This window comes from Pieris rapae, chromosome Z, assembly GCF_905147795.1.
Source record: "Pieris rapae chromosome Z, ilPieRapa1.1, whole genome shotgun sequence".
In the NCBI taxonomy this organism is placed as follows: Eukaryota; Metazoa; Arthropoda; class Insecta; order Lepidoptera; family Pieridae; genus Pieris; species Pieris rapae.
In genome coordinates, this window is record NC_059534.1 from 11,179,066 (window position 1) to 11,289,365 (window position 110,300).

The 110,300-nt window shown below is 33.1% G+C and overlaps 3 protein-coding genes across 3 annotated transcripts; 2 read left to right on the top strand and 1 right to left on the bottom strand.

Annotated features, from left to right (window-relative positions):
• Positions 1–8,424: 8,424 nt before the first annotated feature.
• LOC110995844 (chondroadherin) lies at positions 8,425–63,732 on the top strand. Its single transcript, XM_022263205.2, has 2 exons — positions 8,425–8,530; positions 60,127–63,732. The coding sequence occupies exons 1-2, from the start codon at positions 8,505–8,507 to the stop codon at positions 61,838–61,840; spliced, it is 1,740 nt and encodes a 579-aa protein (XP_022118897.2). The 5' UTR covers positions 8,425–8,504; the 3' UTR covers positions 61,841–63,732.
• A 6,857-nt stretch (positions 63,733–70,589) lies between these two features.
• Positions 70,590–71,651, top strand: LOC110995668 (NADH-ubiquinone oxidoreductase subunit 8-like). The gene is made up of 3 exons (XM_022262936.2): positions 70,590–70,884; positions 71,009–71,234; positions 71,443–71,651. Exons 1-3 carry the CDS (start codon positions 70,605–70,607, stop codon positions 71,648–71,650), a joined length of 714 nt encoding a protein of 237 aa, XP_022118628.1. The 5' UTR covers positions 70,590–70,604; the 3' UTR covers position 71,651.
• Positions 71,652–92,002: 20,351 nt separating this feature from the next.
• LOC110995315 (farnesyl pyrophosphate synthase 2-like) lies at positions 92,003–96,184 on the bottom strand. The gene is made up of 6 exons (XM_022262422.2): positions 95,978–96,184; positions 95,355–95,511; positions 94,628–94,768; positions 93,890–94,093; positions 92,698–92,931; positions 92,003–92,407 (listed from the first exon to the last, which is right to left on the bottom strand). The coding sequence occupies exons 1-6, from the start codon at positions 96,025–96,027 to the stop codon at positions 92,057–92,059; spliced, it is 1,137 nt and encodes a 378-aa protein (XP_022118114.2). The 5' UTR covers positions 96,028–96,184; the 3' UTR covers positions 92,003–92,056.
• Between the last annotated feature and the right edge of the window lie 14,116 nt (positions 96,185–110,300).

The following is a 110,300-nucleotide window of genomic DNA, read 5'->3' on the forward strand; positions in this document are numbered from 1 at the left end:
AGACTGTCCATAGGCGGCGGTATCACTAAACATTAGATGAGCCTCCTGCCCGTTTGTTCTATAAAAAAAGTCAAATTCTCCACTCATAGTTAAAGTGTATAGGGTGAAAAAGGCAAATTTAAAATTTTAATAACATCGTAACCCTGTGCGAGACAAGATGACAGATTTCTTTGATCAGCTGCAAAGCAGTAATTATTAAACATACAAATACTTATTATTTTGGAATTATCATAGATAGCAGTTTTATACAATTTTATTGTATCTTACATATATGTATACTTTAGATCAATATGTACCGTTAATTCTTTGTTAAGCTGTAGTCATTCTGTGATAGTCGATGGATAATATTAAAGAGAGCCGAATAAAGAATTGATGAGAGTAGGAGTAAGGTAACGGTAGATTTATTTTGTATAGAGCAGAAAAATTTATTGACGCAGAAGAATCATTGAAATGTAAAATTATTGATATGAGATAGACGGGCATATTCCTGTTTAAGGGTGTGTAAAGACATATTTAATATCTGAATTCACCTATTCTTAGCGACCAAATAACGCCCACGTTTTATTTAACAGAGCGAAACGAGCCCATATTCGTAATTTGCTTCTAGAGATAGCCACTTTTAGGTATACATCCTTTGCATGACACTGAATAGCTCCCGTAAAATACAGTGATATTAGACCACTGATAGATATATCGCATGAAGTAGGCTGCTAAAGAAAATTCAATTATCAACTTTAATATTATTATACAATTAAATAATAATATTATTTTTAGTAAAAATCTATTTTAATTGATTGTAACAGATCTTTTTTTCAGTGTTTTCCAGTGTGAATTTGTCTAGGCAATTTTAAATCGAATTGCGATATGACAATAATAAAATACATCTGAGTAAAACGATAATGTAAATCAGTACTATTTTTTATTCTACTAATTTGTTCTTTCTTTCTATTTAAAGGAACCAAATTTAATAAATTTAAATTTAAATGGTTTTTATTGTTTTAAAAAGAGTTTATTTATATGTAATTACCTTTAGCTGTTAGTTATTTATTAATAAAAGTTCACTTTCAAACTCAAACTCAAAATATCTTTATTCATATAGGTAAACATGTTCACTTATGAACGTCAAATAAACAAATTAAATTTACATTTACAACCAGTTCGCAAGTCAAGGGCGTAGAGCGGGTAAGATGCTGACTGTCCAATTTTGTTAACGCTGTGGTTAAGTGATAGATTCAGTCAGTTTCAGAACTTTAGTTAAAACGATGCAAGTACACCAATTCAGGTTCATTAAAATACATTCTACATAACTCATTAACTGCTGTCCTCATTTTGAAGAAACTTGTTCGACTTTGAGTCTCTACGTTGAAAATTCGACAATATTTATTGACTATTAATTTTCGTTTATGAAATAAGGACAGTTTTACTAGACTGGTTTGTATTATCTCAACCTCAACATAATTTAAGCTAAAGAGAACACAGACAATATAATTTCAACGATAAAATTAGTTGTATTAATTAAAACTTGGTAAATTTTGGTACGTAGCTAAATCAATTCTTGTGACATGTATATATAAATTTATTCTTTAATGTAAATATTTTGAAAAAACATGTCTTATTTAGTGCATGGCATTCTGTGAATGTGTGTGCGATGCACCTCGATCTGCTAACATGCGAGCTTTCTGTCTTGCAATTTATCTAAAACGTAGTTTTTTAATTCAAAAGTATATTATACATGCGTTTTGAAAAGTAATTCCAACAATAATAATTACTAGGGTAAAAAAGTGACAGATGCACGTACTAACAATTGTGGTTCATTATTAAAGGTATGTTGTCGAAACTGGACGGTGAAAAGATTAGAGTATATTTTTCTAAATTGCAATTTGTATGCAAGTACGAGAAGGTAGGATATTTCATTTTATTTAAAAGAATTCCTAAAATATGTTTTACGAGTTAAACGGCACTATTTTAAATATTCCTAAGAGCCCTTCAATTGAAATGTTTCGTATTTTTCACGCGCTCTGATTAACATGCTTACCTGTAAATTATAAGTTTTGTTTTATATTTAAATATAACAAGTTGCTTAAAATTTTTCTAATATTGTAAATAAATGTTTATTTATAAGCTTGTTTAAGCTTAACTATGGATTTCAGAGGTTATCGGACGGTTGCTATATGAGCGAGTAACGTAGAAGGTCACTAACATCACATATGACCTCCTCTCAATCAACCAATGCAAGTGGCACTAGGTGAGCCATACACACCGAAGAGGTGAAGACAGCTGGAGATACTTGGATCAAGATAAAATGCGAATCTCAGCACCGAAAGCGATGGAGGTTCACCGTTTGTTCCATTCAGGGTCGTAGCAGATAAATCATAGCAAAAAAATAATAATCCATATGTAGCTTTAAAGCAACAACCAGTTCCTTTACTTATATTAAAACATTTTTTACTAATGATATCTGAAGTCGATATGGCCTATTAGGAGCACACACTTACATTATAGTGAGAACAAAATGGCACAGGACAAGACACACTTCAAGAGACTGACGGCCAACCTCCAGTAATGGAGAGGCACTAAAAGAAGAAGAGAAAAATATTCAAACTGAAACTCAAAGTAGATTAATTGAAATTTCAAATAAAAATAAATAAAAGAAAATGCTTCAAATTTAAAATACACACGAAGCACCCGTTCACGACTCATACTCTTCACACACATACACACTTTACACTTCAAATTATTCTAAACTAAACTGTATCCTGTTTATAATAATTTATTATTTAAATTATTTTGTCCGTTTGATTTCGCAATATTCCAACCGATTTTTACGAATAAATTCATAACAAGCTTCGGAGGGAATGAAATCTATATAAAATGACATTAAGTTAGTCTCACTTCATCGGAGACGGTGTATAACGTCCCTGTTATCTGACGTTCTTCGTGCAGAGAGTGTACGAAGATAGTAATTTCAATTTGTATCGCTATACTTTTACACCCGTACTCGTTATTTTACTATGAACTTTTTCAAAGGATATGTATAGATGTTGAGTTGCTCGCACTGCACTCTGACTCGTTAGTGAGGCTCACGGATCACGGAGGTGGCTCGATCATTGTTTAGTGACAGACGCAGCTCACCATTCTATATCAAAAGTGTATGTTATGTATGATGTATTGTGGTCAGATCATTACTCGCTAATACTTCATCGCAGGTTTTTTTTGAATGCTCAATAGATGTGAAAAAAATCTTGCTTAGAACATTCTGCACATCATTCTATACGAGCGCTCTGTAGGTCGAAATATACTCGATTGTCATACAACGCTTTCCGTATCCAATATTGATATACATAAAGCGTTCAGGGTGCTGTTGCGGCTGCCTCGATTCCGCGGCGCATCGGGGATGTTTGCTGAGGTGCGGGTGGATTTTTTCCATGCCACCATGCGCAAGAGATGTTCATCCTTGGTGCGCAGGGTGCAAGCTAGCGTAGCTTCCTCTGCATGATCGCGGACCTCCATTGCCCATACCTCAAGCACTGATTCGGGTATGAATATACTGTGAACCTACTGACACTTAGATTTAAGTTATTAAGTTGTAATTACTAACACAGAATAAATAAAAATGTACTCCCAATCGCTCCCTCGCAACTCCTTTCGGTGATCCTCGCCACACTGTTTGGTTACCAGAAATTTATTTTCAGAATCTCTAGTTGGTTTAACTCTTCAACAATTAGATTTTCGGTTTCAATATGTTTAGAATGGCGGTAGCTTATTTAATATTCTAATAACTAAGACAAACACAGAAATGCAATGTAACTAAAAAAAACTTCGTCTTCGAAGCACCAAATACTATACTAGAGAAAGTAATTTGACGATTTCTCTATAATTTATTAGATTAGTATCTGTCAATCAGGCTCTAGCCTTATTCATGTCGATTGAAATCTATTTTATATACTCCGGTATTATTATTCGTGATGTATTCAAAGTTCTTTACTTAATATCTAAAATAGAATGCCGTCGATATATAAATTGGATTTTCTCACTTGAATTATTCACAGTAGTAATAAAGTGACCATTTATTGAAATAGGTACAGATTTCGCGAACAATAGAGCCTCGGCAATATTCGTGATCGAATTTTGATATTATATTCTATTTGATTTTTCGTGTATGTATTCTATTTTTAGTTCTATTTATATTCTAGTCTACTTAACAGTCGAAGGGCGTAGCGACAGCATCTTAATGTAGGTAGATCGTAATACACAGATCTATCTTTTTAAAACTATAAAATATTATTAAAAGCGAATTTCGTTCAAACACTGGCAATTATTTAACGCAGTGTCGCGACTCGGAACATGACAACAAAATGCAATTCAATCTAAATTTCAGCCCCAATTCCCACAATATGTATAAATATGTTATGTCCTCATAACTACGGATACTGGCAATAAAAATATTTCCGAGTCTGTCGCTGAAAGAAAATTTTATTAAATACAATTATATTGGGGAAAATAATAATCTCGTATGTATTGTCTTAAATCCAATCAAAGTCAAAGTCTCCTTGAGCCCAAATTAAGTTGTTTCCTTCGCGGATTCGAGTTTGTAACTTTAATAAAAATTAAATAAATAAATAAATAACAAAGAAAACGTTGCTCACTTAGGTGACTTAGATAACAACATAGATTGTCCTTTAAAGATGTGTTTGTAAATTTTTTTGAATGTTTATACATATCGAACTCGTGAAGGTTAAATAGGAACTAAAACGTCTTAATTTGTGCTTACATTGGGAAGTGATACGGCGCAGCGCGGACACTTTGCCAACTATCGTATTTCACAACGATCGCGTAACATTGCACTTAACTAGCATTTAATATGACATTTATAGTGAATGAATAATTCATTTTATTTTTCAGTTTTTTGTCTCTGTTCTGAGAGGTAAGTTTGCAACTTGTATTGCTAGCTAATAGTATAACTCAATCTCCTTCTGCACTTCGCAGTGTTAAAGAAAGATTATCAAACAAAAATTCATTGTCATTGGAAATCATTGTGAGACAACCGGCATATTCTAAAACCCAAAGATTGGTGATATGTGTATGTTAATGTGATGGTGTATGTGTTAGTCAAAAGAAGGCTGATCACCTACTTGTCTATGAAATAAAAAATATCGAAGACACGGATGTTATCTAAGGCCAAGACCCACATAGAGGTGTAGCACTACTGGATTATTATTATTAATTCTGATATGATTAAAAAAAACGACGAGTTGCACTCCGAGAGTGCCGGCAGAAGTGAAAACTTGAATATTAACATTGAGCATTTTTGAGATATTATGGAATGGTTAGGGAATAATTTTGCACGAATTGCTTTAATTATCAGTATAACAGTAGTATCACTTATGTGGTAAAATACAATATTTATTTATTTTACCTCCATTCGTCTTACGAATTTTCGATCAGGTGACGTGTCCGACGCGAGTTTAACATTTTTTACCCACTCCAAAAAAAGTGTACAACGCCGCTAAATAAGTTTTCACTTCAAATATAAAGTATGATATTATTCCATCGTATACGTTTTATCAAAAAAGAAAGTTTCTGAAGCTTCACATTAAAATTGTTTAAAATTATCGCCGCACTTTTCTGTTTATAGTCTAAACATAATAGCCGTTAGCAAAGTGTTTACTACTTTGAGGAATACTAATTACCCAACACTAAGATGGTATGTCGCTTCACTTACTTTAGTAGATGTGAAAGGAAGACCAGTAGTAATATTACAGAATGACATAACAATGACACATTTTAATATCAAGTGGGAAAGCTAACGTATACGCACCTGTTAGAAGCGTATCGATCTTTATAATATACATTGGCATTAGTCCAATGTAAGGAAAATGAAATCGTCTTAAATCGTTTAAGGAAATGAGCTTAGAGGCCTTTTTCTTACCTTTTTTGCGAATCGAAAGATCTCTAACACTGAGTGAATTTTCGATTTATCTTAAATTAAGCTTACTTAATGTTACGTAAGTTGCCAAATATTTTTTTGTGTATGTTTCTGCCATGGTAGGCAAATAATCCAAAAATGCATAGTAAAAAATGCGAATAGCTTAAAAATTGATTTTTACAATAAATTAGTTTTTTGAAACAGTGCATGAGATTTAGAAATGTCGTAAGTTGTCGGATGATTGGGTATTTGAGGCTTACTCATTACTTACATGAAAAGGACGTTTATAAGTTTCATATTTTACATAAAATGGTTTTAAACATAAAAGTAGTAGTAGGTATTTTAATATATTGTCGATTTTGATGAAATAAAATGAAAAAAAGGAAAATCCCACCACTTATGACAAAGCATCAATATTTTTTTGTAAAAATGCTTTGTCCAATTGAACGTCGATAAAACATCTCAAAAGATGTCTCGATGACACAAATTCAAATTCGACACTCGTCTAATGAGATCCGTAACATTTTGTCCGATTCCGATTCCTGTGTCCAAAGTGTTTAAATATATAAATGACGCGACTCAATTATTAAAATGAGTATTCTTATTTTTGCAAATTTTTGGATTGCTATGCATTACGATTCTGAAACCCGAATTTATTATTTCTCTGAGGACAATGAACATCGTCATTAAAATGAAATATAGGTACTTTTTTTAAATTTACCTACTTGATATTTTTACGAATATATGAACCATCTTGAAAATCCCTAACCAGAATGGCAAAGTGCTGTTTCTTTTTTTAACGTAACTACAGATAAAATTAACTAGTGTTTAGCGCCTTACGTCACACAGTTAAAGGAGAACAAAAGACTCCCATTCCTGAAGCAATATTAACGTGTTAAATTCTATTAACCCAGCCACTACAGCTCACAATACCTGATTGATAGCCTCGAATGGCTGCGAGGGCGTTATTGCGAGCAATTACGGTAAAGATTCAAGCTGTTACATATTATTCATGCAGCTTTCAGCCTTTGATCGTGATGCTATTGCTATCAAACGTACATTTGTGATTGTCTAAAGAACACTTAGCGTAAGGATCAATTAGTTGTTATCAAATATCGTAAAAATCAAAATCAAAATTCATTTATTCAATTTAGATGCGTCTTAGAGCACGCTTATGAATATCTGAAACGTGTACAAAATTCGCGAAAGAGCAAAACTACGCCATCCGTTCGCAAAACTACCGGGAGGCCTTGTTCTGAGAAGAACGGACAAGAAACTCAGCAAATTTAACCTCTCTACATAACAATAATTAAAAGGAAATGTCATATTACATACATATTCACAACACTTCCGTGATAACAAAACAAATTATAACAATATATTTAGAACGATTGCCAAGCGTTTTTATCTTCAAGGTAGTCATTAACTGTGTACCTGTACACATTAAGGTTTTTTAATAGGTGTTTGAATCTGTTGAAAGGAAGTTCCAATATTTCACTAGGAATCATGTTATAGCAGCGTATACTTAGGCCTATAAATGAAGTATTTATTTTCTGCAATCTGTAAGATGGCTGGAAAATTTTCTCCTTATTTCTTATATTTCTATTGTGAATGTCACTGTTCTTTAAAAGAGAACTATATCTGTTTCAAACTGTATTCGTTTCATGTCAGTAATATAATTTATTTCATCTAATTAGATGTAGAGAATGAATCTGTATTCCCACAATAGTTGGGTGCAATCGAGCTCACTTAAGCCGAATATCTTAACCTAACTAAATTATTAACTTGTCGGAATCCTCCGAGCATCTTTGAGTTAAAATAGAGATGCTGTGTGGAACAAAGTTAAGCTCATTTGTGGATGATCAGTAGTTGCTAGTTTGTAACCGACTTTGCAAAGAAGGATGTTCACCCAAGAATTTTCGGTCCAGGTTTAACGAACCACTTGGTGTGGCTCGTGTGCATCTGGTGGCTGTTCACCGATGGTGAAATAATCACCTGCGTGGTAATTTAAGTAATTGTATGATATTATAAGTTAAATAATAAAAAATTACATTACTCCCCCAGCGTAGATCGGCAACCAGTTGACTAGTTCTGGGAGCCATTACCGTTTAACCATCCTCAGCTTATAATAAAGCAAACAAAAGAACAACGATGCTTTCTTACTAACTACTAACTACTCTTTCTCTCCAGCGTCTTTATTATCAGTAATATGCACGCTGCAGTCAACAAAAGTCTATCTTTTATTTCCATTTAATGATAGCGATGCAAAAAGTATATTTCTTCAGCAAGAAGTTTGAAATGGCGGTGGCGTGGCGTTCAATACATTCGGTCAAGTTCAAGTTTCAACCCCTAGTAGTGGTGGATACAAAAATCATTCCATACAATTATTAGTTACCCCTAGAACGCGCCGCGGGGTGTGCGGGGTGCGGTAGGGACAGGGTCGGTTCCCCTTAGTTCGGCGATCGGCCCTCGCTACATCGTAGTCGCGCGTCGGTTGTCGAGTGTTCCGGACGTGGCCAGTGAGCCTTGGGCCATGTTTACGGGCAAAGTTTTCGCGCTCTGAAGATACCCCGGCGCGATGTTCGCAGACCTTTCCTTCCAAAGGTAAGTTTTTCAGTCAACTGCGAATTGCACCTGCGAACTGCTATGCGTTAATTATCTGAACTTTGGCATTTATTTAAAAAAAGTCTTTAGGCACGAGTTAAGTTGGGTGGCGGTTGTTGTAAATAAGTTTAAATATATGTAAAATGAAACTCTACGTTAACTGGCTTTAATTGTTTAATATATGAGTTTATATTTAACGTAAAATTAGGGGTAGTGGGGTTGTGAAGCTGGACTAACAAGAACGCACTCGCGAGCCTTCTAGCATCGAGAGTGTCCATGGGCGGCGGTATCACTTAACATCAGGTGAGCCTCCTGCCTTTATGGCTCCTGTTCTATAAAAAAAAACAAAAAAATTAACTTAGTGTAGACTCACTTAAAGGTTCTTAAATCTAAGTGACACTTCAGTTATCTAGAAATAAATTAAATATAGCCCAATTATTTTAAAGTTAATATAAAATTAATCCTAATTTTTCGGGTTTTACGAACCCCGTAAATTTTCACTATTTTGACGCTTTATTTCGTATGTATTTCTAGGAATTTCACTACAATTTGTTACACACGGAGGACAAAGAAAAATTAATAAAATCGAATTTTCTGCTTACGAATTGGCTATTTACTATATATTTATATATCTGTAACCTTATGGATATAATGCTAATAAATAATTTAAGGGTATTATTTTAAAATTAACATATATAACTGTTTCGTTACCTTAAATTGCTCAGTGGCTTGTTTCTGTTATCTGTAATAATGGATTGGGATTAATTCAGAGTATGACACAGCTATAAACCTGGTGCCGGTGATTCAAAGCAGGTGTCGCAGTTGTCGATACTTTACCTTTTTTGGCCTAATTCCTAACGAGGGGTGTTATTCAATATCACACTTCACTTTCATGAATTAAACTAAAATTTTCGATATCGACTCGATATTGACTCGTAGCGTTTCAATATTAATTCTCTGTCCGATGTATTAGTTAAAAAACAAAAAAACCTTTAACGGATATTAATGCAAATTTTTAATATTATTTACCTAAACGAGAGCATCGTCGACCACGATTCCTGAAATACACAAAAAAATGAACGTAATGTTCAAACTAATTTACCACGCTATTTGGGTTTAATTAATTTGAAATAAAAATGCACACATTGCTTATGTGTTGCATATTTAACACAATCCTACTTGGCTTCAGTATGTGTCGTAACAGACTGTACTCTCTAAAGTTGAAGGTCGGTAGTTCTATTTGATAGAAAATCATTGCTGAAATTAGATTTAAACATGTTTTATTGTTTCACAAGTAGGTACAATTTGCATAAGGATATGATATTTCGGATTTATATTTGGGTATTCCCCGCTCTAATGCAGGATCAATTTTTGCATCAGACAGTAAAAAACAATTTCTCAACTCGACTGAAAAGAACTAACATAATTAAACTGTTTAATATATAAACTTCCCCTACATTTCTAATGAATTTTATTGTTTTCTTGTATAAATATCAATAATTGAATGTTATATACTGTTTTAATGCTTGTATCTGAACATAATAGTACATTAGATTCAGATACAAGCATTAAAAACTTTACACAAAACCTCTCAGTTTAAATACGCGAATTGAATACTAGTTGTTGCATTCTATTTCAAGTATATTATGTTTAATGTCTACATACACAGGATCTCATTTAGACAATTTTATACGCTATTATAATAATTTTTTTACGCAATGAATTTATAAGCGGACGGCACCATCGATCTGCAATTCATTTGGGCGCAACCCCTCATATGCACACTCCACGTTCCATTATCCTAGTTGTGATTTAGCAAGAATAAACGATTGTATATTGACCCTTCATTTAAAGTGTATGCGCACAAAAGTAACGAATCGATCCAAGCGACACAAGCGACCCGCTCGACAGACTTAGATTTGAAATATGAGAGTGATTGTTAGTATTTATTACTGGAGTAATACTATGCTTTAGATAAAAATTACGGCTGATTTAAAAATATATAATTCATTGTTGGACAGCAATTTTTAGGAAATCAGTTATAGCACTTTGTTTTATACGTGCTAAGCATCTTCAAGGTTGTCTGGAGTCTGGAGTCGATCTCGAAACTCGTATTTATACAATGACAATTGATCTAAGAATTTCTAATTTCATAAACGAAGCTTCGTTTCTATATAAAATATATGTTAACGTAATCATTTAAATTCACTTCGCTATAAGCATGACGTACAAAAATGATATTACTCGTAATCATGTTTATTGTATATTTCTTATATTTCAGTCATATTTCGTATAAAAAACTATCGATTTGAATAAATTGAAATTCAAATTCAAAAATCATTTATTCATATAGGTAACATTATATATACTTATGAACGTCAAAAAAGAAATATACATTGAATGTTTATAATTTTACATTTACTGCCAGTTCCAGTTGAATTCAAATCAAGGGCGTAGAATGGAAGAGAAGAACTGTCAATAAACTCTCCGCCACTCTTTTTAATCGCCAGGTTTTTTCTTTTACACATCGTACAAGTATACAAGACAAGCTTAACTAGTAAGCAGATTATTAAAATTCATCAAAAAATCAAGTTGGTACGGAGGATAAACGCACTTAACACTTACTACATATAATTATGTGTGTTCATACCAGGACTGTAGAAAATATAAAAATTGATTTCGTGACCTTCTCAGATAGAGGCGTTCATACTTACATACAAATAGAATTGCTAATGCGATGTTATGTATTCCAGTTGCATCTGGTATATATATATTTTTTTCTTTACCTCATTATAAATTTAAAACTGATCGGGAGGTGTTTCCGATCTGGGTTTAAAAGAGATTATGTAGATGTCGTTTTGTGTTGCCTTTGGTTTGGCATCCCTTTTCATCACCTATAATATTTTTAATGTTTTTGGCATATTTGACAATGGCATATGTTTTAATTATATTCTTATAGACCAAGGACTATCTCCAAATTTTACTTATCTTTAATTTTGTCCTTTATGTCTTATTATTATTATATTTGTTCGCTAAAACCACAGCTTAGCTGTATACGATGTAAATCACAATTGTAACTTACTCCAAAAATTATTTTCAAATTTATACGAGTATTATTAGGGACGAATATCTCATAATTTTTTATATTTTCTACAGTTCTGATGTGAACCCGCTGTTAGGCACTTACGAATAATTTCAAAATGTTTAGTAAGTACGGTTACAATGAAAATAATAATATACTATCAGAAATCAACAAAGTCTGAGCTTAATAGCGATATTGTAACATGTCTGGTGTAGGTACACCTCATGTAATATTATAGTGACTTCGGAACTTTGTAGCGTACTCCCTGATGGCTAAATGGGAACAGGAATGACTCAGGAATGCAGGTACACAGAAAACGTATTGCTCTCATGATTATTTAACGTTTTGAATTTTTTAAATTAAGAGAAATGCTTTGCAGTGCTGTGTACAACATTCGTTAGGACGGGTTTTATATCAAAAGCTATTGCTTTTTTAGAAAAGTAATTTAAATTGATATCAAGTTAAGGCCGTAGATTGGAAACTATTGTAAAGGTTAGCCTAAACACACAAAAGATTAGACTGACAGGGAAGCACTTGGTAAACGTTATAACATTGATCTACCCTCTATACTACGACTACTATTTTATTTTATACACAAACAGGGTATCTAGGTTACATAGAAAATGGAGGAAAAAGAATTTTCTTAAAGTACTTTCACTTCTCCGGTAGTGCATTAGTGGATTGGTCTAGATTCATGACTTGGCGATTACCTGATTAGCTGAGTACTGAAGGTATTGAACGACTAAATGACTTGCCGAGATTTTAAGGGTATATACACTTTTCACATAATTGAGTAGTGTAAGGAGAGATGATAATTTATCGCATTTTCTTCAAGGTTTACACAATCAAGGTCAATTCACTTAGCATTTACAACAAAACAGGCTTATTATTTTGATAATAAAGTAAGGTAACAATAGTTAGAGAATGTCATGAAAATAATTAAATACACAACGTACCACTTAGAATTGTAATTAGTGTATATATATAACCTCCTGCCCGTTTGCCCCCTATTCTATAAAAAAAAATGGACATAAATACAATTTTGAATGACCGATGCTTACGTGCTGCATTCCCTCGTGGTTTCCATTTTGTGTTCGTGGTTGTCATTTCCAAGCCATAAACTAAAGACAAAAAATATAAATAAAAGTACATCTTTTTCCTTTATATTTTAACTGTTTTTTAAACATTTAGACATTCGCCTTCATAATCAATTGATTAGTTAATAAATCACTAACAGTTCGAATTTATATTGATTTGTAATTCCATTATATCAATTATCAAATATTAGTATGAATTGCACTCGAAGTTTAGTAAACGCTAGACCGATGGTCGGGTACACGGTCAACGACTTGCTAATACACAAATTGATCGCATTGTCTAGAACGCTCCATCAGCTAATGCATGATCATTGAAATGTCGCTTGTGAAACATAGCAGGTGACATATTACTTGAGAAATAACTACATGCATTAGAGTGTAAGCTTGATGTTAAACCTTTGTAAATACTTTGTGAAATAAAATAATAAATAAATACCAGGTATATATACTATATACATTGTAATTAATGGTTTTTATTCATTGTAAAGAATAAAAAAAAATACTAGTTATACGAATAACCTATAACTAGTATTTTTTTTAAGTAGAGGCGGAATAAAGACACAATACTATTAGAAATCATGTGCGATTTCAAATGACAAGAGCTCGCAGGCAATCTTTACAATGAACTATGTAATACATACATAAGTTTTCATTAAGTTAGTTCTTATAGGTATTTTTACCTGATCCAAAAATAAGTAAGAGCCTGTAGGTACTATAAATAAAATAAAATAAATAAAATAAAAAAGCCTTTTTATTTCCTACAAATATAACTTTTTACATTGGCCCATCTCCAAGCGCTTACTTATCTAATTAAAATTAATACCATCTTATTATTATTTATTTTCTATATTATTTACCTATAACTATTTTATTTATTGTTATTAATATATATATTACTTATATAATATTTGCTACTATATATATCATATTTACTACTAGTAGGCATTCGGGGCGCCCCAGACTATAGTGGCAGATTAATCTTTATGAAACAGCAATTATTCTCTAAATGTCATCAAAGCAACAATTTAATTAAGTGAACTAAGCATCTAATAATTGGAAATTAAGAAATTGAGTTTAAAAGCTGTCTTTGAATTGAGTTTAAAAGTGGTTGTCTCATTTCTCAGTTTCGTGTTAGTTTTAAAAGACAGGGGAACCGTCTGCTTTGGATGCGATCGTTTTGTTTTGCAAAGGCTGTCTGCAAACACAACCCATTCAGCTTGTGAGGGATATTATGTACATATAACTTGGGGCTAATTTTGATGCAAGGCAATCCTAACCTAGGGGAGTTTTTACATTATATATAGTAGTTTTTACATCAACGTAATATATTTTTCTTTATTCACGGCTTTTGCTTATGAATTTACGTTATTTACCCAAATAGAATCTCTTGGAATTGAAAGGTAATAACAACAACATCAACAACAACATGGTAACAAGTGTAAAATGTATTATGTGTCGGATTTATTAACTTTATCTCATACGATATTTGTAATTTTTAAGTTGCGAAAAGCCACGTATTATTTGTGTTAAATATGAAAGCAAAAGCTTTGTGAGTGATATTACTAAACCATCTGATGGTTCTATAAGTTTAGATTAGATTCATAAAAATGCAATAAAGTGCGGCAATAAACGTTGGAGTTAGTTTGCGAATATGAATAAATAATATGAATTTTATTTGCACCATTTTAAACTGTTTGCGAATATTTTCGAATACATAAATTCAACGGGATAAAGCTTTACGCATTATTCGACGCTTTTAATTTTTTTTTTACCTAAAATACCTTTATGTATTTAATATGTTAGGCACCTGATTGGAATAACGGCGCGATCAGATCAAAGAGGTGGACTGAATTTACTGCCGAAGTCACTGCTATCTTTTAAGGGATTTAAAAGAGTTTTTTTTTCAAAGAAAAATACTTAAAGTGTATCACAGATTTAATATATGCAGAAGGAGCTTTTCTCCTAATGAATATGAAGACTTTTTTTTATAGAACAGGGGGCAAACGGGCCGGAGACTCACCTGATTTTAAGCGATACCGCCGCCCATGGACACTCTCAATGCCAGAGGGCTCGCGAGTGCGTTGCTGGCCTTTTAAGAATTGGTAAGCTCTTTTCTTGAAGGACCCTAAGTCGAATCGGTTCTAAAATTGAATTGCATTGATATGAAGCAGACAAGCCGTCTAATAATGCCATTGTATCAACGATTATATCTAAAGCATCACTAATGAGTACAATTGTTCATTAACCACAATCATATTCCGTCGTTTGCTGAGAAATTCATAAGCTGTTAGGGCAATACGTTCGAGTACTTGAACTCAAAGGTAAGGGATTACCGGGGTCGTGTGTATTTCGCCTATTTCCACTCGGTACAATGTAAATTGACGCTCTAACTGCTTCGAATCACGCGTCTCCGTTATATAGGAATGTTATTGCAGGAATATGTACCAAATGTTCAGAATATATTCTCGAGCTGGGGTTATCAAATACCCGTTGGAATGATAAGCGTTAGACCTTCTTTGCACTGGTCTTACTTGGCGATTCATTTTAATAAGTGTCATCTTATTTTTAGCTACTAGCCTCCTGGGCACCGTTAGACTTTCACCGCTCATTGGTTTAATTTTTGCTAAAAATATTACGCATTGACACATAAGAAACAGCAGGCTGGCTTACAGTTTTAAAAAATACACCAGCTACATTTCCGATTGAGAGAAAAGTGTCTATTTTAGTAATAAATTCATCTTAACTCTGCGTTTATCTGCTGCGTTACCCTGATTTTTCCTCATTTCAATAAAAGCATTTTAATTAACAGAGACATTATATAATCCCTTTTGTTAAGTTAGTATTATTATGGTTTTCAATGAAATTAATATTCATAGCTAGACCTGTTTTTTTAGTTAAAAAATAATTCAATCTTCATATGCGAGTATTTTCTTCTAAAACGAAATAAGGCTAAATTTGACATAATTTAACTGGGCATAAAAGTAGCTCTCTCATATGATTACATGTCTTATATATATACAGCAAGGAGTAACTCTTACGAAAGCAAGGATCCTAAAGCTAGATTTATCGTCGGTTGATACTCATAAATACTCGAAGTGCACAATATTTTCGAGCCATTAGGACGTTTATTGAGAAATTGTCTTTATTTAGCCGGCTAAAACGCTATGTACCACTTTACATTCAGTTCTGAAGTTGCAACAAAATGTACGTAGAATTGTGTTCGTGTAGGGATTAAAACATTGTTAGAGCGGGCCCGGCGATAAGGCGGTGTATTCACAAGCTCACTATTTGCAATATATCTATCATTTGATATTTCCTGACCCGTACATGCTTTTGCGACGGGGCGCCCCCTTTAACTGTCAGCCATTTGAGCGCTATCTGTAGGTCAAGAATCCCTGTATGTACAGAGGCGCTGCGTACTTTTTTCATGGAAGAAACGATTTATAAAACAGTATATTTTCCAGTCGTTGACTTTATTAAACACAATTACCAATTTAACAACGTGATCACAGTCATCAAATTGTACCATTGACATCACTTTCGACATTCTCGAAGCGTAACAACATTTTACAATAGTCAGTTAATAAAATTTCAAATTCAATTAAAACTACTATCCTACATAATATTAATAAATACTTTCAAGTACCTAAAACTTGCTGTTTTTTTTAATTGCATCTGTCATGATGTAGGCAGCTGTCAGCCGATGAATAGGGCAGCTGCCTTACCAGATAGCGCGGCAGCTTGTTTATTGCATTTATGGTATATTATGTAACTAAAATTATAAAACATTCTTGTATGATATGCCTTAATACTTAGCGCGGCATCACATAGCATCTGTAACAAATGTGCTTTATACGTTACCGAAAGAATTTTGTTTCTATTTGTTATTTCGCTTTCGGTTCACATAAAATTAATCTAACACAAATCTACATGATAGTACTACATGATAGTTCAACGACATAGCACACAATAATCATTTGTTTATTTCACAAAAATTTAGATTATGGCCCAGGTACTTTTAAATCGACTTAAAAATTGATGTTTTCCTAAAATTGTCTACATGTAATTAAATCCTTATTGGGGCGATATTGGTGTACGCGTGGTCAAATATATTTTCCTATATACGTAGTAGTAATAAAACAAACATGTATTTAGTAGGATATTACGTGTGTCACACTTTGAAAAAGGAGTGTTTTTTTTTCACAGTGTGCTATGCAAACCTGCCATGAAAGGGTTCAAGTACGTGCCGTCTCATTATAAGCAGGAACTCGCCTACTCATTGCTTTAATGTGGCATTTTTGACTGACTTTAAACTACCTAAGTTCCTTTCTCGGCAGAAGATCTTTTTTCGGTTGAGACTAATTTGAGTAAGAATTAATATTTCCGAATATATTCATACCTTATTACGTTTATATTTAATAAAAAGTAAATTATAAAAATATCGTATTGCTATCGCTAGTGGAACTAATACACTAAAGATAAACTAAGGGTTATCCAACAAAGAGCGGTTTCTGTTGTATGTCCATACAAAATCAATTTTCCATTTATTAATTTGTATTATTATTATTAATGCCTTATAAAGTTTAATTTTAATAAAAATCTATTAAATAGAGGATTAATTCCATCTATATAAGTAAGATGCGCATTTGAAATACTTAATAAACATACGCCCATTTGTCTCTTTAAATGCAAACTGAAGTACACCGATCCTACAATTTGCATCTTATATGTAAGATGATCGATATTGCAATGCTCGCAGTTCTCATTTAGTATAGAGACTCATGTGATTTTTATCTTCCCAAATTACCACTTTCGCATCATCCACTTAAAATATTTATAAAACACTAGCGGACCTGACAGACGTTGTCCTGTCTACACGTCTTTAATTTGAAAATTTCAAACTTTTTTTAATAAGCTAAAACATTCTGGACCATTTTGATGAAAATTATTATTCAAATGTTATGACAATATCTAACGATCCAGCACATGGTCTACAATAACAAAATGATAACAAAACTTTTTTTTAATTTGATCGCAGCGCTAACTGTCGGGACAGACTGAAATTCGAATATTATTTAAAATTTGACACTGCGATGGTAGCGCCGTCTGTCGGATCCAATGTAAAACATTCCAAAATCAACAACTACTAATAAATTAAAAATTAATAAAAAAAACATTGTCCAGCGGACAAAATTGTGAATCTAAACCATTCCCAGATCCCCTTGAACACACACAAAAAATTTCGTCAAAATCGGTCCAGTCGTTTAGGAGGAGTTCAGTCACATACACACGCACACAAGAAATATATATATTAAGATAAACTCTTACGGGGGCATTTGACCTGTCCCTTAGATACGTGTAAATGTATTGAACATTTTCGACTTGTAAAGCAGTGTGGCTCTAATACTTAAACAGTTCTAGATAAACAATTGACTTCAATATAAATCCAAGTGGTCATAAACAATGCCAATGACCGAATATGCATTGCTTCAAAAAACAATTTGTATTCGTGTATGGTCGTAATCCTTCCCATTAATTGTTTAAGCATATTTAAATTCGGAATTCATTGCATCATTTCATACATAAATAAGTAAATAAAACCATTTGTACATATTGTGTGGCATTTTATTCGGAATAAATTAAATACATATTATATTGCAGATATTGCTTGAAAAAAAAATACTCAGCGAAAGAAGTATTATAAGCTTGTGATGCTGATTATTAATTATAAATAGTCGTTTTTACCTGGATAGTACTGGTATCGATAATACTTAACGGTGTCACTACATAGTATAAAACAAAGTCGCTTTCTCTGTCCCTATGTTGCGGTTTTTTTAATAGATAGTGTGAGAGTTTAATTCAAGAGGAGATCAATTGCAATTCCGTTTGATATACTAATTCCGAGTAATGAATTATGAAGACGAACCACATTAAGATAAATAATTGAATAAAATTTTAGATTAAAGTTAATAAACCATAGATTCTGTTAAGTAAATGGTATGGTAAGGATAAAAAAGAAAGTTCTTTCCGTATTAAATATTTGTTTGTAAAAAAAATACCTTCATGTATTCGAGTTTATGTTGAAGACATTTTGCAATCTTCAGTTTAAATAGAAGCCTTCTAGGAAACTACTCCCAAATATTCCCTGAGTCGTTTTGCATCAGCTCGTCTCACTTCGGTATAAATAACATTGAACAAAACTGCCTAATTACGTAGTTTCTGCGAGTTCAGTGCAGCACAATGAATGACTCGCGATACTCATAATATTACTGTGTGTATTATGTGATCTGTGATGTCCTATTTGTGAATGCACACAGGCACTGACACAGGAGTTTAATTCGATTCAGCCAGATCTAACATTATAAATGAACTTATATTTCAGATATTTTAGTTAAATTTATTAATACCATCTTGAAATTCGCCTGATTATACACCATTCATTGGTCAAGAATCATATTTAATTTTTAAGTGGACCTAGAGGTCGTTCTTTCTCAAATAAATATGAAAAAAGTGATACCAAATAATAACAGCTTTAACAAGTTCGAATTACTTATTATAATTATAAGGAATACCACAGTAAATATGGACGGTAAGAATCACTTGCATTTACCATTAAGTAAGAAATACCATGTAAAAAAATGTTTTGTGATGATGTATTTTGGACAGGATGACCTCTATTGTCCTCGAGTCTGAACTCATATAATGTAATGCATGAGAATTCGGGATCCGATGTAAAGGTAAAGTAAGTTTTCTGAATTTAAGATTAGCTCATTAGAATAAAGAGCATAATACCTCATACAAAATCAATGAGGGACAGAACGGTTCTTGTATAACTTTCAATAAAAACGCTCGTATCAGACTGAAACACATCGAAAATATATACATTATAATAAAATTATTTTTAATAACCGTGCATTCTTAAAATATATAAATGCTGGCATTTATTTATGTTTAGTCGTAGTTCTCAGAGAGCAGAACCTGTACGTCCACCTAATAAGGTCGATTATATATATATTTAAAAAAAGCATTTCACACCCCAGATAGCGCAAGATAAAGGCAGAGGTAATATTATGTTTATGTCGTCTATGTGTAAATCAGAACCCCTGTGCAAACAGTGGTCAGATGTAACTAAATCATGTGTAGAATACACAAGTAAGTCTCACATGAGAGAAGGCCTGCATGGACTTTATATATTCAACTCGTTTGTCGGTTGCTCTATTACTTTCAATTGCGGGAGTTGCATCAGTTGTGGGATAGGTATAGGTGGAACTTTGGTAGTTGATTCATAGTTGATAAAACACATATAGTCACGTTTATTTAGACTTCAATTGAGACACAGATGCGTCGATGAAGATAATATCAAAATAATAAAATAACAATGGCAATATAGTGAACGTCTAAGTTATTAAAAGAAAAATGTACACATTCTATTAGGTTTTCTTAAAGGCATCATCTATTTAGTGCATGAAAGTAATGCCGTCTCAGTATAAAACAAAGCTCCTTTAACAAAATATTCACGTTCAGGTTAAATATAAAATTGAAGTATAAAATTTAACTATCATCGTTACAATGCACGCACGGTATTCATTTATTTCTCCTTTTATTATTCAGCCTCCGTGAAAAGATGCACATTGATGGAACAAACAGTTAGAACTTTTTCGAGAAGTATCAAGGATATAACATATTATTTGTTTATAATCTTATTAGTTCTGTATTTCGATATGATTGCTCTTACGTTAAATAGGGACGATATCTATATTTTTCCGCATATACAAAATATTCTCCTAAAGTCAATATATGTAATGCCTTAAACTTCCTTCGGACTGACTCCCGTGGGGACAACCCACAGATCGCTCTGATACCCCGCTTTTGCACTACAAATATCGATTTAATGTCAACTGCATTACCCCACAAAATAACACCATATGACATGATACTATGAAAATAGCCGAAATAATCGAGCTTTGCTGTATTCTCCACCTTATGATCGCGTATCGTTTTCACTGCGAACGCTGCAGAACTTAGCCTATTCGAAAGACCTTCTATGTGTTGGCCCCACTGGAGTTTACTATCTAAAGTCCCAAGAACACCGCATTATCAACAAAGTCTGATTTCCTCATCTTAAACTATTATTTGAGAATGACTCCTTTTTATATTTGTTTAGCTTAAGATTATGTACTAAACCAGTGAATATAATGATAACTGCACATTGTTGAGATTCATATTGAGAAATCATCTTCACCTGGAGAGCTTTTTCAATGTAGCCGAGCCTGTTGCCTCAATTTTTACCCTAACTGCGTTACAAATGATTGTTAGAGGCAAGACGGTGTGTTTGACCGATTCATAACTGAGGCCTTTTGGCACTCGCCCGGCAAGTCGAGCCAAATGCTCAGATGATTCTGGGATTTGGGAGCTATCTACCATTCCTTACGAATAGCAGCTTACATCCCTACGTGCATATCGATGAGATGTTCTCATATTTGATTTTAAACGGTATATTCATATTAATAAAATAATTGATCATTTCAGTTAATAGGAATCATCACAATTTAGAGCGTAATTTTGGTAAACACAGCATCTACGTAATTATAAATTGTTATCTCAAAACCCTAATATATACATACATATACAAAAGGTTATACTGTCAAAGAGAACTATCAAGTTAGATAAGGAAAAAATAAAAAATTCCCGAGCAGCAAGCATTAAATCCATTGAATATCCATTCCGAAACGTGGATTCTACTGAAACCGTTATTTTTGATATATTGTAACACCTGAAAGTAGATACGGTAAAAGGCCAAAGGAATTAGCACCTAAATCTAGATTTTTAAACATATTTTGGATTCTGCCACAGCTTGGGCTTAACCAACCCAATTCCGCGGACGAACTTATGTAATTATTGCAAAAACGTATTAACGTAAATAAGGCTGTGCTTTGAAAAATCGAAATTCAATCGTATCACAAACATGATACAATTAAGATCGTCGTTGTTATTGTAGGCTTACCGAAAATGCATTAGAAATTAATAGAACAGCGAATTCGTGTTCCTCAAATCGGGCAATATCTGACTATTCAATGCATGACTTTATTGATGTTTTGTTTGAAAGGCTTCGATTTAGCCATCAAGCATCTAGTCAATTTTCTTTTGTCCGCGTAATGAGTTTGGGATATCATGTAGCTAAAACATGATATTCTCTCACTGACATTAATTACAGTCTCACGCATTGCAATGTATTAATGTAAATGTTATAATGATACATATTCATTATAACATTTATATCATTTACATTTCTTTGATATCATAAATTGATAACAACCAAAAAACTCTATTCATACGAATCCAAAAGAAATGTGGATAGCAAAGGTTCATAAACATAGCATTTCCAGTGAAACCATTTCTAATTTTCTTGAAGGCTTAATAAATAAAATACGAGCTAACCTTTTTGCTCGATTCCCTAACCTAAAATTTGCATGTCTGCGGAAGTCATTTTGCCCGCAACGCTGCTGCGATACATTGTGGCGTCCATAGCCTTAATCATTCACTCGCTTTTGTTAAAGCAGCCTTTTGGAGATCCTGTTAGAGATTTTCACGTAATTAAAAAATAATATATGTTGAGATTATTTAAGTCAAGAAAGGTCGCTCCTCGGACATGCGTTTGTTTTATTAAATATATGGAATATGTATGTGGAACTTCAAAACCTACGCTTGGAAAAGCAACTACCGAAAATTGGTACGTTTTCGCAGGCTTACACTAAGATTAATTTACCTAAAAAGAAACGAACATGATGTCTGCACAGAGCGAGAGCCAAGCCAAATTATATATATAATTTAAGTTACTCCAACATTTAATTAATTTTATTTTTTTAGGTATATATTTTAGTCCTGATACTTATTGGCTATGATGATTAGACATTTGAACAGAGTATAATATGCTGAAAATGTTTTCTGAGCCAGTATTTGTTTAATTAATATATTTATATATTAAGTATGTTTTTTAATAATTTCTCTCTTAAGAATGATTCTGATGAGATTGTGAGAAGTCGTCTATGCTGACCAAGACGAAACGAATATATAATTTGAAAATATTTATATATTTTAATTATAATTTCATGAAAACATGAGTACGATGTATGTTATTATTTTTGAAACCTTTGTAACAATCATTAGTAGCTTTGTACTTTGATTCTTATTACTATTAATGTATGTATACGGAAAGACAAATGTTTATATGTATATATTTTTGTTGCTGGCTCCTGTTTTAAATTTTCGTGCTATGAATAAAAATTGTATTGAAAAAAGGGAAATTGGTAGGAGCCACACTGATATTGTTCGCATCTAGCGAACACTTGACGATGATGCACAAGACTTTGAGCACTGTTCAGAATGTGTTGATGAAATCCTTTTGTCTGAGTCATGAACAGTATGGCCACGCACCAACTACCTAATTGGAAATACTAATTGAGCCTAGCAGTCATATATGTTAACGAAAGCTTATTTATTCTTATCGTAGATTGTAGATTAGTTTTTAAAATTTAAACGTTATAATTATTATACATATACAGTAATACCCCGGACTTACGCGATAGGTGGGACTGAGCGCTATCCGCGTAAGTCGGGGTACAATTTTGCATATAAAGACATATAAAGTATGTTTAATTGGGCCTGGAGACTAAATATAACAATAATTTAGGAAATAATTAGTATCTAATTCCAGATAATATTACTATAAGTATCAATTGTAAGCTCCTCACTGTGTGAATCCAACAGCTCTAGAACATCATTACTATCCACTTCTAAATTTATTTGTCTATCAAGTTTGACAACAAAAATTAAATCGCGTAACTCCGAATCCGCGTAAGTCAAGGTATTACTGTATATTCTTTTAAGAGATCGTGGTCAGCGTGAGTCTGACCGTCGAGTTGTTCAAAGCGTATTAATTTTACGTATTTTATTGACTTATGACAAATATTTATAAGATTAATCATCGTCATGTGAATATTTCTATAATGCTGCAAAATCGAGTCAGTAACAAAAGTTTCCGTATTAAACTATGCAGTGAATACTTGCGAAAGCGTCATTCAAACTTTGAAAAGTGTTTTGACTCATGTTAATGTGGGTAAAGGATCTCGGAATTAAAGTTCCACATCTCAGCATTGCAAAGCTTAAAATTCCTTTTCTTCCTTTCCAATTCCAAAGTTTGGCGATGTTAAAGAAAGAAAAGAAAAGAGATCTAACAGATCAGTGCCTAAAATATGTTAGTCCAGGCGTCAAAATCAAGAAACAAACACCTAATTCTAAATTGAATTGTAAAAATGTTATATTAAGGGCCTGTTTCACAATGTCCGGATAACTTCCAAATAAGCTATTTGTTACTTATTGGTATGATAAATAGTATTTTTGCGTTTCACGACTGTCAGATAGCGCTATACGTCATGAAATTCGAAGTATTTTATATGGAACTTTTATCTTTCGAATAATTTATGTGTTGCATAGCTATTTGGCACTTTATGCATACATTGTGAAACAGGCCCTTAGTGTCGCGTTTCAGCAAGATGTTGATAAATAAAAGATAGCCAAAGATCGTTATCGCAGTTTTCGTATTATCTTTGCAGCTTTGAATCTTCATAGAACTCAGATACAGTTGTTCAGTAAATCGTTACAACTTCAAACAATCAAAGCGTAATCATTTCCTCGTTTACGTGGCGTTTATTTTATTTCCCGAACGATGAAACCCATTAGGGGCCGCAGATACCCTAATAGGTAATTTCCGTACGTAAGCAGCGCAGCACTAATTTCTACTTAGCATTGTACGGAGTGAAATTGAAGTTCCAATGCAATTTCACTTTATTTCTTGAACGAAGCGACTGACTCCCTTTCTGAGCGTTGGCTGCGATTCACGATTAACTTAATATTCAATTACGAATTAAAATAACCAACTTTTCTTATTTTCCATCCGACTGCTTTCGATCGGGTTCTACTCAGTTGAATATCTTGTATCTATTTACTCCTGTACTCAAACAAAAACAAATCTTTCAACGTATTGGAAAGGTTGCAATCAGTTTAATACGGGCTGCGGTTACAAAGTCAAAATTTATTTATTCATATAGGTAACATAATGTACACTTATGAACGTCGAAAAAAAGAAATATTAAATGAATCTAATTTTACATTTACTGCCAGTTCTCAAATCAAGGTCGTAGAACGGAAGAGAAGAACTGGCAATAAACTCTTTTTAATCGCCAAGTTTTTTTTACACAATGTTTGTAAGGAGCTGCAACCACTACACCATGTTCCATATGACATATTGAGTAATAAAGAATAAAAAAATAAAAAACAAAGATTTGTCCTATATCAGCAAAACAAGGTCTAGCACTTTTTATATATCAATAAAAATTAATTATCAATTCTGTATATAATTATTTTGTCCTATATGTAATATTTTCAATGTAGGGAACACATTACGAAGTGTTTGTAATAAATTTGCAACTAATATTGTTAATACGATACAATTCTGTTATCGGAATATTTGCATTATTGTACGCCCTTTGGGCATGTAATGCAATCAGACATCGTTTTGTCATTGTAGCCATGTCGGGGAGCAATGAAATTGAATTGCTCATGTATTTGAATGATTTATATAAAAAAAAAATGGAAATCTACAGTATTTTACGTATCTGAGTTTTCTCGTAGTATGCAGATATTAAAAAAGTAAAACGAAAATGTTGATATAAACTATATGCTTTTATTTTCTATTTGAAATCTAATTTAGTGAAATATTTAATATTTTGACATTTCTTGCGACATCACAATCTTCTGCTACATACCACTGAGTGGATACCTTGAGTAGCACTAACAAAGTTATTCCGAATTCTACGTTTAGCGAGGACCTCGGGCCTTCGGGCCTGGCAGTCATAGGAGTGGTGGAGGATTCTCCATGTAGTCCGGAAGAAGAGCACCGTACCGTGCGCGATCATAGTCAAACGTGCCTCCATTTTACTTCGGTACAACAATTCATACACAAAGTATTTCTAATTAGAATATTGCAGCCTAACAATTGGCTTGTTTTGTTAACAAGGCCCAGTAAGCAATAAAAAGTAGACACAAGCGTTACGCAATTTGAAATACAAGTTATATTCGTTAATGTTTAAATAGCTCGTTAAGCAGCCATGTTTTCCAGGAAGGCTCTCATTTCTCTTGGGGGACTATAACATTTAAAACGCTTTAATATAAAATAGAAAGCAATTAATGTTTGATCCACCAAACATTTTGATTAATCTGAGCGAGCTTCAATTTGGAACAGTCGAGATCATCCTTTAACGTTCTGATTTTACAAATATGTAGTTTAACAATTCACCTTCATCCTCTAAACCATGCAAAATGATTTTCGCAGCTTTTCACTTATTATTATGAAAGTACTTTATATCAATTTTGAAAGTTGCATTAATACGACACAGCAATTTCACAACAGTGACTTTCGTGTGTAGAGAGTTTGTTTTCTGCAAACAAATAAGTTTTTAACTGAAGTTAACGTAAGAGTTAATTAAAGTAATTTCTTGCAGTGGATATGCTGTAAAATATAATGAGTAATAGTTTTATTTATTAAAAACAATTTTCAAGAGCACAGTGAAATGAATAAACTGAAATATTTTGCAATAAACATTTTTCAGACAGAAATAGGTTTTTAATTGAGCCCGCGTGGAGAGGCACAAGTGTGCGGTGACGTCACCGCTTCCTCTTCTTATACAAAATGGTAACGGTGACATCTATACTCAAAATACTACATTCAATTTTATCTAAAAGAAGAATAATACAAAATTAACAAGTAGAACATCGCTTAAGTAATATGATATAACAAAGATAACACTTCTATCCATGTCCACATTAAAAATCACCTTTTATGAAAGCTAAGATAAAATATCTCCATATTGTATTGTTCCATTGAAACAATATCGATGCGGTTAGAAAGCTGAAACACAGTCTCGAATGACGTCTCAGTTTTACGTTTGCATATAAGTACCTCCACTGAGAGAGAACTGATTTTTAAACTGATTGACTGACTGACTGATTTTTAAACGACAGCAAGTTTTTCATCTATGGATAGGAAAGGTAACAGAATTAAATACGTTAACTACGTCAGTCTAAAACCCGAAGATCGCATACCTACAGATTACAACATAAATTACAAGCAAATCGATATATTTAATGTGACTAACAAATTCTTAAAAAAATATTTAAAAAACTCAGGTATCTTTTACTAATAATGGCTATGTTTGTTCCTTCATATTAAATATATATTTTAATCTACCAATCAATGAATCTTACAACTGTGCTTTGTAAAACTCTATGTTTCTGTTTCAATGTGTATTCCGTTTTGGCTTTTGTGTGTAATGTAATTGTTTGGATATTATGTAGTGATTAGCTGTAGGAATACTTAAATAAATAAAATAAAAAAATAAATAAAATCACACTTTCGGGATCCGTGCCACGGCAACTTGATAGAAAGGTTACTGGTTTGTAACTGAAATATTAATCCAAGAACATATTTGGCAAAATCTATGTAAAGATACTATATTATATCAACTAATATTCAATCTTCGTGTTTAACGAAGCTATCGTGCATTCTCATAATATCTTTAGGTCGTCGAATACGAAACTTGATTTCTGTATCTCGAGAACTGAACTAAACTCGTGGCCGCATAGATTTTACGGAACCCGAGGAAAAGAGTTAAAAGTTGGGTTTTATTTTTCACGTTTAAATTTAAAGTTGCGGAAGGCATAACACAATGTAGTACTTACTGTAACTCATTCCGTTAGGGGTTTTAGCGCTCATGTATTTGGATTAAAATTGGTGTAAAGAGCAGGAGATCGTTGTGGATTTGCTCATTCGCATTAGTGAGCTGACTAATTCTCTAATTAGTCTTAGCAGACTCCTCTGCGCATTTCGATATCTTAACACATTGACATTATAATTTATATGAATAAGTAAATATGTGTTTTTGCTTGTATATTGATATATCATGCTTTAAAGAACCGTTTGTATTAACGATATAATCAATAATTATTTCTTAAGCTAAAGCTTAAGAAATAATTATTGATTACCTGCTAAAGCAGGTCCCATAATGTTGAGTGACATTATTATATGTTCTTAATTCGTGGTTTTACAGGTTAGGTACACTGGAGATACAATAAAAGACTTTATACAAAAATATCATGAATTTTAACGCGTAATTTTGAAATTTACTCATGGCTTCGTGTTTTGCGCAGTGCAGCTTATATAATAAACAATATTATAGCATCGTCATTTAATTATAAGAAATAATAAACTTTATTATATACAATATACATGAATATTTAGATAAAGTAAAGTAGACTGGCCCCCACACTAAGATGCCCTGTGTTGTGGCAGCCAGGCTCTTGCTTTTAAACAGTATTTTACTTAATTATTTCGGCATAGCACATTTATTGTTAAACTATTTTTGTACAAGATGAATATTTTCCATATCAGTATAGAACAGGTTAATAACTTTCTAACTGCACATTCGCCAGATGTTGACGTACCCTTAAATAAAACTATGTAAAGCAATATGACTTAAGGCTTGGTAAATTAACACAAAAATACAAATATGGGTTTATGTCGGTCTTATTGAAATCAATAAATTATGATTAATGAAGACTATGAAGATACTGGGGAAACCGAGTTTTCGAGCGTATATTCCTTAATCAGAATAATGTGATTTAATAATGAAATGTGTATTGGCTATATATATTGATTAACTGCCGACACCGCACTATCATAACAATACTAAGACCGACAAAACGAGAATATAAGTAAACAAGTCTCTGTTGATGTAACCTCGAAGCGACCCTTCCTAAAACTAGAATTTCACTAAACTATCAAAAGCTCTAAATTACTCGATGGAATTATACAAATTGCCAAACTGTGGGAAAGGTTTTTGTCAATTTTATCACAACGACAAGTTTGCTATTTTGTAAGCGGATTGCGACAAAATCCGAGGGAAGGTTCGACCACATTATTTGCGCTGTAAACCCACTACAAAAGGCCCTTAAGCTAACATTCGCGCCAAAACAAATTTCACTACCCACACAACGGTAATATAATAATAATACCGCTCTTCGAATATTATTTTAGCCACATTTTACTTTTCCCTGTCCGAGACACGACAACACTTTGTTCGAAAAATTGCAAGTTGTCATCTTTTCTGCTCGCCATATTTTTGTTATCTTATGTCACTGTAAGGTCAAAAATTAAACTAAAAAGACCGCTAAATTAATATACTTGAGTAAAACGCGTTGAGAATTAATTAAAAATCTACTTTAATCACAGATCATCATCCACTTACGAAACGTAACCGCTAGGATAACTACTAAATATTAGCAGTAGTAGCTTGGAGATGACAGCAATATTGCATCACTTGTGAAATGATTAAAATCAAAAAAAAAATATATACACCATACGAGTATATCATCCATGTGTGTATTTGTTAAAAAAAGCCGTCTTTTCACATTTTTGCTAAGCGGGACCAATCGAGTTACGATGGCACTTTTATCGCTTTATTTATATAACCTACCTCAAAATCGTGGATTTCATAACATTAATTTAATTTTGTTGCACGGAGTTGTAAAGCCAAACTTTGAGAAGGTTTTCTCAACTGGCACGCGTCTAAGAATACTCGAAGTCGTTAGAATAGTCATAAAAATAGATCTTTGGGAGGCAGTCGGGCAAAACGCCTAGAGTAGTGCAAAGCAATGACCTAGATATCGCAAGGACTTAAAACTCTCCGGGTGTCCGTTTGTTTACACATTGGGAAAACATTGACCTGCTTTGGCCTACCGCCAAAAATCCAATTTAGAGTAAAGCCTACATTTTATACTGACTACATATCCTCACGGGAACTTATTGATACGAAAACAAACATGTTATGATCGATCCCTCTGCGGCATTTCTTTATAGCAGAATTTACTACAATGGTCTCAGTCGAAATGACATAATAATTATACTGATTCGAATATATCATATATTTTTACATATTCTATCGTAATTTAGCAATTACGGAAGTGTAGGAGAAAAAAGGTGATCCTAAACGCCGTAAAAATCTAGAGGCAGTCAACTTACAAAATAAATGGCGATGTAACAAAATTGTTCAACGACGTCTAAGAACAGTTTATCTTTCGGTCGAGACGGGTCGACTTTATACCGAGTGAATCAGATCTTGTATAAATGAGTCGCTCATGACGGGTTAATCTCTGCCCGCTAAGGACCTGTGTTTTCTGTTGTTTAAAGACGTATTACGGCATCGATCGCTTTCAAGGCCAAAAACCAAAAACTCGACTCCATGGTAACTTCTTTTAGTATTTTCATACAGACAGGTCGAGTAATGTCTACCACACAAAAACTTAGCTTTCTTTTTTACTTGGGAAAATGCATTGCGCATACCCTTCCGCTGTGCGACTGCTTGGTGCAAAAGGGTCATGTGAGACTCGCTATTGTGCATACCCACTAAAACCCCAAGGTGCCACCAACAATCGCCTTATGCGGTAACAGTAGAGCCTTATCCGCTTCCCGACATGCGATGCGGCGGTTGGAAATTTGGCATTAGCCAAGATATGCCAAGTTTTCGTCTTCGAACTACAAGTGTTTAAGATCCACCTCAGATTACGTTGATAAAATTATTAGCGTTAGTGCTCTGTTGCATTGAATTGGCTTGAATATTCCTGCATTTATCAAAAGTTTCACGGCCGTACCCAACCTCTGGTTCTATCTAAGTAGGGTTTAATCTATAGCATATTAACTAAATCTGCTTTAATGGCCTCTTTGCTCTGCATGTACCATTACCTGAGAGCGACTTAGTGACCCTTTAATTGTAATGTGCGGAGTTCCACAATATAAGAGCGGCTTCGTTCAAATCACGCCTTTACTGATTAATAATTTACTATCCATCGATATTGTTGCATCCTTGAGTTAAATTTCCTTTCTTTTCTTATTCCAATTTGTATATCAACGTTTATCGTTTGACAAGTGAGAAGAAAATATACACATTTAAAATAGAAGAAAGCGTCCCTTAGAGTTAAAAAACTTTTAAAAAGTCCTGCTTAAAACATAAAACTAAGCACTTTAAAACTAACATATTGCACTTGCAGCGAACAACAAAACGAAAAAGTTTGAAGCGGTTAGCGAAATACCCTGCCGGCCAAAATAATAGATTTCCAGTACCAGTAACATTGGGTAAAGAAAAAACCTAACCTGTGCTGCAATACCACACTGTGCCGTATTTTTAATCTGCTAGCATTGTACTAAAGTAACCGCACGAACCACAGCACTCCAGTTACCAGACCTTACATAATTACAATAACCCTTATCGCCTTTGAAATTAGGTTCAATTCGACCGGAAGCACTTGAGACATCTGAGATTTAAGATCAAAGGCCGGAATCCAATCTGTTGAACTCTTTTAATATCCACTTATGAGAACACCTCATGTACTTGACTCCTGATTGCCACTGAAATAACTTTGGTGATGATCGTAACCTGTAAAAGGTGTTCGAATCGTAGGCCAGAAACGACCCCATAATGGCACTTAATAGCCGCATGTAATAAGTGTATTATCCTGTATGTTTATGTATTTTATTTCTGTAGAAGAAGTTACGTTTTTCTTACTCATCGCATGTGTTAGAGTTTGATTGAATCAATTCAGCTTAAATTGTAAGCAATTTGGCCGCAGTTTTAGTTTCAATCGCACTATTAAATCCTAACATTAAAAGATGTTACATTTTTTCAATCATAATTATACTGTCACTCATAAATAAGGTAGTTTTCACATTTCAAAGCGTACCTATAGTGGAAAAGTGTCCCGCGAAACAAAATGTTGATATTAGAAATATGTATCAGCTCCATAATCATTCCATGAGTTTATGAATATGAACTAATTTATTAAGAAATAAGTTTTCTATTCACCCGAACCTTTCATATATGCAAGAAATTTCTGCTCTTTGCATATAGAGAAAGTTTCACGTCCATTACAGTATTTATATCATATTGCTGTTTGTCGCAAATACGTGGACATCATGTCTATCGTGTAAATGCCACCAAATATTCACCAGCTACTCAAGAAAGCAAACAATTCTGTTATTCATTCGTGGCAAATATATCTCGTCAGTTCGGATCACGATGATTGATGCGCTAAGTCTAAATGAGAACTATAATTAAGGCAATCATTTGATATTTTATTAGCTTGTTGAGTTATCATTCGTAATTATTTTATTGTTCGTTTAAATTGCTGTATTTATTTAAGTTTGTGTTTAAACAACACTCACTAAATGAATTATGGTTTGGCCAATGCATTTAGTTTCAGTTTGTCATTGATAGAAATCCTTGTTGAAATATTATAAAACATTTGTGGCTTCTGCAATTATGAATGAGGTCATAAACTATTTTACATAAAATCATGTTCACTGATGTTTTTATTTTTTTTTCTAGAATTTTCGGCCAATACGTGGCGTAGTTCCGTCTTAGTCTTACAAACTGCTATTGTGCTCCCTTTCTGTGGTCCCTCTCTAACTTAACGATCTTCAATATATATCCAATGAATACATGAAACATATTCAATTAATGTTTGTAGTGTTCAAGAAGATGAATCTCTAATTGGAAATCGGAAAACTGAAATCGAATTCTAACTGGTAATTCAACAAACTAATCAAATTTTCCCCGTGATTCTGATGTCATGTCGATACGAAGATTCGAGTGCGACGTATGAAATTAAATGTATAGAAAATGATATGCTCGTGTCGTGTACGTATGTGAGGGACATAACGGGCACGCGATTGGTATTCAAGACATTCTCCGGGTGTCGCAGGTTCCCCAGAGTCCTTCAAACTATTTGTACCGTTAGGAGACTAATTAACTCCGTAGCGACACACTCTTCACTTATTGATCACGATAAACGGATCTTCTTTAAACTACTACTATTTTCTAGTTCTATGTACAATCATAAGGTTTTCCAAGAGAATAAGGCAGTGATTGATCTTTGTTTCGCTTATCAGTGTTTGAGTTATCGCACTTTAGGTGTGGTGGATTTAAAAAACATACTAAAGTAATTGCAATATGAAGCAAACCAAATAATTATAAATTAATTATAATTAATAATTATTTGGTTTGCCTCTTTCGGCAATAGTGAGACGGTTAGGTTAGGTTAGCTTGCAATTAGCAAATATCTGAAATGGTGTGTCAAAATGAGCGCTTATTTATGAATATTGGACATTTCTTTTACTCTTTTACTTTAGAGGTATTCTACTGCTAATTATTGTGTTTTAAGTCAATAGAATTGTTATTTATCTAGATCAGCCCTTAGGAACTAATTAGAAGAGTGGTTTTTTTCACTGTTGTTATTTATAGGCAACGTAAATAGTGAAAGGCAAACATTTGATTATATAATAATTTAGATAAATACGGTGGAAACTACATAGAAACGGTATGTTGAGTCAGGGTACACAAAGAGGTCCATTATCCTCAATAGTTTATCTCATTTAAAATTGACAGAGCTATTTCTATGATAAAAGCCCCTGTTGAACGCAGATTTCTTGGTTTTGTGGCTCTTTCGCTAGTTAAATTATGGAAAAACTACTTTTAACTCATCTCGAAGTCGTAGACACGAACAAACAGGAAGACTCAGTAGAAAAATTAAAAGTCGGGTTTAGTCGGGTAATAATGATATAACTTTGATCGTTATATCATTGTTAATTCTTAGAGATCTACTAAAAGTAAGGCCGTGTGCGGGCTCTCAGAATACAGGCCAGATTACCAATAGACATAGTCGTGCCGTATGACATCTTCTAGCCATACTTAATAAATACACATCTACTGTATCTACTAGCTAGATTTTGACACAGAAACATAACACGTAAAAAATATTGTGATTTTTCAAATTGATAAACTGGAACATTTATCATTAATTTGCAAACTCCTAAAAGAAAGAATCAAGAAATGAAAAGATATATATATATTTTTGGTTTACATCAAAATGTTATAAGCAATAAGAATACCATCGTAATTCAACCGAATATAGGCTCAAGTCACGGTATTGCCACCAGCTACACTGTTACAGCTTGAAGAAGGACTTCTGTTTGTCTTCCGCTTTTATTTTGTCTGAATATGCTAACTTCTCGATTCAAATAATCGTTTAGCGGTTCCTACCAATTTGCATATGTTTGTTGTACATCAACGCTAAGGGTGGAAACTAGTGTGAGATTGCGGTCAGTGATGCGGACGTCCGCTAATTAATATCTGTGTAACGTTGAAAGCTTTCCTGAAAATTTTATGTCTAGTGGTCTTTTTGAACAAAAAGCTCTATTGCTACAGATCCCTAATCTCAAATTACCTTTAACAGGGGTAACAGGTGTTTGTTTCAATGAAAGAGCGAATGGTTTGTATACCTTAACAATATTTGTAAACTGGCTCTTCGTTGGTATAATTGACGATGATAAGTTCTTTTAAATAAAGTTATCCGTGATACATTAGTATAGAAAATAAAATGTTTCTGAATTCTAGGCCACAAATCTCAAACGAACTCAGCTAACGGTAGCCTGCAACTGCGAAGGAATTTAAAAAACTTAAACGAATTATTTTTCAATGGGGACTTTTTTAGTACTTAAAGTTTCGTATTGTATGTGTATTTCGTATTGTAGTATGATATTGTGTAAACAATTAAATATAACTAAAATGAACGTTTTATATTTTAGCTGTTATGATGACATAATATCTGTCAAAGTTGCGCGTTATAGTTATTTGATTGAACAAAATATGATTGGAAAAATAACTGAAACCATTCAACATATTTTGTTTCAGGAAATAGATTGTGGTTTAATTTTCGAATTCAATTAAACGTAAATGAAAATTACGTACATTGGTACATTGTCAAATGTGGGACAGTCCAGATAAATATGGATCACAATAAAACATTCAAACACATTTCCGGAGTAATCGTTATCAGCGAACGTTTGGCTCATCAACCATTTAACCCCAATTACATTGGTACCTACAATAACGTGACGCTTATAATTTCCAATTGCTACCAAGTTTATTGCAATTGTTAAAGTATGGTAGGTTAGTGACACGTTAATTTATACATTTTTATAATCTTATATCTTTAAACGAGCAATTTTTGTTATATATATATTATAATTGAATCTCGGAATCGGCTCCAACGATTTTCATGAAATTTAGTATACCCCCGTTTCGGGGGCAATATATCGATCTAGCTAGGAATGTAAAAAGTATGTAATTTGTACTTAAATATAATTTCCAAAAAACAAAATTTATAAAAAAAAATACCGAGCAAGTCTCGGTCATCCAGGTACTTTATTAATAATGGCAAAATACTACCAATAGAAACGCGTTTGACTTAAATTTGAAGTTTTATGTCAAACGGCTCAATAATCCTTTACACCGGTGAAGATATGATTTTATAATTTTACGATGCTACATGCTGAATGCACCTTTAGATAGTAGTCATTCATTTTATCTGAAATATATATTTTATGTGTTTCAAGTAAAGGAAACCCAGTGTTTTACAAAAAAATATGCAATTTCTTCTTTGTGCATGGATCTAAACTATTTTCTCGTTATCTTATATTATATAAAATTCTCGTGTCGCGGTGTTTGTGGTTAAACTCCTCCGAAACAGCTTTTCCGATTCTCATGAAATTTTGTGTGCATATTGGGTAGGTCTGAGAATCGGACAGCATCTATTTTTCATCCCCCTTTATGTTAAGTTAATCCACCCCTATTTTTTTTTTATGATAAATGAATAAATGATTTTAAACCCTTTACAATCAACCCCTATTTTACCATCGCGATTTTTATTTTTAATTATTTTTTTTTCTCAATCAATTCGATTTTCCTTCACCGGTCGATAACCGATCAACGATCTTTAAAGATATAAGATTAAAATATAGACAAGACAGACGCGTAACTCGACAGACAAACCGTCACCTGGCGTAGCCATTTTTAAGTTTGATTTTGTTTTGTAGTTAGATATTGTAATCATTAACAATGATTTACAATATCTTACTACAATAACTATCTATTTTAAGATCATCAGGTACATCGTTGTACTTTTCAGTGCTGCCGCCCCAGCACGTGAGAGAAGACCTACAAATTAGCGAAATTCGAGTTTAGGTCAGCTTGAAGTGTTCCCTGGTTCCAATGTTTCATGTCAATACGTAGAGTGCGTTATCCATCTCGGAACATTGTACTTATACGAACATTCTTTGGCATGAAGCATTTTTATTTACAACTTTTGAACTATAAGCAAATTTACTTACGACCCAATTTGCTTATAAGAAAAGAGCGTACAAATTCTTAAAAAGCCGGCCCTCTGGCATCGAGAGTGTCCATGGGCGGCTGTATCACTTAACATCAGGTGAGCCTCCTGCCAGTTTGCTCCCTGTTCTATAAAAAAAAGACTGATTGGCTAAAGTTAAAGAATAGCGCAGAAATCTGTTTGGCGCAAAACAATTGAAGCAAACGGGGTAAAGGCAAAATAAAATTAGCTCCGATTAAACTCCGCCCGAGTATTGTTGTAAAAAGTTTAATTTCGTCGTTAACGTGAAATATGCAGAGCACCTAAGCACGTCATTATTAATTTTAGGGCAAGCATTGTTCTAATATTTAGAAATAGCGCCGTGGCTCTGTGGTTTAAACCTATATTTTTCTACGTCTCTAAATAAAATTTCTTAAGATAAAAATCAGTAAAAGGATTTTTTCGGAAATGCAGGCTATATTAAAATAATATAAAATGTAGTTAAGTTTAAGTGAAACTAATTCCTTTTAAAGAAAATACTTTTTTAACAGATTGAAGTTATGTATTATTGTAAACTTATAATTATTTAAACATAATTTTAGACTTATCTGATTTAATAAAAGATATACTATGAAACTAATTCCTGTTAAATCGTTGCTAAGGTGAGCTTATCCCTTCCTAAAAGTACAATCTAAAACATGGAATTGAATTGATCGCGTAGATTTATTACGAGCAAAACAATTAACTGGAGTCTACAGGGCAATTATATTGAAGCGTCTTGAGGGAGATGACAAGTGGTCTAGATTCGCGACTAATAAGGGCCTTCTGGTGTCGAAAACGTAAAAACCTGATAATTATTTCAAGTGGCTTTATAATTTCAAGAGACAGGGCAGGACAAGATTAACATAGATTTTTTTATTTATATTATAAATATATAGTATAGTATTTTTTAATTCTAGTGTATAGGGAAACTTAATAAAAACAAAAGTAAACTAAAATAAAATCTTTTGACATATTTTCACGTGAGCAACAGAATGGACTCTTATGAGCTTCTATAAAAAAATAATGATTCTTTATTTACATTAACAGCCAGTTCTCAAATGGCCGGTCCATGAACTGGAAATAGGCGAATTATAATACTATTATAATAAATGCAAGCTGAGCCACAATCAAAAGCAATATATTTTCTCTATAATAATGCACATCTCACAAATAAATGAATGATTAAATTCCGGTTTTCAAAATTCGTGGGGTGTGCAACTGCGCAGTAGTTCTGGCCTTGGGTGATGATACTTTAATCTATAACTACATGTTGGGAGTGCTTTGCAAGGGTGCAATAAGTAAAGGGGATATCAAGGCTGAATATTCTTTCATTTGTAAATTAGTATTGATCAACAAAAGAATCAGAACACGTGCGGAACATTGTACACGTTATTTGAAATCGTATTTCTTTTACGTTGTGGCTTTTAATGAAAGGGCTGTATATGTTCTATTCAAAAGCGATGATATTAAATGAAAACTATCAACAAAAGAGAGCGTGTCAATCAATTTATTATTATTATGCAAATACAAATACATGATTACATTTTAGAATATTACTCAGAGACAAATTATGCCATTATCGATGAATGAATAAATTTTGCCACGGAAACAGTAGTTTTAAACCCAATTATTTAGTTTTAAGCCCATCTTTATGAGATACCTACAAAATATACGAATTTATGTGTAATTTATTATTTCATTGAATAAAGCATGTTGCAAGTTTTGTAATCGCTGAAACTTAATTAATTATGTATAAAGTATGTAATTAAATTTGTTGCAATAAATAATTAAACCTTTCACTATACGTCAATAGAGTCGCAAAATTTTAACTATGCAGCGTTTAAAATGTAACAATCAGGAATCACATAACCACAAAACTAACATGTAACACTCTTCGGGGGTTACAAGCAGAAAATCTTCAACTTCCCAAACGAAACGATGTCGTCATCCCGATAAAACCTTATCAAATCACGATCAAATAAAAACTAAAGAACCACCCTATGTATAGATTTTGACAAAACGGTTTTATCGATTTTCCTTTTTTCTTTACCGATTTCTTTTGTAGTTCCTTTTAAGTAATAAGTCAATGGATGAGAGGAAAATAAATATTTTATTCAATCAATCTTTTATTCCGGACAAAAGCTTCAGTAGTTGCAATTGTTCCCACATTTTAAAAGAAAATAATATTTTAACGGTCACAAAGTAAAGTATGAGCCTCTACTACGCAGATAGATTTAAGTGCCATCGTTTTCCGTCGCCAAATCTGATGTTAATTAGTTGGGACCAAGCCTGTTTGCTAGTATGCAATACATATATATAGGTAAATCTATGGCGGTCGTTGTAGAAATACTCATTATTGCCGATATTCTATGGCTCCATAATTTAGTTACGTCCGCGAAGCGACAACGGCATCCTGACATATTGATGAAATTTGAATGGATTGATGAATGGGTTATGGAAATAGCGGGTCATTTGGAATGGCACGCGTAATCAGGTCACGTTGTGACATGCCAGCGGAAATATTAATTCCCAGTGTGGAACATAAGTTATTCTACCCAGATACTAATTCTCATTAAATAACCGGTATGTTAATCGTGTTAAGTTTCGTTCGTGCCAACACCATGTGGAGAAAATACTTCTTAGCCGAGGAAGATCGGCCGATTACTGCGTTCGGGACTTTACAGCGCCTATCCCAATCCCAGAAAAGGTATTTTCATTAAATAAATGACAGTGCTAAATATGTAATAAAATATGTGTTATTCAATTGTTTGGCGACAAACATTTTTGGAGATTTAGATTGAAATTAAAACAAGTATTGGTCAAAGTCGAGCTCGGTACTATAGGTATTTGTTTACACCATTGCGGCTTTAGCTTCAAAGCAACCAGGGTGTTCCGATAACAAGGTGAAATAACAATTATAATTAATTGGCTTGTTTAAGGGCCACTAATTAACTTGTTCGGGTATGCGACGATACAACCACTCCAAGTGAACCGTGCGGCGTGTTCGACATCATGTGAAATAATTAACTATTGCGGCTGAGTTTGCAACGTCGTAATGCAAATAATCATTATATTGTCTGCTACGATCTTTGTTTGTTTTAGTAAATAACTATTGCTATACAATTTTGTACTAACTTTACAAAGGTCGAGTCGTGTGTGAGTTCAGGTTTCAGGTGTTATATTATTGAAAAATTGTGTTGGCTACAGACTGTTATAAAGATGAAATATTCTCTAATATGTATTATAGTGTATAACTGTGCCTAACTTTCTTAATTTCGAACGACAACGAGGTTATAGCAGAATGATTAATATTATAAATATTAAATGATAACAGAAAATTAGTAGGTCCGTTTTATTTTTTTAAAAGCCAAAATACCGAGTCTGCTCCTATTAGCACAGATTTTTGTTTAGCTGAAACCTTTAAGTCCCTCTTACGCCCCCTACGCCCTCACACGCGTTGTGGAACCTAAAGTAGTGGTCTATTATTTTTGAAATAATTGCCACAATGACATCTAGAAGATCGAATATTTGGACAGAAAAAATCTTCGGTTAAAGTAGAAACAAAACGGTCAAATCTCCTGAACACGCGATTATCGACGTCCGCCGTTCCACAACTGCGCGTTTTCAAGGCACTTTTTGCCGCGCACCACCACGCAAACCAGCAGCCCACCGAAGTATTTCCGAACCAATTCAACTTAGGGTCCTTCAAGAAAAGAGCGTACAAATTCTTAAAAGGCCGGCAACGAACTCGCGAGACCTCTAGCATCGAGAGTGTCCACGGGCGGTAGCCCCCCGTCCCGAGATCCGATGCACTTAATCATATATTTCGAATTCTCCCTGTATACTGTGAAAGAAAGTTGTTGTAGCATTTGGAGTTTGAACTAAGCTAAAATTAGCACAAATATATCAAATAACGTAGCATACAAAGATATAGCGACCCAGTCTCTGCGATCCACTTTGTCCGAGGTGTAAAGCGTTGAAATGTTTGCAACGGAAACTTAAAGACGCACAGAAATTAAATCTATGAAATGTTTTAAAATTGTGGCAATTACTGGTAGAATTTTCTATTTGTGAAGAAGAGTTTTATCATGAACGAGATTAGTTAATTTTTTAATTAACCCTGGATAATTACTATTAACTGAATCTATAAAAAAATGGGTATATGTACTAATAACAAATGTGTTGTAGCCGTGACCGATCGAGCTATAAAGATGCTCAAAGTTTCTGTTTGTATTTGAAATTGGTCCGAGGAAAACCGACAAGAGTCAATTTTGAATGAAAACTCACTGATAATTTATAAATTGCCAATAATATTATGCTATCTTCTCTCAACTTGTCCACGTGTGCAGAAAAAGTTATTCACCTATATTTATATCTTAGGATATTTCTTAATTCGAATTAGGATCGCAGCTTAGTTTTTAGCTAATTTTCAAAACTGAAGGATTATGGGTCGTTTATCAAAGAAACGATAGTAATTAGCACAAATATAACTTTTATTTGGTAATCAGATGAATGACAGCAAGAACACTTAGTTACAATCAACCTTCATATAATATAGTGTTGCCACCTAGTTAAATTTTCAAAAACTATTTTACTTAAATTGCTCAATACTCCCACTAAAATTTAAACTAGGTACAAATATAAAAAAAAAATAAACTCCTACTGAAATTAGAGTTGTGAAAAGAAAAACAAAATGTGATCTCTTAAATAGATAAAAGCTTGAGTTGGTAACGCTTTAGTTAACATATCTGCTAATTGACTGTTACTAGGAATATAATTTAGTTTAATTACACCCAACTCAACCTTTTCCCTTATAAAATTAAATTTCACATCTATGTGTTTGGTTTTCTTATGATAAACAGGATTGCTAATTAACTTAATTGCACTCTGATTATCAACATACAATGGAACAGATGTAATATTTTCACCTAAATCTAATAATAATTGCTGTAACCATAATATCTCTTTTGCAGCTTCACAAGCAGCTACAAATTCTGCTTCAGTTGTGGAGAGAGCAGTAGTCTTCTGTTTCTGGCTACACCATGTTATAGGTCCCCCATTCATATTAAAAATATAACCTGTAGTAGACTTACGCGTGTCTACATCACCTGCAAAATCTGAATCCGAATAGCCAGTGAGATCACTACTTTCTCCATAACATATACATAAATCTTTAGTATTTATTAGGTATCTAATAACACGTTTAATGGCATTTACATGTTGTTGACTTGGATCGTTTACATATCTACTCAAAACATTTACAGCAAAAGAAATGTCAGGCCTTGAAACAGAGCTCAAAAATAACAAGGACCCTATAGCTTCTCTGTATGGAAAATTAATAATATTTTCATCCATTTTCTTTGAAATAACAACATTTACATCTGCAGGGGTACTGGCAGGATTTGAATCTCTCATACAAAACTTCTCTATTAATTTTTCAATGTAATCTCTTTGATAAATACAGATACAATTATTTACTCTCTCTATTTCCATTCCCACAAAATATTTCAATTTTAATTCTTTTATTTTAAATGTTTGTTTCAAATATTCTATAACTCTTTTAATCATTGAGGAACTGAAAGAGACTACAAGTGCATCATCAACATAAATTATTATGAATACTTTCACCCCATTGAAAATACCTACATAAACACAACTGTCAGCCTGAGATTGCACAAAACCATATTTTATTAAAAACTCAGTGAATCTTCTATTCCAACAACGAGACGCCTGTTTAAGTCCATACAGTGATTTATTAAGTTTTAGGATACAATCATTTTTAAATGAAATTCCTTCTGGTACTTCTATAAAAATATTCTCTTCCAAATACCCGTTCAAAAAAGCAGTCTTTACATCAAACTGTTGAATTTCTAAATTATATTTAGCTGCAATAGAAAGGATAATTCTTATAGAGTCATATCTCGTTGTTGGAGAGAATATTTCTTGATAGTCAATATCTTTTATTTGATTAAATCCGCGTGCACATAAACGAGCTTTAAACCGTTTTACCTGATCATTTTCATCTTTTTTTATAGCAAAAACCCACTTTGTAGTAAGCGTACGTTGACCAGACCTCTCTACTGGAGTCCAAGTATTATTCTCTTCATGTGCAAGCAATTCTTCATCAATAGCTTTCAACCAGTCGTTTCTTTCTGGACTTTTCATTGCTTCAGCATACGTTTGTGGCAGTGACAGTTCAATTAGGTTTGCTTCAAAACGTCTATTAATCCTTGGTCTCAAATTTATGTTGCTTTGAATTAAATCATCATCTAATTCTTGAGAAGGTTCATATGTAGGGTCATTACTATTACAACTCAACATGGTATCTTCATTCTCTGATGATGAAGTTTCCACAAGAGTATCCTCTACATTTGTTTCTTGCATTTGATTTTGTTGTCCTAATGTCTTCACTTCATCGTCAATGTATATTTGTGTAATATTCTTCCTTATCTCTGGAACATTATGTTCTTCAAAAATTACATTTCTTGATATTTTAACCTTTTTGGTTTCTGGATTGAACATCCTGTAATTGTTATTATCATACCCAATTAGTATCATTTTCTCACTCTTTTTGTCAAGTTTAGTTCTTAGCTGATTAGGAATATGGACATATCCAATACTTCCAAACACCTTCACATGGCCTATATGAGGTTTGATGCCGTTCCATAATTCAAATGGTGTTTTCTTAGGAGTTTGGCTGGAGGAAGTCCGGTTTAATAAATATACTGCACAATTCACAGCCTCAGCCCATAATTCCAGTGACACATCCCTTGCGTACAACATTGAACGTGCACTCTCCACAATGGTACGGTTCTCTCTTTCAGCACGCCCATTTTGTTCTGGTGTATATGGCGCAGTACACTCATGAATTATACCTTCTTTGCTGAGATAGTCATTGAAGGTTTTATTCACATACTCTCTTCCATTATCAGTATGCAATATTCTGACACTATGCATGTACTTATTTTTGATCAAAGCATTGTATTTCATGAATATGTCCATCACATCACTTTTATGTTTGACAAAATATACATGCCTGTAACTTGTAGCAGCATCCTTAAATAATATAAAGTATCTCATACCTTGGATAGATGTATGACTCATAGGTCCACAGACATCACTATATACAAGGTCACCTGGCTGTAGTTCTCCTCGTATAGATTTGTGAAATGGAAATCTGCACTGCTTTCCATATGCACATGCTTCACAAACAAAATCAGTTTTATCACTGTTATTCAGTTTCAAGCCTTCTACCACATTATCAGCACTCATACTCTTGATTTGTTTTAGGTTAACATGTCCCAGTCTTTCATGCCACATTTTAATGTTATTTTGATCACTTTGAACTAAGTTACATGTATCTGAGACCACAGCTTTAATTTTCAATTCGTATAAATTATTTTCTGTTATTGTTGCACACATTACCAAGTCATTTCCTTTGTAAATGAATGCACCAGTCTTTCTTGATAATGATATATGATTTACGCATTATCACACCTTCTGAGAACAGATTTCGTCGCAAATTCGGAACATACAATACATCATGTAGTTCACTGTTCTCCCACTGTCCATTGACACATCTCTTTATTAACACCTTGCCAATGCCAGCCACTTCCACTGATTGTTTGTTTCCTAATGTCAATGATTTCTGGTTACATTCCAATAGTTCTACAAAGAACTCCTTTCTATAGGTCATATGTGCAGAGGCACCACTGTCTAAAATCCACACATTGTCTTCAGCTTCATGGAATTTGGTTTCTACATTAAACGCTAACAAGTCTGCACCTTCCTGTTGAGGTTTTCTATACTTGGATTTCTTTGGAGCACGACATTCTCGAGAAAAATGTCCTCGTTTCCCACAATTATAACATTCAAATCTGTGTTTACTGTTTTTATTTTGATTTGAATTACTAGCATTTCTATTCAGCTCACTTTGTTTTGGGCTATTTTTACATCCTTTCTTAGCCACAAGAAGAGCGGTTTCTTGTTCTTCTTCACACTGTAAACTAGCTTCTTCATCTAACAAACGAGCAGTGAGATTGACAAGAGTCTGTTGCTCTGGATCCAAAGACATCCACGCTTGACGGAGTGATCTATACTTATGAGGCAGTGTTCCAAGTATTTTTGTTATCACAGCCATTTCACTAATACTTTCGCCACTTTCTTTTAACTTCTTGGCCAATGATTCCACTTTAGAAATGTGTTGAGCTACACTGTCATTTGTAGACATTTTATACTGATAAAACTTTTCATGGATCAACATTTTACATAATTCACTCTTCTGTTCGTATATTGATTCAAGTTTTGTCATTATTTCCTTAGCAGTTTCACAATTTTCTATTAAAGTTATTTGTTTGAAGTCCATCGAAGATGTTATAATAAACATGGCCATGCCATCATTCTTTGTCCATTCAACATTATTTCCAGCCGGTTTAGGCACTGAAATATCAATCCCTTTTGCTTTTAGGGCACACTTTATCTGGAATTTCCATTGCCTAAAGTTATTTCCATCAAATTTTTCTAAGTTTATTGACCGCATTGAATCCATTTTGAGGTTATTTTGTCAATTTCTTCACAATACGATTGTAACTTTTTCTTTGCTATTTTTCTTAAAACTTTCAATTGCAGAATCTACTGGGCCCATAACCTGAAGGATTATGGGTCGTTTATCAAAGAAACGATAGTAATTAGCACAAATATAACTTTTATTTGGTAATCAGATGAATGACAGCAAGAACACTTAGTTACAATCAACCTTCATATAATATAGTGTTGCCACCTAGTTAAATTTTCAAAAACTATTTTACTTAAATTGCTCAATAAAAACCAATTTTTTTATTTTTAATCATTAATTGTAATAAGACTTTTTTAATGAAGTGTAATAATTTACCAAACTCATTGTCTCTGTCACGAAGTCTGCTTTCGTTTTGATTTTTTTATTACTTCATATCACGTACTGTAGTCACGTACACAATCTTTCGAGCGAAGTTTTAAATACATACACACAACTTTGATTCTTACTTAGGTCTCACAGAGATCATTTTTCCATACATTTTGAAGGTGGATATTTCTTGGAATACAGTCAACATAAATTGTTTAGTGACGTCGTCACCTTCATGCCATAGGTAACTCAAAGTAGTAAGATAGAAACCCTTTTTCAAACAATTATTTATGAAAGCTAAACTTATATTTTGAATCGTTCACCATCTGCTAACAATATATAATGTTACAATAGTGGATTTTCTTTTGGGTAATAAAAGTTATCTAGTACAACTAACTGTCTTTTATTATGTAAAAGAGCAAAGAGAGATGTTACAACAGTCATGAAAGGCGCGAAATTTACCAAAGAATACAGGATAAATTATAGACAACTTATATTTTTAACATATAACATAACTTGTTTGTCTTATTTAATTGGTCACACTATTTAAATGCTGAAGTTAAAATATGTATATTGTATGTGGTTGATAAATGTTCACATTAGCTACTAATCCTGTAAATAAAGAGCAAATCGTAAAGAGTAATAATAATAATAATAATAATAATAATAGCCTTTATTCAGATACTTACATATTTTATATACATTTAAACAAATTTTCATATTAATCTAAATCTGGTGCATCTGTGTGCCCTTTTTTGGCAAAGGCCTCCTCCAAATCCCGCCATTCCTCTCTACACTGTGCCACTCTCTGCCATGTACCACCTGCCGTTTCTTTAATGTGGTCAATCCACCTTCTCAGTTGTCTCCCTCTTTTGCGCTTGCTGTACCTTGGGCACCAGTTAAGCAGTTTTTTGCTCCACTTTTCTGTACCTCTTGCGATGTGTCCCACCCATTTCCACAACAATGAGATTTTTATGTGTATAATTTAATATAGCTCTTCTAAGATCTGCGTAGAAGGAATCCACATCGGCGTTACTGGCTTGTTCCGTAGGGCAGTAAATCTGTACTATAGACCATTTTGCGTTCGATTGTGGCATTGTAATGTTCAGAATAGCAATTCGTTCAGATATTCCCAAGAACTCCTCGATATTCTTTCGAAGTTCTTTTTTTATAAGAAATCCGACTCCATATTTGCCTGATGTTTCGCCTTTAAAATAAAATACAAAATTACCATGGTCTTCTATTTCTTCTCCTAGCCTCCGAACTTCGCTAAGGCCTATAATCGACCAGTGAATTTTTTCAATTGCTAATATTAGCTCAGTAAGGCTTTCTTCCTTTCTTAGAGTGAGAGTATTAATTGTTGCAATATACAGGTGCTGATTGTCTTTTTGGCGATTGACTATTTTGAGAGAATTATTTTTTATTTTGGGATTTGAAGGGTAATAGTCTTTTTCCCCCACGGTGACCAGCCGGCTTGGGAGAGGTAAATCGTAAAGAGTATAGGGCATTAAAGTTTGCTACAAAAAAGGCAATTCAATATAGTTAAAATGCTTTAAATACTATAAGAAGAACGATAAAAGCGGTGTACCCACATTTTAACAGATTCATAAATTCAACTGTTTGTATTGATCTGTGTCACAAGTAGGTTCTCACGATAATACATTTTATGGAGGCTTTATTGGTGATCATAGATAACGACACCGTAAAAATCTACTCAAACATATCATAAGCCTCGGATGACCTTCTATTTCGAGATATATTTATTTTTAATCAACAAATATTGATATATAGTATATCTTTTCACTCAACAAAGGTACAACTCATAAAATTCCATTAAAAACCTTTAAGATCTAAAATAAATATTGAAAATTCATGTTTTCCATATGTTTAGTAAGTTTTCAAGAGTCGCTAATGCCGCACTTTGCGTTTCAAATTCTGCAAAATGAAAATACAGTTCGGAGTTGGCACACCGCTCGCTGGCTACTTGGCCAACTTCAGAACAAACAAGAGCTTTATTGCACCATATCGCTAATTAGATTCAAGTGCCAAATGAGACCGTTTTAAATTAGGGCCTTTACAGTGTAACAGTTTTGCTGTGCATCACGAAAGGCATCGATATATAATTATGTAGATTTTACCAATAATAAATATATATAAAAACAATTGGGTTTTAATAATGTAAATTAATACATTCTAGTGAAAATCTTTGTACGCCCGACCAGTTTGGAAATTCACTCTTACAACAGTGCCGGTTAGTTAAACCGGATGAATCCGGTTGGAAAATGAAAATTCGCTCATGAATCTGGGCTATGAAAATTTGTATGTAAATCCTTTTGGGCACAAGTACAGTTTGTGTTTAATTATCAGAGGTAATTTACAAAACTTGGATTTGGTAAGTGAAAAATTAACAAGGCGTTAGATACTGACTATTGATTAAAAAAATTGTCTTTATTTGATTTTTTCTCTTTGACGTAAAGCTATTTAATTATAGAAAGCAGAGACGTCTTGTTTCTTAATTAAAACCAATCTTAGTAAATGTGTATAAACATTGTTGAAATGAAATGAACGGCGAATAGCGTATTTATGTGGATAAGCATTAAAATCATGTCTTTATATAAAACGAATTTAAATCTGATTCAATTCGTGAATAATTGAAGTTCTTAAGATTAATTCGTTTAAACATATAAATAACTTTATGATGGAGAAACGTTTGCATCCACATTTGGAACTTAACTAGAGGGTAATAGTACAGCGATATACTCAATGGAGAATATAGATATTAGTATTGCAATGCAAACAGGCGTGGTCATACGTATGATGCTTCCCAAGAGATCTCATAGAGTTGGCTTGCTCTATTGGCTTGCTGACTTGAGACATTTTTACAAAAACAATACATAAAATAAATATAACTTGAAAATTGTAAATTCACAACGAGCTTCTTTAATGATCGTCTAATATATTAATAAAGCTCCAACACATTCCTTTTTATCTTAATAAAATCAAAAGTTGTCGTAATTAGCTTTTTAATACTTCTAGTTATAATAATATCCCTCTTACGCGAGCTTGGAACCGAGGAATTAACCTGGTTTTTCCTTTATTACAGTTTTTGTTCCGACGGCGAGAATAGATTTTGTTTTTTTGCAAAAAGGGACAGTTTTTTATAGATGTTTCATATAAAATGGAGCGTTTTAAAAATCCCCAGAATATTGCGATCGTTTGGACCGCGTAGAATTATAGCTTTAAAATAATTTTTTGATAAAATCTAAGGTAAAATATTTGATGAGAAATGCATTAAAATCAATTGAAGTTCTATGACCTAACACGACACCTCGTTGGTATTTATTAGTGACTGACGAATATTATCATGAATATTTATCACCGGCAACATGAATAATGCAACAGGATTGTGCATTGCCTGTATATTCGTTCGCTACTTATGTCACATGGACAGTTTGACGAGGTGTTTTCTTACAGCTAATTGCTCAATCGTAGTTCTTGACTGACGGATTTAAGCCTACGCTTGCGAAGTGCACTGTGCACTATGGGGCATAGATGATGCATCATCACGAAGGACAAGTGTTCCAGTGAATTCGTTATTTGATTAGTATTTGAAGGCTGATTTAAAACTAGTGAATCAGAGAGCCATGCGTTGAAGAGATAAAGCAAAATTGAATAAATTGAGTTTTAACAGATTAACAGACAATATTTATATTTTATAACAAGTTTTCAATTACATGACTACTATTTAAAGTTTTACGCTTGCGTTTACTCACGTACTGCCTTTTGTCTGGTAATTAATATTCTTGATTTTGATACAATATCAAACGAAACGGCTACATTATAATTATCTCCTTGAACGTAGGATTCTCTTAAATATGCATAGACTAATATCTTGGAAGACATGTTCTAATCATCTCCGTGGCTTAGTTGTTCTTAGGTCATACAACTTGACAGGTTTCTGTAGCGTCCAACGGTAGGCCAGAGCAAAAAGCATATCATGATTAACGAGGCTTTTATGCGAAGCAATCTCGAATGGAACAAATTGTAATTTGTCTCGTCCCGTTTGTCCCGGGACGAGGGATCGGGACTCTCGTAAATGTGGGATTGTTCGGACTTGAGATGCCCTGTTGTTGTATTATGTCTTTTATTCATTATTTTTCCAGGCATCATTACATAAGAGGCTTGAATGGGTTTGTTATTTATGTGATTTCCTCGGGTGAACCCGACTTCAAACCAAATAGATGGCTGTATCTTGTATCCTAATAAACACAAGGCGCATTATATTTTGGAAAGCAGGGGGTATTTCACTTCATAGTAATTTCAGTGTTCGAAATCCTTTGGAATAGAAACGTTTACTTCTTTTTGTGATATTAACTAGTAAAAAACAAATGACTATAAAATCTTGTCGAAGTAGTATGTAAGAGTAATTCCTCGACAATTACCACTTTCCATTCTTAAAAAAAATATGTCTATGAGACAATTAAATTTACAGGATAGCAAATTCGACGTGACTCGTATTCAAAGGTAACAATTAATACAGTTTTTCAAAACATAACATGAAACACAAAGCCTTTGCAGCATGACAGGCGCAGAGGCGCACTTTGCGAGAGCATTTTCCGATATTCTTTTATTTTGACACCCTTTGTTACCAACTAGTAACACTGTACTAATTTTGTTACACGTGTCACGCTCTATAAAAATGGGTAGATTGCAGGATGGGTAAATCACGTGGGGTCAAGGCTGGAGAAATCGAGTTGTTTTATGTATTGTGGAGATTATTATTATTTATAGAGTCGGGAGTTAGGAGCTTACAGGACTACTAATGGGCCTAAAAAGGGCAGTCCTGGCAGAATATGGACACCCAGTTTAGTGAGTGGCAACGCACAACTTTTGATGGAGGAGTACTCTCATACTATAAACAGACTCCTACCGGGTGTTGAATCTACAACTCGTTGGTTCGCAAAAGAAAGTGTTTTATGAAGCGGACTGTGGAATATTTCCAGCCATCAAGGTGATGCTGATGAAATTTATGTATGTATAATATTCTCGTCAAAATATATCAACATTTGCGCATATATTTAAAAAGTCACATCCATATTTACTTAGCCCCAACAAAATGTACCTGTCTTATTACAGAACATGTTTTTAAGTCTATAAATTAACCGATCTTAGTACGTAATGTTGTTACTTTGTAGTACATGCATATGTATACTCGTATACATTAATTATATACGGACAGCTATAGGTTCCATACAACCAAATCGTTTAATCTCGTGATATGAATGAATCAATGAATGTAGGATCGTCAATAAAGGGTATGCGCCGTATATGGAACGTTGTTTGGACTTTTAACTATGACTGTATTAATGAGTTGTACAAATAATTCGTATGAATCCTATCAAACAGTCCTTGAAATTGGGCAGCCTAAGATGTGTCAATAACATCACACCAGTATAGTACTACTTCACAGTAGTCTGTCTTTGATTGATCGAGCTGCTATTATCGAGGGACGAAGCTATCAGGAAAGTATCAATATCCCTTCATCTGTCATCGTTTCTGTGCGAATCACCGATATGTACAATTTATCGCATCGCACTATCTCTCTATAGTATTTATTTAAGATGAACATCTACTGATTGAAAATAAAATTTTCATGAATTATGCGATTTTTTACTAATATTAGTTTATTAGTTAAGTAGTTTTATTGAAACGATTTGGGAAATTCATGAAAGCGCACCCAATAAGAGCGTTGTTCATATAAAAGGGAGCATAATACAGTAGAAGAGATTGCCAAAGGGACAATTTTTTAAATTATTATTATTAATATTAAGTAGCTTTTATTAGTACATATTAATAGTGAGTAGCATTCTTAATACTGTGTGTCAAATAAAAATACATTGTTAATGGTATAGGATACTATATAGTAGTATTTATTACTTCTGAAAGGCATTGGAAATACTTAATCGATATGAACATGACTCACTCGTGCGTTATAGTTCGAATAGAAATACCGTCTTTTACTTACTCGAATCTCGACCGGATGTAAAAATGATTATTACAATATCAGCAGCCGCGATTTCATAGAAAATTGCTTAACGTGTGAAAATTGCCAGTTTCGCGAAACATTTTGTACGGCGTAACGTGCAGATATTTATTTTTTAACATTTTTCAACGCGATTCTTATAGTAGTTTTTTTTTATAGAACAGAGGACAAACGGACAGGAGGCTCACCTGATGTTAAGTGATACCGCCGCCCATGGACACTCTCGATGCTACACGGCTCGCGAGTGCGTTTCCGGCCTTTATAACCCAACCGACAAATTTATGAAAATACATTAAAATATTTTAGTTAAATGTGTAATACTGTGGATTTAAAAATAATATATAATAATAATAAAAAAGAACACATGGTTCCTCAATACTTATACGTATATATTTATATCTGAACAAAGTACTACGTACTACGTTACTTTAAAATAATAAAAACTCGCTATAATTATAAAAATATGAAGTGATACACAAAAAGCAAAGGCTAGTGTTCGTGTAATATAGCTATCTTTTATACTCTAAATGTTTTAATTTGGGCACGCGCGGCACTGGCCTACATTTGCCATGTAGCTCTCGTGTTTTTGAACCTACGCGTTATTTTAAGTCGGTCTCTTCTATCTCATAAGTATATTTATTCATTTACATTTCTCTTGTTTTCGGAAGCTAAAGCATCTGGCTAGGCTTAACCCTTAAGGGGGTAAGAAAGTGAAGCTGGCCCCTAGTCGATACCAACTCCGGGGAAATAAATACAGATAACACAACATTTTTCAACTCTGATACTTTTTTGAAATTCAACACCTTTTGTCTTCAGTCACCGTAACCACGCACGCTGTAAAGCACGCGAAACGTCGGTTAAATTTAAAATTATGTTTAAATAATTATAAGTTTACAATAATATATAACTTCAATCCGTAAAAAAAGTGTTTTTCTTTAAATGGCCCCTAGTTCTTCGCGTTTCTTTTTTAAATAAAATTACATAGAATTAGCAGACTTCGAACAGGTTATACACACAATCGCTTTCAGAAATATAAAATTTTAACAGGTTTCAAAGAAGCTAGCAGCTAGAAGCGTACAAATCTCTGTAAATTACATAAACGACGCACTTCTCATATAATTTAGAAAATATTCACTCAAAAAAGGCTTCAAATCGTGTTGGAAATGAAAACTCAGGGAAACTTAGCTGACAGCAAAACTTTTTTATTGGAATTTACAACAATTTGGAGTTTGCAACGATAATCGACATTTGTTGGGTTTTCTCTTTGAAAATGACAATTTATTCGGCTATCAAATTTGTTCTGTACGTTTTTGATAGACAACAGCAATTTTCTAACAATGTGTAGGCTACATTTATTAATTTACATTAATTATACTTGACATTATATCTTAATACATATATATTAAATTTCCAAGAGCGACTGCGCAAAGCGATGTCTTAACTTGACATTAAATAATTCAACAAAACTCACTCTCAGATGAGTGCTTTTCTCTTGTACTTGTAATTGTTGCTCGTAGCAATGAATATGATTGTTTAAAGTGCACGTGATTAACCAACTTCACCTTCGTAACGTTTCATTCTTCTTGTAGGTCACTGGGATTAATGGGAGTTTATCGAAGTTGTAAGAAGGATATTTAGTTTTTTAATTATTATTATGCTTCAAGTTCAGCTGCCAATGCGATAGCATTAATATGAGTTTTCTGCTCTTGATGTTTACCGTCATAGAAAGTATCGTACAAACTTTAAGTGACTTAGTTCCGCTTACACGGTTAAAAAAATTCGCTCACTGACTGATGTCAATACAGCTAGACTTGTCTATTTTAGTTACTTACACAGCTGACTGTGTTGACTTATGGCTTATTATTATGGGGTCATGTTGCTGATGTCAAATCTATTTTCATCCTACAGAAGAGGGCTATTCGTGTAATCTATAATTTAAAATTATCTGTTTAGTCATTAGTAGGGAATCTCTGAGAGATAAATACAAGGAAATTAATGTACTTAACCTTTCCCTCGTAATATATTTATGAAAATATTATGAATGTATACAAAAATACTGATAAGTTTACTAGAATAGAACCTACACACGATGTTAATACTCGGAACAAACGCAGGCTGCAATTTCCCCGTACTAGACTATATAAAGTTAGTAATTCTTTTTTGGAAAAAAAGATACACTTCTTAAATAAAATCCCGGAGGCTCTTTGCTTTTTCATAAATTTAAGAAATGTATTAAAGAAAAGCTGTGTAAAAACGCTTACTATAAAGTTAGCGATTATCTAGTTGATGAAAGGGCCTTTGACTAGTGCTGGGCAGGCTACTTATAAATAATTTGCTTTATATGTTTTAAAATAAGTGTTATTTGATGATCTGCTTTTTTAAAAGAGTACCGAGAGGTTTTTAGGCCGGCTTTTTCTCTCGGCCTACACCCTCTGTCTTCTTTGCCGATGAGTAGGGATGCCTACAGGTTCAAATTTAATGACGTGAAATAAGTGATACCTGTCTATGTTCCAAGTTAAAGGTAATTTTTTTTTTATTCACACAAAAACGGACTTTTAATGGAGTTTTAATACATAGTTTTGGGACTTAGTCAAAAATGTTTTAGGTACGGTTATCTTTAGCCTACATCTTTATGTGCTAATTTTTTTAAATTAAAAAACCAAGGTACATAAGTTCAAAGCTATGAACTTTCTTATTTGCGAGCAATAGATATAAGGAGTTTAATCATGGCTATATCCTTTTCTAAGAAAATTGAACGTGTTAGTTTTGTTAGAGATTTCAAACAAACGTTTTACTTTACCTCAGAATTAATTCCTATTAAATGGATGTTTTTATGACGTGTAATAGGTTAGGTATCTTATTTTTAAGACTACAGATATTTTTTTTATATTAGTGATTTTTATATGTGTACCATCTTGAAGTGTCACCGAAACGGCTTAGTTACCTGAACCAATGATTTCCCAACGTTTCTATACCATACCACTACGCATCAGAATAAACTTGAAATATAGTTAATACTAAAGTTGTAAATATACTAACAGCCTTTTAAATGAAATTTCTACTCTCGCGGTTTTCGTAACTACGATCGAGTCTACACTTGTACGTATTTTCGTAGCCAATGTCTACGGCGTAGCAGATCGATCTTTGTTTGTTGTATTCTGTTCGTTTGAAATTTATTATATATCCAAATATAGATGTTCGTAACAAATTATATTAAATTCCTTATCTATATATTATTCCCCCAAGGCATTGATTTTTTTATTCTCGGACATAAGAATAAATTATACATACATAATTAATTTGAAAAACGGAAACGCCGCCATTTTAAATCCAATATAAGACATTGCTTCACACGATTAGTTATGTTCTCCAGGTTGTATATTATAATATCCAGATGATATTTATTATAATGTATATGCGATTAAAAAGAGTGGCGGAGAGTTTAGGTTTTCTGGCCAGTTCTTCTCTTCCGTTCTACGCCCTTAATTTGAGAACTAGCAGTAAATGTAAAACTAGAAGTATTCATTGTATATTTCTTTTTGACATAAATGTATACATGAAAAAAATATTTTTGAATTGAATTGAATTTGAATTAATGATAATATATAAATTATTTTTTCATTCATTCGTTTTAGAGCTTAACGTAAACGTACGTTATTTCACTATTATTTCTTATTATTAACTTTAACTAGGTAGTTAATTTATTATGTATCAAAATAGGTGCAACAATAATATTTTGTCTGTTTCACATTGTTATATTCTATTTTAACGATTGCTGAGAACGGATCTCAAAACCAGGTCAGCTAGACTAGCAGTTTCTCTGCGGGTTCTACTTTAGAATTCTGTAAAGTTGATGATTTTCAATTCACAAAAACTTTCTAATATGAAACCATTCAGACTTTTTATATAATTATCACCCAAATAGGATATCATACCTAATTGCTTATAGTTCATAAGGAGGAAAGAAGAAAAGAAAAAACAAAAAGATAAGGCCTGATGAAACTTGTAGACTGACCTAAAACGAGGCGGTTAAAGGTGCTTGAGGCGTTCTTTTATAAAAACCTATAAGCCAAAGAATAAGTTCATTAACCAACCCAAGAAAAGGGACCTGGGATTATTTATATCATATGACATAATGTTTCATATCCCGTATTCGCTCACGGAACCTAAAGTTTAATAAACTGTAGTAAAAACATGTAGCAGTGTTTGCACAATTTTGATGAAAATAAATTACAAGTCGCCGAAATGTTATTATATGAAATTCGGTGCCAAACTGTATGACTGACAATTTATGATTTGCTCCAAGTATATATTTTTACAAGAAATTTTAGGCCATCCTGTTAAGCTGAGGACACAGTTTTCTGAATCAATTGCAGTTTAATTACACAAGTTTTAATTTTATTGTAATTAATTCCAATTAACATGTAAAGATATAATACATTTCATAAAATAATCTTTATTTTAAATGTATATTTTTTGTCGATACAGACAAAACAGTGTTGTACCAATTTTTGTATTTACGTGGAAATAAATCCTATTACAACGTAGAAAAAAGATTGTGAAAATAATACATATTTTATTCATCTTAACCTTCTCTTGTAGGCTATAACCAATATCACTCATCGTAGATTTGATTTGATCTAAGTATGTGATATTTGAAATAAATCGGTATTATTTCAATGGTTAAGTCTTATTAAACAGATAATAGAATATAAATTCTATATAAAACTACTCAAAGTCACATCTAACTCTTACAGTGTCGAATTTCTTTTTTATTCATTCATGGCGAGTAAAAAGCATTTGGTGTTTACGTCATTTTTGTTACGCGAAACTCTGCTTCGTCCGTCTCATCTGTAGCGCACTTAAGGCATGCGTTTGTTTCACTAGTCAATCGCCCTCACATCGCCTCCATTGAGACGAGAACACTACGTTCCGTAGCGCCAGCGCTCGATACAGTGTTATAATTATCACGATTTAAATAATAAAACATTTCCAAAAACTACATTTTAAAATGTAATATAAACCTGCTACTTGATGCTACTTTATGATCTTATTGAAAATGATGCCTGTATCATATCTTTTATGAAAATAACAGATGAAAAAATCATGTTCTTATAATTTTTATTAGCATATCTAAAATAACACATACATTTAGTGTCATCATTATTGAAATATTTTTTAGAATCGGTAATATAGACTACTCCAACAATCATACTAAAATAATATTAGCTAGCTATAATATACAATAAGCTAATTAGTTATAATAATATTTATTTGAATGGATGATGTTCGGCTCTGACAATTACAAATAAACAGACTTAGGTGAGTAGGTTAGTTCTAATATTTAACGTTAACGTTTTGCATATATGTACCTACTACGTTTTACGCAATCTTTGCGCTACGGCGATTGCGTTTGTCTTTTAAAGTCACGTTTTTTCAGTACATTCAGTTAAATTAAGCAACTTAATGTTCTTTATGATCTTATTCTCTTAATAAGACAGTGTATTAAACATGTTGAAGGGCACAGGTCACTTTGAATCGTATTAATCGAATAATATTAGAACTGAGTTGGTCTTCATTGAGCAAATACTATATACAGCTAATAATAATGTAGTTTTAGGCTTAAATTGAAGAGCCGTAATAAGACCGTATTATTTACATAAATAATCATTTAACAAAGTAAATAATTATATTTTTAAATAATCTATTTACAGGGGATAAGTTTGTTTCGAAATTAAAGTATAAATACTTTTTTTTTAATTTGTAAAGTATTTTTTCCTAAAAGATCACTTAAATCGGAAACGTCACGCTTATTGTTTCGTATATAAAATAACTTTTCTGGGTTAGTTAGTTTTTTAGTTAGTTAGGGTTAGTTAATCCGTTTGAAACGAGCCTTTTGCACAGAAGATACCGTAATATTATTATTATAGACCATTTGATTGGCTGACAAACTGGCTGTGGACTTAAATTAGATTTCGTTGATTGCCTACAAACTAGATTAGGCAGGAGCAAATTAAACTGATGGTCCGCAAAATACGATTAACGAAGATCTATTTGAGATTGACCGAAGTCCATCGACTCAATGTTAAGTAGCCGCTCCGGTTCATGAACATAGTTAATCTTACTTTTGCTGCTCAATGCAAGCAAAGAAAAGTTGACTTTCATTAATTGCAAAAGAGCAATCTTTACTCTGCAATGCTAACTAGACGATAATCGAGCTTTAGTTTTTACCACTGCATAAAAGCTATGATGATACAAACGATGTTCTTTTGACTATTGCAGATGCAAAAAACTATTGTAATATTTATTTATATCTGATAACGAATACTAGCTCGAGAAAGTATGAAATTGATTTTGACTGATGGAATAAGCACCATTTTCTTTCACCACTTTTAAAATGGCATCCGTTAATTGTATGCCATAAGCTGGCGTATATTCGTAATTAAATTACATTTTTTGTGACAAGAAAACTCGTGGTAGCAAAGAGTGTGAAAAACCATTCATTGGAAAATTGTGAAATTCCCGGATGACTCATTTCAAGCGAGAACATAATTTTATTTGCATTTAATATGATATTATGTAAATAAGCTTTCGATAATTAATAGCTAAGCCCAAGTGATCTGAAGTGACGTCACTTATCTAGGTCACGGGAGATAGGTATAACTTGTAAGCGATATTGGCTGTAAGTTTACACTTCTCAGCACAGAAATGTTTGTGCACATTTTAGCATACGATATAGGGACAGTGAAACTTATATACATACTATTAAAATTACAGAAAAATAAGTAGTAAGTTCTACGCCACTATTAATGATTAAAACGACTTTATAATACATGCAATTGAACCCTTATCATATAAAATTGTAATTTTATATTTTCACAAAGACCCGTGAAATCCTTTCGTTAGCTGTTATTTTTCATGGAGTTTGGATTCGCCAACAAAGCGAGAGGCATATTTCAAGACTCTAATCTCGCCTCTTTTCGCGGGGTTTTAACTTTTTTGCGCATTAATTCTGGTTGATTTATTTTTGTCGGATTATACAGTAATTGCCTATGTAAATAACATAAGTTTTTTACAATATGTTGCAACTGATGATGCAAATCTATCGACTTCATTAATTATAGATTTTATATTTCGATAGCGCGTGATTTTAACTACCATTTTTATTCAAAAATTAATGCTCTATTAAGGTAACCACTTAAGTATGCCGCGTTGCGTAATTATGCACGAAAGCCTGTGAGAAATTGGCGCGTAAGGCTCACGTGGTAGCTGATATTACTGGCCTTAAAACATTCTTTCAAAAGGCGTAATGAGTGTACAACCGTTTCTACATACGCATAGTATATAAGAGAACAACATTGCAATAATTATAAATTGCATTAAGCAAGAGTTTACTCTCGGTACGGTTACGGTTGTTGTAGATATGTTCAAATATATGTAAATAAACACTTTGTTTGAAGTTGGGTGTCAACTGGCTATAATTGTTTAATACATGAGCTTATGACTATTGACGTGGTTTTTATTACCTTTTGGTATTTTTTTAAACCGACACCTTTTATTTACTTAAAACTATTCTTATTCTGTAAACGATAATTAAAATATCCACAGGAGATGACATTTAAAAAAACAACAAAAATCATTCATGTAGGTAAAACGCAATGTACACATATGAACGTCAAAAAAGAAAAGACATTGAATGCTTCTAATTTTACATTTACTACCAGTTCTCTAATCAAGGGCGTAGAACGGAAGAGAGGAACTGGAAATAAACTCTCTGCCACTCTTTTTAAACTCCAAGTTTTTTCTTTTACACAACGTTTGTAAGGAGCTGCAACCATTATACCATGTTCAATATGCCATCTTATGTAATTAAGAATAATAAAAGAAATTACAAACAAAGATTTGTCCTCAATCAGTAGGAGGCATGGTGAAATAGGAGCACGTTACATTCTCGTGGGAACAACACGCAAATACATTAAAAAAAAAAAAAATTTTATATAAACTTACCATTTGTACGACAAACTTGGCTTGCAAAATGTCAGTTGTGTTCGTGATACAATTTAAAGTCCACTAACTATAAATCTAACAACTACCTCCAACCTTAATTGACATTCTTTAGAGGTATATGTTTTTATAAATTAACTGAAAATATTTCAAAAAATCTTTTATAATAATAATAATAATCTTTATTTCTTCTCTCACATATACATACAAGGTTAAGCTAAGACAATTATATAATAATTCTTAAGCTAAGATGACAACGTTTGGAAGTGTATGTGAGAGACTGGTCTCTGTACCAGGAGAACTGAGTGACAGATAGCCAGTTATATTTATCCCGTTGTCATTATATTGTTACGATCTGAGGGATCCGATAGAAAACGCCGTCGATCTATTCAAGGGCTTATATAAAAAAAATCAACGTCAAAAAATAAAGACACAAGTTACATCACTTGTCTTCACTATTCGCACTTTATTCGATCTTAATCTCTTTGAAGATTCCGATTGAAACGGAATTGATTTGTCTTGTTCTGGCCTGCTCATATATCCCTGGGAATAATCTTGAACGATGTTCGAGAACTTTTAAGGTAGGAGTGGAACTGAGTAGCTGTTATATCCTTATCGCACAATTCTAGAACGTCCTTGTCGTACGGCGTTCTAGAATGTTTCTGTCTGGTCTAGTCTGGCTTCCAGAAGGTCTTCATCTTCCGTCTCTTTCACGTATCATTTATCATCCTTTTCTCGCACCTAGATAGTTTGCTCTAGAATATTCCTTCAGTTCTGAAAACGCCTGTAAACGCGTTTCTTGAAAACTGTACAATTTAACTGCAATTGCTCTGAAATAAATGCTTGAGTCGCCTGAACCAAGACCCATCTTCGTAACATTATTATAAAATAGTGAAGACAACAAAATTACTCCCGGATACCCATTAACTCTTATCTCTTTTGTAACATTCTTATTGAATAAAATTATTAAATTTTTCTTAGCTGCCAGCCAGTAAATTTTTTTAAATACATTAACTAAAAAGTGCAGTACTGAAATTTACCAATTCCGTCTGTAATAAAATACGTAGTATTACTTTTATAGAATACAATTATTTAGAAATTGGGTAATTTTAAATATTTAATTATTTGTTTCAGGAGGATCTTGTTGCTGCTAGCATTATTCATAAGTTCATTGAAGTCCTCGAGTGCCGCCGGGACTAGTTGCCCGGCGGAATGTTTGTGCCAGACGGCCGTCGGGCGCGAGGGAGCAAGCGAGCTGCTCGTCGTATGTACGCGGGGTGACCAGTACACGATTCCTGTCGATCAGCTAGACAGGACTGCAAACATCATCGTCATCGCTCCCCCGCCTACCCGTCCCAATTACCTCACTATTGGACCCATCTTCACGCAGCCCACCCCTTTCGCTAACCTTCGAGAACTACACATTGTCAATTCCAACGTACCTTCCATAGGCCAGTACTCTTTTTGGGGTCTTCAAAACTTAAGAATACTAAACCTGACGCACAATAACCTTACAAGCATTGGCGCTGATAATTTCCGGGGACTCATAAATTTATCGGATTTATTCCTGGATCATAACAATATCGAACAGATGCCGAGTGAAACATTCCGACACCTCACAGCTCTCAGGACATTGACCTTGTCGCAAAATCAAATATCGGCATTAGTGCCTCGGCTCTTTCGTATGCTGGCGAAATTAATTTATTTAGATCTCAGTGACAATCCTCTAGTCGATTTGAACCCTGAAGTTTTCAAAGACATTCAACATCTAAGGTTTTTCATATGCAGGCGATGTTTACTGCGTAGAGTGAATACGCAAATATACCATCTCGTCCCACATCTCGAGGAGTTGGACTTGGGAGAGAATCAATTCAAATATTTGACATCAGATGAATTTATCAGTCTCAAGAAGTTGAGGAAGTTGAAATTGGATGGAAATCAATTGTCAGTGATCGTCGACAACATGTTTGGTAGGAACAGAGAGTTACGAGTTCTAACCCTGGCACGAAACCGTCTCGCCCTCTTGGCGCCAGCGGCCCTAGACAACCTCACCAACCTGATGCACCTGGACATAAGCCACAATAAAATAGATAGGTTCCACCTACAAACATTCGCTCCGGCTGTCGATTCCCTGAAAACAATAAATGTTAGCGGTAACAATTTACCACTCAATGAAATAGCACTTGTTCTCCAAATACTTCCTGAAATTCAAGGCGTTGGCCTCGCTAATTTGTCCTTGCAAGAAATTCCACCAAATTTTTTCATCTATAACGAACACTTGGTATCACTCGACATATCCTGGAATAAATTAACAAAGTTTCCTTATAAACTCCTGACTAAGACAAAATTCTTGCAAACATTAGATATGTCTCGTAACAGATTACATACATTAAACGAAGAGGATCTTCAGAGACTCGAGGCGATAGCACACATTGACTTATCAAAAAACCATTGGCGTTGTGATCACTGCTCGGTTGGGACGATGTTGGCTTACATGACCACTACTGTGTTAAATTCCAGCATACGACATCTTACGTGCTATTCTCCTCTGAGACTTCATGGTATAACATTTGGTGAATTGGATTTTGATAAGCTAGAGCCTTGTATGGGAACCCATGAAGCCCAGATGAGCGTAATAGCGGGGCTGATGCTACTTTGCGTGGCTGTGTTCGCAGCAATAGCAGCTGCCCTGTGCTGCACGCGCCGACGAACAGCTCACTATTACACTAATGAGGAAAAGCGTAGAGAGCATGCTCACGAACACCCGGAAGAACTGCTCGGACACACCGACTTGGGCAGTGTCGCGACTATCCATGCTCCCTACCACCTCGTGACGAAGGGAAGTTAACAGCGTGCCCCCACACCGACAGTCCAGAGACGTGCCCTTCGCGTCTCATTTCAATCCCCTCCAGCTTGTTCTAGGCCACACGAATCCGCTCCACTTCGCTACCTCCCATCGCATTTACAACATATTTCAAGGGAAATTATATGATACGATGAAGATGACTTGGTGTAAATCCATGGACAATTTTATCTTGTTTAATTGTGGTTTTAGCCGATAAGATCACGTTTCACTTTTACAGTTTCAATTTCCAAACCTATTTTATATTTTTTCCCAATCTTTTATATTAAGCGAAAAGAACTTGACCAAGCAAATTTATGCATTCTATTTTCTCAACACAGAAATCTGAGGCTCAGACCTTTAACGGTTGAATTTTTTTTTTGTCTCAAAGATAATAACCGTTTTACGGATTTAATTTTTCAAAGTTATATGTAATTTGGAAAAAAATTGTTTTCTGATGATAGGGAGTCCGGCACCAGCACCACCACACGTTGTCCCTATATCGGTAGCTAGCCATCAAATTTTAATACGAAAAAAATATTTTTCTACGACTAGAATTTTTCTGTACTATTCACTAGACTTAAAATAGAAATAATGTTTAACTCTAACAAACACGAATTTCGGTAGTTTTCTAAAAAATTAGATTTATTCGGTAGATTCTCTAACTTCTTACGCTGTGTGCTTCAGAATGATGTCGAAACTGGCTAACTACCTGATAATAAGTTCACTAAGACGTTGTCTGCTTTCATTTAAACGTAGTTTTATTGTTATATAAAGTGTTTTGATAGAAAGAAAGGGAAATCTGATAATTGTATGCACCGTTTCTGCTCCATTCTACCTACAACTTTAAAATGCCTAGTCTCTGTACCATAGAATGAAATAACCACAATTAATTCGTGAAGCATTCAAAACTATTTGTAGCGAAAAATAATTATATGTTACAATCCCGTTATCAGATTGTGTTTTCTCCGTCCATAATGTTCATTTGTGTACATCTAAGGTGTTTAGTATCTTATTCAAAGATTGATTAATTGCAGTAACACATTGGAAATTAGAAATATTTGATGTACTCAACTGAATAAAAAGTTTGCTTTGTGTCAGGGTCGTGTTTGTTGCCTCGCGACGCATATTCAGTCGGTATATATTCTATTAAAAATGAAACATTTGCCATTTTACTATTAGTTGTACCATATCATTAGCGCCGTAAGCATTTTATCACTATCCAAAAACAATTAAACTACAGTAATATTGTATATACCGTAATCTATTCATAATGTAAGTTGTGTATATTTCAGAGAAATGCCTAAATTTGCTCACTCAACATGTAATAATTATAGTTATATAATGTAATTAATCACATAGTTATAGAACCATTAATTTGTCCTAGAAGACAAAGTCTTTTAGATCCACTATGTGGATGGATGTGGATACACATGTCAACAAAATTTAAAAATTTTAAAAGTAAATATAATAATTAGTAGTATATAGTTTATATTGGATATATTTAGAACTGTGATGAGGGTCGTGCCAATATTTTCTTATATATAGCTATTTGGCTTCGAAATTGTTTTGCAGATTCTATAATATCGCTTGCCCCGGGGAACAAAGTCGTAAAATACTTTTTGGCTTCCTTGAGTGATGTAACTGTTATTTTTTCAAAAAACATTTTATTATAAAAATTACATGAGAATGGATACTACGGATTGCTGCATTATTAATTTAATGCGACAGTTTAAAAATATATAAAGAGTGGTTTCACCAACTTTCGCGAGTGGTAAAACTTTATTAAGTTCTAGATATTCGTCAAAATGTGTAGTTTCTCTGTCGACGGTAATTAAACGATCGTAAAACGCAGTTCTTCAGTTTAATTGCATTAATTACTTCAATATATATTTACTTATTTATCAACTATTTACACTTAATAAATAACAACTCAAACGTTAACTCAAACTCAAAATAATTAATTCATATAGGTAACGTACACTTATGAACGTCGACAGAAAAGATGTTAAATTGATTATTGATTTACATTTACTACTAGGCCGCAAGTTAAGGGCGTACAGCGGGCAAGAAACTCTCCGCCATCCTGTTTAACCGCCAAATTGGAAAACTACGTACTTACTATTCTAGTAATACGTACATTACCTACTTTTGTTTTTGCTAAAAAATGAATTTTGCTTTTACGACTCTGCTCCCTATGGGAACGATATCTTCTCAGTCTAAGTTATTTCAATAATCGAACATATTTATTGGGAGCTCGCGTGTCAAGAAGTTATGATGAACAGTAGCCTGTACAAAATATATAATTAATAATACCAGATTTATTATAACACTAACATTATATATAAAGCTTTTCCGTAAAAAAATAAAATCTATAATTATTCCCTAATATATATATACATATTATAGTATTTCGTTATATACTGTAACTCATTTTATTCGCATGTAATCAACATGTCATATATAAAATATATTTCAATATTTCAATCTAATAGCTGTGTACGTGTATTCTAATACAATAGTAATTGACATCGCTAAAGCAAAACATGCAATATGGCGATTATAAATCAAAAACGATCATATCCTACCTGTTTGTGTCTGTTGTGTGTTGTATCAATTTGTGCTTTATCATCTTTCTTTACTTAGTGCTAGCTATAATAGATAATATAAATAGTAATAATATATACATAGTCCCTAGAATTCCATACGAAAAAATAATCCTTTGACGAAATAAGTAACAAGGCGTAGCGATTCTAAAGTGTAAAATAGCTCATATATTATTTATGTCTATTATGATAAAAACTATATATACTATATATATAGTATTATCTAATTAGGGATGGACCGGGCGATGCCCCATACGACAGTACTTACAACATAAGAGTGTTTGTAAAACCTTCTTGAAAAGGAACGACAAACTTTGTTCGTTTTATAATCGATTTATGCAGCTAATTGCAATGACTTTATTTCTTTATTATCTAAAAATATTCGAACCAAATCTCATTTATCTGCAAACTTTTAAAACTAAGTTCTCTTTTGAAAAGATTAAGTTCGATTCTCATAGATATTATTAGGCCTAAGGTAGAATTTTAAAGTAAAGCATAAATGCTATATAATAGCGACCTGTAGATATTATATACTATAGGCAATAAGAAATCATATAAAACTTTATGTAACTCATATTACAAAAGTATCGCAGTAATCACATATAACCATACATATAAGAAAGAGTATAGCCGGGTCTCGACGAAGAAAACTCTCAAACTACAATTGTATCAACGCCTAGTCTCAGTTTGCCAATTATGGTTGTTCTGCCCGACACAAAAAAGTTTTTAGAAGTCATATACTTAGAGCTACTATTATGCGTTGCTGTAGGCTACGTCATTAACCGTTTCTATCACCAATTGTATTTTCAATTAGGTCTTAATATATTATGTTTCAATATAAACTATTTGTTATGAAGGATAACCACGTCAAGCTTGGCCGAATCAGTCGTGATGTGTGATGATGATGTATTTCTTTAAACTGAAAGTACTCAAAAACGCGAATCATATATTAGTGTAAATTTAACCTGTCCACCAAACATGATAGAAACATTAGATACGAAAGTAGTTTGAAAGAAATTCTACTGAAAGCCCATTTTATAGATATAAAACAAATGTAAGATAAAACACCAATTAATATATAAACTAATAAGAGAACCAGTTGATGTACCATATAATTGCAACTGTGATATTGAATAAGGCTTAGTATAAGGACGATATTCCCATTGTTAGATATCTTTAAGGAAAATGAGTTTAGCTGTTATGCAGTCATCTAACGAATTAAACGTAATAACGATTTGAACCAACAGTAATCAATCGTCACGAGACGAGACGAGACGATTAAGAGCGTGTATTAGGGTAACAAAAATTTCCCGCCACTTTCGTAACAAAAGCAGTCAGCAGCATAAGCGTAGTATACTAAAATATTAATAATTTAATATATTTGTTAGATTTTTTGTGAGAGCAATCTCTATAGCTGCTAAACCGGTACTAAAAAATATTTGGTTAATGATGTCTGAAACCAAAGGAAATTGGATACAATATCCCGCTCTTAATAACAATTCTTTGGTACGGGTACGACACCCGTATGTTTTCATAAAGATATCTTCTTCAGGAAACTATTACATTTACTGCTTATATGCGTAATTAAGGCTAGGACTAGCGCGTTTTAGCTTTGACGTATTTTTTGAATATTTTGCAGACCTCTCTCCTCGTACTTGAATTCTAATATATCAACATTTTTGAATATGCATTGATTTAAATTTTAACATTATTCTATATTGCTTTTTAGCTAGCTATATATAGCCTAGCATTTAAGACTTAAAAATAGGCAGAATGTACATAATCTCGATGGCAAACACAATCATGTGTCTTAAAGAGAGGAAAAATATATTTAAATAATTTGTAATTAAGATGTATTTTATAATGGTGTAATCGGTTTTCATTAACAACGAGAGGTTTATAAATTATATTACTCGACGAAGTTTAATTAATGAGTGCGTAATGTGTGTTGTAGTATGTATTAATTTAGCATAGGTTTTCTTTCTTTAATTCTATATGTAATCATTTATTAGTTCACAGAAATTTTACATATTTATTATCGCCTTGGTTTTTGTATATGTAGCTTCCACTTTTTTTAAATAATGGATTGCCTTTTATAAAATATTTTCATTTAAGTTTTGTAAGCTTAGAGTTAGAACGATAATTTGTATATATATATTGTTTTACAAATCACCATTAAAAGTCTGCCATACATATATATATATATAGATATAGGTATCTATTATGTACAGAAGATGTTTCTTAGAATTGAATAGTTGCTACTACTATTCAACTACTGCGAATTTAAATATACCATTTTTGTAATGTATTTGTAATTTAAGTTTCCCAATATGTGTGCGATTGGGGATAAAGAAATGAATTATTTTTTCAGTAGACGGCTGTAGTGATCGATATCTCGTAAACTATCGAGCAAACAATTACACATTTATTATTAACCACTCGTCGGCCAAATAACATAAAAATGCTGGTTGTTAAACATTCAAGTGATGAAAGAGAAAATTCCCGGTCCAAGCTAATTACGTACAATTTTAGTTTCTTCAATATTGCGAACTCAAACATGAGTCGCTTCCAGTTGGGAAAACATTAATTATATCTCCCCTATAACTGACTGTTATCTGGCTATTGATCATAAAAGCTGGGCTGAAATACAGAAAATATGTTGTGTTCCATCCAAACAACGCCAGACACACACAGTGAATCGCCAGAAAATAAAAAAAAATAAAAATTGCACCAAGGGACCTATCTTTTTCGAAACCATCTTTTTAGAAGAAATTTAAATCTTCAACAGAAATGTACTTTTTCCTCAACCAAATCAGTGGGCTATAGGGTCGTAGGCTGACACACAGAGAGCCATACTACTCGTAGTATCAAATTAATTAGTTCGAACGTTCACACGTCGCGTATTAGTAAGTGAAGCAACTTTTGTTGGTTGAAAAAAAATTATATAAACGTATTTCGTGTTTCAATAAACACTAATCAAATCGTACTATAAAATGGTATCTACGAACTTTTAAGCACATTATATATTAATAAGCTTCTTAAAAATAATTTAAATAAAGATAAGATATACGCTATAAATATGAGCGATTATCATTAGAGCGGTAATAAAAAAAACGATAAATATGTTAGCTGGCAAAGCCACTATAAGTATAAACATAGTATAAACATAATATAAATATTGTAATCATAATATTACCAAAAACCGGTAGAAAACCGGAATATTATTTTCTTTTGATTTCACATTTCTCATGCACCTAAACAAAGTACACAAAAAATGTAAAATAAACTGCGTGTCTATAAACAAATATATATATAATAAGTGTGCATTCTTTTCGAACGCTTCGATTCCTCCAATATTCGGAAATTATATTTATTTATTATTCATTAAACCTTTGAAAATTGTGAAAATCTTTGATTGCTTTGCTAAATGTGTGTCAATGTTTTGGTGTTAAAGTAGTAACGATATGGTACAGGAACGAATTTGGTAAAGTGGTGCATGCGGTGATTCCGCTTAGTGGAAGCAAAACGGTTGGAAAGTAGTTGCCACGTTAAATGTAGGAGATATTGTGTCTATTTAATATCGTCTTAGGTGTAAGGTCAAGTTTGGCTTAAAATCTATTTCGAGGTTAAGTTTAAAATAAGAACTGACTGAGTTTTGAAATGTCGAATTGCGAATTATGAAAACTATATTATACTGTTTGTATTAAGATAGAACTGGCTCGGTTTCTGATTCAAGCAAATACATTGCCAGGCTTAGAAATGAATATCTAGCCATGGTCATTAACCGAGCGTAATGGCGGTGGCTAAAAAATATCCGTTGCCGAACATCGATTCCCGATTATAAATCTATCAAAGTAGCAACCGCCATTACATAGAATAAAATTGCATGTTTAATGGAAAATAAATGTTACTATGTGTCGTGATAATGTAGGCTAAGCCTTTATATCGAGTTTGACTCCTCTAAAATATTGTTTTATTATTTTTTACGCCACACCAGTTTATAATAAATTATATGTACACTCTGTATCGATACAAGTAACTCGTACCCTTTACTTATCAGGCATTTATCACTTTTAGCCAACTAAACATGTGTTTCAACACTATGTTTAGTATTTCAAGTCTTTTTGATAAGAGATGATTTTATGGAAAATATGATAGAATTTAAACCAAATGTATTAAAATATAAAGAACTGTAACTTTTTTAAATGCATATGTGCATTCCCCGTATTTGCAAGGTGATTTGGAAATCCTATTCCGTGAGTGTACGTGTTACTTGTGTTCGTTTAACTTCAAGGAAATATACAAAGAAATCCCGTTGGAAAGTATTTTCACGACCACATCCACTTTTGACTGTAATGATTTATCTATTTGTAAAACATTTGGAATCAATAATTTTATTAAATAAAGGCTATTTAAATAAATCGATATTTTTTTTCTACTTCCTACTGCTTACATATTACAAATTATTGCTAGTTAATAAAAACAGTTAATATTAAACGTTACGTCTTATCGTAACTTCGTTATTTACGTTACATGATATCTATCAAATCGCTTAGTAAAATAGCAATGTCTTCAAGTAAAGATAGGTAAATCAATCTGAATATAAAATATCTGTGTAAGCTTCTATAATACTATTTTATGTACCGCATAGTAATTGTTCATTTTTATTTAGTTTATTTTATTACTTTTGCCGAAATAAGTGTCATATAGCTTCACCTCTCGGTGGAATTTGAACCATAAAAATAGAATTAAACGAAGCCCAGGGCCAACTTCAAATCATAATTGGTAATCGAGACGACACAACAAGTGCAGCACCATAGCCTTCGAACGTCAAATTATTCCTGAGTCCCGAGACAAGTTCAGGTAATACCATCACTTAGACCTATATAAAAGCATATAAAACTATTATAACGGACGTGACGTCGCCAGTCACATCCTGCCAAGCCATGTTGACCACCCCTCTAGCAAACCGCCATGCCTGCCAACCACTTGGAGGGGATGAATCTATTTAAGCCAAAGCCAGCCATAATAAAACTTACTCTTTGGAAGACGCAGCTAATAAAAAACAAGTGTGGTGTCAGTCTGCCATTTTATTTTCTCTATCAATTATAATAAATTAAAACACAATTATCAATAATAGAATAGGTCAGTTACACTATACACTTTAAAAAATACCAAAAGCCTCTTAGAAGCCTATAGAATGTTTTGGAAACATATATTGAATGCAAATAAAAACTGTGATTACATAATCGTACACAAATTTTCCTGCAAGAATCTCGATAAACAATTATATAGGTATATCAATATTAAATGCTCAAAATATGTACATATCTAATAATCTATAGGTATGGCGACAAATGCAACTTTACCTAAGTTGCATGTAATGACGGAGTCAGGTTCTCTCCGACCGACCTTAGAAATTATTGTGTTTAGTGAGAACTGATGCGTCTCATTTCCATGCCACAGTTAGCATCGTTAAAGTCGTCTCTTACTTACATCTAGTGATTTACCGTTTTGCTACAAAGTGCTTTATTATTTGAAACAGCCAGATATTCATGTTATTATTGTTATTTCTCTGAGAGGTGGTTCGTGAGGGTTACCACCGGGTCGACGTAATCGGCTTTGCCCGCCAAATCTTCTTTGCTTTTAGCCGAACCGAATGTACTCAACACGTCCGAATATAAATTCATATTGAAAAAAGGCATTGTTGTTTAAAAAACGTAGTTTATGGTACTGCAGTGTTTTATTTCACTGTTGTTTTTGGGTTCATAAATCTTTAATAATAATTATTGTTTAACGTTTTTTTAAACTAAATTATAAAATCTCATGTGTATAGAAAACTATTTCATATCACAAATGAATGCTTTACTTTTTACTCTTTACACATGTCATGACTCGCAGCCGAGTTCTTCATCGATTCGATTATTAACAATTTTCACTTGTTAGCTCACCGACTTCCGCTCATAAATAGGTTGAAATTTAAAGCATATTACATCAGGCCTATAAATCAAAAACTCATCGTTAGCCTCGACACATAATCGATTCCGAACGCGTCAAACCTCTTTACGTGAAAAATAATGGCCATTAAAAATGACTTGAGATAAAATTAATAGGCTTTTTATCTTTGACGGTTATACCTGTCACGAGAAATCAAAGGTTTGAAAATGTGGCGAAGATTTACAAAAAAATTGTGGCAAAATGTGTCTATGGCCGAAAGTTTTGGAGTCAAATCCGAGTCTTCATTTACGTGCCCGACTCCTCCGGGCAAGCCGGTTCCACCTTATCCACCACCGTCTTGTTCGCCAGTTCCCCCTTTTTACTGTTGCCCTAGGACGAAATATGACGTAAATTTTATTTACATCAACGATGAACCTCCTCCGAGTGCTTTAGGCGATGTGTTCGATAGAATTGCTCAGTCCATATTTTGGCTGGAAATAGCGAGAGGTTTGTTTGAATTTCTACTTCTACACTATTACTGCCGAGTCTTTCTAGTGCTGTGTGGGCTAATAGTACAATAACAATGAAGTATTTTTCTTTTAGTCAATAACTTAGAATTTACCATTAACAGGATTTGCTGTAACATTAGGGCATATATTCAAAGAACCAGCCACGATCAATTACCCTTTTGAAAAGGGTCCATTGTCGCCTCGCTTTCGCGGCGAGCATGCATTGAGAAGATATCCTTCGGGAGAAGAGAGGTGCATTGCTTGTAAGCTTTGCGAGGCAATTTGCCCATCACAGGCCATAACCATTGAGGCCGAAGAGAGGTCAGATGGGTCACGACGAGCCACGAGGTATGAAGGGCTAATTAACCTTTTTGTTAAAGCTATCACTCCCATTTCTATAAAATGACTACTTGTCTGGTATCAGGACTGATTAAGAATGTTTATGTACAGTGATGTAAAATGTGACATTACCCTTTCGGCAAACAAAAGCATGATCGCGATCTACTTTGCATGGGAAAAGTAGGCAAGCTTAGTAGACATTTTATTATTATTATAGGTATGATATTGATATGACGAAGTGTATATTTTGTGGGTTCTGTCAAGACGCGTGCCCCGTTGATGCCATAGTTGAAGGGCCCAACTTCGAATACTGCACCGAGACACACGAAGAATTGCTCTACAACAAGGAGAAATTACTCACCAACGGCGACCGTTGGGAACCGGAAATAGTGAGCAATATTAGGGACAACCATCTTTACCGCTAAATCCTAATAGACATTACTCTGGAGAAACATTCAATGTTTCTCTTATATGGATATATGTTTAATAAAGTCTGAATAAATAGCGGGTCTCTTCTTATTTTTCTACTCTTCTTCCTCCACTCTTCTTCCTATCCAGGTATCGACTACTGCAAAGTAATCATTAGGTCTTCTGGCAAATATTATGTTTTAACCTTTCGAAGTCTTTGAGAGTTGTTGTGATAGTATATTTAACATTACACGAATTACACATACTAATCGAGAGTTCACATAGAACGAAAGTGTACAAGTATTTTTGTATCTCGTCGTTCCCCACGCTCTATAATTTTTCTCATGAATTAGTCCTTTCTGACCCACATTTTGTCCTTGACGACCTCATCAGTGTTATTAATGGTTAATTCGTGCATCACGTGAAATTGTGTTTTCCCTCTAAGCTGTACGGCACTGACTTAAGTTCACCTGACCGCAAGAGGCCGACAATATATCATAAATTTTGAATGAAATACACGAACCTTATATACAAGCTAGCATGAATTCAATAAGTATAGCAAAAGTTATAATCATACAAATTTAATTGTTATTCACCGAATTCAATTCAATTAATATATGATTACACCGAATAGTTATACAAACTTAGATATCATTGTGTAATATGTATTCTGTATTAACGATTTTTTTCAATCCCAATGTTCAATAAATTGCTACATTGTAAGGTTTATAAAAAACGAAAAACCTTCCTTAATCCTTGCAAAATAGGATGAAAAGGAGCAGATTTGTATTTGCTGGCTTTTATTAATCCTTTGTGTAATAGGAGTTTTTCTAACTGACACTAATATAATTTACTAAAAAACAACACAAAACCTTGAAAATTGAAATTAAACATTTTAATTCATTCATACACACGGAGTTTTCAAGAAATAAATGACAAACCCCAGAGCCATAAACTAACCATAATTTGATTGGATTGAGTATTTTATGGCGATATAATAAATAAATATTTTTTATGTTAAAAAAAAACAACCCCTAACAACATAGTAGTGTACAGGATCCAGCAAATGATCCAAACTTGCACACTACTATTTCATTTATCACATAAATGTTATTTATCGTTGACGACACAAGTCAAATTTCGTGAACAAATCAATTTTCTGCTCGATTGCACAAAAGACACTAAAGTTGTTTTTTTCACTCGCTTTAGGTTCTCTACAACTTTTCTTTAAACACCTTAATTCCATTTCTCACGATTTGGCCATTCGGCTCTCCAGGGTAAAAGATGGTAAGTTCAGATTTCATATTTTTTCATGCTTTTCACAAAATTCTCAGCAGATAGCTACAGTTCGGGCAGGCAGGTGACTTTTCGTGGTATGAAACTTGGGGACGTAGACCGTTGGACCAGTTTCACGTACGCCGTTGTACGGTGTATTGTGTTGCCCGACCTAGAAGAAATGGCAATCTCGGTTATTGATAGATTTTTTAATCCTACTAACCAATACGACCAATGTTTTTACTAATTACAAATCCCTTATACTGAAATCGGCTTTGCGGTTTTGCTTCCATTACATATACCTCGAGTTGAATATTGAAATTCACGGGGAAAGTTTAATCCTAGTAATCTCCAGTGAATGGACTTCGTTTGACCGATGGTCCCATTTCCCGGGTCATCAGCGACCCATAATTGAATTGGGCGGAGACAAGGGACGGAGGAGAGACACCTTTACAATTGTACAGTTAGAAATCGAGGATTCACCTTAAATTACGTTTTGAATGACGTTAAAGGTTTAGAAGCCGGATAAAAGTCGGTTACTCTACATAGGCAATTAAAAAGAGTGGCGGAGAGTTTATTGCCAGTTCTTCTCTTCCGTTCTACACCCTTGTTTTGAGAACTGGCAGTAAATGTAAAATTCAATTCATTTAATGTATATTTCTTATTTTTTGACGTTCATAAGTGTACATTATGTTACCTATATGAATAAATGATTTTTGACTTTGACTTTGGCATGCTTTGTTAGACACATAAGAATGAAGCTGTACGTTGTAGGCTTATCGTTTAATCTAAACTACTCGTCACTGGAAAATTTTATCTGTAATTATCAGTTCACAAAACTATTCTAAACTATTATTACCCAAAATGTATAAATTCATCCTGGACATTAAAAAAGGTCGAAAGTTTTCCGAGAATACCGTCCACTAGAAAAAAGGAAGAACTCATATGGATTTCAATGTTTCTGCAATTTGCATCGAGCGCTCGAGTGACCTAATTCAAAACTTGTATTGGATCCGGTAAAGATAAGTGGTTAAAACAACATAGTTTGCAGGAACATGGCTAGCCTAGTTTTATCGGTAAACTCGAGTCGGCTTCTCCGTTTGTTTCGAGTTGCGAAGTTTGCGACGTCCCAGATTTCTTACAGGATCAAACTTTTTAACACAATCAGCCTACGCTATTCTTTCTCTTCCTTAAATTGCGGCTCCAACTATGATGCGTCGTCCTATTTTATTTTGTTTTGTCACCTTATAGATTTGAACACTTAAGAATGCACGCGTAGGTCCAATTTAAATGAATTTTCATATTTTTTGCTTTTAAAAAATATATAGTAGGGCTGTATGTATTTAATATTTGTATTAGTAAGCTATCATATTTTCATTTAATTTTATTATTCACACGTTTTTGATCAATTAATTAGTATTTATATTATCTGCGCTTTGTAGTTCTAGGAATGAGAGCAAACAGCTTTTATAAATTCACCGGACTAGCACTTCGTGGATTGTTCATCCATAGCTAGTCAATCGATTTCAAACCAAATAACAACTACAAATATTCCAGACTGAATTGGCAATTAGCTATAGTGCAGTGAGCTCGTGCATTTCAAGGAAACTATTCATTTTAAAATAATTTTGTTTTTACTATATTATTCGCAGACGTAGAATCAGTTTCAGAAATTCAACTCGAACAAATTAAACTACCAAAACGTGGCAGCCAATAAGAATTTTCTGTCAATTGAAAGCATTTAATTATTTTGCAGGCAATTGTGTTGTTTATTTTGAGGCAGGTACAAACACAGCTTTCCAGATGGCTCACAAAAGATTCTACTTTCCCATAAAGAAAAATGATCAATAATACAATTGCAGGGATCTTAAGCCAGGAAATCCGTTGGCGTATGAAATGAATAATGACGGAATTAAGGTTTTGAATTAATTTTTAGCCATTACTAATACTTTCAATTATTTAAACAAAATTTGACTACTCATGCAGCGATGTGCTTGCCCAATACAACATTACAGATTAACATTTATGAATGAAGCCGCGATCTCAAATTCTCAAAGCACATTCAGGCACAAGGCTTGAAGTATCCAGTCAAATATGTAAATTTCGCTAACTAGGATTTTATATTTGATCAACAAGTTTTGAGTTCGAATATAGTTAGCTCAACGAAATTCTCATTTTATTGAAGTTGACTTTCTATTCACGTCGGAGACACCGCCTAGTAACTTCGAGATATGACAGTAAATTATTTAATTATTTTTCTATCTAGTTCTTAACTGTTTCCAAACAACGTACTAAGTATAACTCGTATAGCCAAGTATGTAGGGTATGAATAAAAAGTAAAAAGAAGATAGCGGTCTCGTCGATAATACAAAATATAATATAATAAAAACCAAAACAATTTGTTAAGATATATATCTATATATGAGATGTCATTGATGCAATTTCTTTTTGCCTGTGATTTTATTTTCAATCCTGAGATAGACATAATATACCATCGGGGAGTTTTCTGTAGACCTTTTCCATGTGTACAGTACTTAGTACATTATTTGCATAAATCTCGTAGGTTTTGCATTGTAAGCGGCAAAATTTAATTATTTACGACATCCCATTATAAACGTCAAAAATAACAGTATTTCTTTATTATTTAATGGTTGTTATTATACATATAAACCTTCCCCTTCAATCACTCTATCTATTTAAAAAAACCGCATCAATCCAATCCGCATCATCAAAAAAAAATCCGTTGTGTGGTTTTAAAAATTTAAGCATATATAGGGATATAGGGACAGACTAAGCCACTTTATTTTTCACTATGTAGTAATGATACACGTTATTTCATATAATTTTCCTAAACTATTTCGTTTGTCATATCTACAACGATTCGAATAAACTGCGTGAAATCTGAATGTTCCTAGATCCAATAGAAGGCAGATTATCTGACAAAGACCTTCATAGAGGTGAGCCATCTGTATGAGACCCACGTCTCGATCAATGAAATTGATTTTCCTCATTATAGCCCTTGCCCCACGTATTGTTCCCTGTATTCAGCCGTTGAAGACTTCGAGGACAATACAGCAATACCTGACGTTTTGAAATTATTTTAATGACAGTTACGACTAATACCTAAACTTGAAAATAAATTAGATTATTATAATGTTTGTAGTGAAACACATCACCTTAACAAAAAAATAAATATTCTGCCATAAACAACACATAGAAATGATTTAAACAGATAGCCTATGCTCATGCAGAAATTGAGAAATGTGGTAAGAAATGTAAGTATTTTGATTTATAATGTCGCTTTTAATTTTAAAAAATTGCAGTTCCCGCAATTTTAGATGCAGACTCCCAATGTAATCTAAATATTATCATTTTGTTCACAATACATATACAAAAGAACGCTCTTAGTTTCATTATGCTGCGAGCTTTGAGAATTTGTATAATACGTGCTTGTGACATCCCTTTATTAAATGTAATTGTATTTTCAAGGAAATAAACTTTCAAACAACATGCATTTGTAAAAATAATTCAGCCATTTAGTAAGTATTATAATCTTACATAGTATAATGATCTCCATTTTGTCTAATAATTTGCACACAAACAGTACAATGTTCACAAAAACCTTTATTGCTAATTATTTTGTGTTTGTATTGAGTGAAGTATTTTCACTACTACGTATACATTTGGCTTAGTCTAACAGCTTTTGATATTTGACATGATATGGCAATTTAACGTCATTGCAAATTGTGAAAGAAACGAACACAATCTTTACTTAACAATAATAATAATCATCTATCAATCAGTTCATTACGGGTCAAATTCATTTTCTAATCAGCTTTCCTAAAGGTATAATTGTTTTCGGTCTTTACATTAAGATAGAATGAATAATTAATAAAATTGTATCAATAAAATACTTTATGCATAAATCACGAGTTGTACATTGATATTTCATTCGATTGTTTTTAAGTAAATAGTAGATTATGCTCGTAGTTATTTATAAATGTTCAAATTTTTCTTTTTGATACTTAGTTTATAATGTATCCGTTCTTCGCCTTACAACAGGATTTGAGTCTTTTTATTGACGATTCAATATTTCGATATAAAAAGCATTAAGTTTAAAACATTTTTTTTCATTTGGCATGGCATTTTCTATTAAGAACAATTAACACATCATAATTTAATTTTTGTCAGTTCATTGTTCAATGCGGAGATCCAAAACTCCACAAGTATGTGAAATACTTGGGTGTCATGCTAGATATCAACCTTAATTTTCAAGCTCATATTGATCTACTGACAGGTAGAATTAGAAAATTGACTTATTTATTCAAAATTTTGAGGCACATTGCTAATCACTCATTAATATAAACCGTCTACTTATCACTATGTTAATCCATTCTGGGCTATTGTAAATCTTCATGGGGTGGCTTCGCAAAAACACAACTTTTAAAGGTAGAGAGAGCTCAGGGAGCAATTCTCAAGGTTAGCGCTTTCCTTCCATTCATTTGTAACAAACTAACCTTTAGCAGGCATCAGTCTCACATAAACAATAATTTTCTCTCAATGAAAATTCTTCTGAATGACAATTATTTACATATATTAATAAATAGTAGTAACTTATCATCTATAAGGTTTTGTGAGAAAATAAAGATTATTATTGTAACCGTTTGAATGTAATATGTATAAGGTATCTAAAATTTCACGCATAATTTTTATTTTTTTAACCATTTTAAGAGTCAAGTATAATTTACGAAGTCGGATATTCGGATAGTCGGATTTATTTATATTACCCAATAACTTTATTTAAACTTTATAGAAAGAATATAAAACTGATTAAAAGTGCATTTAAGAAATATTATAATAGTATAATATTTTAATATAATTAATTAAAAAATATATGCTACACCAACCAACGAGAACTACTTTTTACTGTTTCGTAGTGGCTTAGTTTTATTTAGTGTTATTAGTAATACGGATAATTAATTTTATTTCTATGGTACGTATGCCCTAGTTTTCCATACTTCTATATTCTAAACAAATATTATATTTTCATGAGAAACTATAAATAATTTTTTATTACTTCTCATGAAAATAGAATCAAATATAATAATAGCAGTTTATATTGAAGTCATCTGCACGACATGATGGAACATAACGTTTTAATGTAAATTTCCATGAAACCTTCGCCTGTCAATGAAACAATTACCAACTACTGTTATTACAAATAATATTGTTTACTGCATTGAAACTTGAAAGCATGTGTCACTGCGTGAATACATTCATTTTACCAAGAATTTACCATCACGTGTTCATTATTTTGTTCTTGTAGCCCTAACAAAAACAAAAAATGTGTTTATTTTTTTTTTTTATTTTAAATTTTAAATAATTATTTTCTAGATAGTGCGGTTTCGTCTATGTATCCTAGAAATAATAAATCACGAGTTGGCTGCTTTGCTGTGTGCTAAGAGAATCATGTTTTATTAATTTTAAAATCGTGATGAAAAAAAATATTCTTGTATTAAATGCACCATTCACCTTATGTAACATAAAATATATTCCGTATTCTAGTAATAAACTTTTTTGAAAAATAAAAATAGCATTTCGTTATTAACTACTTAAAAGCGTTTAATTCTCGTACAATCTTTCTAGCCTTGGCCCCAAATTTTTAGTTGTTTCCCATATGCATATCAGTAATGATTCGACGCCGTGCAGTTCGGAAATAAATACACATTCCATAATTCCATAGCTTCAAAATGCTGATCTACACCTCATAAAAGTATTTGAATTACAAATATATGAATAATTGATAAATAGACAATGTTCTTTACTGATTACATAATTTTTTAGAAGGTTATTAAGTACTAACAATACAACCTTTTGTTTTTCACTTAACTTACTTGTTTACTTAGAAGGTTAGTCTCGGTAACGAGCACGCAGTTCCGGAACCCGGAAGCTGAGAACCTTAAATAAACTTTTCATAAGCTTGCTTCTTAAAGCTCTTTCGTCTAACCGCTGCAACCGTACATACTATTGTTGTATCAAACACGTCAGATTTTTATAAAATAATTCTCAAGAATCAGTTTTTTATAAGCAGACTTCGGAGAAGCATAGAATTTGGCTGATTCCAATCAAATGAAATCGAAATCAATCTGGATAATACAACACTGTACACTTAAGAACGTCAAAAAAGAAACATATATAGATTGAGTTGTAAGAGAACTAAGTTGCAATGTGACTACCAAGCGTTTAGCTTTGCGGATTGTGGAAGTGGGGGAACATTGGTCCACGGAGATAAGTTGCAATTAGAGGAAATATTCTGTCTTAAAACGTTTAAAACCAAGTCCGCCAGGCCTGATGGTATACCCCCGAATATCATCAGGAAGTATAGTAAATAAATAAATATTAAATCCTTGTAATTTTAAATTTACTGCCAGTTCTCAAATCAATGGGGTGGAACGGATGAGAATATTTATAAAAAGGAAATAATGGCTGCATTTCAGCATGTTCTATATGACATCTTAAGTAATTAATCGTTGATTAATAATAATAAAATAAGTTTATAACAGAAAAATGTTCTCTATCAGCAGGAGGCATGGTGAAATAGAAGCCCGCCTTTAGAATCTCGTGGAAACGACACCCTATTAGGAATTATATTGAGTGCAAGTACTAATATGATTATTTTTAGATTGATACAAATCTGCATATATTTGATACAATATTTTTGACTTAAACACTGATTAATAAACTTAATAATACAAATACAGTGACAACGTACCACAAATCTAGAGAGAAGTAGAAAGCGTTTTCAACAAATACAAATTACCATTACAAAACGTCTTCGAGTAAAATGGAACACACGATTAACGTTATTTTTACAGAAAGATTAAAAGTCTCGAGTTACAGAGTACTTACATTCCCTTCGGGAAATCATTCCATTCGAGTGCCTGGTCAAAGAAAATCGAGAAAAAACCGCTGAGTCAACAGTGCATCATTGAATTGTGTTTGAGCCACTGTTCCTTAAAGTTCTGTATATTATATATTTTGTAGAATTACAACGTTAAAAAAAACCGCAACTATTTGCTATGCTTTATTGACAGCTTTGGTCAGGAAGTGGTGTTCTGATGCCATTGTTAAGTGAGACCACTTAAGTTATTAATAATTATAATGATTACATAGTTGAGTTTAAGTTATTAATTAGTTGAGATAGTGCATAGTTCGGATATTCTCAAAGCACGATACTGCCAACTTTCCCATTAGAAAACTTTAATATTGGTATCAGTATTCTTCCCGAGGAATATTTGTACCTTGCATCGTAGTTGTCTAACTAATCTTCTACGAAAGAACGTTGTGCTTATTTTATTGGAACATAACAAATACACGTGCTTTTTCATACAGAAAAATGTGCCAATTGCATTAACAACAAAACTATTGAAGTAATTTCACATAAAAATTATATATTGTCTTTCGTCGTACTTCGTGATTCAACATTACTTTATAATTTATGTGACTCACTGAAGTTTCGTCTACGGGTAAGAAAATAATGTAATACGACGAGTATTTATTGAGTTTGTTATATTAAACACGGATTCGAAAAATATTTACAGAAATGTAATTTATTTATAGTGGACACTTCTATAGTATTATATTAAAGTTGACCACATTGTGTGTATTTAATATGGTAAGTGCAAATATTCTAGATTAACTTCCAAGAAATTGTGAATGGCATTGCCTCACTTGGAAAACCCAGGAATATTTCGTTTTCCTAAAATTGTTGTAACGTGTCGCCAAAGTTATAATACAATGAAAATGGCTAAAGAGAACTCCTTTTAGTATACCGTACAATGTGCATACTATACTTAGCACTCAGTAAAATGTGCGTCCGGTCCGGTCCAGTTGATCCAGTCGTAATATATTTGAAATAACTTCAATATTAAAAACATATAATTATTGTTTTGTGTGTAAACACACTGAACAGTAGTTTATACTTATTGAGACATGGAATCAAATATGGCTCAACGTTGAAACTTCTTTTATTGTGTTAGTTGGAAAGAAATGGGCCTGCAGTTTGTCTTTGGTGCGAGTCAAAATTTTGAAAATTGTCTTGGCCAAAGAGGGTCCTGTTTCTAGGGCACTGCTAAAAAGTTATCAACTGTTTGTATTACCTTAGCGGCAGGCCCTTAAGAGGAACACCCAAAGAGAAAATTGTCTTTTCGTTTCGTGTTCGTAGTAATATATCAATAGACTGTAAGTTTTTCACTTGTTAAATAATCTTAGCTTCGTTAAGTCATAAACAATAAATCCAATGAACCTGATAATTGCAGACTCTCTCTGAACACTATTACTGTAAATCGCAAACATCACGAGTAATCCAATATCTTCATTAAATAAATGTAATATATGTCGCAGTAAAGAAGTGAAATCAGAGAGTTAATTGAATCTTTAGATAGCTAATTAAATATATAATTTCAATCAATTCGCTAAAGTTCCTCAGATAAGTTAGCGAACATAACTTTAATGAATTTCCTAAACGTTTCGTTTCGTTTGCATAGGACGCAACAAGACCAACCTAACCTAACCATTTATAATAAAATCAAACACAGAATTTCCAAGCCAATATAGTTGATATTACTGCGACATATACATTGCTTAACCACTGTGATCCAATTATTATTATCAAAATATTGCAAATAGAGACTGAGCTGAAGCATTAACAGTCTCCTTGAAAATGTGTCATGTTACCGGTTTGCTTTAGTTCTGTAAAGTAAAATGAAATAATAGCACAGTTGGGTAGCGGCTTTACAAAAGAAATTTAAAATGAAAATATAATTTTAAATTCATTAACTTTGACGTAAAAAGAGGATTCTCCATGACATAGACGACAAAATAGTAATAATTACTTTTTAAACCAGCGTCGATTTAATCAACAACGGCTAGTTAAGTGTAATAACCTTTGGATACGAATAAATTCTCGCGTCGGTCCCCGTTTTTTCCAGTAAAAACAAAAAAACATCTGCTGATCATACGATTGACGATACCTAGGTAACACAGAAAATGTTTAGAAAATGAATAACGGTTTAATGTAGAAAGTTGCCAATTACTTTTACTGTCTTTCGAAGTGATCTCCGTTCCTCTCTACACATCGTCGCATTCGATGGAACCACTAAGAAAAGCGGTGGACCAATTCTAGCTTAAGGTTCTCTTCTATGGCATTTTCGTACGCTTTCACCGCATCTTCATGGTCATCAAGCGAATACCTCCAATTTTATCTTTAGTTTTTGTGAATAAATGAAAGCCGCAGGGCGCCAGCTCAGGACTGTGGATGGTGGATAACTCATTATCTCGATACTTGCCGTAGTAAAATATTCAACAGCCCGTTTTGCGGAGTGCACTAAAGTACTGTCGTGGTGAAGGAGGATCCTACTTTGTGGGCACTGCTGTCGAATTTTCCCAAGGCAACAGGCAAACAGCGGTTGACGCACCAGTCTTCAGTAATTGTACTTCCGTCTTCGTTTTCACGTGTAACAGGAGTTTAAGATTTGCCTCCAATTTACAAAACCAAATGAATGCAAGTGAAATTCAAAAAAAGTTTTTATTAGCAATGTTTCTAACTGGCCAGTTCTAAACATTTTCACCCACGTATGCAATAAAAATATTCCGTTTACTTTAAGCTATTTTGTATTGTCTCTCAGAAAAGCTCAGATAATAATTTAAACAAAAGTATTTCTAATCAATTCATAATAGCAAATTTTCCGCTTTTAGTACCTTTAAGTTTTCTCGGTATTACCTTTGTAGAAGAGTATCACAAGTATATTATTTTATGGACATCATAACAATAACATAATCCGTGATTGGGCTGTGTGACCAAGAAATAATTTCATAGTTCATACTTATTTAGTAGGCTTTGCGCGCCAAGTACCTTCGAGAAGAGAAAGAGATAACTCCCTGTCGTGACTTGTGAAACAGGATTATCTTGAAAAACATGTTAAAGCGAACAGATCAAAGGGAACTATTTTTAAACTTATTCTTACTAAACCTTCTCTTTGTAGTTATTTTAACAACTTCATTAATTTTCACCATACTTCTAATTGATGTCAAATTACAACGTTAATTGGATTTAAGCCAAATTGTGTAAGTTTACCACACCGTTGTAAAAGTAATATTTTGGTGGATATTGCGGTGATACGGTGGCGTTTCGCTGGAAGATCTTTATTTAGCCTCACCATAACTCGGATACTTCACTTCGATCTGCACCTTATCTGGATTTTGGACCTTAAGTGAACCTAGCTTTATTTCTATCACCTAAAGTGTATATAGTTTTTATATATCATTCAACGGCAAAGATGCCTTGGCTTGACTTTATAAAAACCGTTACTCAGTACAATAGTTTAGCTTATTAAATACCAAGATAGTAAACATATCATAAAATGTCATCGAGAAAATCGTGAAGGCACAGCTCGCGTAAATAGAAAGGGTTCTTACAATACAGAATCATTGCGCCCCACTGTGACCGCAATCCATCATGATTGCTCAGCAGACAGATGTTCGCAACTCGCTTACATTCAAACCGAGCAAAATATAGATTCGTTTTACGTGACCGGGAAGCAAACTAACCACCCACTACTAAGATCTCTCCAATAGTTGGAAAAAGGTTAGCCGAGTCGTTACTGGGAAAGTTTGCAAATTTTTTTCATATGGACAACTTTATTCCCACGATTCAAATCTACTAAACGCATTTTAGCCAAACGAATAGGCAATTTAATTTTAGTTCGATGAATTTCTTTTAAAAAGAAACAAAAGAAAGTTGTCTCCGAATGTTCGCATTTTAAATCCATTTAATTGTCCACATCGAGTTAACGACAGCTGTTGAAGTTAGGATTTAGATTAGGGACAACTTGGAGTGACATTCGTTGGGTTTTTGTTCGTTCACTGATAAGGATAATGTAAAAGAAACTTCGTAATAGCCCGTGACGTCTGGTTGAACTTCAATTGTTGCTCATGCTTATAATGCTTTTTCATGGTCCCTTAAAATTAATAATTACTCAGAACTCAGAAAACAATTCGGGTAACTTTTGTTAATTCACTCAATTCGGTTTTACGATGCTACAAGTTAAAGGTATGTATATATATTGAGTAGAGTAGCAAACTGTATTTATAGTTGCGTAACTTTATTTAAGAAGCTCAAAATTTTATCTCTTCAATGAATTTATTATTTAGAAATTTCCTTATTCGTGCACAGAATCATGCATATTTTTAAGTCTAATGTAGAAGTCGAAATAGAAGTAGGCGGGTAAAAAAAATCAATCGAGGCAGAACTGTTTCGGAAAAACATCTTTTTTGTATGGCAATTATTAAAGTTTACAATAAATTACCAAAAGAATTAAAAGATCTTCTTCTTAGTCTCTTTAAAAATCGATTTAGTAAGGCACTTTTGGAAAATTACTGTTAAATAAACGATTTTTAGCGTGAGACATTGTAATTGATACAAATTTAATAAAGTATGATATGTACGATACAGATAATATAAGAATTGACTTTGACTAATAATGTAAAATGTAAAATAAGGTAAATTTGCGCGCCATTCTGTGTGGCAGAATATGCAAACGATTTACGATTACCTTAACATTTTATTTCTTCCGATAAATAAAATAATTATAATTATTGTTATTAGTGTAATTATTCTTAAAGATTATATAGTTAATTAATAGCTCTTGCGTAAACACGAGAGCATAATATCAGTTTGTTATTGATGTACCTAAAATGAAATAGAAAAGTCCGTCAGTGCAACGCAACTCCTCGTGCGTTGTAATCACGGCTTTAAAGTCGTTCGCAGAGCTTCTGAACTTCTGGCGTCCTGTTCTAATCCTTCCGTTGACAAAAAAAAATACTTGCAGCAAACACGTGGAATATTCTTTCATAACAAAGTTCTCTTTGGGTACCATTTTTATTTTCATTTAACTTGGTCGGAGGTGTTTATTATAAAGTTATTTAGTGCTCTTAACTATCAGCTGGAATCTTCCTCCCAACTTATAATAATTCCTACTGAATATTAAGAAAGGTGTTTCAACATAACGCTCTTAATTTATCAAACTTTCGATAGTTACACGATCTGAAACATAAAATATATTTTTAGGAAGAAAGTGATCAGCCTTTTATGTTCGTCAAATATATTTTTGGGTGTAAGAAATACTCCAGTTTTTCTTTTTATAGGATAGGGGGCAGGAGGCTCACCTGATGTTAATTGATACCGCCGCCCATGGACACTCTCAATGCCAGAGGGCTCGCGATCCTCAATTAGTTTTCTGACGATCCTCAATTTCACCGTACTAACCTATTTAATTCATTTTAAAACATTGTGTTGTTGTGACACTGGCCATGATATTAAAACCTTTTTCCTAGGAACAAAGCACACATTACAAATCTTAGGTTTTACAATTATATATAATGCTTAATTCTAGTGACTGTAGTCTACGCGCACCTTTCAAGTTAAGTTTTACAAACCGCTATAAATCATGAAGCTGAGTCGGGTCAGAGTTTGGCCAAGAAAATACTAAATAATTGTTTAATAAAGACATTCGTGTAATAAAGGTGAATACATAATAACTGACGATATAGATAGTAACTGATGATCAAATACAAACTTCTACAATAGTATCTAGTTACTTAAAATAATGAACAGATCAATAAACAAACAATGTCAGCCTTTAAGCTACCATACTTATTTAATATAATCCGTGGCTTAATGGTTGCCGCATACTGGCTTCGTTTACGGGTCCGAAGTATTGGTTTTGGATGAGTCGGTCTATTTTTACTTAAAAAAATTTAACACCGACTAATAAAATCTACCAAGAAACCAAAATTATGACAATTAAACAACTGTATGTATATAGCACCTGTATCTTGATAAAAAAAAATTAAATAACTCTATCCATAGTTGCTTGTCGTTTAAAAAAATCAAATACTCGTCGAGCGAGTTTGCTTATCTTGCCGAAGCCCCGTACAAATGATTTGAAGAAATCTATTAGGTATGAGGGTGTGCAATTATTTAATCAATTACCATCTCAAATTCGCAATATTGGAGTGTTTGACAAAATCAAAAAGGCAGTAAAGATGCATGTTAGAATGAACATAGCTGACTCAAATTGTGACGGCTAATGGCAACGTGTATCTCGCTCTTATATATATATACATATTAATATTAAGTTTCTCATGTAAATAAAATATTTCTGTTTTGTAATAGGAAATAAAGTTCATTAAATATTACTTAAAAATGATAAAAGAAACGCTGACATGTGTCTTCTTATACAAAAGAATTAAAAGATATGTTCTGAGGGTAAAAAGGAAATTAATTGTATTATTAACATTCAACTATTATCTAATTTTAAAAAGAAAAATACTTAGTTTTCCGTTAATCTGACGTTTTGTGCGATCTATGACAATGTACCGTAGTGCATGACTTTAAAAAGAAATACTTTTTCTTTCCATTAGTTTTAACGTTTAGTAAATAACACACGTATTTAAGGTATTTAACATTATTACCCATAGTCACGTAAAACTCACCCGACCTTGTCCAATGCAATTTCACTAAGCATTTCTTATATGCAAATATCAGTTATGTACTTTTTCTTTTAAGGCTTAACCTGTTTGTGAAAAATAATTAGTTTAAATGCCCTTGTGGCGTCAGAATGAATTAAAACAAAATGCCACACTACGTCACGATCGCTCATTGGCGAATCTCGTCTATCGATCACGAGTGTTAAGCGCTTAGTGTAATGGCCTTAACTTAGATGGATCACTGTATGATCTCGAACTAAGTTTTCGGTGCTCACTAATAGCTTACAACTTAGATACCCTAATCCAAACTGAGGATTAGTGAAATGCCATTTATTTATTTGAAAAACAGGTTACCGATTCTCAATTTGGTTTCATCTTTGTGTTGTTTTAAGGTGGATAAGGCTTTTAAACATATTTTAATTAAAAATCTATTGTTAAATACCAAACACCGCAACGCAACTGGTTATATAGTTTGCGTAACTAACATCAATAATGATGTCAATATATTATACAAACTATGGTCAATTCCATTTATAATTATGTATTTGATTAGTGAAATTAACATAAACATGGATATAATTATCCGAAATATACTATGATTTGTGACCAATGAAGTTCCATAATTGTTGAGAGAATTGATGTTTAATATTATCTGCCATTCATTGATTGATAAACGTTGTAATATCGACTTAGAATTAATGGAACATGCCATTAACGGAGCTGATCACATATCGGTCTTTTATTAACGCAAATGAAATAAATCAAGTCACACGTTTTAGAAGGTTGATTAATGAACTTTCCCCAAATACGTTTATTATGTACGTTCAATTTGAATTATTTAATTGTACCTAGGTTAAAACCTTAACCCTTTTTTACCCGTTTTTAACTACAATTAAATTGCTTCACATAACGCAATATATTAGAAATATAAACCGTATTTGGAATATAATTAAAGTAAAAAAGAGCTACTTCGGCAATACTGAATTTAAACAACTTAATTATGTAATAGTGTACCAACATATATATCTTTTCTTATGTGTGTAATTATTGCAATCGGTTCCTTTACATACAACAAGCCATAAATGTTAATCATTTTCAATAAAAATAATACGTTCAATAAAGAAAAAACTTTATTACAATTACGCTCTAACAATGTGTTTACATGCGCTAAGCATAATGTATACAGGCTGTGTTTTACATATGACTGTTTAGGTACGTAGTAAGACTTTCTTATTCAAAATCAAAGGCAGGCGGCTCCATATCCATTGCAGATCTAATCTCACTATTACATTTTTAAAGGAAGTAAAAGTACCAAAATAAGTTAGAAAATTCCATTGAGATCTCGTGCAGTTGCCATCGTAGCGTTCACTTTTCACACACAGAGGTGGCATCTTAAAATGATTTACACAGGACATTGTACCGGATATAAATCGAGAGCCCGTTAAATAACACGGGACGAGACAAATGTCTCAGGGCTGGACCCGACGTCAAAATATACAATGTGTCTTAACAATAGTTTTATATAGTACCAAAGACGGTCTGAGAAGAAATGTTTTTTTAAAACAATACACTTCTAATCTACCTACCTCACCTACCAAATCTGCAATTAAAAATCATCGGATTGAAATTGTATCCTGTCTCTATTCTAATACGTATAATGTTACGAAAGAAGTAATGAGACATGACATCAAATATCGAAAGACTAATAAAAATATTGGTACCGAAATGAAATGTTTCAACCGAATATTGGTGTTGACACAAACGTATGGCCAAAGGCTTGTTATTCGTAGGTACGGGTACACTACGAGACTTGCATGTTATATTTTTCCTAGTCAAATAACATTGCTCTTAGAAACAATTTATTCTCTAAACTCTCTCTGACCAGAGATATAATAATTCAATAATTCATCTTTATGAAATACAGCGAAACCAGAACTTTAATGAGAGATCGAAGACTCAATGGAATATGTAATAATATATGTAATTATAATTTACATTTCTCAGACAATGATAAATTAACTTAAATCCTAATATCTGCGTAAAGTTTGAAATTATTACTTCAAATGCATTGCTTAGTAATAAGTGCACGTGAGGTAAAACCCGTATTGTAATCAATAGGTGCTCCTTACAAGGAAATTTGTGCTTAAACGATCATGGATGACAAAAATGTGTGAGTGAATAACCCAATTCCAAATTACACGGTTTCGGGACTTCAACTAACGTTGTATAGATTGTAATTACTCTTGTCTTTCCATGTATTCCATATATTCAAAATGGCCTGTAACAAGTCGAAAGCAATTATTAATTAAAAATACGTCGCCATGGCAGGGGAACGATTAAAGTCTGTGTTTGACTTTTGACCCTTCCGAGGCAGCGTTTGATGCATATAAAAATTCTTTGCATGAGTGCATCGCAAACAGTAAATTTACCTGCAAGCGTCGCCGACGGCCAACAGCGAGCAGAAATTAATACTTGTTCCTTTGATCTCTGCGAATCATATGCATAATAACGTAAAACGCATGACAAAGTACTGTATTAACAGGATATTGCATATAGGTTTCGTTTATGAGATATTACTTCCGTCTGATAGACTTCCGGAATCTGAAATTACTGAGGGTTGGCAAAGCGACATAACTCATTATGTCAATGTCAGACTAATTAATATAGTAATTGGCAATGTCTGCATTACGGGCAGGTGTAGGATTTTATAATAAGTTGATTTTGGAATGAAGAACTAGTAAAATGTACGCCATTTAAAAAACTTAAAAAAAATTTTTGTAGCGCTCTCTTGATGGATATTTATATTTGTTTAGAAATCCACCTTCTTACTTATAAACAGAAATGATTCATGACTAGTCGCAAAAGTCTCCTGGAGTCAATCAACGGGTTATACATTCAATGTTCTTGAAGCGTATAAAAATATTGACCAGCAATTACAATTTGTCGTGTAAGAGGCTATTACTACATATACCAACAGCAATGAACCAATATTATCTTTCATTTTTTTTATATCCGAGGTGTAAAATCGACCGTCACCAAAATATCTGCTATTCAGACACTGGGTGAACAATACCTCGATTAGTTTAACACTACGTAGGAGGTTGGAAATGGTCATATGTTCTTCTATTTACACCACGTCTTCTACCCTTCAGATTCGTTATAAAGGGGTCCCGCTCACGTTCTGCTGCCTCCTTCTATAGCATTACATGCTCACAGAAGGATGCCATTGCGTACCATACCTCGTCGTTGCCGACCATTTTTGTCAACACAAATTAAAGCAAGGCAACCACGAATGCTAACGAAATAAACCATCCAAACCAAATAAATTTAATATAATAATAATAAATAATAATAATAAACAATACAAATTTCGAAATTCAAATCATTTTATCGGTAAAAAGGATTTTAATTGAATATTGGTTTGTTCGCCCAAAATTTGTGTTATCTGATGCAAATGAACGAATGCTATTTAAGTTTTTCCAACGTTCAGAGTTGTTAATTAAGTACTTTTCACTTTTTCAAAGTTTAATTACTGCTATTTAGAACAGTGTAATTGTGCTTAGTTGTGTATTTTGTGAGTATTATTACTATCTTACACGTTGAAATTATATAAGGACAATATATATTATGAATAAATAGCACAACTATCATATACGAAATACGAAAGCCAATCCAATCCAATACAATCTTAACCGACTGTAATATTATTATAAATGAACATCATTTTCTTTTGTCTCTTTTTCCTTTTTCAATAATCGAGATCGCTACAAATTCGCGAATGTGAAAGCGAACAATCCCATTTGCCATACTTGATTCGCTCGATGCGTTAAATTAGCGGAAATGTAATTATGGTAAGCCTATCTACTAAATTAGTACTAAACAACGCAACTGCACGTCATATAACGTGAAACCCATTTTATATATATCTTTGGACTTTGGCTGTTTGAGCACGTATATATTATGAAATATGACAGCGGACTTTTTATTCGAATTCACACGTTTTTAGTTTGGATGATTATAGTATATTAATTAATTTTAAATTAATTAATTAATTAATATTTCTTGTAGTTACGTACGAACGCTCATAGTTTTTTTTTATATACATAAAGACATTACAAATCATTGTGATAATATTTTGAGATAGTCCTATATATCAAAGCATTAATGATATTTATAATAATTGTAGTAATTACATTTAATACTTATTTTAGCTGAAGTCCCATCGTAAGGCCTGTTAAAATCGAAACAAAGCGAGACGGATTCTTTGAGGACTTCAGATCTTTTGAAACATATTTATTTTGCAAATTATCCCTCGCTGCAATTTAGTTGCGCCAATCCCCAAGATCTGTGACTAATGAAATTTGAAATTAATTCAATGTAAAGCATACTTTGACTGCCTACTCGTCTGTTAGTGATAAGAGAAGAGATAACTGACATAGTACATAGATATGATTTTTCAGAAGAGCAATACATACGTGTAAGTATGAACATATATTGTAAAACAATTATTGTAATAACTCGTATATTGTGATTGAAGAAACAGTTAATAAAATACAATACTAACAGTCAACTGATTATGAAACTAGCTCAGAAATATTTGATTTTTATTTTTATAATAGGACCAAAAAGGCAGTCATCGCAGCCCATAGCCACCCATTTTTAGTGGGTGCGTTACCGGCCTTTAAGGGAGGAGTACGCTCGAATTTTGAATAGTTGGAGGTCGTATCTCTCAGGGAAGATCCCGCCGGTAGGCAATTCCACAGTTCGCTAGTTCGCAAAAGAAAATGCCTTGTGAAACGGACTGTGGAAGATTTCCAGCCATCAAGGTGATGTTGGTGAATTTAGTATTCCAAATAGGAGGTAAGTTAGTAATTTTAGTTAAGATATTTAAGTTTTGACTTATAACCGCCATACTTGGGTGACATTTTTTTATATTAAAGGCCAATTTGAATTAGATTATCGGAATATAAGAAGTTTATCGGAGAATAAGTTTCTAAGCTGTCGTAGGAAGCACACAATAGCAAATTCAGTTCGAGGAAATAGAGCCAATCAGGAGCGTAATAAATCTGACCTCCAAAACAACTATTTCTCTTTGCGACTTTACATTTAAAAGCTCATAAATTACATGGAATTACTAAGAGGGTCGTATAAAATGTATAAAATAAAAATTTAGTCATTTATAATGATCATATGGCTGTATCTTTTAAGGTAACAAATGCAGGCACACTGTAAGTTTGTGTATTTGACTCTGGGTACCACACAATTTCAAATATTACCTCGTTCGTGTAGTCCATGAGCACTCGGCTGAACTAGACAAAGGGTGGTAGACGAACTAGTTTCAATATAAATCCAACAACAACAATGAACTCAGAATGTAGTCAATATAGATTGTATCAACGATGTTATTCACGAGTAACTGATTACTTTACAGTTAAACTACGTATAGATGTAAATAGTTGTGATAATAACAAGTTTTTATAATTTGATATAAAACTATAATTGAATGAGAAATAAAAGAGAAGTAAAATTAAAAACAAATTAGAAAACAATAATTTATTATGTACAATTACGTTCTCTAGAAAATGATGCATTTGTCATATTTAGGATGACTGAGGACGATTTTGATGGTGCTTTAATACATCATCTAGTAGATTTTCAAATAAAGCTTTGGTTCGAATATCGAGTTGTTGAGAGATGTCTAGGACAGTCTTCTTGCACTTTGCCACCTCTCGATAATAAAGCGCAGGCAAGTCGAGCTCTTTGTAAAGCAACTTGATAGCCTCGACCTGATCTTTCTCGTGTCTTCCGTAGTTCGCTAATAAGGTTTCACGCTGCGCGGGAGTTGAAATTCTAAGAGCTTGCACGGCTAACCATGTACATTTACCCTCTTGAATGTCGGTGCCCAACTTGCCCGTTGCCGCTTCAGAAGCAAAGCAATCGATATAGTCGTCCTGTGAGAATGAAGGTAATGGTAAGGTAAAAACAAAATGAAACTTGTTGTACAAGATGATACACTAATCAACTCGTCATCCCGATCAGCGCAAACAATTCAATCCAATGTTTTCAATTGGTTTAGCTCGAAGTTGTTGAATTCAAGATTGAAGAAAATTATCTCAAGTCAATTAATTTAGTAATATTATGTATTCATCACTTAAATACAATTAAGATATAATGTCAAGAGATATTGCTACAAAATATGTCAATCCAAGTCAAACCAAGGAGTAGGTATTTCAATACTTACTTGCATTTGAAATAGGAATCCTAAAGCCAAACAGATTTGTTCAGACATTTTATGCGAATGCTGAGGCACATCGGAGGCGAGGTACAATCCTAGGAATACCGGTAACTTGAACGTGTAGTATGCTGTTTTATATGTGACTATGTTCGTGTATCGCTCCAGAGTATACAGAGTGTAGTCATTGCGACGAGCCATTGTGTAGTCGAGGTTTTGTCCGATAGATGTGTAGAATATGGCCTTAAAGTAAACAAAATCTTGTTCAAGACTATTGTAAATACGACTATATCTGAAATTGGTATTTATCAATAGAAAATTTTATTTAATCATTTAATTATTATTTAATTTATACTTTTAATCTGTACTATATTTACTTTCAAATAACACAATAATAAACTCAAAAACATAGTGCAGCCTCCTTGAATCTAAAAGAACCTTAAAAATATAATATATCCAACTCTTCGGTCTCCTGTGAGGTCGACCAGTCCTTTAACTATTCTCTTTAAAAGCCTTATAGCGCAAGGACCCCACCAAGGGTCTCATGTTCGAAGCCTAGAGCCTTGTATTTCCATGCTTTAGCTTTTTAGAGGAATCAAACTCACACCGTCCGGTCTTTTGCCATCGCGTCTTCCAATACCAGTCGGCTCAAGTAGACTAGGCATTTGATGGTGGCATGGGACTGGCGTATGATGTCGTTAAGTGCGGCATGTCTCGAGAAGCGGCCAGCACTTCTTTGGCATGACAGTCCGAGATGTCCTAGCTTGTCGACATCACTGCCACAAGGACATTTAACACCATAATTATTGTTATAGCCTTAAAGTGAAAAACCTATTCCGTATTGTTTTCACCTACGTCAATTCGATATGATCGCAAAATCGTGCTCACGCTTATCAAATTATTATATGTGAAGAACTAAAAATATTACTTGTATATACTTATACAGAAGTAATTTTTATTGTATAGACTACGTTTTTCATAAGGTGTTTCTGTTTCCAAAGTTATTTTGTCACCAAGAACATTCATCTTGATTTCGAAATTCCTTGAATATCGCTAAATAAGATGTTGTGATTTTGCTTTGCTTATTAAATTTTGTACTTTTCGTAAAGTGGATATATTTAAGCCTTTACTCACTATTCGGAGTACGTTTAACATTACTAAATCTTTCAATAATAACTCTTAACATCTATATATTACTTACTTCGTTAATTAAATGTACTATACTGGTATACACTGGCAATTTTTCACAGTACTCCTTCAATATTTCGTACACTGCACCCAAAAGAAGGCTGCAATCATTCACAGCCTGAGTTCCAACTTCCGGTATTAAATACCAACATGGCTGACCTCTGCGTGTCGAAGATCGATCCAAAATATCGTCCGCCATCAGGAAGTATGCCTGTATCTAAGCACCATATATAAATATAATTGTTCATATGTGTGGCCTTGATGGTGCTACTTTATATAAATAAATAAAGAAGAAATTGGTGATACAATTGTGGACATAAACTCTGTGTTAGATTATGATTAAATTAATTATGCATATCTAATAGTTTTAACACGTGAGAACTATTTTTGAAAACAATGTAATTACAATTAGTTTAGCTAAGTGCTTCAAGCATTCCGAGCAGCCGAAAAATCTTGTGTAATACAAAATAAAGATTAATTGCCTACAATTACTTCGAATCTGTAAAAGAAATAAAAAATGGCTGGGCTACACTAAGTAAGCACATCAAATGTGATGCATCACATGTCCTCTTTGTCCATCTTTCTTTTGCAAAATAGATTGAAACACGTGTAGTGGTTTGTTGTCGTTGAAACAATTTTATTAATTTATTAAATAACATAATTTGTTTTCAAACGGCAAATTTATTTGGCAAATCAAAAGGTTTGACCGCACTGAACGGAACGTTAATATTTAACAAATCCGTAGACTTACCATTTCGACACACCAGCCTAAAACCTGTATCAAATGTAGGGATTCGTCGGTCATGTCGGCTGGTGTCTGTAACGTTTTGTACGCTGATAATGTCGTCATCGCTCTAACTTTTTTGCCTCCTTTAAGGTTATATTCGAAAATCTAAAAAAAGATGAATAATATTTAATCCATGCTTTATAGCAAAACCTGGTTTAATTATAAGTACCTGGATGGCCGGAGCTTTGCTCGGTATTTTTATTTTTTTATAAATTGTGTTTTTTGGAAATTATATTTAAGTACGAATTACATACTAATAAAATGATGAAATATGAACAGTATAGATTATATATGCTGGAATAGCTTTAGTGTTATTATTCGCCGATAGATGTCAGGAAGATTCATTTTTCAGTTTAAATTGGGACTACTCAAACACCACCTTTTTGTTATTTTCTATCATTTATTCCTAGCTAGATCGATTTATCGCCCCCGAAAACCCCCGTATACTAAATTTCATGAAAATCGTTGGAGCCGATCCCGAGATTCCAATTATATATATATATTTATAAGAATTGCTCGTTTAAAGATATAAGATAACTACCGAGATAATTTCAGTTTAAATGTACTGTACTGTGTAATCGCAGCTTATTACGTCATAATCTTAGAAGAATTTTAATATGTTTATTACTATAACAATAAAACAATAGACATTGCAATAATAAAAATGTACATTATTTAATAAATATATTACCTTTTTTAACCAGTCCATGGACTCTCTGTTATTAGCCAAGGCTGGATTCTTCTTAAGGGTATCAATGATACTAGGGTATACACCTTGAAATGTCTGCATTTCCCGTTTATACTCCAATGTTGAGATCGCAGTACTGCTGTATTGGCGTCTTAAGGATCTGTACATTTTATAACAGTGAATAACGAATTAGAAGACACCCACATTTCTTCATTCGTATTATTAATTGTCATAAGAATTGATTATTTCCCGCACAATACAGTGTTTTGAAGGAGGGCGATCGCCAACTTTATTTAAAACTTGACAATTATTTTTATATATTTAATATGAAAAACACTTCAAACTTAAAAAAAATCATTTAAGATTCGCCCTTTTATTTTTATATAATTTATTTTTCTATATTTATCCGACCGACCAACCGGTATGCAAAACCTTTTTCAAAATAAGTTTTACTATTACTATAAAAATATTTAACGAATCATTTTGTACTAACGCAACACCGATCTAAGATGTAAAGTTATATACACACACACGATATAAGATAAACACACCATAAATTGCAACTTTTTCATATGCAGCTAAGCAAAATCAAAACAGCGACGCATATAAATATGAACAAAACATACCGTGGCAAAAAACCTCTGATACCATTCAATAACTTCCACATTTTGAACATTGAACAAACAATTTTATTCAATCAATAATCAATCCTCTTATAAAGCACTTAGATACACTTAAATCAACACCAAAGTTTACACTGTCAATTGTGTTACAACAAAGAGTAGTAGAGTAGTAAACCTAAAGTCAGCCATGGCTCGACTGACTTGACGAAGACTGTTATAAATCGTAAGTCATTTACTAATGATTTCAGAATTAAATAAATATATTACTATACAAATTACGACTAATGTGGCAATCAGTTAATTATAGCAATTTATTGATGAGCTATTTAATAAAACAGCGTAATAGTAATTTTATTATATCTATTGAAATTTGAGAGATTGTTCTAAATGTTTTAGTTTTTAATTGAAGTTATCTCGAATTAACTATCACTCCTTCCATATTTCTCCTTTACTAGTATTTTAACACAAGTTACATTTACTTTTAAATATTTATCTTATTAAACAACCGACATTAATAAGTTTCGTTTGTTCGATCTGATTTTAATTAGGTCAACGGACTTCATTGATTTCGTCATCATAGAAAAAATACTTCACATATTATGAGATATGTACTTTCTGTGCGTGTTTTACTATGGTTATAAAACATAACTTTTAATTATTTATGGGCACGACGCTTCACTTTGTCGACGTAATCTTTAGCGCTGTTTCAACATTTAAATTAATTATTTGCTTGAATTAGAATCAATATCAATTGCAAATAATGCAATTTTTAAATAATTAATTAAATGACATTTCTTATTTTTGAAATTGTATAAAAATAACTAAGTGCCACTTTATTTGAGAACATTTTGTAAAGTTGAAAGGAACATAAGACAGAATAACAATGTTGATACTTTAATGCATATTAGACTAACGTAATTTCTGAATAGAAACAAAATATATATTATCATTTCTATATAATGTTCACAACATCAGAAAATGAAACCTATACATTTCTTACATTCATAGGCACTTCTTGGCTGATCTTGTAAGTAATATCCTTGAGGTGAGGCATAGGACGTCGTAATGGTAAACCCTAAAAGGGTTTTGAATGAAGAAGCACCTTAAATTGAATAAACTTCAGAAATGCAAAGAAAAATCGAGAGACACCCGTACATGCAATGCACATTTATCCTGTTTTCAATGAATAGCAACGCTACTTCCCCTACGAGTCTCTTTAATATTTAACAAACTGTTCTAGGACAAAACTAAGATGTTATTTTATATTTAGACGTGGGTGCATTGTCAAAACTTCAAGAGATGGACGTCATAGCTTCGTGAAATATGTGTATTTTATTAGTTACGAAAAGTTCACCGTTTGTGTATTTTGGTAGCCATTTAATATTTTACGGTTAGCTTGCGCGAACTAAGCACTACGACTGACTAGATTTCAACTGCAGTAGTTTGTAACCATGTGCACTGAATTAAGTTTATCTGCTCAAAATATACTAGTTATCACTTGTGACTTCAACAGCAGTGGCTCTTGCCAAAAAGAAAAAAACGTATATAATGTTAATACTAAAAACTTTGCAGGACAATGCTAACAAACTTTTGAAAAAAAGCGTACCAATTCTTAAAAGGCCGGCAACGCACTCGCGAGCCCTCTGGCATTGAGAATGTCCATGGGCGGTGGTATCACTTAACATCAGGCGAGCCTCCTGCCCGTTTGCCCCCTGTTCTATAAAAAAAAATGGAAAAAATGAAAATGTTGTTTCACCTCAAACTATTTCAAATATCTAAATACAAGTAACTTCAAATTATTGTTTAGTCAGGTTATAACTTTTGCAGTAAATCACGTACATACTCACACACATGCACACAGATTTCCGTCGCTTAAAACTAAACCTCACAGATTTAATTATTCACGTCGACAACGTAAAAACGTGCCCCGAGTAAAATTGCTTTCCGGAAGAGGAAAATGCTATAGACTGGAATAAACTAATTTTCAAATACTGACCAAACAATCTCAAAATGGCATCGATTTTATTTCACTTCATCACTTTATCTTTAGAGGATTGTACATACGCTCTTTTACAATGATTTGGTAGGAAGTTCTTGCCTAACTTTTTATCCTACTGTTAATATCAAAGTAAATTTACATTAAACTAATTTTGTAGTCCGGTTATAATATCCTCATTATACTGTACTTTTTTATTTTAAACCAAACAAAGTCTCCTACATATAACTTATAATTTTAATTTAATTTATTTTATTATAAGTAATCTAACAGCTTATACTTATAATAAAATACCTTAAATGTATCTGAATAAAGGCTTTTAGTATTATTATTAAACTGAAATTTAACATTTAAAAACAACAAATAATACTTAGAATTTAAAACTACTACTTAAACAAAATCAGAGTCTTCCCGCTTCTTCAAGTACTTATTACGTAACGAATGAAAAGGTCAAGAATTGAGTACTAGGGTACTTACTTCATTATCAATTATCATACCTTTTAATCACTGGACCTGTCCTGTCACATCCCGCAGTGACAATGTGACATTCAAACGGTAAAACAATTTTGAAATGAATCCGCTAGTTTACGAGTTTATTGGCTATAAATGTTTCCTTTTATACTATTTAGATATTAAATATAGCAAACCTTGTCAGTGAAATCACAAAAATGCGGTCTATTGCGGAGAAAAATATGAAAATTGTGCGAAGATTTTACAAAGCAAGACTAATATCTTAGGAATGTATAAGTCGTCTAGTCTTCATACTGTCTTTTATTTACTAAAATACCGACAGAAAATATTATGAAGCCAGTGGATTCCAAAAGCTTTGAATCTCATTTCAATATCGTTTCACTTCAAAACTTTCTGAATGGTGCTGGATTCTATTGAATAAAATAGTTTTTCGATAGTTTATGGTACTCCAGAATTGGCTCTCCATATTCGGTTTACGACTCACACTCGCTGTCGTAGTAACCAAACTTACGACCAGATTCTATCTCGAAACCGACTCGTACTAGTCATCGATCAAATAGTCGTGTTGAAGCTTCACTCTGACAATGTCTAAAATCATTTATTCATATAGGTAACACAATATACACTTATGAAAGTCAAAATAAGAAATATACATTAAATGGTTCTAATTTTACATTACATTTACTGCCTTAAATCAAGGACGCAGGACGGAAGCGAAGAACTTAGCAATAAACTCTCCACCACTCTTTTTAATCGCCAAGTTTTTTTTTAGACAACGCTTGCAAGGCACTGCAACCATAACACATGACACCTTAAGTAATAAATAATAAAAATATACATTAAAAACAAAGATTTGTATCGGATTGTCAAAGATACTCCACCAGCGGGAGGCATGGTAAAATGGGAGCACGCACTTACATTCTTGTGGGAACAACACGCAAATATGTTTATGCTAGTTACTTCGACTATGTCGAATCACCGCATACACGAATTTAAGTACGACCAATCACAAGTAGCACCCCTTCACGTGAAGGACGCTTGGCCAGCGACCGGCGCCTCGCCATATTTAAGAGAATATGTATGGGAGAGAGACAAGCCGAGGCATAGATGCCAATATTTTTGCAATTCTTATAATCATGTGGAGGAAGGAAGGTCTGCTATTTCTTTAACCAATGAGGATGAGGATCATGCAGAATTATGTATCATAATGATCTATCAGTGAATACTCTTCCAACGATTGAAGAAACGAAATATTATGAAAAAGTTTAATATAATATATGCGTATAAGAAATATTTTCGCAGCTACATATTTTTGCCAGGATTAACTAGTTTATTATTATTTGCCTGCTTGGAATTAAGTTATTTTCCATAAGTAAATAGTACAGAGTTTTGCGTTTAACTCTCATAATGTGTAAAATCCTCATAAATTTTCAAAACTAATTGATTTTAAAATTAAATACGTGTCTTCTACATAAGTTTTTTTCATCTCAGCGTGTGAGCTAGAATGTATTATTTTTGAGCTCGTTTTTGTAGTTATCCGTTCGAACGCTCAAATACAATTCCCAGTGGAAAAGTATCGTTGAAATCTCGTGAAGGCAGCGCACGTACAGCCTACAACTTGTTTTCAATACATCTCCCGTGGGAAATAAGTTTCTTTATAAGAATATTGCCACATGTAACAGTGTCCAAAGATTCGACATAATGAAATAATAAAGCTAAATTAAATGTTACGAAAATACAACGTCCCTCAGGCGCAGAGCGAATTTTCTCCGAGCCAGATTCATCCTAGAAACGGCTTGCGCCTTTATTACGCATTTGAGCTGCAATATTTTTAAGATACACTTTAAAATACTGTATTTATTATTATTTATTTATTATTCCTTTTGGCAGTGCGGGAGTCCATGGGCGGCCATATCATTAACATCAGGTGAGCGTCCTGTAACATAAAAACAAATTATTATCATACATACGTACATAAGCGTGTTATGTGTTTTGTGTATTATGTATTACACTTACAATACATAATACACAAAATTAAATCTAGCTAACTAACATATTGCGTTGGGTCCTACGGCCTATGCCCCCAAACCTAACCACGGCGACTAACAGCGGCGATAGTATTATGATAAATATATATATATGATAGAAATAGATATGACAAAGATACCGGATAAAGTTATAGAAACGGACCAGGGAATGATTGATTGATTGAATGTTGGTTTTTGAATGACAAATTTTGAATAATGTTTTAAAAGATATTCAGTTTTATTTCCGGGGAAAATAAACGGAATACTATTTCATTTTCGATTCCGTTCTGGAAAAATCTGCCCATGAACAATAATGAATAAATTTCAAACCGATTTCCGAACAATACCTCATAATCAACCGTCAGACGGAATGAATTTTAAATTTTTGTTGAATTTTTAATAATTCCTGTTATTGCGGATTTGAGTAGCAGCAATATATTTATCAACATAATTTTATTATCTTATATATAAAATTCTTGGGTCACGGGGTTAGTAACCGAACTCCTCCGAAACGGCTCGACCGATTCTCATGAAATTTTGTGTGCGTATTGGGTAGGTCTAAGAATCGAACAACATCTATTTTTCATCCCCCTAAATGTTAAGGGTGGTCCACCCCTAAATTTTTTTATTTATTTTTTAGACAAAATTTTTCGTTTTTATTTTTTACGATAAACCATACAAAAATACATGCAACCCTAAATTTTCACCCCTCTACAATCATCGCTTATAAACACAAAAACATGGCAAAACAACGTCTGCCGGGTCAGCTAGTAAAAGTATAAATTTACAGGACTCTAGTAAAAAGTTACTTAACAATACTCAGTAAAATTACTGTGTAGACACACTCAAATTACAATAAAACCTACAAAATGTCGGTGCATAGTTTTTCTCATTTCAACAATTCCACGACTTTGCTAATTTACTCGTCGAGATAAAGAGATATGATTGAAAAGAATTCCAACGAATTTTGCTGCATTTGTTTGAAAAGGGACTGAAAGTTGTGAATTCCAGAAATGTAGAATGGATTTCGATAAGGTATTGTCAGAACAGAGTTATATTAATTAGTTGCTTACTTATTTACTATTAACTATCTTAACTCGGAGCTCTCGAGTTACGTCAACAGCTTTGTTGTTCCTTCCCCATTCTCCTATTATTTATTATAGTATATTGGTTCTATTCTTATGAAAGGATACATTAATGTATATGGAGTGATACCTTATCAGATTACTCGCCATGAATACACTGTTCATAATTCATATATACTATATACATTCAAAGAACTTTCTCGTCTTTGAATAAGACCGCCCACTCACACTTTTCTAAAAGTATGTCTTTTTATTTCAAACTTAACTTATGTACTTTGATGTTGCCTTCTATAGAATCATTCAGTTCTATTACGTGATTCAGATAATCTTTATAAAAACTTCTTTGGAATGTATTTTAAACGTTTCATTTAAAAACATCTTCATTGCTCGTATCGTGCGCAAGATAAGAAGTGTAGTTCTTCCAGCGTTTCTCTCATCTGCTCACACACTGGCATTCTGGTACATAAAATCCTTACATCTTATTCTACAAACTACGATATTGTGGATTTAATAGATACAATAAGACGGTGTTAGCATCCGGCCCAGGGTTCAGTTTGCCTTTTAACCACAAAAATATCTTTATTCATCTAGGTAAACAAGTACACTTATGAACGTCAAAAAAATTAAATTAATTGTAAATTTACAATCACTACCATTTGGCAAGAAGAACTGGCAAGAAACTTTCCGCCACTCTTTTCAATCGCCAAGTTTTTAATAGAAATTGTTTGAACTGGAGCAAATCAATCCCAAGGATTAGAATCATTTAAGTATTCGTGACATTTATAAAAAGCTTTATTAATTCATTTACTTTTAAAGAGGGCTTTGAATTTATTCAGTAATAATTCTCTAATTTCGCTTGGGAGTTTGTTGTAAAAACTAATACTCTTCTTTATTTCCATATAAGTAGTGGTTTATCTTCTGGACCCTGGTTGGTCGCACACTCAAATAAGTTCTAATACGCGTATTATACTGGTGAAAGTCACCATTTGTTTTAAAATCGTTCAAATTTTTTTGTACATACAACAAGGCTTCAACAATATATTAACCGGATAATGTTATAATATTTAGTTCCTTAAATTTATTCCGGGGAAACACAACGAATACCCATAACAGCCCGCTTCTGCAACACAAACGTTATTTTTCAAAGTAACTGGGATGATCCTCTTTGTAAAAGAGTTCCAAGAGTTATTTACATACATACACTTCAATTACAGACCGCGTAAGGCTCGTGACAGTGGGGTCTAGGGAAGCCGACTGGCTTATCCTTCGCCAAACACTAGCCCTCTTTTTGACCCTGAAACACTTGCCTTAAGAGTGCCTATATGTACTCCCCATAAGTGTCCCTGTAGCTTTGTATTAATAAAGCCACCATGGCCTCCATGGTCAGCCTAATGTTGAACGACATCATACGCCGCTACGCCGCACTCGTTGGGATGCTACTTGTATTGGCACGTTAATCCATGGCTTAACGTGCCAAAACATCTCTTCACTTGGCGCCTGGTGACCGTAGAGCTGGTGCTCGCTCAACGAAAAGTATTGCAATAAGGCGAGTAAAATGATATTAATATAGTAATAATAATTATCTAAAAATATAAATAAACACCTTATCAAATTAGATAATTTATGCATATTAATGGAATAATTTAAATAGGGGTATTCAAGTTTCTAGCTTCACAGGAAAGCCTTTTAGATGAAATATCTACTGAATAAACGCAAACGCTTGAAAATAATTTAAATGAACCTTATTTAATAGCTTTACATATTTTATAACATTTAAAATACGGAGGCCTGTAACGTCTTAGACTTTCTCCTAAGACGTTAAATAGAATGTCATAAACTTTACACACTTTACTATTAATTGAAATTTCGAATTTTAGTGTAATTAATTAAATACCTACAACAAAGACTGGACAGTGGACAGCTTTCTTAAAGCCTAGCACGGCACTTGTAAGTCTTCTGTCGATACAAAGTCTGCAGCCCGTTTTGTTTGTTTTTATTTTTTAAAGTTTGATTTTAATTCAAAATTTTGTTGTCCTTTCCACTTACATGAGTATAATGAAGGCATTTTACTTTTCAGAAAAATAACGTTGATATAGATATCATGATATGGAAGAAATTTTTACCCCATACTGTGTTTAGACATATTAAATCAAAAATCATTTATACATGTAGGTGACATAATGTACGGTTATGAATGTCAAAAAAGAAATATATATTGAATGCTTCTAATTTTATATTTACTGCCAGTTCTCAAATCAAGGGCAACACCTAAATTCGACATCGTAAAGTTAGATCTAGGTGGCATGGAAATCGATAACTATGTTCACGTTGTATATTTTAGTATTTTTATGTCTATAACACGTTCGTAACAGTACAATTAAACAGTTTGAATAAAAAAATATTATTTTTGTGTTATTAAATCAATTTCATATTCGACGGATCGTTAATCACTACTGCATTTTAGTTAATTTTTCCCATACGCCAAAGAAGTATAACTTGTAACGCTTGTACATAAGAACACACCCTCTTTTTTAATCTTATATTAGTATATGATATAAAAAAAAATAACAAATCACACAGGCACACTCAGCTTTTACACAACTTTTACAAAGCGGACGCTTAATGTTTCTATACAACATTCCAATTGGGTAACTTCAATATATATAACTTATCACCAATTAGTTAAATAGCTTTCCGAGTTGCAATTAGCAAAGTCACATTAGTATGGCTCTATACAAATTATTAACGTAACGGTAAATCGCAAAATAAACTTCAGTTTTTAAAACTAAAGCTTTTTGAGAAACGTAAAAATATTTTAATTTTATTCGGGTCATTTCGTAACGAGTTGAAATCGTAGCTTTCATAAAAACAACAAAATGAATTTTTTATTCAGAGCAACTAAGTGAATAAAATTGAAATAATATTTTTCCAGGACCTTATTTGTCAGAAGACGTGTTGTCTCATTAGATGCGCCAATGATTCTTGCAGGGATCGAACCCTCAGTCTTTACATAAAATCATGTCTAAATTATTTATAGCTCAACATGTACTCGTAGTTTCACGACAACATATGTGTCAAAATTAAGTCCTTTTCTGAATTTTTTAAACCTTAATTTTCTAAAGGGAAAAAAATATTACAACTGTTTACGTTCTATGCAGAATTATTGTTTACCATAAAATTTAGGGTATCAGGTATACGTGGGTGACACTGAAAATGCTTAGAACTGGTCAGTTAGAACGATTGCTAACAACAATAAAGCTAATGCAGGCTGTGATTAGCATTTCTCAATAAAGCCCCATCTCGTGCTACTATTTACAATTCGTTTAACGCGTTTAAGTGTGGACGTAGCAATCTTAATGATGATCCGCGTTAGTGACGTCCTTTATCAGCGACTACTGAAGATAACATCAGCTGTGCGAGACATGATAGAGGAAGATAAGAGAGTGACCTATCAGCAGATACAAGGCTAGGGATTGGTATGAATAGAGTTCAAAAAATATTAAACGAACATTTAGGCATCAGGTAGCTTTGTTCCAGCTGGATTTCCCATACTTTAACCGACGACCAGAAACACCTTCGCATTGACTGGTGTCGCCAAATGTTAGATAAGTTCAACGGCGGTGACACATATGCTGTATTTGAAATCGTTTTAGGTTTTAAAAGCTGAGTATATTGCTACTAACCCGAAACCAAAAGACAATCAGCTCAGTGGGTGTTCGCCAAACTAAACAAGATAAAGAAAGAAAGAAGTAAAAAAAACAAGATAATGGTCATCGGAAGGACTGGACGGAAGTACAGTTACTGGTATGCCAACCACTGTTTGCCTGTTGTCTTGGGAAAATTCGACGGCAGTGCCTTCAAAGTAGGATCCTCCTACACCACGACAGTACTTCAGCGCACTCCACAAAACTGACTGTTGAATATTTTACTGCGGCAGGTATCGAGATAATGAGTTATCCAACATCCACAGTCTTGAGCTGGCACCCTGGGACTTTCATTTATTCACAAGAACTAAAGATAAAATTGGAGGTATAGAATGCCCACTGCTTTTCTCGCACCTTATGCATTCAAAACACATAATCAACGGAGATACATTAAAACAAAACAACACACCCAATTTGGTGTCATTACAACATACGCCCCTATATCTCAGCGAGTTCACCCCTCCTGTCCCTCGGTGGGGGTAAACTCACTTATGTTATATACGACGACTACGTATATATGAGCAACGAGTTTATTACTCAATATGTCATATGTTGCAGCTCCTTACAAACACTGTGTAAAAAAAACTTGGCGATTAAAGAGTGGCGGAGAGTTTATTGCCTGTTCTTCTCTTCCGTTCTACGCCCTTGATTTGAGAACTGGCAGTAAATGTAAAATTAAATTCATTTAATATTTCTTTTTTTTTTGACGTTCATAAGTGTACATTGTTACCTACATGAATAAATAAATTTTGATTTGATTTGATTTGATTCGAGACCAAATTGCTTATATCAATGATTAGGTTGTTTTAATTAGAGTGATCGTTATTAAAATGGTGTACAAATGGTTATTTGTAAATATCTGATTTTGCTAAGCAAACAACGGTCGAACACAATAAAAGAGTGCAAACTTCGCTTTTCTCACATCGAAGTGACTCCTTATTACCGGAATTTGGGAAGATGTCGTTAAGTCATTAACTCCTATACCCATTGTTTTTGCTTTTGTTCTATATATTTTTCCCTGGTAATAAAACTGATGGCCAACCTCCAATAATGAAGAGGCACTAAATAAATCAACACTCAATACAGAATCGAATACGCTTAGCTAGCATCCGACGAATTTTACATATGAAAACAGCTAACAAGTTTGGTATAAATTTTCTATCCAATTTTAGTTTCAAGAGATAATTCAGGTCTGTCGTATGTCAGGTGGTGTCAAGTCGTGCTGTTAATATCTGTACCTTAAGAAATTCAAAGAAAAGTTTCCACTTTATTTAAAATGTGGTGATGACCTTTCAGCCAAGATCCAATTATAACATTAATCTTATACAACTTTATCTTGTTTAATTCAGAGCCCAAACAAAGCACCCTCGTTACTATTGAAGTCAATTTACTTTCTTCCACAACAAAAGATATCAATTTCACTGAAAACGAACAGTTCGACATCAACGGATTTACGATCAAATAGATGGGTGAGTTTTAACTTTTTTACTGCTGGATTGATTCCACTACAAAAAAAATCTTACATTTATTACAATTACCACGTTCTGCCCAATAACTTTGGCACCGCGTTCACAAAATATTCTACGTACAAACCGAAAATAAACAAATTTTTACCTCGATCGAGTTCGAGCGATCGCTCGGCTAAAACAAAACATTGATCAAGCTAAACTTAATTAAAATCTCATCACCTTTAAAAATGATTAGTGAGCCAGACGAAGAGTCTGCCCTGTGGCGCTTCAATTTTGTAGGGTTGAATGCGTATTAAACCATGTACTAAACAGAACTTAAATTAAACTAACATTTGTCTATATATAAGTCAGTTTTGCTTGTGTGAAATTTAGTCTTAAAATATTTTATTTATGTCGCATTTCATTATTTTAACATGTACATATTAACAGGAAAAAGAGTAAAGGTTTACTATATTTTATTTCATTTGAATCTATTATAGAAGATAAGATTCACAATTCAGGCCGAAGTATTTTCTCGGGCACGACACATAATCGGCTCTTACTAAGAATGAAGCGTGTCCCAATGTCGTGTACATATGTATGTTTTAGTCGTCTTTGCAATTTCTGCCAAGAACTTTTTTTATTCAAAAATAATCTTCGACCTAATTAAGTTAACGCGTGATAAAAGTTCTAAAAAAGTTCTATAATGTTTTAAGATATAAATATGTTTCTTTTAAAGGCAGGTATATGAATATGGCTGCCTGTGTCTAAATGAATCAACAGTTACAGCGTAAAGGATTTAAGGCCTTGCACATAATTCGCTGAACACACACTCCGTGCTCTAAAATACGTATAGTCAGCATAACCTGCATCTGAGTGCTAATAGAGAGTGCGTTGCAGCGTTCCCATCGGGCGGAACGTGACGGGCTCTCGCTAAGCGTGCTTAGACATTTGAGCAAACATTGTTATAACTGAGCGTTGTACCCTTGTTAAGTACACGAATCCAAATGCAAAATTCAATTGCAAAATCGCTGTAAATCGTCTCTTAGCCTTTAACCGCACCAATAGCGCTGTGGGTCACGCATTTTAGTTTGTATTCGATCTTTAGGGATAATATGAAATGAGACACTTGACAAACTTCATTTTTTATTAGCTACTTATTTAGTAAAACCTATCATTATATTCCAAAGTGAATTTTGTTAGTGAAGTAACTTTTATAGTAACAGTATAGTAACACTGTTACATTGTAAAGTATCAGTACAATTTAACAGACTACTGTTATTACCGGTCTGCTATTTATTAAACAGACCGGTACACTCTTTGCCACATTTCTGAGGTTACTTCGATTAAAATGTTTTATTAACGTACTTCATCTTAATGTTTTCCTAAGTTTTATTAATTTCTAACATCGCTCACAGCCTGTACATCTAGTTCCAGCAAATATAATATTGTAATTATAACTTAGTTAATTAAAACGCATAGTTCAATTGTTGGATTTGTGGAGAAAGGATCCCTTCCTTAAAAATCCATGCTCTTCCTCCGACATAAACCTTAACCACAGACTGGCCCGAAGGCCCCACTGGCTAAGGCCGATTAGTATTATTTATACATTACAATGTGCTTTGATTTGTTTATTGATATATTTTTCCTTAGTCAATCCTTAATACTGGCATTATTTTACATAAAAAAATCTAAAATACGACACTTTCCGATTATTGTCGGTCTATGATTCGATTGAATGGACATTAAATTTAAACATTTAAACGAAAGCCATGAACATTATCTATTGGTTTCTTTGTTAAATTTAATTTAATTATTTTTCAATGTTTTAATGACAAATATTACAAATAAAAATAAAAAAATAAACTCGGTGTCCCCGCGCTCCAGTTATAAGTGTCCGAACAAACAATACTGATTTTTTTTACATAATATTAAGAGATGCCCCATTGTTGATACACCTTGTTTAATAACGCCACAGTAGCCGAAAGCAATACAGTACTAGAAAAAGGTGGTTGTTGGTCGTTTCATATAATTCGCTTTCTACAATATTTGTATATGCAATAGGATAGTTAAATTGAGATGCCATACTTTAATTACTTCTAGATTGAAGGAATTGGAAATTAATTGTATACCAGGACTTACCTGGTATACATTTAATTTATAATATATACATTTTCATTAAACAAATAAATACTTTACTAATTATCATATCTTGAACACGCAAGTTTATAAGGCATAGGCAGGTTATTTATTGAACGTTTGGAATTGAAAAAATGAATTAAATAAAAATTAATAATAATATAGCCAGGTAGGCCGTACTAAAAAGAGATTCTTCATAAATCATTTATGTAAATGTCGCCAACAATAGCAGAGAGTAGAGGGTGCTCAGTCATAGCTGATACAATTGGTAGTGGTGAAACAAGGACTCAAAGATATTTTCAGACCACTGATTTTACAATGGCTTCGAAATTAATATCAATTTGAATTGAAACACATGAGGCAGATTATCAACCATCATATAAAGAAAATTTCAAATTTAAATCAGACGTAAATCATCATAAGTAACTGAACCTTCTTAATGGCTGCCTTCGCCTTGGCCCTGTGCACCATTAGTATCATCATCACCCCCGTTCACCCGTATCACCTCGAAATCCGTCGTTCCTTTACTCCTCCTTTTTTGAGGCTGTTTTTGCCGCGCACGACAAGAATATTGCGCCATCTGCCTATTTAAGTATTTCTGACCCAAGTTGACCCATGGTTTTTTAAAAAAAAGATCACCAATTCTTAAAAGGCTGGTAACGCACTTACGAGCGTACTGGCAATGTCCATAGTGGCAGGGTATCAATTAATTCCAAATGAGCCTCCTGGCCATTTCCCCCTGCAAATAAAATTAAGTGCTTTTACGTTTATTTTTGGCCACAGGACACTATAATGAACTTGCTTGTCAACGATCCCTTCAGAATATGGTTAAACCGGCATAAATTATCATTGAAGACTTTACTAGTCAATGCTACTAGTAATAAAATAATTAGAAAATTTAGCATAATTTCTCATAAAATCTCTGATTTCGATTGGAGCCATCTTCCTATGTTATGAGATCTATCTCACCTTACTAAATATTTTATTTTACAGGAGATCATTTCCTCATCTGTTGTATGATGTACTGCGACAATGCTTCCCACCGGACGCGGCACTGCTCCCAGCCCGACGACAGTTCTTGACGGTTTACTTCCTGTTTCCGACTGTTAGCAACGTGACAGTTACCATTGAAAGGTTTTTTGAATTTGGCTTTATAATTTGAATGGGTGAAGATGTAATTTCCATATAAACTTTATTGCCTATGTAAAATCAGTCGTAAGTCTATATAGCTTAGGCGACCTATCATTACAGAACATAATATCATACATAAAATTTATATTATTTGTGATTCCTCAAAAACATAGTCATGATACGTCATCTCGTATTACATTCTCACCCTACAGGTTATATTAATTCCAAGAAAAGTACTAAAATTTTAGGTTTGGTCAGACAACGGACGGGGCCGGACGGCGACGGGGCGTGGACGTCATACTGCGGACGCAATGATCCTGCAAGC

Bases quoted from the DNA above. Each gene is read 5' to 3' on its own strand.
- LOC110995668 (XM_022262936.2), top strand. From the start codon at position 70,605: ATGTGGCGAAGATTTACAAAAAAATTGTGGCAAAATGTGTCTATGGCC. The intron at 70,885-71,008 runs GTTTGTTTGAAT...TACCATTAACAG, and splicing joins TTGGCTGGAAATAGCGAGAG to GATTTGCTGTAACATTAGGG. The intron at 71,235-71,442 runs GTATGAAGGGCT...TTATTATTATAG, and splicing joins GGGTCACGACGAGCCACGAG to GTATGATATTGATATGACGA.
- LOC110995844 (XM_022263205.2), top strand. From the start codon at position 8,505: ATGTTCGCAGACCTTTCCTTCCAAAG. The intron at 8,531-60,126 runs GTAAGTTTTTCA...TATTTGTTTCAG, and splicing joins GCAGACCTTTCCTTCCAAAG to GAGGATCTTGTTGCTGCTAG.
- LOC110995315 (XM_022262422.2), bottom strand. From the start codon at position 96,027: ATGTTCAAAATGTGGAAGTTATTGAATGGTATCAGAGGTTTTTTGCCA. The intron at 94,094-94,627 runs GTAAGTCTACGG...TATGGTGCTTAG, and splicing joins TAGGCTGGTGTGTCGAAATG to ATACAGGCATACTTCCTGAT. The intron at 92,408-92,697 runs GTAAGTATTGAA...TCATTCTCACAG, and splicing joins GATTCCTATTTCAAATGCAA to GACGACTATATCGATTGCTT.